This window comes from Gopherus flavomarginatus, chromosome 5 (assembly GCF_025201925.1).
Source record: "Gopherus flavomarginatus isolate rGopFla2 chromosome 5, rGopFla2.mat.asm, whole genome shotgun sequence".
NCBI classification, from domain to species: Eukaryota; Metazoa; Chordata; order Testudines; family Testudinidae; genus Gopherus; species Gopherus flavomarginatus.
In genome coordinates, this window is record NC_066621.1 from 70398329 (window position 1) to 70542507 (window position 144179).

Consider the following 144179-nt stretch of genomic DNA (forward strand, 5'->3'; position numbering starts at 1 on the left):
ATTGAAAGGTAGTGTCCCAGTCCTTTGGCTGGTCAGGATCTGGGTTGATCTTTGGAACAATTTACAATAGCCTTAGGGCTACTCTAAATTGCCTCAGCTGTTGATGGTTCTAAGGTTTCTTTTCAGGAGCTGGGGCAAGCTCAAGCACAGTGGTTACCTTGGCCCCTCTCCCTTTTCCCCAGCTACAGTTGCTACAGTGGGAGGGCCAAGCAAGGAGGAAGAAGAAGTTGCTAACCATCACCCACAAATCTCTTTGCTGTGTTAGGAACAGCCAGACTGGCTCAATCAAGTCCAATAGCAAATCTCTGACAATGGCCTACACCAGTTGCTTCATTGGAAGGTGTAATAATCCTGCAATATGCAGATATGGTACAAAGTGCCCCCTCACCCCCGAGTTCTCAGCCTGATGTGTGCACCTGGAAATATGAAAATTAATATCACTTCCAAAATTTCTTTTGTCTTTAACGATAACTCTGAATATTCTTGCCAGGCATAGAAATGGCCAATCTCTTTGTGCATCTTGGCCTATTATTTCCTGTGACAATGAGTTCCACAGTTTATTTCCTTTGATCAGTTTTTAATTTTCCACACTTTTTAATTTCATGGGCTGTGCCTTTGGTCTTGTGGTAGTCTTTGTTGCTCATTATAGTCCCTTTGCCCTGCTGGAATAGCACAGCAGGATCAAGGATCTGGCTCAATACATTTAAATAAATATTTAGCTTTATTATCAAGTCTCCTTTTTATTCCAAGTGATGTTGAGCTTAAAGTGCAAACCTGTCATGTGTAGGTACCCAGGCTTCAGGTAGTGCTGTTGGAGGCCACCATCCCAGCCTAGTACTCAAAATAAACATTAGATATTTTTGCTCTTTTAATGGGTTTCCTCACAATCCAGCCTAAAGTAACTGGCACATTCTGCAGGTAACACAGTAGTGGTATACATGAAGCTGTACACAGGTGATTCCCCTCAGGAAGGGCATGTATTGAAATGCTCAACCCATCTGCTTTCAACTGGTATTGAAACTGATTACAGTATATTAAAAATGACGACTTGGCACATTTATCATTGCTCATGAAGTTTAAAGAAGAAAAACTAAACACAAAATCATATGCTGTGAAGCCTAACATTCTACACCAGGGGTAGGCAACCTAAGGCACGCGTGCCAAAGGTGGCACACGAGCAGATTTTCAGTGGCACTCACGCTGCCAGGGTCCTGCGCACTGGTCCGGGAGGCGCTGCATTTTAATTTAATTTTAAATGAAACTTCTTAAACATTTAAAAAACCTTATTTACTTTACATACAACAATAGTTTAGTTATATATTATAGACGTATAGAAAGAGACCTTCTAAAAATGTTAAAATGTATGACTGGCACGTGAAACCTTAAATTAGAGTGAATAAATGAAGACTCAGCACACCACTTCTGAAAGGTTGCAGACCTGTTTTACACTGTGTGTGGCCTCTCTCTCTGAGCCCCAGTCCAACTCTCTTAAGGACCCAGTCCTGCAAACACTTACTACAGGGCAGTCAACTTACTACCATGACTAGTTCCAAAGAAGTTAAGGAGACCACAGGAAGCATTATATGTGGTAGTGTTTGCAGGTGTGGGAACCCAAGGCAAGCAAGGTGCAGGTACCACTATTGCAGCCAGACCTCCTGTGCAACGAGTGTTAGTCCTACAATGCAGATTTTGGGGGTAGAGGAAAACAAAGTGGCCCTAAGCAACTATTAGGATTCCTATAATTCTAGGCACGACTGAACCCTAAAATCAACCCTGTGTAACTCAGAGTAAGTTGCCCTAAGTTGTGCCATCTAAAACGGGCAGCGTTTGGGGTGGGGGGAGTTGTTCCCAGCCCCCAACTGTATACAGTGTTAGAGTGACAGCCCACGATGGCCCTGGCTGATGGCTAGCAGAGTCCAGTGCCCTTGGTGGATGACAGAGTGTGAAGCAGTGCTGCTAGGTGGTGGGCAGAGAGCCCAGGGTTGCCAGCTGTCTGCTTTCAACCAGAAGGCCCTGTTGAAAAGGGCCCTGGGTGGCTCCACTGCTGACCGGGCTGTTAAAAGACTGGTCAGGAGCAGGGGGGCCCAGGCCTAAGGCCGGCTCTCTGCCTGCTCTGGCACCGCATGGCTCCCAGAAGTGGCCGCCAGGTCACTGCAGCCCCTAGATTTGTGGGCGGCCAGGGAGGCTCTGCGCATGGAAGCCTGGATCAGCAGTTCTCATAGGCTGGGAACTGTGACCAATGGGAGCTGCGGTAAGCACCACTGGGACTCTGACCCCGCCCCCCCACCTCCAACCTCCTGTCCCAGCCTGGAGTCCCCTTCCACATCCAAACTCATCCTTGGCGCCTGCACCCCCTTGCCCTTTCCTGTACTTCAAAACCTTCATCCCTGGCCCCACCCCAGCCAGAGCCAGCATCCTCAGCCCCCAGCCTGCAGCCCCCTCCCAAACTCTGGCCCCCACCCACACTCCTCATTGCTGGCCCCCACCCACACTCCTCAGCCCCAGCCTGGCACCCACTGCCCACACCTCAGACCACTCGGCCCTGTTTTGCACCCCCCCCCCCGACTCCTCATTCCTGGACCCAGCTCAGAACCTGCACCTCAACCTCTTCTGCAGCCCTGAGCCGCCAAGCCACTCATTTTCGGCCCAACCTCAGTGCTTGCATCAACACCCCCAACCTTGAGCTTCCTCCCACAGTCTGAACCCCACAGCACCAGCCCGGAGCCCCCTTTTGCACCCTGAACCCCTGCCTTGCTGGCCACACCCTGGAACTTGCACCCAAACCCCCTATACCAGCCCTGAGCCCCCTCCCATATGCTGAATGCCCCCGCCCCAGTCAGAGCACTGCCCTGCACCTCACACCCCCTCATCCCCAAGCTGATCTCTTCCCATACCCCACCCCTCTGCCCCAACTCTGAGCGCCATTCAACACTCCAAACCGCTCAGGCCCTGGAGCCCCCTCCCGCATGCCTCATTGTTGGCACCCCAAACCCCTCATCCCCATTCCCACTGCAGGCCCATGCCCCCAGCCCCCTCCCACACACCAACCCCTTTCCCCAGCCCTGAACCCCCATCCTGCACCCCAATCCCTTTCCCCAGCCCCACCCCAGAGCCCTCACCCCAGCCAGAGCCCACCCCTCTGGGCTGTGGCCTCCTGCACATTGGCCAACCCATGTCCCTTGTTAAATTTGCACCCCCAGGTTCCTGTGGAAGCCTTAAACAAATATGAGGGCAAGCATGTAGCCCCCACAGGCCAGCAGTGAGCCCACAGTGGGCCCTGCCCTGAAAGCACTGGACAGGACCAGACTACACCTCCCCCCCTCCTCCCCACACCCCTCCACTGGCCTGGCTGGAGCCCCCCCCCAATACAGAAGTCAAATTATGCCTATGCCATCTTTTAGAGCAGTGCTGGAGGGAGCATTGGCTGCCTGCTTATGGCAGCTAGAGTAGCCCTGTGCTCTAGTAAAGAGTTCTTTTGGAGAAAGAACACCGGTCAATGGTGCCATGCAACCAAACCACCATGTGTGATTGAAATAAGCCAACTCTCAGTTAACTGCAGACAAAACCTCTCTTCCCACAATGGGCATAGTTGGCATTTAAAAGTTTGTTGTGGGATGAACCTCTGACGTTTGGGGTGGGGGGGTGGCATGATCTTGTGGGTTGAGCCCAGGGCTAGCAGTTAGCAACTTGACTTGTAGGCCCAGTTTGACAACAGACTGAGTCATTCAACCCCCGTGCCTCACTTTCTCCATTTGTAAAACTGTGATAATATTATAACCCATCTCACAGAGGTGTGTCATTAGATCTTGTTTGTGCTCTACTAGTGCAGTGTAAGTAGTATGTGCTTTGTCTTACACAATCATTTAACCTCTTTATTTAAAACATTCTCAATTAAGTTCCTATATACTACTGTGGCCACAGACCTTTATGGCTAGGCTGTGTCAACTGCATGCAGGGCTGATGCAAGGATGTTTCATGCCCTAGGCAAAACTTCCACCTTCCACCCTCCCCCGTCCCCGAGCCCCTGCCCTGAGACGCCCACCGTGGTAGCTCCCCACCTTCCACCCTGAGGAACCCCACCCACCCCAAGCTCACCCCTGCTCCACGCATGAGCATGAGCACCCCATCGCTGCTTCACTTCTCCTGCCTCCCAGGCTTGCAGCGCCAATCAGTTTAGGCGCTGCAAGCCTGGGAGGCAGGAGAAGTGAAGCAGCCATGGTGTGCTCGGCAAGGAGGCGGGGCAGGGGTGAGCTGGGGCAGGGAGTTCCCCTGCATGCCGCCCCTCTCCCCCCTTACTTGTTGCAGGTGGCCCTCCCCACGCTCCCCTGCCCCAGCTCCCTCTGCCTAAATGCCGGTGGCAACTGGGGCAGCCGAAGATCCGGCCGCCGCGGTCGCTGCCGAAGAAAATGACGCCACCCCCCAACTCTTAGTGCCCTAGGTGACCGCCTAGGTCACCTAAATGGTTGCACCAGCCCTGACTGCATGCAGCTCATTGTAAAGCGTTCTTTAACTCTACTGCAGCCAGTGGGAACACCCTGAAGCATTCAAAAAGTCTCCTGTAGCTCCTCAGTGTGCAATGGGAGTGCATACACTGCTATACTCATTCTCAGAGTGTAGTATACAGCCTCTAGTCTGGCTGGCCATGGTACCGCCTCCCTTCCCAACCCCACTGGGAACCAGGGTCCAGGGCCCAAAGGTAGGTGCCTAACTTCTATTGATTTCTGCTGCTGCAATCATATGATCCTCCATAGCCTCGTTCACATTCCTACCCTGCTATTTTTGAAACAAAACACTCTGCCACATGCTTTGCTAATAAAGAAGTGCACTAACTCTTGCTGCATGCATACATACATACCTATGTGAAATGAATGCCATCACTGTCCCTGAGGTTGCAGATTCATGAATAATCTTATGTTTGTAACAGACACACACATCATCAGTGAAAAGTGTCCTTGGAATAGGCAGAAAAGGTCAGAGAGTTAAAGCAGTAAAATTAGCTTTTCTTACCATGGAAATCAAGACTCTGACATTCAAAGGCTTCACGTGTATAGCACATTTCATGACTCTGAATATAAAACTAGTCATTCTAGCCCACAGGATATGCCTTTCATAAATGGAACGTGCCAACTAAGCAGCACAGCTTTCATTTTTAAAAATCAACATTTAATGTTTTGGGTTAACATGAATATTACATGACCATAAATGTACACAAAGCAGGGACATAAGAACAGGAGAGGTAGTTTGTTTTTATTTACCTTCCACTTTACACTTGGTGTCACAGATGTACGCAAAACATGTACACAAGCAAATCCACAGCTTACAACAACGGCAAAAGGGCTGAATTCATGCTTTCTGTACTCCTGATTCTGCACCACTGGGAGTTTTGCCATTTACCTCTCTGGACACTAGTTCAGATTTTATGGTTGCAGTCTTAGCTGCTAAAGGCCACACACAGCGTGACAGAAGGGCACTTCTCTCCAGGCACAAACAGGCTATTTCTCTCATGCCCAGTAGATAGGTTCCACTGTGCCGAAAAGCAACAGCACCGTCTTCTAGATAAGTGGGGTCCAGTCACCAGTACATGCTAACCAAACTGCACACCCTCAGCACCAAATATGTGCATGCTATTTTACATTCCCCAGGTTCACGTGGATGAATACTGCACCTGCATTGCTGTAGGAGAGGCTGCACTGCTCAGTGCAATCATCCGAGTCAGAGTTTAGCTTCTGTAGCTGATTGATAACTACAGAGGTAAGACAATTTGGCTGCATTGGGCATATACACAACCAATCAAATCGCTATAAGTTTCTATTTGGAAAAATCTCTCTTAGCCATCATTCTCCAGAACATGCGCAAAACATTTGCTACTGTAGGAAACAGTTACGGAGTATTACGCCAAAATCCAATGAGCTAATCAGCTCCAACACAACTTTTAATAATACATAAGCATATGACTAAAATGGCTTTCAGAAAAATAAAGCACAAAATGGCTCTCCCCAGTAAGCATTTGTATAAAGCCAGGTGTCTTGCTTTATAGTTATAATTGACTTTAACACCACTATGTAGCAAATGATATACATGAAAACGAATGTACAATTAAAACACAGTGCTATGGGTTTTAACAGAGCTGTACGAACAGACTGCCTGCACACTTTTTGAAGGAAAATGAAGGAAACATTGAGGAATCAGATAGCTACTAAAAGCTAGGTTTTGTGACATATCACAAGCTTATGCAGTCATTTCAGACTATAATATGATGCCCTAACTCTGAGAAGTGGAGGGAGATGCCTGGAGTTAAGCACCTACCACCTACTGAAGAGAGGGGTTTAGGACACAACCCTCTCCTTGGCATTTCCTACTGGCTATCTTAGGCAGCTCCTAGCTCAATCTACTGCCTTTTGTGAATCCTATCTTTAGGCAACTAATTCTCCCCTTGCATTGTATAGGGAGCCCAGGTGCCTAACTCAGGGCTGTGAATTCCACTTGGTGGCAAAGTGCCTAAAAGTTAGACTTTGCAATGCTGAGCCTAGTCCCCCATTTGAATCTCTCAGTGCCTCAGTTCCTAGCTGTAAAATGGGCATAAAAACACTTCCTTTGGCTGTACAGACTCTTCAGGACAGGGAGAGTCTTCTACTAAGTATGTGCAAAGCAACCTCTGCAATGGGGGTCTGATCTCTGGATGTTAGGCAGTATTGTAATACTACTGCTGTTAAGGAGGGGCATGCGGCCATCTCTTCTCCTATAACTGTGTCGACTCTTTAGAGCTAACTGGAATAAAAAGTACTAATAAAACTTACTCCTGGGTGTGAAATTAAGCAGGAGTGGCTCTGAACATACACAAAGAGCAGTTCTGTTGAGTAAGAAGATGCTATTTTTGAACAGTTACTTTCCAGAGTAGAATTGCTTGTTAACATCACTGCAGATTCTAAAGCTTTTCTTGGGTTTTCTGGGGGTGGGGTAAAGAAAATGAGTCATTATATATAAAATGGTTTTCTCTCTCTGAAAATAGATATAAAATTCACAGAAAGCTGCTGTCTGTTACAAACCCTTAATGGGTGACACGTGAAAGGCTTTTCTTAATGCCTCACCCAGAGAGACTGATTTCTGAGAAGGGAAGGCTTATTTGTGGTGTATTGGTATCTAACCAGTTTCAGACTAGTACAGCCGGTTGTAATACCACTTATAATGACAGCAGAATAAAGACATACTGCGAGATATATTGTTTTCAACAAAGCATACCTTTGAAAAATATATTCAGTCTTTCAAAGGTTACATTAGCAAAGGTTTAGAATGTACGCTTGGTGTTGGAAATCCAATACATTTGTATTTTTTAAAACAAAGATGAACCGTCCAAGGCGTTGCTAATTATTAAACCGTAAGAAAGTTTAAATGCCATTCTGGACAATCTTCTTCAGGAGTCGGAGTCTTGACATTACCACATCCCAGTCTGCATAAGCACCTTCGAGGTGACGGGATATTTCTGTTCCTGACTGGTAGCTCCGGCGACCATGCAGCAAACGCCAGTTGTCAAATGTTACTATGTCTCCTATGAAGAGATTAAACAACGTACTTCACAACTTGGTCATGTTTTCCTTTATTTCAAATATATAACACACTGAAGTGATTTAAATGCATTTGTCTGAGTGTCTCTTAAAACCCACAGCCCCAAAACACCTGTGCCCCACAACTGAGAAATGTAAACATTCCTAGAAAGCACAACATTCCATCACTTACATCTGTCTGTGCCTGGGGTAACTTGCCACCTCATAATCATTAATATACTGATGCTCACAACTTCCCAGTGGCATTGAGCAGTGCTATTATCACCATGTTATGGATGGGAACTGAGACACAGAGGGACTAAGTGATGTGCCCACAGTCACCCAGGAAGTCTATGGCTGGGAAGTGAATTCAGGTATCTCAAGTCTCAGGCTAGAGCCCTAGCCACTGTATCTCCTGCGAACTGCAACTCCCCCCCACATCGCTAGGGTTATAGAGGCTGCAGAAGTACCACAACCCTATGGCTGGAATAACCACTTTGCATGGATCCAACCAGCACAGAGAAAGGGGTCTGACATGAAATAAAATGACGTCACCAATGGTGGCAATGCAGCATAGCCTCTACTCCCCGACCTCTACGCTGCCTGAATGGGGAGGAATGTACAGGGTATCCAATTCATCATTGTAGAGGAAAACCACAGTGCAGAATGGAGTTAGGAGGCTCTCACTCCTCAGTCAGGGACCCCTCACATTTGGCCAGGTTCTCAACCTTTGAAAAACTGAAGTTTGCACCTCAGATGCCAACTTTCACGCAGTAAATAAGCACCCCGACTTTCACAATAAGCCAAAAATCAAGCTAATCCCATAACAAAACAAGGCCAAAACAAGCTAATACCTAAAACCCCAACACTGTATGTGACTAGATCCCCCCCGATGTGCAGTCTGTAGTGGGCCCACTGTGCACTCCGACTGTCTCCATCTCTGGCCCCTGCCAGGAGCCGATCAAACAAAAAAAAAAAGCAGCAACAAGCTGCAATATGCATGAGAGATTGTGCAGAGGAGGAGGAACTGTGAAGGACTGCATGGACGATGAGAAAGAGGGACCATGAGGGATCATGCAGAGGAAATGGAAGGGCCATGAGAGATCCGCAGCAAAAGAAGAAGAATGAGGTATCACGTGCAGGGGGAGCAGGATTTGGGACCATGTGGATCATGCAGAGCAGGAAGAGGGACCACATGGGACCATGCCGAGGAGGAGGGGGAGGAAGGAAGGACAACAAGGGATTGTGCAAAGAAAGGACCACAAAAGATCATGAGGATGATGCTCAGGGGCCAACAAGGTATCACTGGAGGAAGAGGGACCTCAAAGGTTTGCTCAGAGAAGCAGCAGGAGGAAGCAGCATGAAGGATCATGCAAGAATGAAGAACTGTTGGTAAGAGAACAAATGCAGATGGGTGATGAGTAAAGAACAACTAGGTTGAGGAAAGAGATAGCTGCACAGATGAGAGTCGCCCCCAGCAACCTCCCAGGAGATGTGTGAATTTAATTCCCTCAGGTGCAGTGGGCTTGGGCAGAGCCTTATTCCCTGCTACAGCTGGCACAGGGGACGGACTAATAAACTTCCCATGTGTCCGAGGCTGTCTCCACCCTTGGGAGCTACCTTGGGAAAGTGGCTGAAATAGCACTCATGGCTCCCCCCTCAGTCATGGCTCCACATACGATGATCTTGACAAAAAGTTTTAGGGGGTGAACTCACTTCATATACACAAAGCCAGAGGCTCTGTGCAGGTGATGAGCATGGGGGCTAGCAAATAAAATCTACCCACAACCTAGAGGCAAGGTGCGGGTCTGCAGTGCACCCTCCCCCCCCCACTCCCGGCAGCTATTACTACAGCCTATGGGCTGGAAGTGTACAGTAAATGGCTGCACACTGTACAGCTACTCAATGATTCATGTTATCCTCATTATTCCGCCTGGGCCCCATGAATTATTTACTCCACCCTGCTTGCATGGGCCAACAGTGCCACTGGAGACATGTAATAATGGATCCCCTGGCCCACAGGACAGCAGATGCCTTCATGTGTAGCCCTGCTGCAAAAATTATTGTGACATATTAGTATGGCACGTCTTTGCACAGGCACCGTTCACCATGGTAATTTTCAGCCAACATGCTCAAAATAACCCATATTTCGTGAGTGTAATATACCTAACTACATTAAAAGAACATTAAGGTTACAAAATCAAGCGTTTAAAAGTTAAGAAATGCCAGAATGTAGCTAACTCTTGCAGCCTTAATTCAGTCCTCTTGTGTGTATGGATTAAGATACAGGTTATGTCTATACTTAGAACTAGGGGTGTGATTCTCAGCTCACGTAGCCATACTCACACTAGCTCTCACTGCATTAGCGTGCTAAAAATAGTAGAGTAATCATGGTAGCAGAGATGAAGCAAGCGGCAGGAACAGATTAGTCACCTTGAGTACAAACCTGACTGGAACCCCCTGGGTACGTGCTTAGGGTGGCTAGTGTGTGCCACTGCTTGCTGCTGCCCATTCTACTGCACCTACACTACTATTTTTAGTGTGCTGGCTGGGTGAGAGCTAGTGCAAGTAAGCGTATGGGAACTGGGATACACACTCTCAGCTCCAAGTGTAGACACAGCCACAGTCCTTAATTAAGTGATCACATACTACTTTTTTCCACAAGACCCCTGTCTTATACAGTAAACGGAAGGAACGTGCTCACTGAATGGGCAGCTATTCAATTATTTGTGTTATCCTCATTATTCCGCCTGGGCCCCATAAATTATTTACTGCACACTATTTAAAGCCGGCTCCAAATACAGAGTAATTTATTTCCTCCTGTGGTTTCTATGATGCTCTCACCATAGTATCTGAATGCTTCATACCTAGTAGTGAATGTGTCTTTACAACACCCCTGTAAGGTAGTGCAGTGCTATTATCTCCATTCTACAAATAGGGAACTGAGGCACAGAGAAATTAAAGGTAAAACTGTCTAAAGTGTCCACTGATTTTGGATGTCCAACTTGATACACCTCAGACCTAATTTTCCAGAAAACTTAGCATTTGTATAGCACTTTACATGTTCAAAACACAGCTCCAATTGATTTCAGCTGCAGTCATGAGTGCTCTGGACTTCTCAAAATCTGGCCCCAAGTGTTTCATGTTGGGCACTCAGAGAGGACTGAGATTCCCTTTTTGTATTGGAATTGTACTAACATGTTCAAATGTTTAGGATTTTGTTCTTAGGCAAAAGCATGAAAAAAATCTTCCAATTACTATAAGCAGAAGCAACTTAATCACTGACCTGGTTTCATCTTGTAGGTAAACTTATGTTCCGGGCTGTTCAACAGATCAACAAACTCCTTCAGAGCTGCATAAAATGGCTGAACTTTTTCAGCAGATATGTCAAAAATTGTGTCTCTTGTTGCATTATTATAATTGATACGAACCACCTGGCCTCTGTAATCTACACTGAGAGAAAGAGAGAGAAGGAAAAATGTATTATCATACCACTCAACTTTTTAGCATATTTTTGTTTTGGTAAGGATGGGTTTACTTTCCCCTTTCAGTTGCTGGCTATTACAGCACAGTTCAACAATGAAGTGCTGTGCTATGACAAAGTGTGGTATATTATTGCATATCAGACTCCTGCTTTCAAGTTCATCAGTGGGTCAGGGTTTAGAAAGATTAATAATCAAAGGGACTTGAGCTCCTAAATATTTTGGCATTTTTTAAAATCTCACCCTTATTCTGTCTATATAAAAAATCAACACACTATATATATAATATAATATATATAACATATAATATAAATGTGTGTGTTTTGATGAATATATTTTTACAGCAGAAGGGACCATTATGACATCTAGCCTGACCTCCTTGTCATGTAACAAGATTAAAAGAAGATGATACTACAGCAAGATAGCCTCTGTGTAACATAGGAGTTCTTTTCTATCTAGGAGCTTCAAAACACGGCAGCATCCCAGCATTGGTGCACATTTCATATAGCATTTAGATAGAAGACCAACTGAAGGATATCAAGAGAAGGTTAGTACGGTTGCTTTGAGTTCCTAGAGGGTGGAAAGAATGAGTAAGGAAAGTTGAGACAATGATAAATTCAGTAATAAAAATAATAAAGAATAACTGACACATTATAGTACAACGTAATTCAGTTGATAAGATATAATAATTAAAGACAAAATTGAAACACTGTTTTCCCACAAGGTGGCAGGCATAGACCCTCTAACATCTTTCTGCAAGAGAAACAATGAAAGATGCAAATAGAACTTTTTCATTCAAGCAAACTGTTGCTGTGCAACGGGTACTTAATTTGTAATGAAAGAGTTGCTGGGGCTCAAACAATTTTTTTACATTCATAACTAATTCAGCAAGCCCAGAGGTGCCAGGGCTATGAACTACCAAGCCTAGAGGTACTGGGGCTCAGTCCTGGCAAGCCTAGGGACAAATTAAGCACTCGGTGCAACCCTGTAATTCCTGGTGAACCAGCAATATGGTATGAGTTACTACTGGGATTCTGTTAGATATAATCACACCCTTGACTATTACTCACTCTATAATCCTCTGTTTAGACTGCATAGCGAAATCACAGTAGTCGACCCCAACATCCGTGAAGTCTACAAGGGTAGAGGAGAGGATCTGAAAGGCTTGAGGATTTTGCTCCTTCAGTTTGTTGGAAACATGAAATCCATCTACAACTTCACTTTCACCTCCAGTAGCTGCTTGTTTTATACAATGAAGAAACTGAATCTGTAACAAATAATACCTCATTACAGGAAGAAACAGCCTGGATATTTAATAATTCATTATCAGTTCGCTCATCTGCCCTGTCATTTAAAAAATATCCTGAAAGACTAAAGGACCTCTATTCCCATTGTACTACCAGTTTCACACCAGTCTGAGTCTACTGTCACAATGTGGTAAAACTTAAGTAACAAGATGGTGATTTAGGCCTCAATCACAAAGCTCTGGTTCCGTAATTTTCTTCTGGCCTGAGTCAGGTTGGTACAACTGGTGATTATTGCCAGATAATTTTAAAACACATTGTGGTCATTACAGCCTCTCTAAATATAGGGAATTATTTTCCACTTGCAGAAATGACATAATTAGGTGTGAAAAATGTGCTCACCAAGGATGTCAGTATGTGTCACTGGCTCATTGAGGACTTCAGGTCTAAGATATCTATAGCAATAATGGACCTTCAGGAAACATACGCTTCTGTTTATGTTGTGCTCAGAGTTCTCAAAAAACTGGACAAGATGGAGCTGAAGGGCCAAATTCTGCTCACAGCTGCAAGAATGTAAATCTGGGATAACTCTAGTGGGCCCAGTATTGCTCCTACTGATGTTAATGGCAAACTTTCAGTGACATCAAGGAGAGCAGCATCAGGTCCATTTACTGCAGTTTACATCAGTGTAACTAAACACAGAATTGGACCATCATTTAAATGAACGCAACTTTCACTGAAGTCATTGTGGACTGCACCCATGTAACGGAACTGAGTTAGAGCTGAAGAAAATGGGAAGTAAGACAGAGAAGCAAGGGGAAGGAATGGATTCAGGTATTGTTAGCTGCCCCTGTAGTATGGGGTGATGTAATATGGCAGTGATTATAGGGAGAAACAGGGGTAACTGTTGAGGCAGAAGAAGAATCAATCAACATAACCACAAATGAAATGAAGTTTAGATTCTAAATACAACCTGCCCTAGATAAGGGATGGCGTATGGCTGCACTGGCCCAGGCAAAAATGTGGTTCAGGGACTCATAATTCGTTCCTTGTTCCTTCCGTGCACTGGAGAGGGAGTATATTACTTAATCCTTTTCACAGACGAGCTTGCTCCCACTCCATATCCCAGACCAGCTATTCTGGACAGAAAGGTCCAGAATAGCTGGTAGAGAGGTCCAGAATTGCTGGAAGAGGTGCGCAGGAGACAGGACACCCATTTGCTTATAGCGGGGAGTACGAGGAAACCAGCTTCTTCTGTCACCATCATGGAGAGAATTGCAATCTGTGCATGAGCAAACAGGGGCATATATGGCCAGGGAAGGACTGTGGCAGTCTAGCCCATAGTGATAATAGCCCTATGACAAAACTCCAAGAGATGCAAAATGAGACATTCGCTTTCCAGTCTAGAGAGATGGAAACTCCAACCAAAAGTAGTACTCATCTTTTACAGGATATCATGTGTATGAGATCAAAACTTTGGAAAAATCCTCAGATAATTTTTATAAGTGCCTTCTAAAAATTAATCATCACTCATTTAGGGCCACACTTTCTGTTTTAGATACATCTTGTTAAAGTACTCAGATACGGTATAATAATTAGGAAATTAGCACAATCATGCATTGTGAGCCTAGATGGCAAATTTGTTTCCAATGTGCTTAAAAACAATGTTTATTTTAAACTAGGGTTTTAGAATTGAACAGATTGTGTTTTTTTGTTTTTTTGTTTTTTAATGTTTTATGGCAGTACGTGATTTTGTGGTTTGGCACAGATAAGATAGTGAGCTAAGGCACATCTGTTTCCTATTAATGAACTATCAATCTATTCCTATTCCACATTAGCCAACGGAATCTAAATGAATTTTCAACAGGTAGCACGTTAATGTGAAAGGTCTGGCACCTCTTCAGAAATAGATCATGCTGGCCTGTTCATTTCATCACAAAATGATTACTTCAAGCGGGAGGGCGGGGGTGGAGAGGATGGCAAGTATGAAATTTGAAGGTACAAATGTTTGCTGTAGTATCTTTGTTAATTATACATTCTTTGTGGTACTCTCTTTCAGGTCTGTTGTGAATTATGTGAATCATGTTGTGCTGTCATGGTGACTCAGAGTTCCACAGGTTAACTGGGTAAAAATGTTTTTCCTGTTATTAGTTCAAAGTTGTTGCCATCCAGTTTCACGGGATGTCCCCTTGTTCTTGTATTATGCTTAAGTAAACAGAAGTGTCGATTTACCTTCGCTCACTCATAAGTTTTATATCTTGATCATTTCTCCTGTTTGTCTCCTCTCTGAATTAAACACACCTAGAATAATATTTTCAAAGCTGCCTAAGCTATGCCCAGTTCCCATTAGTTTTAATCTTTTCAGTCTCTCCTCATGTGGAAGTATCCTCAGGCCTGTAATGGTTTTCTTTCCCAATCTGTGAACTTCTGTTTTTGTTATATTATTTTTCAGATAAGGTGGTTGGAAATGGACACAGCATTCGAAGTGAGGAACCCTACTGAACTGGATAATGGTACAGTGAATTTCATTTGCCATCCCTGCTGCCCAGTCAGCTGGTTTTGTTAGGCCATTCTGGAGTACCTCACATTCTTTCCTAATCTTGATTTACTTAAATCATGTTGTCTCTTTTTACTGTTCACTGTCTTTTCTAGATCATTAATGAAGATTTTACACAACATTAGCACTATTCTAGCTCGATGGCTCACCTTTTGCCACAAGGAAAACTGACTATTTATCCCTGCTCTTTTCTGTCTCAGCCAACTTCTAATCCATGACACAGAACTTTACCTTCACCCCATGACTAGTTAATTTCCTTAATAGCTTCTTGTAAGGGACTCAAAGTTTTATTAAAGTCCAAATACATTATATCCACCAGTTCTCCTTCATCTACTAGTTTGTTGACTCAAAGAATTCCAGCAGATTGGAGCAGCAATTTTTCCCATTATAAATATTTGATGCTGAAAGAAAATTAATGACTGACAATGCATGGAAGTAAACATCACTGCTATTGATTTTACTTGATCCTCCCTGTGCCATCTCATTCAGTACAATTTAGGAACAAGTTTTCCTTAAATATTATTTTAAATTGTTTTCAACTTCTAGAGAAAGTGATGAGATGACTTGATCCCAGTCCATAAATACCACAGAGAATGTATCTGGTATGAGAGAACCTTTTCATTTAGCAGACAACTGCATAAATAAAGCCAATGGCTGGAAGCTGCAATTAAATTCAAATTGGATATAAGATGCAATTTTTAATTTCAGTGAGGGTGATTAAGCATTAGAGCAGCTAACTAAAGGAAGTGGTGAATTCTCCATCATTTGGAGTATTTAAATGAAGACCAGATGTCTTTCTAAAAAGATATCCTCTAGTTCAGCCACAAGTTATTGGTTTTGATAGTGGTCACTCATATAGTAGGAGGGAATAATTCGCTCCATTGTAGGAATTACTGGTGTAATTCTATGGCCTGTTATATGGGAATTCAGACTAGATAATCATAATTCATCCTATGAATTGATGAACTTTAAAAAAAAGGAAATACATCAGCTTTACATATATCTAAGTTTTGCTCAGCAGACACATTACCTGTTGCTTTTTCAGACTATAGGAACAATGAGATTTTCCCCCTTGCTTTGTGGAAAAGTCAGTAGATTCCCCTTACCCCAGGTGGATGCTGCAGAACAGGGTAATCAGTGTGAAAACTTAGCTTCCCAGATGTGTAAGCCACATTATTAGCATCCATTTTGTCTTCCACTTGCCAAGTAGGGCTTTACAATGAAAGAAAAAAAAAAAGAGGAAACATATTAAAGCCATCTGCCATTTAAGCCAGAAAAGTACAATGAAACTATGAAATCTCAATACAAAAGAGCTATTAAAAATTGCTGGTTATAGAATTATTGTCATAATGAGAAGGGAACAATGAGTCACCAGTGCCCCTCACAGCACTGAACTGGCCATTTCAGCAACTGTACAACAGAAGCAATCACTTCAAAAATGATGCTAGTGTATGTGGAATAGGCCAGATAAGTTGCCCCCTGTGCTATACCTCTGAGGGTATTGCCTTTGCTTTTCTGGTAAAAGCTCTGAGGACTGTATTGTGCCAGCATTCAGTGGAAGGACAGGACCTCAGCTGGTGTAAATCAGCGTAGCACCTATTAGGGTTGTAAAGGTGTACCGGAGGATAGCATTTTTGGCACGTTTTGTTCAATTTTGTCATTTCCATTTCCCCAAAAGAAAAAGTAGAAGCACTGTAAGTTGCATTTCTTTTTCAATGAATTTTAAGCCTTTAAATGACAGGGGAAATGTCAGTTACAGAGTACCCTTTACAACATGGCCTTTCTCGTATTCCCTTAAAAGAAAAATCTCTGGATGAAAGACGTCTAGCTATAATTTCCTGCTGTTTCCGTCGTACTTTCTGAGAGCTAGTCCCATTATTTTTCCTCTACATTTTTATTAAATTTCAAGATGGATGAACTAAAATCAGCATGAGACTTGCTGACAACAGCGACAAATTATATATTGTAAGGTGGTTGAGTACAAAGACATACAGACATCATATTGCAATGCAGTCAAAATATGTTTCAAATGACACATCATGCAGCAAAGTCTAAGGCCAAAAACCACATGTTCTGGTTTGCACAAAAGTCATACAGTTGAATACAGTTCGTGGCAAACGTGTAATATAGATCCAGACATTTGTCTGGGAAGTGTAAGTCAACATATGCAGTCCATGTAATCACTGAAGAAGACATGATTTAAAAAGAAAAATATGAAAACTCATTTCCCCTTGTGAATTACCGCAGACTAAATATACAAAACACAAGCCATTTGAAATATAGAGATAATGCTTATTTTTTATAAAATGCCCAGGTTAAACTTCAAAAGACAGTTCAAAATGATTTATATATTGTATACAAAAACTTTTGCTTTGGGACAAGGATTTTTAAGTATAGGTATGCCAAAAAATGCTAAAGGCAGATTTATAAAATTGCTGGGAAAAAACCCCAGAATAATATTAACAAATGTGTTCAACTCTCATGGGGAAATTCATTTAATTATATGGTATAGTAAGTATTCATCACATGTGACTTCAGTTCCTAAAATATGAAGACCTCAACCACATTTGCACACTTACTAATTTTAAGGCCAAAAAAAAGTGTTATGTCATCCTTGTCATTAGTGTTGAGTGTAGCTTTGTCATGGTAGGCTCCAAAGCAATTTCATGGCTCCAAAGCACTTTAATCTACTGTAATGCTCTTGCTTCTCAGAAAATACATACCTCTGGTGAAATAAAAATACATTATATAATTACTGTGACATTTTACAAAAAGGCACATTCATTCTGTTAAACAAGGTAGTGCTATGGGAGTTAATCCACTGGAACATTCCTTCCATGTAAGGAGATTCTATCAAAGATCAAGTTACTAACTTACAGCCAAATATTGATTAAATGCAAAAAGCTACATTAATGCACTGTCCAGCTTGAAAATGTAATGCACAGAAGTTAGGATATTAGACCTTAACATTGCTAAAGAGGTAGAACTCAGTCACAGGGAGAGTTGCTGTCTGATGAGAGTGCTGGTGCAAGAGGTAAAGGAAGAAAATGTGGACTCTGATTCCTCGACAGAGAACAAAATGGGCTGGGAATGTTTTATGGATCAGTAACAAAGGTAACAAAGGTCAGATTCCAACTTCAGTTGCACAGCCTGCATGGCAGAAAATCAAGCACTGTGCGGGTACAACAATCGTGTGTGTTACACAGCAATACATACAGTGCACCAGAGATGAGAAGCTAGCCCAGGGGTCCCCAACACGGTGCCTGTGGGCGCCATGGCACCCACGGGGGCATCTAAATGCGCCCGCGTCCTGGCTGGCGGTGAAGCATCCACCAAAATGCAGTGGCGGCATTTCGGCAGCAACACCTCTCAATGACGCCGCTTGTCGGTGGAAAGCAGTGTCATTGAGAGGCGTCACCGCCGAATTTCGGCGGCATTTCAGCAGCGATGCCTCTCGATGACACCGCTTGCTGCCGGCAAGCGACATCATCGAGAGGTGTCGCCGCCGAAATTTGACGGCATTTTGGCAGATGCTCCACTGCCGCCATGGGGACCACTGAGCTAGCCTGTTAGCTGTGACTGGGAATCATTGGCACTGAAATCTGCAACCATACTGAAACTCAGGCCACAATAATTAAAAGGTCCTGGAACCCAAGCCCAGTTTAGTGAAAATATACCATGTTTTTGTATCTGAAATGGGAAAACTCAGCATGAGGCAGGGGTTCTCTAGCCCCTGAAAGCATAATAAAATATATGTTTGAAAATATTTGACATAGAGGAAAATAAAGTTTCAGGCTTTATAAGAGGTACTAGAGAGACTACGGGCTTGTCTAAATGGTGGCAAACCACACAGGGAGGCATAATTTGTGAAGTGCTCTAACGTGTTGCGCTGTAATTCCCTATGTTGGCCTACTCTGAAAAGAACCTACTGTATATATTTGTTCATAAGCTGAATATTTTTGGTAAAAAAGTGAAGCATCAAAGAGCAGGGGTCAGCTCATAAACAGGTCTACATCAAATTTTGATTTTAAATTCTCTGGAAACATTGAATTGAATATCTAATACATTGTCATTTTGTTTACCTGGAGCTCCCTGTAGTTGTGGTTTGCCGTTCCCAGCCAATGGGAGCTGCAGGAAGTGGCGCTCCACTTCCCGCAGCTCTCATTGAGTGGGAACAGCAAACTGCGGACACTGGGAGCTGAGGGGCTCGGTGCCTGCAGATGCTCTAAGTAAACAAAACATCTTGACCTGCCAGCAGCTTACCCTGATGGGCTGGGAGCCAAAGTTTTCCAACCCCTGAAATATAGGGTTGGCTTATGAAAGGGGCATACAGTTTTTGCTATTTTTACCTAACCATCTCGGAGGGGTCGGCTTATAAACGAATGGGCTAATGAACGAGTATATACGGTACTTCGCATTGGTGTAGTTCCGTTTCAGCTACACCAGGAATCTCTTATGTATCTATTTGTCCAAGCTTTCTCAACTGACTGAAGCAGGAAACCCCAATTCTTAGCCAATCATCTTCTGCCTTATAGCTGCAGTATCTGGGGAGTGCAATTTGTCTGATCCACTCATCCAGAATATCAGTGACTGAATGGAACCCTGTATAGTATAGCAAACATACATAGAACTTGGAGGGAGCACCATGAGTTGAAGAAAAAAGAACAGTTTGGAAGATGCACCAGGAAGCCAGTCTATGCGTCCGTGGCTGGCATGAAGACCGCAGCATCTCTGTAAATAGTTATCCTAATAGTCAGTTTAGTTTTAGAAACAGGGAGTCCTCTCAAGTTATTACCCAGCATGCAGTACATAAAACATACATTAACCCTAAATATATTCTTAAGGACTCCTTTAAAAATGAGTGATGATAAATAAAAACAAATGTACATGGTTTCTGTGCTCCAAAAGGACATCTGCGCAAGATTAAAGACTTGTGCTTCTTTCTTCATTTGTGGGAGCTGCATTTACTGTTGTTCTGTTATTGGGAGAACCTGTAAACTGGTTGGGATATTTATTTAGCAAGGCTGCCAATCTGAAATGTATAGTTTGTTTCTAGTGTTTGTTAGACCTTTGGATTTGTGTGCCATTAAAATAACAAGGAATTATTAGGAATTATTATTTTATTATAGTTTTTAAAAAAAAACCCAACATTGACATAAGCACTAATTGAACTTCTTTGTTAGGGTCTAAGAAATTGATTGTAAAGTCTTTCACGAAGTCTTTTGCTAAGAACTGCATGTTCAATAGTTTCTTACTAAAAAATGTGCAGTCCGCATTAAAACTGGGGGGAAAGATGCTAAATGTAGCCAGAAAAATTGTCAGGAGATAAATGAGTAAGTGTAACTGAATATTAAGTCCCCCTCTATTCTATGACCTTTTAAATGAATTTCAACTACAATTGATGTATAAAAATCTGAAAACAGGCTAAAATTGTTATAAAAATCTTGAAAAAGACTTTAATGTGCTACATTATATAGCCTAACAAACATAATAGCTACATAAAACACAGTTACCTTTTCCATAACTGGTGTTCTTCGAGATGTGTTGCTCATGTCTATTCCACAATAGGTGTGCATGCTCGCCACGTGCATCAGTGCCGGAATTTTTTCCCCTAGCAGTACCCATAGGGGAGAGCCCCAGTGACCCCTGGAGTGGCGCCTCCATAGCATGGTATAAGGGGCACTGTGCGCTCCCCCCACCCTCAATTCCTTCTTACCAGACAACTCTGACAGAGGGGAAGGAGGGCGGGATGTGGAATAGACGTGAGCAACACATCTTGAAGAATACCAATTATGGAAAAGATAACTCTTTTTTTTTCCTTCTTCTTCAAGTGATTGCCCATGTGTATTCCACAATAGGGGATTCCAAGCTACGTCCATTGGAGGTGGGTAGGAGTTCACAAATTCTCAGGACGGAGCACAGCCCTGCCAAACCCGGCCTCCTCTCTCGTTTGGGACACGATCACATAGTGCGAGGTGCACGTGTGAACTGAAGACCACATGGCAGCCCTACAAATGTCCTGGATGAAGACGTGGGCCAAAAAGGCAGCTGACAAGGCTTGTGCCCAAGTTGAGTGCACCTTCACAATTGGTGGCAGAGCAATTCCTGCCACGTCATAACAGGTACAGATGGACAAAGTGATCCAGTTGGAGAGCCACTGAGTGAAGATAGGCCAACCTTTCATGCGCTTGGCCAGGTGATGAATAGTTGTGAGGACTTTCTGAATGGCTTAGTCCGCTCCAGGTAGAAAGCCAGAGCTCGTCTCACATCCAGCATGTGGAGATGGCGCTCCTCACTGGACTTATGGGGCTTGGGGCAGAGGACCAGTAGAAAAATGTCCTGACCTATGCAATAGGCAAGAGGAACGAAAGGTGTGGGCGGAGCTGGACCTTATCCTTATGAAACACTGTGTATGGGGCCTCAGAAGTCAGAGCCCTGAGCCCCGAGACTCACCTGGTAGATGTGATTGCAACCAGGAAGGCTACCTTCCACGAGAGGTGTGACCAGAAGCATGTGGCTAGCAGCTCTAACGGGGGCCCCATGAGATGGGCCAACACCAGGTTTAGGTCCCACTGAGGGACTGGGGGCCTAACATACGGGAAGAAATGATCCAACCCCTTAAGAAATCGGCCAGTCCTAGCATGGGAGAATACCGTGTGGTCCTGCACTGGCGGATGGAAGGCCAATATGGCTGCCAGGCGCACCTTGACTGACGAGGGCGCCAAGCCCTGGGCTCTAAGGTGAAGGAGGTAGTCCAGAATAAGCTGGATCGGGGTGGTGACCGGGGAAACTCCCCACTCGTCACCCCATCTGGAAAACCGAGACCACTTTGACAAATAGGCTTGGTGTGTGGAAGGTTGCCTGCCTTCTAGGAGGAGGACACATTGAACCCCTTCTGAGCACATCCTTTCCTCCCTACCTAACCACTGAGCAACCACGCCATGAGGTGGGGTGCCGCTAGGTTGGGGTGGAGGCAGCGGCTCTGGTACTGGGAGAGCAGGTCTGGGCAGGACCACAATGGCCATGGCGGGGCAACTGCCAGGCCTGTCAGGGTCCTGTACCAATGCTGCCTGGGCCATGCTGGGGTAATCAGAAGGACCCAGGCCTTGTCCATCTTTATCTTTTCCAGGACCTTGCTGATCAGTGGGAATGGGGGAAAGGCATAGAGAAACTGGCCTGACCAGGACAGGAGGAAGGCATCGGAGATAGAGCCCCATCCCAGCCCCCCCGGAGCAGAACTGGGGATAGTGACGGTTCTGCTGAGTCGTGAACAGGTCCACCTGGGGAGTTACCCACACTTGGAAAAGTCTGTGCATCACCTCTGGGTGGATGGACCACTTGTGCTGAGAGAAGAAGTCCCTGCTCAAGTCATCCCCCCGAGCATTCCAGGTGCATGGCAGATGGAAGGCCTGTAGGTAGATGTCGTGGGCTATACAAAAACCCCACAGCCTGAGGGCTTCACAGCAGAGGGCAGAGGATCGGGCCCTGCCTTGCCTGTTGAGGTAAAACATCAAGGTCTTGTTGTCCGTGAGGACCCTGACCACCCGGCCCTCCAGGTGTGCACGCCAGCCGTACCACCCTGAGCTCCTTGACGTTTATGTGGAGGGTCAGATCCCGAGCCAACCACAGACTGTGGGTCTGAATGTTCCCCACATGGGCCCCCCATCCCAGGTCCGATGCATTGGACACCAGTTCCAGCGACGGGGCCCTGCCACTGAACAGGACCCCTTGGAGCATGTTTCTCAGGGAGGACCACCACTGAAGAGAGGCGATCACTGTTTTGGGTACCGTGAGGACTTTGTCCATCCTGTCCCTGGCCTTAGAGAACTCCGAGGCTAACCAGAGCTGGAGGGGCCACATCCTGAGTCTGGTGTGACGGACCACATACGTGCACGCCGACATATAACCCAAGAGCTGGAGGCACGCTCCGGCTGTTGTCATCGGAAACCTTGTGACTGGGTCGATGAGCCCCTTCAGGGCCTCGAACCTGTCCGGTGGGAGGGAGGCTCTGGCTGACGAGGCGTCCAGGACCGCCCCGATAAACTCTATGCCAGGACTAACGTCGACTTGGTGTTGTTTACCAACAGGCCCAAAGCAGTGCACGTGGACAGAAGGAGCACCACGTGATCCCGCACCTGCGACCGGGAGGGACGGGGGTGAGGGGTGGTTGGGCTGGGTGAAAGTAAACTGGAGGGTATAGCCCCAGGAGGTGGTGTTGAGGACCCATCGGTCCGAGGTCAGCCGCGACCACTCCGGGAGGAAAGCACACAACTGATTGGAGAAAGGAAGTTTTATTGAGGGTGGATCCCTGACGAGAACTGGCAGGGCACCCCCCGGTGTCCCATCAAAACTGCAATTTCCCTGCCTGCTTGCCCTTGGAGGACCCAGGTTGTGGGGCAGGCCGAGACTGCCTCTGTGGACGCCTCTTACTGTCCCACAACTTCTTATAAGCAGCCTCATATTTTGGGTGGGTGGCCTGAGCGGGAGTCTGCTGTGGCTTGAACTTAGGTTTAGCTGGAGCCACAATATAGAGACCCAGAGTCTGGAGAGTCGTGTGGGAGTTTTTCAGGCCATGCAGCTTTGTATCTGTTTGTTCCACAAACACAGCTTTGCCGTCAAATGGGAGGTCCTGCAGCGAGGTCTGAGCCTCGCTGGACAGCCCAGAGAGCAGGAGCCACGATGCCGTTCTGATGGACGCTGCGGAGGTCATAGGCTGCACAGCCGTGTCCGCTGCATCCAAAACTGCTTGGAGGGTTGCCCTGGCAGCCGCTGTACGCTCCTCCACAAGCACTTTGAACTCCTTTGTGTCATGCTCTTGGAGGGAGTCCTCGAACTTGGGCAGGGAGCCCCACAGATTTAACTCATACAGGCCCCGGAGCGCCTGGTGGTTCGACACCCATAACTGGAAGCTCGAGGATGAATACATTTTCCTTCCAAAAGAGTCCAGCCTCTGTGAATCTTTATTTTTCAGGGCAGGGGTTAGCTGGCCCTGCCACTCCCTGTGGTTGACCGACTTGACCACTAGGGAGTTAGGAGCAGGGTGGGTGTATAAGTAATCATGTCCTTTGGTGGGTACAAAATACTTGCGTTCCACTCACTTAGAGATGGGGGCCCAATGACGCCAGTGTTTGCCACAGGGCATTTGAAATTTTTGCCACGCCTTCATGGAGAGGCAAGGCCACTCTGCCTGGTGCCGAGGAGGACAGCACATTACATAGTGAGACCGAGGGCTCCACCATCTCCTTTTCTTGGAGGTGGAGGCTTGATGCCACCCTTTTAAAGAGTTTTTGTTGGGCCCTAAAGTCCTCTGGTGGAACGGAGGGAGGCAGGGCCGTAATTGCCTCATCCAGGGAGGGTGAGGAGGCCGGTGCGGTACTTTGAGTGTCCACGAGCACCAGAAGGTCCACCACCTGGTCGGTCTCTGGGCACAGTGCCAAGGACGTACGTCCCACCGACTCCTTCCTCGGAGGTCTGGAGAGGGAGGATGATGGTCCTTCTGAGGCTCTGGCCACCAAGCGAACCCCTATTGGGGGCTGTGTCAGGTGCCATGGTGCCCACTGGTACCACTGGGCTGGCCACTGCACCTGCTGTGGCACCAGCGGAACTGGTTGTTCGGCCTGACTGGCCTGGCACATTGATGGACTACTACGAAGGGAGGCTGGGCTGACATATGACCTGCTGCTGTCTGGACTGGGAGGAGCGGTGGTGCTGGGAGTGATGCCAATCACTGGACCGTGATCCCGACATGGAGAACCAGTATTGTTGGTAACAGCTGCTCCGTGATTGGCTCTGACGGGCAGACCTGTGATGGTGAGACGCCAGCGACCGACACCTAGGGCTGCAGAGGCGGTGCAGTGGCGGGCCCTGGAGCGGGACGCCGAACAGGTATGACGTCGACGTCTGTGCCATGACCAGGAGTGATAACCCCTCTGAGACGAGGACCTTTGGCGACATCTGCCTTGGTCCTGTTGGTGTTCGCTCCTCGAGGCTGAGTGGTGCCGAGCGTCTCAGTCTGGTGGGTGTCGAGGGCCATCCATGTGGACTTTGCCCTGAACGGTTGCTGGGCGGCGAATGGTGTCAGGAATGTTCCCTCGACCAAGACTGGTATCAAGCCATGGGCGACTGAAGAAATCCCAGTGGCGGTTTGCATCTGGAGCACGGGGCCAACATTGGCGGTGCTCCTGGTACAGGCCTGGACATAACATCCCAGGCCGCCTGCAGGGCCTCTGGCGTGCAGGGCATCTGGACATCTGGGGAGGCCTGCTCAGAATTGGCCGCGCTACTCCGCTCGACTTGAGTTGGCGGCATAGAGGCCGGTGGGGATCAAGGACTGCCCAACATGGGTCTAGCCTCTGTCCCGGGTTAACTCCAGTGCCGCGACGAAGAAGGCCTCTTTTTAGCCTTCTTGGCTTGCTCCATCAACGGGGAGTGGTGCCGACTAGCTGATGGCGCCGAAGGGTCACCGCGCACCCGACACCCCGATGCCGACTCAGAGTGGCGCGCCGGAGCCGGGGTCAGCGCTGGCTCCATCAGAATAGCCTGGAGCCTAATGTCCTTTTCTCTTTTGGTCCGAGGCTTAAATGACTTGCAAATCTTGCAGTGATTGCTGAGATGGATTTCCCCCAAACAGTGCAGACAGTCCACGTGTGGATCAGTTAATGGCACAGATCACCTACAAGTGTCACAGAACTTAAACCCCGGGGTGTGGGTCATGCCTTGGCCCGGGCGCTCTAACTAAACTAAACTAAACTAACTAAACAACTAACTAACTACAGGTACCATACCCTGAACAAACAAGCACATTTGGGGATGAGTTACAGCAAAGCTGGAGCAGAGCAATCCCAAAGCACCTTCACTGGTGGCAAGAAGGAACTGAGGGTGGGGGAAGCACACAGCGCCTCTTATACTGCACCATGGAGGCGCCACTCCAGGAGTTGCTGGGGTGCTCCCCTACAGGTACTGCTGGGGAAAAATTTCCAGCACCAGTGGCACGCACACCTATTGTGGAATACACATGAGCAATCATTCAAAGAACTGTATTCATATGCATTAACCTATTTCCTTAAATATTTACTATGCATTTATTTCATACAAACCCATATTAAAACACTTAAAGCTATTTTTCAGATTTTACAAATGACGATGATAATTTCTTAAAACTCTAAAGTAATTTAGGGTGAATTTTGCCTCTGTGCAGAGGGCCAGTGCAAGACCTATGCATATATTCATAGATTCCAAGGCCAGTAGGGATCATTGTGATTATCTAGTTTGACCTTTTGTATAATACAGGCCATAAAACTTCCACAAAGTAACTCCTTATGAACTAGAGAAGATCTTTCAGAAAACCATCCAATCCTGATTTAAACATTGCCAGTGATGGACAATCCGCCAAGACCCTGGGTAAATTCTTCCAATGGTTATTATGCTCACTGTTAAAAGAATTACACCTTATTTCCAGTCTGAATTTGTCTAGCTTCAACCTCCATATATTGGATCATGTTATACCTTTCTCTGCTAGACTGTAGAGCCCATTACCAAATATTTGTTCCTATGTAGGTACATATAGACCAGTGGTGGGCAACCTGCGGCCAATGGGCCGAACATGGCCCATCCGAGTAATCTGTTGGCAGGCCAAGAGACAGTTTTTTTACATTGACTGTCCACAGGCACAGCCGCCCACAGCTCCCAGTGGCCACGGTTTGCTGCTCCTGGCCAATGTAAACAAACTGTCTCGCGGCCTGCCAGCTTATTACCCTGACAGGCCACAAGCGGCCTGTGGACAGGTTGCCCACCACTGTTATAGACTGTGATCAAGTCATCCCTTAACCTTCTCTTTGTTAAGCTAAATAGATTGAGCTTCTTTGGTCTATCACTACAAGGCATGTTTTCTAATCCTTTAATCATTCTGGTGGCTCTTCTCTGAACCTTTATCAACCTTTTTGAACTGTGGATACCAGAATTGGACAGTACTCCAGCAGCAGTTACACCAGTGCCAAATAAAAAGCTTATGAGCCTCTTAAGTCTCACTTAAACATTAAGTTGAGGGTTTTAGTGGGATTTAAGTGGTGCATAAGCTTTGTGCTGGCCTTTCTCTGCGCAGGGTGGATTTCACCCATGATTTATGACACAATCCATTAGCAAAACCTCTTTTGTAAAAATCTGGCTAGTTACACTCTCAAAATTAGGGATGAAACCACTAATAGCTAACTACAACTTGAGGGCAGCTGAATGACACTCAAGAAGATGGTGTCACCTTGAATATAATATGTGTGTGTGGGTGAGAGTGAGAGAGTGCAGCTACTCGATCACAAGAAATGAAGAGTATTAGTTGAGAGAGGAAGTGAGGTTCAGCCACCATCTGCCTAAATTTCTGTTTTCAGTCTCTGAGGCTAAAGTCTCTCCTAAACAAAACAAAAGAATGTACTCATACAAGGTTAAATGTTCAAAACACAGTGGCTCCACTATGTCTGCAAACTATGAACATGTATGCAGAAAATGGTAACCATTACCTGACCCAAAGCCAAGTGAAATCAACAGGTCTTTCTAATGATGTCAGTGTGGTTTGCATCAGACTTCATGTATGCAGGTAATTACGTCTTTGTGTGCACATTCTTTGCAGGTGCAATTAAACTGTAAAACTTTGGAAATTTATTTTCATAATAGTAACATTTAGTACGTATTAACGTTTTACAATTTCAGAGCACTGGACAATATTAACAAATGAGTTCTCTCATCTCTGTGAGATAGTTAACTACTCTATTATTATCTCTGATTTAGAGATGGGAAGACAGAGATTTAGAGAGGATGAGTATACTCGCCCAAGGCTCAGCCCACAGGGTTTCTGGCTTTGAACTCTTAGGCCATGTTCAGAAAGAGGGTTCAGAGAAGAGCCATGAGAATGATTAATGGATTGGGAAACTTGGCTTATAGTGATAATCTAAAGAAGGTCAATCTATTTATCTTAACAAGCTGTCTGTAGTGTATATTACACTGGTCTATAATTTTTGAGACGTCATCTGCTTCAGAGATAAAATGTGATATTTATTATGTATTTTGATGTGCTGAATTCAAATATGACAATTAAAACAACTGATTGGATACTGTTTCTAAGATATTTAAGTTTTTACATTTTATGTCTACGTATATTGTGTAGATAGTAGAGTTTTAATCATAAACTGTAAACCTAGGTCTTTTCATGTGTTTATGGTTGCTTTCCATGATAATATTTCACCTGTCCTGTTTATGTAAAACTTTAAAAATCAGCAAAAGGGTTATATAAATAAAATTTATTATGAAACAAAAGGCAAAAAACTAGTATGTACACAGTTTAGTCCTATTCAGTGTCTACTCGGTGCTTCTTGGCTTGTCTCTTGTATTCATTAAATGGAGCATCTCTTGTCACTGTCCAGCAATAGTCTGCAAGCATTGATGGACTCCATTTGCCCTGATAGCCTGCCAGGAGATTCCACTGCTGTAGTCTGGAGCCCAACAGCTCTGCCTTACTCTTGGGTAGTTCCAAATCTCTGACAAGGTCATTCAGTTCACCTTGTGTTATGAGGTGTGGTTCAGAGGAGGAGGATGGGAGAAAATGTGGGTCCTGTGACCTTGATGGTTCAGGACCAGAAGTTTCATCCTCTTCTTCTTCCTCGTCTGACTCAAGTGAGAATTCTGTGCATCAGGAAGCAGCAGTTCTTCTCCGTGGGGTACTGGGCGTATAGCTGATGGAATGTTTGGATAAAGCACAGTACACTTCTTTCTTCTTTGACACACCTTTCCCAGCTGGAGGCACCATGCAGAAGTAACAATTGCTGGTATGATCTGTTGGCTCTCTCCAAATCATTGGCACTGCAAAAGGCATAGATTTCCTTTTCCTGTTCAACCACTGGCCAAGATTTGTTGCACAAGAGTTGCAGCATAAGTGCGGGGCCCACCTCTTGTCCTGATCTTCAATTTTGCAGCCAAAAGAAAGGTGATAGGCTTTCTTAACCATAGTGGTTATACTGCACTTTTGTGATGCAAAAGTCACTTCACCACAAACATAGCAGAAGTTATCTGCACTGTTCACACAAGTATGAGGCATCTGTGCTCACTTTGGCTAAACAGAAATGTGTCCCTTTGCAAAATCAAACACTGACAAATAAGAGAGCACGGCACTGTATGATTTCTAGAGCTGATATAGGGCAATTTGTTCAGCAGAGTGATGTAAGCTTCCTTATGATTGCATCATCCATGACTTCTAGGAATAACATGATGCAATTCAGATCATGTATGACGCAATACCAGCTTCAGATTGCATCATTCATTGTTTTGCCTCAAAAGCAAGTACTGTCCAAACCCAGTCATAGATTTATTCATAGATCCAGTCAAAGATGTATTTTAGTCATTTCTGGTTTAAATTGAGATCCCTTCCCTTTATAACTCACTTATCCTCCGCCATTCCCAAGTCAAGGGTCGTATATACTGACCCAATAGCATAGCTTGAAAACTAGAGTCAATCAACAATTTTAAGCATTATTTTCGTTGTCAGTGACCCAGAATTAGTAAAGTTGGACTACATTTATTTCAGAAGCATTTTGGCTGTAGACAAGTGTTATTAGTTTCTATGCTTGCAAGTTTGGCAATCTGTTTCAAAAAACAAATGTCTGCTCAACAGATTTTTTTCCACAGCGCTCACAGCTGTATTAGTGTATATACCCTTCTATGCATATCTTCCCTTTTATAATAAGCTGCTCTCCTTTGGCACTAGACAGTAAAGTAATATTTCTCAGTGCCATTCTGTACACAGGCTGTTGATTCCATCGTGTTACTGATTTGTTTTTATTTGCACCCATGTCCAAATACTCTGAAAAGCTAGTCTCGTGATTTGAAATTTGCCTTTCACAACTAGAACACTCATGACATTTCACTCTGAGATGCTAAGTTCTACACCAACTTCACATTTTCATTTATGTAGCAAATATCCTATAGTGAACATGCCAATTTGCAAATGCTTTGACTAAGGTTTTAAACAATAAAAATATTCCTGTACTTTCTTTTAAACGTTGAGCTACTGGTCAAGTTGTAAATGTGGCACAGTTGAAATCGTCCTTCTATATCCCGGCTAACAAAATGAGTTTTGGAGAAGTGAGGCAACTTACCAACCTTTTCCTTTTCATTCATAATATGACATCATAGCCAAGAGCTTTCCCTGAAATGTTAATTACAGTAACTCCTCACTTAACCTCATCCTGGTTAACGTTGTTTCATTGTTACGTTGCTGATCAGTTAGGGAACATGCTTGTTTAAAGTTGTGCAATGCTCTCTTATAATGTTGTTTGGCAGCCACCTGGTTTGTCCACTGCTTGCAGGAAGAGCAGCCCGTTGGAGCTAGCTGGTGGGGGCTTGGAACCATGGTGGACCGGCAGCCCCCATCAGCTCCCTGCTCTCCAAAATTCCCTGCGTGGCAGCCGCCCAGCAGGTTATCAATTGCTGGCACTTCAGCTGTCCCTCTCCCCACTGCCATGTGCTGCTCCTGCCTTCTGCCTTGGAGCTGCTCCTGGGAGTCTCGTGCTTGCTGTGAAGGTGGGCGGGGGGGAGGAAAAGGGGGCTAATGTCAGGGTGTCCCCCTTCCTGCCAACAATGCCAACGTGGCTAAACAATGGCATAAAAGAGGTGTTTAGAGACACAAAGACATCCTTTAAAAATTGGAAAATAGTGAGGAAAATAGAAAGGAACATATTTTCTGGCATGTCGCATGTAAAAATATATTTATGTAGGTCAAAGAAGAATTTGAAGCGCAACTAGCAAAAGACAGAAACTAAGAACAAAATTTTTTCTAAGTACATCAGAAACAAGAAGATTGCCAAACAATCACTGGGGCCACAAGACGATCAAAATGTTAAAGGAGCACTTAAGAAAGAGAAAGCCATTGCAGAGAAGCTAAATGAATACTTTGCCTCGGAGTTCACTGCAGGGGATATGAGCAAAATTCCCATACCTGAGCCATTCCTTTTAGCTGACAAATCTGAGGAACTGTCCCAGATTGAGGCATCAAGAGAGGAGCTTTTGGAAAAAATCGATTAATCGAACAGTAATAAGTCACCAGGACCAGACCAAATGGTATTCACCCAGGAGTTCTGAAGGAGCTCAAATATGAAATTGCATAACTACTCACTGTTGTACGTAACCAATCACTTAAATAGGCATCTGTACCAGATGACTGGAAGATAGCTAATGTGAAGTCAATTTTTAAAAAAGACTCCAGAAGTGATCTTGGCAATTACAGGCCGGTAAGCCTCATTTCAGTAGGAGGCAAAATCGTTGAAACTATAGTAAAGAACAGAATTATTAGACACATAGATGAACACAGTATGTTGGGGAAAAGTCAACACGCCGTTTATAAAGGGAAATCGTGCCTCACCGATTTATTAGAATTCTTTGAGGATGTCAATAAACACATGGACAAGGGTGATCCAGTGGATACAGAGTATTTAGACTTTCAGAAAGCCTTTGGAAGGTCCCTCACCAAAGGCTCTTCAGACAAAGTAAGGATTCATGGGATCAGAGGAAAGGTCCTCTCATGGATCAGTAAGCGGTTAAAAGGCAGGAAACAAAGGGTAGGAATAAATGGCCAGTTTTCACAATAGAAGGCGATAAATAGCAGAGTTCTCTAGAGACCTGTACTAGGACCAGAGCTGTTCAACATAATCATAAATGATCTGGAAAATGGGGTAAAAAATAAGGTGGCAATGTTTGCTGACAACACAAAATTGTTCAAGATAGTTAAGTCCAAAACTGACTACAAAGAGTTGCAAAGGGAATCTCAAAAACTGGGTGACTGGGAAACAAAATGGCAGATGAAATTCAATGTTGATAAATGCAAAATAATTCACATTGAAAAACATAATCCCAACAATCCATACAAAATGATGGGCTCTAAATTAGCTGTTACTGCTCAAGAAAGAAATTCTGGAGTCATCTTGGATAGGTCTCTGAAAATATTTGCCTAATGTGCAGCAGCAGTCAAAAACGCTAAGAGAAAGTTAGGAATCATTAGGAAAGGGATATATAAGAAGACAGAAAATATAATGTCATTATAGAAATCCATTATATGCACATATCTGGAATACTTTGTACAGTTCTGGTTGCCCCATCTCAAAAACGAGATATTAGAACTGGAAAAAGTAGAGAGAAGAGCAAAAAAAATGATTAGGGGAATGGAACAATTTCCATATGAGGAGAGAATAAAAAGACTGGGACTGTTCTGATTGGAAAAGAGATTGAAAGGGATACGATAGAGTTCTATAAAACCATGAATGGCAAGGAAAAAGTGAATAAGAAAGTGTTATTTACCCCTTCACATACCACAAGAACCAGAGGTTACCCAATGAAATTAATAGGTAGCAGGTTTAAAATAGTACTTCTTCGCACAACTCATAGTTAACCTGGGGAACTCGTTACCAGGGAATGTTGTGAAGGCCAAAAATATAACAGGGTCCAAAAAGAATTAGGTGAGTTCCTGGAGGATAGGTCCACCAATGGCTATTAGCCAAGATAATCAGGAATGCAATCACATGCTCTGGGTTTCCCTAAACCTCCTACGGCTAGAAGCTGGGACTGGGTGGTAGGGAATGGATCACCCAATAAATGGCCCTGTTCTGTTCCCTCCCTGTGAAGCATCTGGCACTGACCACTCATGCCGTATGGCTGTTCGTATGTTCTGAACTTCAAGACGTTAATCTGTTTATTTTGTCAAAAAGACGATTGAGAGGTGACTTGATTACATTCTACAAGTACCTTCACAGAGAGAAAATACCAAGATTAAAAGACTCTTTAATCCAGCAGAAAAATGTATAATATGAAGCAATGGCAGGAAACTGAAACCAGACAAATTCAAATTAAAAACAAGGCCCAAGTTTTGAACAGTAAAGATGATTAACCATTGGAACAAACCACTAAGAAGAAGTGGATTTTCCATCTCTTGTCTTCAGATCAAGGGCTTGTCTACACTTGAAAACATTACAGTGATAGAGCTGCACTGCTGCAACTGCAGTGCTTCAGTGTAAACACTACCTATGCTAATGGGAGGCGTTCTCCCATTGGCATAGGCAATCCACTTCCCTGAGAAGTGTTAACTAGATTAATGGAAGAATTTTTCTGTTGACCAACTGCTGTCTACACACTGGGAGTTAGGTCAGCATAACTACGTTGCTCAGGGATGTGGATTTTTCACACTCTTGAACAACATAGCTATTGTGATGTAAGCTCCCAATGTATACTGGCCCCAAGAATGGATGCCTTTCTGGAAGGTATGATTTAGTCAGCTCAATACAGGGGTAACTGGTATGATATACAGGACGTTATACAAAAATACCCAATTGTCCCTTCTGGCCATAAAAATCTATGAATCCATTAACTGTTTCCAAATCTAGTTCTTATCCCAGTATAGTTGATAAGATTAGCTCCTGAAAGCACTAACCTGTTACTTTACTGAAGCTGACCTGAAAATCCATAATAGACCTAGACAATTTTTCCTTGAGTATTAATACAGTAAGTATGCTTTTGAGCCAACATCTGGGGCTTGCTTTATTCATTGCTAAGTGCCAAGGAAGCTCTGGTAGAGCTGTCTGGGTATGGAGCAGAATATGTCTGTCGCCCTTTTTAAAAGCATCCTGTTGGGAGGGAGGCAGCTCCACTCTGACTCTAAATAGGGCTATGGCTTAATAATACAATTTATCCCTAAATCTCTGACTCTTGTAGTTCCTAAAGTATCTGCTGCTAAAATCATGTCAGAACTGAAATGGAGTGGAAAGCAATACAGTAATCGGAATGATGTGATTTTAAAACAGGGGTGGGCAAACTTTTTGGCTTGAGAACCACATCTGGGAATAGAAATTGTATGACGGGCCTTGAATACTCACAAAATTGGGGTTGGAGTGTGGGAGGGGGTGAGGGATCCAGGGTGGGGCCAGAAATGAGGAGTTCAGGATATGGGAGGGGGCTCCGGATTGAAGGTGGGGGGGTGAGGACTCTGGTTTGGGATACGGGCTTTGGGGATGAAAAGTTTGAGGTGTAGGAGGTTGCTCCGGGCTGGGACTGAGGGGTTTGGAGGGTGGGAGGGGGATCAGGGCTGGGGCAGGGGGTGGGGTGCAGACTCCGGCTGGGGGTGTGGGCTCTGATGTGGGGCTGGGGATGAGGAGTTTGGGGTGCAGGAGGGTGCTTCAGGCTGGGATTGAGGGGTTCAGAGTGTGGGAGGGAGATCAGGGCTGCAGGGTTTGGGGCATGGGGGGCTGATGGGGTGCCAGGTTCTGGGCGTCGCTTACCTCAAATGGCTCCAAGAAGCAGCGGCATGTCCCTTCTCTGGCTCCTACATGGAGGCTGACCCGTCCACAGGCACTGTTCCTGCAGCTCCCATTGGTTCTGGTCAATGGGATATGTGGGGGTGGCGCTTGGAGCAGGGGCAGCGTGAAGAGCAGAGCCCCCTGGCTGTGTAGGAGCCGGAGGGAGGGCATGCCATTGATTCCAGGAGCCGTGTGGAGCGACCCCCAATCCTGCTCCCTGGCTGGAGCGCCAGAGTGGGGCAAGCCCTAGCACCCACTCCCCAGGGGGAGTTCGAGGGCTGGATTAAAATGGCTGGTGGGCTGTAGTTTGCCCACCCGTTTTAAAGTCTGATATCTTGTGAATAGCCAAGAATCGAAACATTTGCCAGTACAAAAGCTTTTGAGGGCAGAAAATATTTACAAGCACTGAGTGAGGTTTTCAAAGCTGATTCAGCTACACAACTCCCATTAAATAATTAAAGGTTCACTCTCCTAGTCAGCTTTGAAAATCTCAACCACTGTTCCTACTGGGCTGGTGAGCAAATAGAAAAACAACAATTCCTCCTGAGAACACATTACCTTAAATCCAAAAATCACCCAGTAAAGGTTTTTCTTAAAAACTTCAGAGTAGCTACTATCCTATTACAGGATACCAAAAATATTCTTTTTTTTTAAATTGAAACAATAGGTAAAACACTTTAAAAAGATGTTATATCTGACTTTCAGCTAGACCGATGTTCAGCATTCCACACACAGAGGGTTCACTTAAGAAGTTTCTGTTGGCTTGACAGAGATTTCTTGTTCCAGCAGTATTCCCCATTTTAAGTGCAAGGAACCTCTCTCAAACTGGTGGAATCTTTCAAAATAAAAGAAACGTTTTAAGTTTGGCCACTGTAAATATTATATTTGATAGAGGAAATAACATCTTTTTACATGTCTACAGTGGTTGCCTACTGTAGTCACAGGATTTAGTTATCTAAGGAAATTGGCAAGTTTTTGAAGGAGACTAACATATTAGATAAAAACTTTAGATAAGTGTATAGATCTGGATATTTTGCTCCCGTTTTATCCCTGTTAACACATTTTCCTTTGGCAAATCCACTAAGAGGAGACCAGTAGCTGTTTCAGAGAAAATACTCTTTTCTGGTTGACGACCAGTAAGTGCTGATGGCTGGAGTAATTCATACGCTCTTATTGGGCCAAAGGCCAAGTAATAAGAGTGTTCTCTCAGCCAGACTATCCTTAAGAGAATGATGCCTTGTTTGGCTCACAGGCATCTTTCTGAAATACAGTGAAATTTGGATGGGCCATATATTTTAAATCTAGTTCTTGTTTCAGAAAGACTGCAATGTTAATCACTTTAGGTTGGTTTAAAATTTTAAAAAGGCAAATACAATACATTTAGTATATTTAACCTAGTTACTGGCGCTTTACATAGGGAGTCAAATTCTTTCCTGTTGCATTCATGCACACTGCTGATTTCAAAGCTGTTGCATCCATGTGGCTGAAAGCAGAACTTGCCCCAGAAATGGAGCTCAGGCTACGTCTTCACTACCCGCCGTATCGGTGGGTAGCAATCGATTTTTCAGGGATTGATATATCGTGTCTCATCTAGACATAATATATCGATCCCTGAACAAGCTCCTATCGATCCCGGAACTCCACCAACCCGAATGGCGGTAGCGGAGTCGACATGGGGAGCCGTGGACATCGATCCTGCGCCGTGAGGATGGTAGGTAATTCGATCTAAGATACTTCGACTGAAGTTGCATATCTTAGTTCGATTCCCCCCCGTAGTGTAGACCAGCCATCAGTAGCCGAGTGGACATAAAAAAATGACAGAATGGAAATTAAATCAGAAGGAATTTGTCCAGTGTCAGAAATAAGCTACAGGATCATGAAGGCTATTTTTCTGGCTTTCAGAACTTTTTCAGTAAATTTGAATGATGGTAGCATCCCAAACAATTTATTTTTCTATGACAGTCAATGACTGAGCTACTTTAGCCTAATAAAATGAAGATTCATCGGCCTTATTTAAGCATTTCTTTACTTGGCTGAGACTTTCATTGCTTCTCTTCATTAACAATAAGCAAAATAATGAGAAAAAAAGGATCTTTTCTTCTCTTCCCTCCCTCCCAAATTAACATTTCAGATAAACATATTTTCCCCATTATCACTGCGCTGTGCTTATCAATCTTGCCAGCCCTGCATATGCCAACATGACTTGAATGTGGCCTCATACAAAAACGTTATAGGAGGGAAGTAAATCTTTGCTTCTCTGTTCTAATGTGGAAGGAATGTGGGCTTTCCAGCCAAGGTTTGGATTTTGTCTTCTCCTATTTATTTTAAATCTTTTCAGACAAAGACGACGACATTCACTGTTGCACCCATATTGTTAACTTTTGAACGGAGGTGCTTAAAATAAAAATACATGTTTAGCTGGAATTTGTATCATCTGAATCAGGGAAAAAAGCCTGGCTAGGAGCCCCTGGATGTCCTGGTTTTAGTGGCTATGCAGACCCCAACGTATAAGATACAATTGGCAAAACAGGACAGAAATACAGATGGTAACATTTAAATACTATGGGTTTGTGATTTTTTTCATAAGTCTTTGAAGAATATGTGCAAATCAGAATTCTGAAAATTATTCTCCAAGATGGATGGGTGACAGAGCAAGAATGCTGAGCTCAGTGAGACATTAGCTAATAGCATTTAAGTAGAGTCTAGCAGGGATCAGTTCTGGGTCTATTCAATATCTTCATAGATTATCAGGGTTGTAAAGGACCTCAGGAGGTCATCTAGTCCAACCCCCTGCTTAAAGCAGGACCAATCCCCAGACATATTTTTGCTCCAGATCTCTAAATGGCCCCCTCAAGGATTGAACTCACAATCCTGGGTTTAGCAGGCCAATGCTCAAACCACTGAGCTATGCCTCCTCCTGTGAAGGTTGTTACAAGGAAGACAGAAAAAAATGTTCTCTTTAACTTCTGAGGCTAGGACCAAAAGCAAAGGGCTTAAATAGCAACAAGGGCAGTTTGAATTGGGCATTAAGAAAAACTTCCTATCAGAGTGGTTAAGCACTGAAATAAATTGCCTAGGGAGGTTGCAGAGATTTTAAAGAGCAGGTTAGTCAAACACATGTCAGGAATGGCCTAGATAATACTTAGTTGAGCCTTGAGAGGAGGGAACTGCACTAGAAGACCTCTCAAGGCTCCCTCCAGTCCTACGATTCTATGATTGTTCACCCTTCTTGCAGATAATTAGGAAGTTGGAGATTTAGGGCCCTAATTCATGAAGTCAATGGGACTTAAAGGTCGGCACATACTTATGTGTCTTACTGTTTGTGACACTTTGAAATGAACCCTAACCTTTAGAAGAAGAAAGTCTGCAAATGAAACACTTGGAAAAAGCCATGGAAACCCATCAGCGCAGGACTTCTGCTTTGTTGAGAGAGTGAGGCTCTGAAATGGGCATACAAGGTGATCTGCACCCAATGTGCATGGTGGAATTGGGCTCTGCACTGGTCCTGCATGGCCCACCGTGGAAAAGTAGTTGGGGACAGACCAGGGATGTGACGACTGGTGTCTATCTGACATCCAGATCCTCTAGAGTCTAGTTCATGAGCTCTCAATTGTGTGGTTGCAAACAGGTGTCACGCTACTCTTCCTATATTGCTAAATGGGAGGGAGATCCTGGTTAGATGGAAGGGGAGAACTGGTGTGTATGCTGGTATGGAAAGGGTTTAGAACCACTGTGGCCTAGTCAGCTTTGAAAAATGTATTTTAAATATCTACAGTGTAACCCTCATTTCAGCACATTCTGAGCTGATGGACTCTTCTGAGCAGAGCTTTCATTCAAAGGTGGTGAAGTGGTTACATTTAACTGATATGAAAGACAATCATCTCACTTCAACCTCCTCTGTTTCCATGACTAGAAACGGGTTTGACACACAAAGTTTGAATGCAAATGCTGATCCAAAGTTAAGGTGTTTGGATCCAGGGTATTTGATCAGGCACATCTCTATCCATGGCTCACTATCTTGTTGATTGATTTGTTTTCAATTCTGTAATTCTCTTTTCTTTTTTTATTACAATCACCGTTGTCATCATAGTTTGCTCCTGGGTACCATGGTATTTGTCATATATCCCGTCTGGCATAGCAAAGCAATCCACATACACAGAGTGTTATGGGTGATTACATTTTCTAATGTGAAGCCAAGAATAACTCTGATCCAGCTATAATAAATTAATCCCCACGAAGAGTCCTACATCTTGAAGTATAACATATCAAAGGTGATTACATTGCTGGCAGAACTAGGACATTTGAAAAACTAGCTCACCCATAAAATGTGAGACGCAGGAATCCAATCCGTTTGCCAAGTTTAACCAACTCCCCCTGTCTAGTGGCAGCTCCTGTTAACAGCACAATTCCTACTTTCTTAAGGGTGGAAAGCCACTTGTATGCACTTTGATCACTCTGTAAGACTTCTTCAAAAGACATATTTGGGAGCTGCAGATCTGAGCCCCAATATTTACATTCTGTAAGACAAAAAATATTGAAGCAAACTTTTAGTTATTATCTTTATTATTTCTTATTTGTATCACTGTAGTTATTTCCATGTTCAAGGTTAGGACATATTCACAATATTAAACTATTTTAACGTAACGCTTTGTTTTTGTGTGTTTCTCAATATGGTCCCCTTTCTGCAATTAGATTTGCATGACAGGACCACGTGGAGCCTTTGGTACGTACATATCACAAATCAACAGTTTTCTAGAAGTAAAATACATCAAATAAATGACATTTTAAACCATGTATGATCTGAAAGGAATATTGTACTGCAAAACATAAAGCAGAAGTGCCTCTCTCTCTCTCTGAATATACGGACCAGCAGAGTGAAAACTATGAATATTCAGTTTCTGTAATAAAAACAATGAGCAGTACTTGTGGCACCTCAGAGATTAACAAATTTATTTGGGCATAAGCTTTTGTGGGCTAAAACACATTTCATCAGATGCATGGAATGGAAAATACAAGATATATATACATAGTACATGAAAAGATGGGGTTGCCTTACCAGTTCTAATGAATTTATCCTCACCCAAAACTTTTTTACATTTGGCGACAATGTATACCTTCAAGTCAGTGGCACTGCTATGGGCACCCATATGGAGCTATAGTATGCCAACATTTTTATGGCTGTCTTAGAAAAATACTTCCCCAGCTCTCATCTCCTAATGCTCTCGTCCCCTATTCTGCTTGCGCTACACTGATGACATCTTCATCATCTGGACCAAAGGGAAAGAAGCCCTTGAGGAATTCCACCAGGATTTCAACAATTTCCATCCCGCCATCAACCAGTCAAGCTCTAAGATACAACTGCATTTGATCCAATCCCTCAGAACCTACAGGATCTCTATCAAGCGTTGTTAAAACTAATACCCACCTGCTGAAGTGAAAAAATAGATTGACAGAGTCAGAAGTGTACCCAGAAGTCACCTACTATAGGATAGGCCCAACAAAGAAAATAACTGAACGCCACTAGCTGTCACCTTCACCCCCCAACTAAAATCTTTCCAGGGCATCGTCAAGGATCTACAACTTATCCCGAAGGATGATCCCTCACACTCACAGACCTTGGGAGACAGGCCAGTCCTCACTTATAGACAGTTTCCTACTGTATTTTCCACTCCATGCATCTGATGAAGTGGGTTTTAGCCCACAAAAGCTTATGCCTAAATATATTTAACACTATTTCACACAGATGTTATTTTGATAATTTAGGCCTAAGATGCTAAGTAACCTTAACATAATTAGAATATGGAGAACACTCAATACTTAGCAATGATTCAGTGAAGAAAAAGAATTTACATTCTGGCCACTGTCATCAAAAATGATTTCTAAAAGATGTTAGTTCGCATTGGGCCTATAATAAAATAAATAAAATAATTATATATATATATATATATATATATATATATATATATATATATATATATATATATATATAATACTGTTGCCTAAAAAGGATGGTTATTTTCTAGCATCTGAGAAGATATTGCAAACAATAGAGAACAAACAAAATTATGAAATGTAATTAAGTACTGATAACACCTTTAAACATTATTTTAATATTGTGCATTCCTGCTTTTTAAAAGTTTTCAATTTTTTTTAGCAAGGGAATTTTACCTATTATAACTTCATTTTTTAGTACTTTTACAAGGAAAAATCCTGTAGGTAAAAAGCTGTAGCTAAATGACATGAAATTAAATAAAAATGGGGTGATACCAGCCGCTAGAAATGTTTGGATTTTTAACCATCACTTCTCCTTTAGAGCTACAAACAGTGGCTACTATTTATGAACACGTTACCATGCCACAATATCTGAGGCACTGTACTTATCCCTCCTTCACAGTCTGAGGAGAAAAGGACTCCTATTGACTTCAGTGAGCTTTGGTTCAGGTTCCAATTGCTGTATCTAGATAATTCACTGTAGTAACGGATGGTAAATACTGACCTTTTAATAGTGATCACTGTCCCTGCAGAGCAACAATGTCTGTAGTTTTCCAAGTTACCCGTTTGGATCAGGATCTCCATTTACATACAACACTCTCCCTTTCTCTTTGTTGCCCCCTCTTTATTTTTAAATACTTCCTGGATTTTAAATGCAGAAACTAAACCAGCCTCTGATTTGTCACCAAATTGCTGTAGATGAGATTTCTGCGAACCCTAGGCTTCATCCACCCTGGTGCATTCAATCACTTTCCAGTTATGTGGAGAAGTATAAGTGAGGATAATGGGCGTGCACCAAGGGGAGACGGTGGATTCCTCTCTAGCCACAAGACTGTAGAAAATGTAGGTATATTATATTTTTACTAATAAATGTACAAACCTATTTTTAATATAGCACCATAAATGTACTCTGCATTTTACAAACACAGAGAAAGACATGCTCCTTGCCTCAAAGAGTTTTTATTAAAGAGCCAAATTGTGGCTGTCCCCATTAGGTACATTAGTGGGGGCAGATAACACAGGGAGTTGTTTCCTCTCCGTCTCCAAGCAGAAGGCAGCCGGAATGCTGAAGTATGTGCTCCTGAGTGGGAGACTACTGTTGACAGCAGCACTGTGCACTCCAAAAGTAACATGATCAAGTGAGCTGTCTGGAGAGGGCCTGGGCAATGTTTTTTTTCAAGGCAGAGTACGTGCCACTTCTGAGAGTGCTCCCATAAACATTCTGCAGAACATCTCCAGTCATTATCACTCTGGAACTACAACTTCATCACTGAAGGATTAAGACTAAATGCAGCCCTGATCCAACCCAACCCCTCCAGCCCCAAAGAAAAACAGAGGGCCCGCTACAATAAATCAAAGCCTTCCCTGCCCACCCCCCCAAAAACCCTCTGCTTGTTTCCCATGCATTTCTATTTGATTCAGATAAAGAAACTTTTTATAATCTGAAAATCACTTCACTAGAGTACAAACATAGAAAACAGGCACATCTTCACTTCTGTTCTGGTGCAAGGCCAAGCACAATGCAATCCTTGTGTTGAGGGAGGGTAGCTACTGCACTGGCCTCTTCAATGTGGGCTCAGGAAGGGATGGACCATTGCCATGCTGCCCCCTTTGCATCAACAACATTGGAGGGTGTGGAAGGGTGCACAGCACATGCTGTAGAACATTGGCTTAGCAGCCATTCTTTCCCTGCACTCGGAGGGCCACTGTGCCTGGGCACTTTGCTTGCCTGGAACTCCACTGGGTTGGTCAGACTCTGCATCATGTCCATCCCAGAGCTGTGTCTTAAAGACACAATCAGTCCTTGCATGTGTATACACGACATACATGCTATAAAACATGAGCGAGGGATTCTGTTTTGCTCCGCCCATGGAACTTGGACGGACCTGTCATCGATATTACCCCAGTAGTGAGGCCACACACAGCAGCTCTGACGTCTAAGGGGAAGTTTTTGCTTAATCAAAGGAGAGCAGGACAATCATATCTATGTGTCATGCTATCCCATATTTCAGAGGACAGTAAACCCATAACTTCCCAATTTTTCAAAGCGATACATAGGTTTTACTCATCCAATGGGACAAATATGGCCAAATGCTACGTACCCCTGAAAATTAAGGGTTATTTGCTAATATGCTTTCATATAGTTTCAGCAGCCCAAATGCTCCTAAATCTAGCATGGATATTCTAAGGATGCCTTAAGCCTATAGTCTGAGCCAGCAACTCGGTAATGGTTGCTGATTTCCATGTTTAACAATATTGTTTTCTTTACCCCTTACTGAGTCTTAAAGCAACCACATTTATTTGAGTTGGAGAGTTCAGGAACAGATAAGCTTCCTAATACAGAGAGATATATCGGTCCCAGGGGAATGCTGCTTTCAAAATGAATTAAAAGTACATTAATGGACTGTAACTAGAAGAAAACACTCCTGGGCTCTTCATTGGGTTCTTTCTTTTCTTCGGGTTTCCCTGAGGAGGAATGTTTTCTGCATTCAGACAATATGTTCTGATGCCAGTTCAGAAAAAAAAGATTTACAAAAAGCCAGATAGAAATTTATAGTTGGAAAAGAAAGTACAAATTATATAGTTCTGTTGTATTAGGGTAGATTTTTCACAAGTGACGAAGAAATACATAAATTACAAGAGACAAGGTTTTGCATGAGATATAATATCTAGGTCAGCTTTTCATCATGGGAAACTTTATAAAGTTTGACTACAGTTATTTTCAATTCAAGATCACTGTAAAACATACTGCAAATTTTGGGCTAGACTGTGGCGTTCAAAGACAGAGCTAAGTAGTGGAGGATACTCTGAGCAGCAGTTCCTGGAGTCATTCTGCTTACAGCGGACAAAGACAGACAGTAAGCCTCCAGGAGGGCTTTAGGAGAACATTCAGAAATGGTGATTACTACAGCACTTAAAGCCATGGTCTTGCACCCATTAATGTCAGTGCAAGTTGTACTACTGACTTCAGTGCGTGCAAAATCAGACCCCAAAATAATGCAACATAGAATCCCTCCGCCCCTGACCTTGGACAGACAGCCAGTGCAGAAGACAGATGAGGACATGGCAATGCCCCCCACAGACTAGCTTTTGGGATGTCTTGCTTCACAGCTGACTATGCCGCTCCTGTGCCTGGGGGTCAGGCAGTGTGAGAATCTAAATCAGAGGTCTCAAACTCAAATGACCATGAGAGCCACATGAGGGCTAGTTCATTGGCCTGAGGGCCACATCACTGACATCTCTTCCTCGCTACCCCTGGCCCTGCCCCCACTCCACCCCTTCCATGAGGCCTCGCCTCTTCCCAAAACTTCCCAGCCCTCATTACAACCACTTCCCCGAAGTGCCCACCCCAACTCTGCCCCCTTGCTGCCCCCAGAGGGTGCATGAGGGGTGTGGCGGGGGCTCAGGGCAGGGAGTTGAGGTGCAGCAGGGGGTTGGGGTGCAGGCAGAGGGCTCAGGGTGCAGAACGGGTGTGGGATGCAGCAGGGGTCTCAGGGCAGGGGGTGGGGGTGTGCGGTGCAGCAGGGGGCTCAGGGCAGGGAGTTGGAATGCAGGAGGGGTGTGGGATGTGACAGGGGGCTCAGGGCAGGGGGTTGGGGTGCAGCAGGGGGCTCAGGGCACGGGGTTGGGGTGTGGAGTGCAGCAGGGGGTTGAGGTGCAGGCAGGGGGCTCAGGGCAGGGAGTTGGGGGGTGGGGTTCAGGATGGCTTCGGACTCCAGGGTGGCAGTGACATACACCGGGGCTAGGGTAGGCTGCCGGACCCCGACCCTGGCCCCAGCTCCGCTCCGCTCCAGGAAGTAGCTGGAACCATGCCCTTGCGGCCCCTGGGGGAGGAGAACGCAGGGCTCCACGCGCTGCTTGCTGTGCCTCCAGGTACCTCCCCCGAAGCTCTCGTTGGTCGTGATTCCCCATTCCTAGCCATTGGGAGCTGCGGGGGCGGGGGGGTGGGATGTGCCTGGAAGCCAAGGAAACACATGGACGTAGCCCTCTGCTTCTCCCCCCCACCGGCCCCCTGGGCTTCCGGGATATGATGCCAGCTGCTTCAGGAGGCAGCACGGGGCTCGGGGGGGGCAATCCTACGGCTGTAGTTTACCCACTCCTGGCCTAGAGCTAGGCCCGGGGGGTGGGTGTGGGCCGCAGGAAATAGCCCCATGGGCCACGTGTTTGAGACCCCTGATCTAAATTCTGGCTGCCCCTGCACCCTCTCTCCTCTAGTAAGAGCCTATACAAGTGCAGCCAGAATCTGGACCATTATTTAGGACAAAAATGTGGAAATGTGGGACAGCCCTTCTCCCTCTTATTTTGCTCTTCTTTTAACTCTCATCCTCCTTCCTATTCCTGTCCCCTCCTCTCCTTTCCTGCCAAGGGGCATTCTTATATTTAGGGAGACTCTGTGTGTTATGCGAGCAGCCCCTAAGCCTCACTGACAAATGCATAGCTGGAAACCAATTTGACTCACTTGTGTGACAGTACTATTAAAATATGTATTAGATTAATTGAGGTGTTTCAGACTTTATAAAATGCTTGTGAGTTGCTGCATGCATTAATCTCACTTCTTATATCTGTAGCCCGCATTATAAAGTAATATTTAAGTGTTTTCTTTGTAACTATAAAAAGTGGTTGCTATGAAACTGAAAACGCCCTCAGTCAGAGAAACATTACCAACTGTGAAATACTAGTTTACCACAAGAGGTGTCATCTCCTGCCCAACAAAAGAAGGCCCATAGAAACCAGATGAACCAATGTGGAACATCAGTGGACAAAAGACTCTGTTGACTGCTCCCTCTACACCCATGAAGAGGGGATGTGCACAGACCCTCATCCCATCACAGTCTGAACTCTGGGGGGAAGGGAACAAAAATCCCTGACAGGGAGTCTGTACCACGAGGCTGTTGGAACTTGAAGAGGGCAGTATTGATAAGCATAAGCAAGGGATCCCCAAGCTGCTTAGCTTGGGTTAGCCCCAAAGGTCAAATAGCAAAAAGCGCATCACAGCAGCTTCTATTACTTTTTAAAATCTAAGACTAAATAATTTGTGTGTGTATGTTTATCTGCTTTAACCTTGTAAATAACTCATTTTTTCCCCTAGTTAATAATTCTGTAGTCAGGTTACGACAAGATTGGCTAGGACCTAAGGTACAACTGACCTGGGTAAATGAGTCATCCTTTGGGACTGGGAATGGGAGTAACCTACATATTCTTGTGATTTTTGGTGTACGGCACCATCTATCACAAAGGCAAGTTTGCCTGGGTGGCAAGATAGACTGGGGTACCCAGGGAGACTGACTTCAAGGTAAGGCTGCTGTAGTGTTTGTTACTTGGTTAGTGAAATCTAAGTATAGAACTCAAACCAATTTGGGGTTTATGTCCTACTTCTTCCTCCTGCCCTGAGGTTGACACTCATATTCATGAGCCACTTCAGACAGCTTGACACTTTTTCAAAAGAGACATGCCTGGCATGGGTCCCAAATACTGTATGGGCTTTCTCCTCCCAGAATCCTGAACATGGGGCTTCTCACTTGTGCTCAGTGATGGATTTTTATCTTATATACAGTCTTTTTGTTCTAGCCAACCATTTCCCTGTTCTCCAGTATTGCGGGGAACTATGAGTCAGCATATAGCCCAGGCCCGAGAGGAGGCTGAGGGTGTTCCCCTAAAATGCAGACCTCTGTGCAACCACAGGCTTGACATGTGCCTATAGCTGGCCTTCCACCTCCTTCCTCTTCCTGATTTATTGCCCCTTTCCAACTCAGTGTGGAAGCTCTGCTCATGCCATTCCCTTCACCATCAAGCCCAGTCCTCTCATTTTCAGCCACACTCATCTCCCTCTGCCTATAGCACTTGGACACAGTGAAGCAAGAAATTCAGTGAGCCTCTCTCACACTTCAGAACTACCAAAAAGAAACTATGATGGTCTGAAATACCATAAAGGTCCAGGTGCAAAATTCTATTTCTCGTAACATGTACCGGGTACAACAGTGATGAGCACTGTAGCAATACCTGTAAAGAATAGGACAGAATGGTGTCATTTAGCTGCCAACCTGAGTAAGAAAGAGACAGTGTGGCATTGTGTGGGCCCATGGGGAAAATGGACAGACTGTGCCTTCTGGCTCCCTTGAGAGATCGTGCCTGCAAATAGCGCAGCATGCAGAGAACTGTGCAATCCTTGAGCATGCTACAGCCTTTTCCAACTCCTACACATTGTAGCCATCTCAGTTTGTAGACTGGTGTGCAGATGTGAATCTGTCATGGCCATACCACACACTAACCCCTTTTTGGGTGATGTGACTCCCACGGCCCTCCAAGGGAGCAGTCGCTGTGTTCCCTGAGTGCAGGAACTATTTCTGTGACATGGCGTTACACAAGGTATGCAAAAGAGGAGACTACGTGCACTCCTCTCTTGCCCCTGCCTATCCTAAACACACACTGATTCACAAATGAATGTGTAAAGCAGAACAACTGAACTAGAGCAGACAGTTGCCTTGTGTGGCTGTAGAAGTACTCTCCGTCAGATAGCGCTGAGTAAAAGAATGCAGCTGCTCTCTGTTTCTTGTGACCCATGAAAGGAGATTATTACATGTGCTGAGGGAAAACCTTTCCAATTATTTAATGTATGAAGAAAGTTAATTTCAAAAGTAATTCTTAGGAAACTTCCCACGAATTTTGTTCTGTGATGAGTGAGTTTATAACACTGCCTGTTGTAATAAACTGAATCTAACAGACATCCACATCTTTGGTTACATAATATCCACCACAGAGTACAGAAAGGAATGATACAGGTGATGCTTTCCTAATCTGAGTTCTCATTTTATTCAACTGAGCAGGGGGAATAAAAAGGATCAGGCTCCTGTCTCTCGCCCCAAACCTTTCTGGCCTACATGAATCCTGGATTCCTTTCAGCAAAGAGCTTTCAATCTACGGTCTTGATTGAAAGCCCGTAGCTTGAAAGATCGGGGGGGGTGGGGGTCGATGTAAGATACGCGAATAGCGTAGCTGAATTCGAAGTATCTTAGTTCAACTAACCTGGCCGTCCCCACAGCGGCGAGTCGACTGCCACAGCTCCCCCATCGACGCTGCTTACTCCTCCTGCCGAGGCGGAGTACAGGTGTCGATTCACGGATCGATTTATCACGTCCAGATAAGACGCAATAATCAATCCCCGATAGATCGATTCTGATCCGGCGGATAGTATAGACGTACCCTAAGAGTCAAATTGTAGCATTTAGACCAGAATAGGAGGCGGTGACACTGGCAGACCCATAACAACTGTGTATGACCAATAACAACTTAATAAGAGGCATTACAATTGTACCCTGACAATTCACTTGTATGTGAATTTCAAAGAGATGTACTAGACCAACAATCATTAATCCATTCATCTGCAGTAATAGGAATCAAGGGTAGATGCCAAGTGTATTTGTCTGTGTTTATCTATAGCCTGTTAGAAGTTTAACAATATAACCAAATTAGCTTGTAGATGCTAATTCCCTTTCATGTCTTAATTGTCTTATATTAGGCATGCATTTGTGTTCAGTTAATTTTAAGATCAAAGATGTGATATAACACAGGAAATTAATATCATTGACATTATCTTCAGCTTAACTAACTCTATTATAATGGAGGACCAGCTAATTGCTTTATATTAATCAGTGTAACTGGATTACCTGCGTATGCGTAGTAAATAGAATGTTAATTTCAGAGTGATGGGACAGTGTCTACTCAACAAAGAAGAATCCTCAGCCACATGCTGTGCTCAAAACATTTAACAGCCGGTTTCAGCTATAAAAGTGAAACCTCTGGCCTGATCCTTTCATCTCTAGGCTGCTGAACTTTGAACAGGGAAAGTTTAAACCGTGGGACTGAGATCTTCCAAACAGTCATTTGGAATATCCCGTGAAGTCAATGAAGTTACAATAGAGTAAAATTAGTGATATCAGAGGAGAATCAGGTCCACATATACTGAAATGAGTGTATGCACTGACATAGATATATCGTCTTAAACATTCATTTGGCTGGGAGTCTGGAATGTATCAAACTTCTAAGAGTTAAAAGTAATAGTTCTTAAATAAGAAAATATAATAACTATTGGACCTTATTTTCAGCTGATATAAATGTGCACTGCTCTAATGCCTTTAATGGAGCTAAGCTGATTTACTCCAGCTGAGGATCAGCTCAATATTTATACTTGTTGATCCATATTTAATTTTGTAACAAACTGAAATGACTCATACCAGCAAGCTGCTATAACGATTACTGTTGTCACTTTCTACATAGTTACTGTACTATGTTCTGCCACATGGCACAACAAGGGGAAGAATCTCTTTGGGACCCATCTGTTCAAAATTGCTCTACTTCTTAAGATTTGTAGAGCCATTTTCATCATCCCATTAATTTTCTTGGATAAAAAGCACTGCTGTAGCTGTTCATTACTGCATGCACAAACACCTTGTAAGCAACAAATGGTGGGATTTTATCTGTATTATAACATCATTATCCGTTTGCCAAGATTACTGTGTTAAAATAATCAAGAGTTGTTTATTTTTAAGCATATCCCACAAGGGCCAGTTCTACTAGACAAAACTGAAATGGATATCACCTAGGTTTTAAAGGCTCCAGATAGAAGGCTACAGTGTACTCAGCCAAGAACTCAAGGGAATGGTAATGTGAAGAGAAAGTGAAGAGACAGGAAATTAATCATGGAACCCAAAACACAGTTTCTCAACAGGCCACTTTCAGGAGTCTGGAAACTGTTTAGTTAAATGTTACTTTAATTTAGGAGTTTGCCTGTGCTACCAGTATATGCAAGCTTAAATTTACAATTATGGGTCAGAATTCATTTTATACTATAACCAGTAATTGTAAAGTAGGCACAATTACAAAAAAACGTGTTTTAAAAAATTGCACACACTGTTTAGAATCCTGGACCCATTTTGGTTTGGTTTTTAAATTTTATGTTTAAAATCTGGTGCAAGTGCTTTACAGAATGCTGCTACATACATTTAATACAGTGCTTTTATTGTAATAAATAATTTTTGTAACTATCTCCATTCACATATATTAAATTCAAATAATTATTGTTTTACTAGTGGAAATAAACTGATAAAGATTTGACATGCACAGCAGTTATCTGCCTTTTCTTCCTTCCTTTTACTTATTCTGTCATATTATTTATATATATGACAGAATAAGAAAAAGGGAGGAAGAAAAAACTATTTGCTGCTTTCTAGAAAGGCAGATAGTTGCTGTGCACGTCAAATCTTTATCCCTCAGTTTATAATATGACAGAATAAGTAAAAGGGAGTTATATATAGTTAAAATAGTTATATAGTTTTGTTCTGTTTTTTGGGGAGATTGTTATTAAGGTTGCCAAGTCAGTCATTTGGGCTGAAACTTTCCATGCTGAAACTGGTACTTGGAGTTGGAGTGAATTGAAGAAATTGTTGGTTGGAGAGTTGAGGGATGACGACACTGAAATTGGACAAAGAGCTAGCAGGGGACACTGTGACCAGCTGGGCAAGGAAACTGGGAGTAGGAATAGAGGAGCCAGAAAAAGGTGTTGTGGGGGTGTGGGGAGACAGATCTGATGCGTAACTCTGGCAGTCTCCTATCACTACACACTGCTGTTAAAGATCTTCTCTTGTGACTGGATCTGTCACTGATAGCTATGCCGAGCCGTACTGAAGTTGGTGAGGCTCCATACAAGTGTTATAGGTTCATCTGACTGCATAATTGAGGCCCAAGTAATCCAATCCATATAGAAATTAACACCTCAAATTTAAACTATGGTTTGTGGAAAGAGAATGAAGAGAAACTATTGGTGCACAGTCTACTTTTTGCAATAAAATACATTATAATACGAGCAGGGAAATCTCCATACCCTACATATGCTTAGTGGTTAATACAAATGCTGTACTGGGTAGAAACAGAATCATACATGGGCAATTCAGGGGAAAAAATGAATTTGTTTTATGAGCTACCTAACTTGCAAGTGACTGGAGAAGAACCTATTAAACACATGAATCATCTGGAAACATATAATTGTCAAATAGAGGATTTCCTTGCAACTTCCTCTGGTGTATCCCTTAGGTCTGGTCTACACTATGAGTTTATGTCAAATTTAGCAGAGTTAAATCGAATTAACCCTGCACCTGTCCACATAATGAAGTCCTTTACTTCGATATAAAGCGCCCTTAAAATCGATTTCTGTACTCCTCCCCGACGAGGGAAGTAGCGCTGAAATCGACATTGCCATTTCGAATTAGGGTTAGTGTGGCCCCAATTCAACAGTATTGGCCTCTGGGAGCTATCCCACAGTGCACCATTGTGACTGCTCTGGACAGCAATCTGAACTCGGATGCACTGGCCAGGTAGACAGGAAAAGCCCTGCGAACTTTTGAATTTTATTTCCTGTTTGCCCAGCATGGAGCGCTGATCAGCACAGGTGACCATGCAGTCCCAGAATCAAAAAAGAGCTCCAGAATGGACCATACGGGAGATACTAAAGCTGATCTCTGTATGGGGAGATGAATCTGTTCTATCAGAACTCTGTTTCAAAAGACAAAATGCCAAAACATTTGAAAAAATCTCCAAGGCCATGATGGACAGAGGCCACAACAGGGACTCAACACAGTGCTGCGTGAAACTTAAGGAGCTGAGACAAGTGTACCAGAAAGCCAAAGAATGAAATGGACACTCACGGAGGGAGGGGTGACTGATGACTGTAACTATCCCACAGTTCCCACATTCTCCAAAAACCATTTGAATTCTGGGCTCCCAAAGCCTGAAGGGTCAAAAACATTGTCACGGGTGATTCAGGGTATATGTCGTCACCCTCCCGTGAAAGCAAAGGGAAAAAAAATCGTTTCTCGCCTTTTTTCAATGTCACTGTATGCCTACTGGATGCTACTGGCAGATGCGGTGCTGCAGCACTACACAGCAGCATCCTCTTGCCTTGTGGATGGCAGACAGTACACTATGACTGGTATCTGTCATCGTCATCCCGTGGGTGCTCCTGGCTGGTCGGTCGGTCAGGGGTGCCTGGGCAAAAATGGGAACGACTCCAGGTCATTCTCTTCTTTAAGTTTTGTCTAATGGAGATTCAGTCCTGCCTGGAATATCATGGCAGCTGCAGGCTTCTGCCTCAGGCTGCTCTCCCAGTCAGCAGCACCTCACAGTTGCACCTACTCCAGCCTACCCCTTGCTACCAAGGCTCACAATCAGATACTTAGACCTCTACATTTTGCTGCAAATAAAAAAATTAAGCTGCTGTTTAGAACTGTCCCCCAACATACATATCCTGGGACATTTTGTATTTTACCAGTGTCAACCAAAGGCCCACACACAAATGGAGATTCAGTCCTGCCTGTGCTTCTATCCTAGTGCTTCTATCCTAGTGCTTATCACAGATTCCCATTTTCAGCTATAGGCTGAGCAAGTGCAGAATGGTGGTTCACTCTACTTCGCTGTAACCCAACTGCCCTCCCCTCCCTCCTTTGATCTCTGCTTGCAGAGGCAATAAAGTCAGTGTTGTTTCAAATTCATGCATTCTTTATTACTTTATCACACAAATGTAGGGATAACTGTCTCAGTAGCCCAGGAGGGGTAGGGGAGGAGGGAAGCAACTGGTGGGGTTGTTGCAGAGGCACCCCCTAGAATGGCAGGCAGCTCATCATGTCTGCGGGATGTCAGGGCTCTGACCTGGAGCGGCCGTTTGCCTCTCTGGTTCTTTAGTAGGCTTGCCTGATATTCTAGGCAGGACTGACTCTCCATTAGACAAAACTTAAAGAAGAGAATGACCTGGGGAGTCATTCCCATTTTTGTCCAGGCGCCCCCGACTGACCTCACTATGACAGCAGCAGATGGTATAGTGTGACTGGTAACCATCTTTGTCAACTTGCAAAGCAGCAGACGGTGCAGTATGGCTGGTAACCGTCTCTGCTAACTTGCAAAGGCAAGGGGATGCTGCTGTGTAGCACTGCAGTACCGTGTCTGTCGGCAGCACCCAGTAGACATATGGTGACAGCGAAGAAAGGCTGAACGGGCTCCAGGGTTGCCATGTTATGGCGTTTCCCCGGGCAATCCAGGGAAAAGGGTGCAAAATGATTGTCTGCTGTTGCTTTCACAGAGGGAGGATTGACTGACGACATTTACCCATAACCTCCTGCAACAAATTTTTGGCCCCATCAGGCATTGGGATCTCAACCCAGAATTCCAATGGGTGAAGGAGACTGCAGGAATGATGGGATAGCTCTGGGATAGCTACCCAGAGTGCAGCGCTGCGGAAGTTGACGCTAGCCTCAGTACATGGATGCATATCGCCGAATTAATGTGCTTAGTGTGGCCGCATGCACTCGACTTTATACAATCTGTTTCCAAAAATCGATTTCTGTAAAATCGGAATAATCCCATAGTGTAGACATACCCTTATTGACCACTAGATGGACCATTGGCCTGGCTCAGTATGGCAGTTCTTACATTATGAATGCTGTAATTGATTCTGTATTATTCTAAATAGTTAAAAGATGGTACTGGGAATAATATATATTTCCTACATATAATCAATAGTAAAATATCATTATTTATATAATGAACATTAGATATTTTAAAAAATATTCTTAACAATATTCTGTTCATTTTATTCACACAAGTAGTCTCACTGAAGTAAATGGGACTGTTTGCAAGAGAATGGCAGTAAGGATTTCATCCCCTAGCATATTTCAATGCCTAATCGCCAAATCTAGGGGGAGATCTTTAGCTGGTATAATTTGTTATAGTGCCATTGATTTCAAAGGTGATGACACTATGACAATTTATACAAGCTAAGGAGCTGGTTCCTCGTTCTTAGAAGGTTCACATATTGTTTTTTTAGTACTAAATATTTTCCACGTTGATTTTCATAATAACCAGGACATATGTTCTAATCTTGACCCTTGGTTTTTTAAGCAATGACTGTGACTAATACTGACAACTGAGCATATGTTTTCTATTTCAGGGGACATCTGCAGAAAGACCATACTGTACATAAATGGACTTTAGGGGAAACTTCTTTTCACTTGTACAAGACAGACATTCTTCAGATGTAAGATGTACTCCCCAAATACAAGACTATATTCATCACTCCCCTTTCCATATGGGAAACAATTCTATTTCTAATTCAGAGCATTCTTGATTAACAAAGAAAAGCTAGGAAATTCATAGCTAAGGCTACATCTCTAACCTTAATTCCCATGCCTGCACTTAGTATCATTAATAGGGTGACCAGATGTCCCGATATTTAACTCTTTGTCCTGCATCCAGGCCGTTGTACGATCAGGACGCCATTTGTCCTGATACTGTAGGGTTTCTTGCCAGGCGTCCGTTGGCGCAGTGCTGGCAGGCTCCCTACCCAGTTCCGCACAGCTCCCTGGAAGTGGTGACAACTCCCTCTGGATCCTAGGTGCAGGAACTACAGCCAATGGGAGCTGCCGGGGCAGTGCCTGTGGGTGAGGCAGTGTGCACAGCCACCTGGCTGGGCCTCCACCTAGAACCCAGAGGGAGCTGTCACCAATTCCGGGAGCTGTCTCAGGTAAGTGCCACTCGGAGCCCGCATGCTGCAACCCTCTAGCCCTAGCCCTGAGCTCCCGCCCACACCCAAACTCCCTTCTGGAGTCAGCACCCTGAACCTCCTCCCATGCCCCAACCCCCTTCCCCAGCCCTGCCACCCCACCCTGCAACGGGACCGGAGCCAGCTTGCGGCAGGGGCCAGTGCTGTGCGCCCCCGACCCATAGCTTGCAGCAGGCGCTGGAGCTGTGTCCCCCTGACCGACCTGCGGCTTGTGACAGGTGGCTTGTGGATGGGAACTGCTGCTGGGGGTTTCAGCCGGGGCTGTGCGTTCCTGTCCTGCAGCTTGCAGCGAGGGACCAGAGCTGGAGCTGTGCACCCCCAACCGACCTGTGGCTTGCGGCAGGGGCTGGAGCCAGGGTCACCTGCTCCTGACTGACCGGCAGCTTGAGGCAAGGCTGAAGACGTGCGCCCCCCAACAGTGGCTTGCGGCTAGGGCCGGAGCCATGCATCCCCAACCCGCGGCTTCCTAGGACTGTGTGCCTCCCACCCTCATGGCTCCGGTGGGGGCTGTGAGCCTGTGGTTGTCCCCAACATGTGTCCTGATATTTTATTCTTGCGATCTGGTCACTCTAATCATGAAAGGTATATCTGCATTAGAAATGCTACAGCAACACAGCTGCAGCTGTTTCACTGTAGTATGTAGATGCTTAATACAGCAGGGGTTCTTCCATCATGGTAGTAAATACACATCTCTCTGAAAGGCAGTAGCTAAATTGATGGAAGAATTCTTCCATTGACCTCGTGATGCCTACACTGGGGTATAAATTGGCTCAATTTCATCACACACAGCATAAAATTTTTCACAGCCCTGAGCAAGAAGGTTAAGATATCCTAACTGTTTAGTGTAGACCAGCCCATAGAGTCTTCAGACCAGTGGATAATCTTAACATACGTTATGCTGTAGGCATTATAAAAAAAATAGCATTTGTCATTATGCAGTAATGGTGGTACTATAGTATCTTCTAATAATAGAAAAATAGCATGGTTACTACAGGTCCTTGGGGTAGTGAATGTTGAATTTTCAAATACTGCTACACTTAAGACCTTATAGGGGCACAGCTGTTCTGATGCAGCTGCGTCGCTGTAAGAGCTCTTGTGTAGCCACTCTATGGTGATGGGAGAGAGCTCTCCTGTTGACATAATTAAATCACTCCCAATGAGAGGTGGTAGTTACGTTGGAGGGAGAGCGTCTTCCACCATCATAGTACTATCCACACCGGCACTTCTGTCAGAGTAACTGATGTCACTCAGAGGAGGTTTTTTTTCACACCCCTGACGGACATAGGTTATACCGACAAAAGTGCTAGTGTACACATAACCTTAGTGTACCATTATCTAAACATCCATGGCAATTACACACTCTTAATGTTAAATGTGTGCTTTAATTGCTTTGCTGAATTGGAGCCCATATAAGAATTAAACATGAAATTCCAGCAATAATTGATTCCTTTTTTTCATGTATTTAAGTCAGAACCTGATTGTTTATCAAAGTACATATATAATAAAGTATAAAAAGTTTAAAAATGTTTCATAGGCTAATAGTTGTGTTTAACTCATGCATATTTTAAGTCAACATTTTATCTAACCTGGGGGTAATCTGTTTGAATCTAGTGATAAACTATAACAAGGGTGGCCAATCTGAGCCTGAGAAGAAGCCAGAATTTACCAAAGTACATTGCCAAAGGTCCACAGTAATACGTCAGCAGCCTCCCTATCAGCTCCCCCCCGCCCCGCTCCCAGTGCCTCCTACCCACCAGCAGCCCTCTCTACACTCCCGATCAGCTGTTTCATGGGATGCAGGAGGCTGGGGGGGGGGATGAGGAGGAGGAGAAGGAATGAGGGCACGGTAGGCTCAGGGGAGGACATGGGAAGGGGTGGAGTGGGGGCAGGGCCTATGAAAGAGCCAGGGGTTGAGCAGTGAGCACCTCCTGGCACGTTGGAAAGTTGGCAACTGTAGCTCCAGCCCCTGAGTCGGTGCCTATACAAGGAGTTGCATATTAACTTCTAAAGAGCCGCATATGGCTCCAGAGCCACAGGTTGGCCACCTCTGAACTATAAAAAATAGAACTCACAGTGGCTGAAAATTCAAGTTACATCATTTGAAAAGCCCAACTTTTTGTTCCCTATTCCCTTCAAAGGATGACTATAATAACAAATATATTTAGCATCCTCCTTCTCACAGATCCAAAAGCCCTTTGCAAATCTTGGCCCTAAGCTTGTTATGAGCTATACAAGTGCATGCTCCTGTACTGACACTGAGCAGCTTGCAGAATTAGACCTGTGGGTGGAATCCTGTCCTGTGCTGCAGGAGGCAATCTGGAGCAGAAGTGGATTTAAAAATACAGGTTTCCCTTTAGTTCTCTAGAAAATGATGGCAAAAAGCATCAACATGCTAAAGTCAGGCACCCAAGTTTGAAAATTTTGGTCATATGTATATATTGGTGGCAGATATAAACTGCCATGCAGTTAGTAAAAGCTGCACTGAGCTGACGGACTACAGAGTGTAGTTACAACAATTTTCAACATTTGCAAGGTTTGCAAATTTCCAACCACAAGTAGCATTTCTGATTCTTCTGGCTTAAAGCTACATTAGAGACGGAGTCCAAGAAATACAACACACACATCCTAATATAAGCCATCCACACAGACCATCTTTTATATTCTACCCTTTCTTTCAAAGCAACCATGAGTTTCACTGACAACTTGCTGAACATCTCAAAATATTCACAAAATGAAAAACAGTGCAATACTTGAGGAGAAATATAATCTCACGTCATTAAATTCCTTCATGAGGCCATTCCAGTGCCTTCTACTCACTGCTCTAGTGTGTTTAATTCAATGCACGTCCCTTCACCAGTTTGAAAATTTAAAAAAAGGTAATTAAAATGCAAATGTTTTCCTTTTCTCCAGAAAAAAGTTGCCTTGGCCTCAAAATTTAAAATATCTTTGAACTGCACTGAATGACCTGTCAAAAGTGCCCTATAAAAGACAAATTTAAGTTCTATACATCAGTGCAAGTATATAATTATGTGAAAAAGGATGGAATATTTAAGGAAGATGCTTTTCCTTCTTAATCTTTGTTATGGTCTCATTAATAAAAACTTCCTGAACCTATTTTACACCAAATAAAATATTGAGGAACATTAGCATTCAAAGGACTATTTGATAGGTCACCGGTCCTTCCCAATGTCAGAAAAGATAGGTCTGGATTTTAACCCTAGCTCCAAGCTAGGGAAGTTTGTCCTGGCTCCTCTTTCCCTTTGAGGCAGCCTGAAATATGTATTCCCTTAGCTTGCAGCCTCCAACATGATGGGCAACTCTCTTTTAAGGAAGGTCTTAGGGTACAAAAATGATCGGGGAGAGATCGTGCTAGCAAATATAATGGGTTCCTAAGCTGCTGCAGATGCACAGAGCCTGGCATCTGTGGTTCCCCAAGTTCACTTTGCAGGGTGAATTCCACACCACAACTGTGGTGGAAGCTCCAGGAATTTGAACCTTGCAATTTTTTTCTCCTCAGTAGACTCTCCCATGGGATCTACTGCCGCAGGGGGGCATTCTGATCTCATGAGTCCAAATGTACAGAACTCAAAGGGACAGAAAGACCAAATACATTTAAAGCACTTTTACAAACAAGCTGAAAGAGTTCTTCTGTATGCAAAAAATGTCAAGTGCTGTGTATCCTACTGGGAAATCTACCCTTTCCAGCACTATACAACCTCTGTTTCTTAGCGCTTATGTAGGGTTCAACATCTTCCAAGGGCCGAACAGACCTTAATGAATTGATCTTTACAATACCTCCAGGAGTTAGGTGAGATCTGTGAAGTTGTGGAAAGTGCATAATGCCAAGAAAACTAATGCTCTCTGATACTGTAAACCCTTTACTGGAGCTGGAAAGCACTCTTATTCTCAACCAAGCACCACTTGTTGATCCTTGGAAATAATACACTTTGATTTTTCAGTGCTTATTTACTATATGTGTGAAAAAAAGACTTTTACTGACAGTGTCAAACACAGTAACTCCTGCCCTGGCCAATGCTGGTAGGGGGAGCAGGAATACTGTCCAGCATATTCACTGATCCTGTCATCCAGGATGCGATTCCATTGCTATTATTTTGAAAGATGCTGCTGACCCAGTAGAGCTTATCGAGTGCATGTTATGAATCCCGCCCTGCTAATGCAGGGGGAAAGAGGCCTCTAATTCCCAATTCCCTCACTAACACATCCATGTACACAAGGGTTTAGCCCTTATGCTGCTGTTACACTATCTTTTCTACCTTAAAATTTCCCAGTGTTCCTACAACTGACTCATCTCCAGTGGTGGTTCCTTTGGCCACTGGTATTTTACCATCATTTTGTCTGACTTTGCTCAGAGCACGTGTAGATGACACAGTGGTAAATATGTTGGTGGCTAAGAGCCCTTTGTCTACAGTGGAGTTCCCATCATTGCTTCCACCAGTGGAGCTGAATGGACAGTAGCCATGGTGGGAATCTGGGGGGAAGAAAGTAGTGAGGACTTCGTAAAAGAACTGGTTGTAGAGGAAAACCTTGGTTTGAATGATCATGAGTTAATTCAGTTTAAAATAAATGGAAGGATAAACAAACAAGTGTATGATTAGGGTCCCTTTAAAAAAAAACCTAAAAAAATTAAAGGAATTAGTTAGGAAAGTGGACTGGACTGAAGAACTCAAGAATCTGAATGTGGAGGAGGCTGAGGATCACTTTAAGTCAGAGTTGTAGAAGCTATCTGAAGCCTGCATCCCAAGCAACGGGAAGAAATTCGTAAGGAAGTGTTGCAGACCAAACTGGATGAACAAGCATCTCAAAAAGGTTATTAAGAAAAAGCAAAAAGCCTACACAGAACAGAAAAAAAGGATGGATCAGCAAGAAAAGCTACCTCTTGGAGAACAGAAACTTTAGGGGAAAAAAGGAGAACTGCCCAAAGCCAAGCAGAGTTGAACCTTGCAAAAGAAATTAAAACCAACTCTAAAGGGTTTGTCAGCGATATTAATAAAAAGAAAATAAGGAAAGAAGTGGGACCGCTTAAGTGCTGAGGGTGGGGTGGAGATTAAAGATATGAGTATGGCCCAACACCTAAATGAATACTTCACTCTTATTAAAAACTGAGGCAATGAGGAGTTTGGGGCCTAATGAAAACAAGGATATGGAAGTTGAAATTACCACATCCAAGGTGAAAGCCAAACTCAAACAGCTTAATTGGACCAAATCAGGGGCTCAGGATAATCTCCAAGAATATTAAAAAGAAACTGGGACATAAAATTGCAAGCCCAATAGCAAGGATTTTCCATTAATCTGTAAACTCGGGGTCGTACCCGATGACTGGAGAATAACAAATGTAGTAACTATATATAAGAAAAGGGAAAAAATTGATCTGGGAAACTACAGGCCCATTATTTGACCTCAACTGCATGAAAGATTTTAGAGCAAATTTTGAAAGAGAGAGTAGTTAAGAACTTGGAGGTAAATGGGATAAATTAGAACAATATCTTTTACAAAAAGTAGATCTTGCCAGACGAACCTGATCTCCTTCTTTGAGAAGATAATTGATTTTCTAGACAAAGAAATGCAGGAGATCTAATCTACCTGGATTTCAGTAAAGCGTCTGATACAGTTTCACATGCGAAATTATTAAATTGGAGAAGATGGGGATTACTCCAAGAATTGAATGGTGGGTAAGGAACCAGTTAAAGGGGAGATTACAACAGGTCATGCTGAGAGGTGAACTGCTAGATTTTGGAGGGAGGTTACTAGTGGAACTCCTCAAAGACAGGTCTTGGGACCAATCTTATTTAACATTTTCATTAATGAGCTTGCACAAAAAGTGGGAGTGCGCTAATAAAATTTCTGAATGATACTAAGTTGGGAGGTATTGCCAATACAGAGGAGGATCGTACAAGATTTAGATGACCTTGAAAATAGGATTAACAGAAATGAGATGAAATGTAACAGTGCAAAGTACAAGGTCCTGCACTTAGGGACTAATAAGAATTTTTGCCAGAAGCCCTTGAAAGTGACAGAGGAGAAGAAAGACCTGGGTGTATTGGTCGATAGCTGCCAATGTGATGCAGCCATGAAAAAGGTTAATGCAATCCTTGTAAGCATCAGGCAAGATATGTCCAGCAGAAATAGGAAAGTGTTATATGGATGATCAGAGGAATGGAGAACCTACCTTACGAGAGGAGACTTGAAGAGCTTGGCTTGTTTAGCCTAACAAAACAAAGGATGAGGGAAGATACGATTGCTCTCTATGAATACATCAGAGGGATGAACAGCAGGGAAGGAGAGGAGTTATTTAAGTTACGCATCAATGCTGGCACAAGAATAAATGGATATAAACTGGCCGTCAATAAGTTTAGGCTTGAAATTAGACAAAGATTTCTAACCATCAGAGGACTGAAGTTCTGAGGCACCCTTCCAAAGGGAGTAGTTGGGGCAAACAACCTAACTTGTTTTAAGAAAGAACTTGATAAATTTATGACAGAGATTGATAAGGGGACAGTCTGATGAGATTGCCTACAATGGCACATGGCCCATTTGTGACTGATATTAGCAAATATCTTCAATGGCTAGATGGGTCATTAGATGGGGAGTGCTCCGAGTTACTACAGAGAATTCTTTCCAAGGTGTCTTGCTGGTGGGTTTTGCTCACAACCTCAGGGTCTAACTGACTGCCATATTTGGCAGAGACCTTGTTTTTTTGTTTTCTGTTTTTACCTTCCTCTGAAGCGTGGTGTACAAGTCACTTGCTTGAACTAGAGTAAACGGTGGGATTCTTTGTAACCTGAAGTCTTTAATTCAAGATTTGAGGACTTCAGTAACTCAGCGAGAGGTTGCTAGACTATTGCAGGAGTGGGTCAATTAGGTTATGTGGCCTACATTGTACAGGGGGTCTGACTAGATAAGCATGATGGTTCCTTCTGGCCTTAAAGTCTGAGTCTAGTCACATGCAGACTGCAAACTCACTGATGATATACACCTAGCATCATTTGTTTATGACTTTTTCAAATATTCTCTCCTCTTGAGTAGAAACATTTGTATGCTTTGTCTAAGCTCAAAATTTAACTTTTCAAAACAGTTTTAGGAAAGCCTATACTTTCTCTCACTCTCTCTGTGCATATCACATATATGTATATATATTTGCATTAAAAAATTAATCAGATTTTTGTGCAGAAATAATCCAAACTGATAATCCAAGATGAATATTAAATGGCCTGACTTTCAGAGAACCTTTGTTTTTGTCCTGTAATTGTGGGTTCACAATACCCAGGCTCACATTTGTGTTTCCAAAGGTAAAACTCTCCCCTGGTGTGGGGGTCTGTGCCACCTAAACCCCAGATAGGTGCTTCAGGAAGAGGTGAGAGGAAACCATGGAAGTTCAGCCACACAGGACTGTCTGTGCATCTCATATATTCTTAGTATTGTCAACCCAAAGCTTTCAAAAATCATCAGCTCTCAAAAATGTATGGCTTATTAATAAATGTGGTGTTTTCTTTTTTTGCTGTCTGGTTTCTGAGTCTTTAGAATACACTAAGGTCATGTTTGCAAACTCTTTTGCACAACCACAAGGCCAAAAACATTTTTTTTAAAATTAAAATTGGAATTCTCCCATAATCACTTGAACAAGGAGCTGGGCTTTAAGGAAAAAAAACCAGCATATATCATGGAACTCATGATAAATTAATGAGAGTTGACAACACTGGAAAGGATTTCTGTGCTGACTTTGGTCCCAACTCAGCAAAGCACCTAAATGTGTGCTTAGCTTGAAGTCTCATCTGTATTTAGCAAAGCATTTGTGCACATGCTTAACTTTGGAACTAGTCACATCCTTAATGCATGCACTTAAGTGTTTAAATGTTCTGCTGAATTGGGACCTTTACATTTAGGAGCTGGATCCTGCTAATCAATGAGAGGGACATTGAGGGGCAAGGTCCTAAATTTGAAACTTTAGCATTATATTAATATAGCTGTTTGCATTTAATATTTAAATCTCCCAAACAGAAGTGCTGGAACAATTTTTACACTGGGGGTGCTGAGAGCAATTGAACCAAACTGTAAAGCCTGCATATAATGGAAACCACTTCAAGCCAGGGGGTGTGGCAGCACTCCCTCCCAACTAGTTTCAACACCTATGCTGACAAAGTAAAGCTATGAAAATCAAACAAGAGTCACAAATTCTCATATTGATCCTAAAGACAAGATCATGGTCCATAGAATACTACATTAAGCTTTCTGAATATCAAAAAGGCATCATCTCCATGGACAGAAAGAAGGGGAAAATGTTCTTTAAAACAACTACCACCATAAAATGACATCTGCAGTTAGACAAGGTGAGTGAGGTAATATCTTTTATTTTTCCAACTTCTGTTGGTGAAAGATACAAGCTTTTGAGCTTACACAGAGCTCCTCTTCAGGTTCTTAACCTAAGACGACAAAGGAACTGAGCACTCTGTGGGATATCCTGACCATCTTGCTGGAAGGAAGTGTGGGAATAATCTTACCTTGAACCAAGACTGTAGTTTTGTTAAGAAAGCATTTTTCACTTTTATTTGCTGTAGCCATTTCTATCTTTATCCCTTACTTGAACTGACTTAAAATCGTTCTTTTTGATTAAACTTGTTTTACTTTTATTTTAAATTAACCCAGTGCTGTGTTTGACTTTAAGTGATTATTAACTCCAGTTAAAGCAACAAGCTGCTGTGCTTCTGTCTCTTTAAAGGAATAACAGACCTTATTGCTCCTCTGAATGTTCCAGGAGAGAGTTGGACATTTCAAGGCAGGCAGTTTGGGGGAAATTTGGGACGGGGTGTATGTTGGGCTAGTAGTAACCAAGGCTGGTGTAGACCAGAGTGTGATCCTGGTGTAACAAGCAGGCTTCTAAAGTCAGAGTTGCTGAACCAGGGCTGCTCAACACACAGACATGAGTGCACGCTTGTATGCTGGCTGGGAGCATCCACACAGGGAATATGTATGTCTACAAAGCAAAGAAAAACCCACACCTGGCCCATGCCTGCTGGTTTGAGCTCGCAAGGCTTGGGCTGTGGAGCTGCATCATTGCTGTGTAGACTTCTGGCCTCGGGCTGGAGCCCAAGCTCTGGGAACTTCCCACCCCTAAGGGTTCTAAAGCCCAGATGCTAACCCAAGCCCGGAAACCTGGACAGCAATTCAACAGCCCCACAGCCTGAGCCCAAGTCAGCCAGCACGGGCTGGTCACAGGTTTTAATTTGCTGCGTAAACATATCTACAAGGAGCTACAGCAGCAGAGCATTTTTAAATCACTCAATGTTACCAGACAACCAGTGACACAACCCCTCACTGGTCTGAATTGCACCCCAGAACATGACGATCTTACAAAGCTTGAAAGCCTGTCTTTCACCAATAGAAGTAGGTCCAATAAAAGATATTAACCTCAACTACCTTGTCTCTCTAATATGCTGGGACCAACTTGGCAGCAGCAACAACAGTGCAAACAATATCTGCAGTAATAAACACATCCAAAAATTGGGAGTAACTCACTGTAGTTAAGTACTAGTTGAAGGCTGTATTTTACCATTAAAAAAGAAGAAACTGGCTGACAATCCTATAAGTTTTCTATAGTTGGACTACTAGATAAAACAGAAGTAATGATAAACACTTTACAAATACCATAGATTAAATTGGACTGACAGTCGTTCACAATATTAACATAGAATATCCTACAGCTTTTAAAACTGTTATGCTTGACTTGCTAGATTTTGTTTTCTAATGAAGATCTGATCCAACTCTGCTGGTATCAAAAAAGTCTTTCCATTGACTCCAAAGTGCTTTGGATCAGACCCATACTTTCCAGTATATATTTCTAATATGAGCATGCATCACTTTTAGTTTAAGTATATTTGCATTAACAGAAGTGAAAGGCTTCTCTACTAAGTCACTGCTATGGCTTAGACTGTGTACCCTAATGCCTGAGCAAAGTGGACCTTCAGCATGTGATTCTTCCCACTCACTCTTGGAAGGCATTGATCCCCCCCAACCCTGTGCCTTGACCATGGTCTGAGTCCATGCAGAAGGAGGGACAGAGAATAGGCAGGCTGAGGGGAGTAGTGAGTGAACTGGGATGAACACAGTAGTGTAGCTGGCGGGATTCAGCGGAAGCAGCCGGTTCCCCTCAGGCTGGCAGGCGTGGAAGCGGAGACTGCCGGCCGCACGGCCGGAGGAGCTGCGGGGCTGCAGGCTGGCGCGGAAGCCGCACCTGCCCGCTGGTGCTGCCCACCGCATGGCCGGAGGAGCCGCAGGGCGGCAAGCCGGCATGGAAGCCACGCTTGCCGGCCGGCACTGCCCACTGCACGGCCAGAGGAGCTGTGGGGCGGCAGGCCGGCGTGGAAGCCGTGCCTGCCAGCCGGTGCAGGCACAGCCGAGCACTGGGACAGGAGCCGGGGACAGGCGGCAGCACAGGAGGGAAGGTAAGCTACTTCTGAAGTCCCAGGAACCACCACAGCCAGAGGAATTGCAAGTAGAGTGGCTCCAAGGGGGCAGAGGAATCTTTGCAGAGATTTCTGCCTCAGCTCTCACAGCTGGGGGCAACATGGACTCATATCTTCACACTTAGTCCAATTAGTTGCTCTACAAACTCTTATTTTGGAAGGGATTGTGGGGGTATCTAGATTTAAGTACATTTTCCAAGTTATCAAATTGAAAAGAAGGTGTGATTTTAAAATACTTAAATTCTTCCATCTAATTTTTTAAATGACTGCATAATAAAATGTACTGTAAAATTCTACATCACACAAAACATATTATTTTCCCATATGCGGAACAACAGGGAACATTCTTCTTCTTTTATCCAAGAAAATCTACTGCTTGAGAATCTATTAAAAAGCTGTTTTAAACAGGGATTGTGTTCTTGCCAATGTTTCCTGGTGGTACCCAGTCCCACTCACATTATTCATTATTCTATCATGTCAGCGTTGCACATTCTTTCCATTATTTAAGTATAGTCAATATAATTTCCATTTTGCTACCATAGGATAGGATTCAAGGATACAAGTTATAAAAAGCTGAGCAGTTAAGAAATGAAGATGAACCATCAGCACTTTGACAGTCTTCATCCTCACTTTCATGGCAGAGTTGAAATCGCTCCACTGAAAACTGTTTATTTTTCAAAACCTTTACAGGAAAATGTAAAAGCTAAGCATTTCACAAGGAATGAAATGCAAGTCCAGTGGAGCTCATTCATGACTTTCAAACCCAATTATGCTATGGCTGATACAAAACAGACTTATGTGCTTAAAAAAACATGGAGGACTGCATGGCTATGGGCTTATTAATGAACTAGAGAGCCAGCCTTTGCTAGGTTGTCAGTTCACTGGAATATAGGAATTACCAAACTGAACTGATCAGTCGTCTTCTAATCCAATATCCTGTCTCTGACAGGAACCAGCTGTTTCAGCTGCAGGTACAAGAGACCCAGCCTACATCAGTAGTAACAGGAAGTTACCATCTGATGCCAGTTGGGCGGTTGGTGAGAAATGTACAGGTGGTCTCAGGCCTGTTTCTCTTGGACAGGTGTCCGCCATCACAAATATCACTTAATATTATTTAACATTTGCATGTAATGTGGCACTAGAACTGTACATGGTGCTTTACAGAGGCCTGGTCTACACTACACGTTTATACTGAATTTAGCAGAGTTAAACTGATTTAACCCTGCACCCATCCACACAATGAAGCCCTTTATATTGATATAAAGGGCTCTTAAAACCGATTTCTGTACTCCTCCCTGAGGGGAGTAGTGCTGAAATCGGTATTGCCATGTCGGATTAGGGTTAGTGTGGCCGCAATTCGACGGTATTGGCCTCCGGGCGGTATCCCACAGTGCACCATTGTGACCGCTCTGGAAAGCCATCTGAACTCAGATGCACTGGCCAGGTAGTCAGAAAAAGCCCCGCGAAGTTTTGAATTTCATTTCCTGTTTGGCCAGCGTGGAGAGCTCACCAGCACAGGTGACCACGCAGAGCTCATCAGCATAGGTAACAATGCAGTCCCTGAGAATCGAAAAAGAGCTCCAGCATGGACCGCACGGGAGGTACTGGATCTGATCGCTGTATGGGGAGAAGATTCCGTGCTAACAGAACTCAGTTCCAAAAGACGAAATCAAAAAACATTTGAAAAAATTTCCTAGGCCATGATGCAGAGAGGCCACACCAGGGACTCAGTACAGTGCTGTGTGAAAGTTAAGGAGCTCACACAAGCCTACCAGAAAACCAAAGAAGCAAACGGAAGGTCCGGGGCAGGGCCAAAAACATGCCGCTTCTACGCTGAGCTGCATGCAATGCTAGGGGGGTCCGCCACCAGTACCCCACTCCTATCTGTGGAGTCCGAGGTGGGAGTGGTAATCAGCCATGGCTGAGGATTCTGCGGACGGGGAAGATGAGGAGGAGGAAGAGGAGGACGAGCTTGCAGAGAGCACACAGCACTCCGTTCTAACCAACAGCCAGGAGCTTTTTCTCACCCTGACGGAATTACCCTTCCAGCCCTCCCAAGCCACTATCCCACACAATGAAGCCATGGAAGGGACCTCTGGTGAGTGTACCTTTGTAAATTTAAAACATGGTTTAAAAGGAAGTGTTTTTTAATGATTAATTTGCCCTGAGGACTTGGGATGCATTCGTGGCCAGTACGGTTATTGGAAAAGTCTGTTAACATGTCTGGAGCGGAAATCGTACAGGGACATCTCCATGAAGCTCTCCTGGAGGTACTCCAAAAGCCTTTGCAGAAGGTTCTGGGCAGGGCAGCCTTATTCCGTCCTCCATGGTAGGACACTTGACCACGCCATGAATGTAGCAAGTAATCTGGTATCATTCCATGACAAAGCCTAGCTGCATATGGTCCTGGTGTTTGCTGGCATTCAAGCAACATCCGTTCTTTATCTCGCTGTGTTATCCTCAGGAGAGTGATATTGTTCATGGTAACCTGGTTGAAATTCAGGAATTTAATTAAGGGGACAGAGATGGCCATTCCTACTGGGCTGTTTGCCTGTTGCTTAAAAGAAATCCTTCCTTGCAGGTAGCCAAGCATGGGAAAGTGGGGAGGCGATTGGCGCTGAGCTTTTTCGCATTTGGCTAGCAGGGATCTTCCCTGCTACCAGCTACGTGGTGGTGGGGAGGGGAAGGGGGGTGTTTAGCAGTGATCTTCCACGATACCAGACACACGGTGGCGAGGGGGGGGGGAGGAGGGTAAAGTGATCATCCCAGAGAATTGGATGGGGGTGGTGGTTTCTGCTGCTGCATGTTAACAGGAAAGAAGCAGCACTGATAGGGCTTTGCTTGGTATTTGGGAAAGGAGGGCGCTGTGTATATGAAGGCTGCAGAAGCTGAAAGACAATGGCTTACCATGGCTGCATGCAAGCTGAATTCTGCTGCTGGGATCTGCGTCTGTGAGATCTCTAACACCAGAGCCGCAGGCACTCAATATTAAGATGCAAAATGCGACCTTGTAGTGAAATCACATGTGCTATGTAAGGTGAATAGTGTTATTCACCGTGAAAGAGTACAAGCATTGTTCTGTAAAATGTATCTTTTTAAATATTTCTCTCCCTTTTTTCCCTCCCTCATGCAGCTGCAAATTTTTCAAGCCTCCCTACTCCATCCCGAAGGCTAACTCAGATAAAGCGGCGGAAAAAAAAGACATGAGACGCAATGTTCTCGGAAATCATGGAAGTGACCCGCAATGAAAGAGCTCATCTGAATGAGTGGAAGGACGTGGTATCAAATTACAGGAAAGATGACAGTGAACGTGAGGACAGGAGGGACCAACGTGAGGATAGGAGGAACACTTGAGATGAGAGGTGGCGGCAGGAAGATCAGAGGAGGCATGACGCAACGCTGGGGCTGTTGCGTGATCAAACTGACATGCTCCTGCATCTGGTGGAGCTGCAGGAACAGCAGCAGGATCACAGAGTGCAGCTGCAGCCCCTATGTAACCACCCTCACCACTCACCATGTTCCACATCCTTCTCACCCAGATGTGTAAGAACGTGTGGGGGGAGGCTCTGTGCACCCACCCACTCCACTCCCATGGACAGCCCAACCAAAAGGCTGTCATTATTTTGAAATTTTTTTAAGTGGCCTTTTCCTTCCATCCTATCCTTCTCCCAAACCGCACCCGGGCTACCTGGTCAGTTCTCTCCCTCTTTTTATAATCAATTAATAAAGAATACATGATTTTTAAACGATAGTGACTTTATTTCCTTAAGCAAGCTGTAATCGAAGGGGGAGGGTGGATTGCTTACAGGGAATGAGTCAATCAAGCGGGGGAGGGGGGTTCATCAAGGGGAAACAAACACAGCAGTCACACAGTACCCTGGCCCATGATGAAACTCGTTTTCAAAGTTTCTCTGATGCGCACCGCTTCCTGGTGTGCTCTTCTAATCGTCCTGGTGTCTGGCTGCATGTAATCAGCGGCCAGGTGATTTGCCTCAGCCTCCCACCCCATCATAAAGATCTCCTCCTTAGTCTCACAGAGATTGTGGAGCACACAGCAAGCAGCAATAACAAAGGGGACATTGGTTTGGCTGAGGTCTGAGAGAGTCAGTAATGTGCGCCAGCATGCCTTTAAATGGCCAAATGCACATTCTACCAGCATTCTGCACTGGCTCAGCCTGTAGTTGAACAACTCCTGATTACTGCCCAGGCTCTCTGTGTATGGCTTCATGAGCCATGGCATCAAGGGGTAGGCTGGGTTACCCAAGATAACTACAGGCATTTCAACATCCCCAACTGTTATTTTCTGGTCTGGGAAGTAATTCCCTTGCTGCAGCCGTTTAAACAGAGTAGTGTTCCTGAAGACGCGAGCGTTATGAACCCTTCCCGGCCATCCCACATGGATGTTGGTGAAACGTCCCTTGTGATCCACCAGTGCTTGCAGTACCATTGAAAAGTACCCCTTGCGGTTTATGTATTGGGTGCCCTGGTGCTCCGGTGCCAAGATACGGATATGGGTTCCATCTATCTCCCCCCCCACAGTTAGGGAATCCCATTGCAGCAAAGCCATCCACTACGACTTGCACATTTCCCAGAGTCACTACCTTTCGTAGCAGCAGCTTAATGATTGCTTTGGCTACTTGCATCACAGCAGCCCTCGCAGTAGATTTTCCCACTCCAAATTGATTCCCGACTGACCGGTAGCTGTCTGGCATTGCAAGCTTCCAGAGGGCTATTGCCACTCGCTTCTCAACTGTGAGGGCTGCTCTCATCTTGGTATTCTGGCGTTTCCGGGCATGGGAAAGCAAGTCACAAAGTTCCATGAAAGAGCCCTTATGCATGCGAAAGTTTCGCAGCCACTGGGAATTGTCCCAAACCTGCAAAACCATGCAGTCCCACCAGTCCGTGCTTGTTTCCCGGGCACAAAATCGGCGTTCAATGGCTAGAACCTGCCCCATTACCATCATGATCTCCAAAGCACAGGGGCCCGCGGTTTGAGAGAATTCTGTGTCCATGTCCTCACCACTCTTGTCGCTGCGCTGCTGTAGCCACCTCCTCCTTGCTTGGTTTTGCAGGTCCTGGTTCAGCATAGACTGCACGATAATGTGCGAGGTATTTACAACATCCATGATTGCTGTCTTGAGCTGAGCAGGGTCCATGCTTGTCGTGCTATGACGTTTGCACAGTTCGTCCAGGAAAAAAAAGGCACGAAACGGTTTTCTGCTTTCCCGAAGGGAGGGATGAGGCTGTACCCAGAATCACCAGAAACAATGTTTTTTGCCCCATCAAGCACTGAGATCTCAACCCAGAATTCCAAGGGGCGGGGGAGACTGCGGGAACTATGGGATAGCTATGGGATAGCTACTCACAGTGCAACGCTCCAGAAATCGACACTAGCCTCGGTACATGGATGCACACCGCCGAATTAATGTGCTTAGTGTGGTCGCGTGCACTCGACTTTATACAATCTGTTTTAAAAAAACCCGGTTTCTGTAAAAATCGGAATAATCCCGTGGTGTAGACATACCCAGAAAGCTTTAACTGGCAACCTTAAAGAGGCCTTGAAAAGATGGGTGAGGGAGACTGTGCTCTTCCCTCCTTCATGTGGCTTGTTTTTGGAATAAAAATTAATTGAACTTACCGTGGGGAAAAAATAAAAAACTTCCAGACACCTCTTTCACCTCTTCATTCCCCAAAAGGCAGTGGCACAGATGGGAAAATTAGGGCCTTTTCAATTTGAACAACTGGATGGTAGTCAGTCAGGTTTTCTTTTTGTTTTAGTCACATGCAGTAATTGCTACTAAATAATAAATAAAGTAAGAGGGGATAGAGAGTCTGACAAGTGTGACATAGCAATTTCAAAAGGAGAAATCCTTGTGAAAACATAGTAAAGACAGAAAACCAGGACGTTATGTGAAGTGGTCACAAAATTCTTCCCCAATAGACAATAACTTTTTAACCTTGATTAGAGAGAAAGAGAGAGAGAGAGATACTTGGACATACTGACAGGGCTGGTGCTACCATTTAGGCGACCTAGGCAATGGTCTAGGGTGCCAGAATTTTTTGGGGGTGCTATGTTGCTGGGGGGGGAGTGAGGGGCGGCACGCAGGTCCGGTGGACCTACCACAGTCATGCCGGTGGACGGTCCGCTGCTGGAAAGGCTCCGGTGGAGCTGCCGCAGTCATTTCGGTGGACGGTGCGCTGGTCTAAAGGCTCCGGCGGACCTACCGCAGTCATGCCTGCGGCAGGTCCACCGGAGCCTTTAGACCAGTGGACCGTCCGCCGGCATCACTGCGGTAGGTCCACCGGGGCTGCACCGAAATGGCCGTCCACCTAGGGCATCAGAAACCCTGGCGCCGCTCCTGCATACTTACATTTTAAATGACAAAGCACATAGTTAATGGAGAGTTAAGGTTGCCACTTGTGCCCTTCTAGCATATTAAGTTCAGCAAAACTCAAACTTTTCCATCTGTATAAGGGGGATAAGGGGACACAGAGAGGAGAAGTTTCTTGCCCAAGGTAACCAACCAGGATGGTGGCAGAGCTAGGAATAGTCCCAGTGCAGTGGTCTTACCTCTAGATCACAGTCACTATATAATGCCTCAGTTCTCCTCTCCCTCTTGTAGACTTTGCTATAGTGAATGGAGATCATTGAATCATAGAACTGGAAGAGACCTCAAGAGGTCATCTAGTCCAGTCCTCTGCACTCAAGCCAGGACTAAGTATTAGCTAGACCATCCCTGACAGGGGTTTGTCCAACCTGCTCTTAAGTATCCCCAATGATGGAGATTCCACAACCTCCCTAGGCAATGTATTCTAGTGCTTAACCATTCTGACAATTAGGAAGTTTTTCCTAATGTCCAACCTAAACCGCCCTTACTGCAATTTAAACCCATTGTTTCTTGTCCTATCCTCAGAGGTTAAGACCAACAATTTTTCTCCCTCCTCCTTGCAACAATCTTTTATGTACTTGAAAACTTATCATGTCCCCTCTCAGTCTTCTCTTCTCCAGACTAAACAAACCCATTTTTTTCAATCTTCCCTCATGTTTTCTAGATCTTTAACTGACAGAACTGGACAGAATGCTCTAGTTGAGGCCTAATCAGCGCAGAGTAGAATGGAAGAATTATTTCTCGTGTCTTGCTTACAATACTCCTGCTAATACATCCCAGAACGATGTTTGCTTTTTTTGCAACAGTGTTACACTGTTGACTCATATTTAGCTTGTGATCCACTATGACCTCCAGATCCCTTTCCGCAGTACTGTTTCCTAGGCAGTCATTTCCCATTTTGTGTGTGTGCAATTGATTGTTCCTTCCTAAGTGGAGTACTTTGCATTTGTCCTTATTAAATTTCATCCTATTTACTTCAGACCATTTCTCCAGTTTGTCCAGATCATTTTGAATTTTAATCCTGTCCTCCAAAGCTCTTGCAACTCCTCCCAGCTTGGTATCGTCCGCAAACTTTATAAGTGTACTCTCTATGCCATTATCTAAATCACTGACAAAGATATTGAACAGAACCAGACCCAGAACTGATCCCTGAGGGATCCCACTTGTTATGCCCTTCCAGCATGACTGTGAACCACTGATAAGTACTCTCTGGGAACAATTTTCCAACCAGTTATGCACCCATCCTGTAGTAGTTCCATCTAGGCTGCATTTCCCTATTTAGTTTATGAGAAGGTCATGCGAAATAGTATCAAAAGCCTTACTAAAATCAAAATATATCACATCTGCTGCTTCCCCCCAATCCACAAGGCTTGTTAGCCTGTCAAAGAAAGCTATCAGGTTGTTTTGACATGATTTATTCTTGATAAATCCATGCTGACTGTTACTTATCACTTTATTATCTTCTGGGCGTTTGCAAATTGATTGCTTAATTATTTGTTCCATTATCTTTCCGGGTACAGAAGTTAAGCAGACTGGTATGTAATTTCCAGGGTTGTCCTTATTTCCCTTTTCATAGGTGGGCACTATATTTGCCCTTTTCCGGTCTTCTGGAATGTCTCCCTTCTTCCATAACTTTTCAAGGATAATTGCTAATGGCTCAGATAGCTCCTCAGTCAGCTTCTTGAATATTCTAGGATTTCATCAGGTCCTGGTGATTTGAGGACATCTAACTTGTCAAAGTAATTTTTGACATGTTCTTTCCCTATTTTAGACTCTGATCCTAACTCATTTTCACTGGCATTCACAATGTTAGACGTCCAATCGCTACCAACCTTCTTGGTGAAAACCGAAACAAAGAAGTCATTAAGCACCTCTGCCATGTCCACATTTTCTGATAAAGGCCATGCTTTGAAACGTTTGTTGGGAATAACAGGGCTGGTGAGAGAAATTTCATCCATGGTCTGTGTTCCAAAACTGACAGTTTTACTTCATGGTTGTTACAAAAACTTTAAGGGGTGAGAGAAGACTAGTGTATCTCTCTCCTTCTCCATCCTGTGTGCCACTGTTCACCACACTATGTAGCCCCCTCGCTCTCAACATTTCCAGCTCTCCTTCCCCTTCACAGCCTATTAACCCACTACTTGGCACTGTAGAAGCCATTAACATTTAAGAAGTTGCACCTTGCTGCTGTACAAACATTTCAGAGGCAGCAATTTACTATAGGGCTGCATGCTATCTTGATTATATAGTTTGAATTGCACTCTAAGCAGGGCCCTCACTTTCACTGCCCATCCCCAAGCTGGGACTCCTGTCCCTGCCTCAGCCAGGCTTTCACAGCTTTGCCTCAGGCCTACCCAATAGGGTTGCCAGGCATCAGGTTTTCGACCAGAATGCCCAGTCAAAAAGGGACCTCTGGGAGATCCCGTCAGCCGTAAAAAGTCCGGTTGGCAGCACAGAGCAGTAGGGGCCAGGGGCTAAGGCTGGCTCCCTGCCCTAGCTCTGCTCAGTTCCTGGAAGCGGTGTCATGTCCCTCTGGCTCCTAGGCTCTGCAGCTCCAATTGGCTGGGACCCGCTGCAGCAGGGTCAGCGTCTGTGGGAGAGGGCGGCGCACAGACACACCTGGGAGCCAAAAGGGAGCTGCTGGCTGCCTAGAAGCCGCCTGAGGTAAGCGCCACCCAGACCCCGCACCCTGATCCCCTATCCCAGCCCTGAGCCTCCTCCCTCACCCTAACTCCCTCCCAGAGCCTGCACCCCACACTCCCTCCCACACCCCAAAACCCTGCCCCAGCCTGAGTTCTCTCCTGCACTGTGAACCTTCTTGCCCCAGCCTGAAGCCCCCTTCCACACCCTGAACCCCTCATTTCTGGCCCTACCCCAGAGCCTGCACCCCCAGCCCAGAGCCCATACCACCTCCTACATCCCAACCCCAGCCCTGAGCCCTCTCCTGCACTCTGAACCCGTTGGCCCAGCCTGGGGCCCCCTCCCATGCCCCAAACACCACAAGATACAAGGTTTGTCTTGCAAGGTTTTAGCTGCAAGACAAACTCAAGAAAGAAACCAACAGGACTCCACTCGCCATCACATACAGTTCCCAGTTAAAACCTCTCCAACGCATCATCAGGGACCTACAACCCATCCTGGACAATGATCCCACACTTTCACAGGCCTTGGGTGGCAGGCCAGTCCTCGCCCACAGGCAACCTGCCAACCTGAAACATATTCTCACCAGTAACTGCACACTGCACCATAGTAACTCCAGCTCAGGAACCAATCCATGCAACAAACCTCGATGCCAACTCTGCCCACATATCTACGCCAGCGACACCATCACAGGACCTAACCAGATCAGCCACACCATCACCGGTTCATTCACCTGCACGTCCACCAATGTAATATATGCCATCATATGCCAGCAATGCCCCTCTGCTATGTACATCGGCCAAACTGGACAGTCGCTATGGAAAAGGATAAACGGACACAAATCAGATATTAGGAATGGCAATATACAAAAACCTGTAGGAGAACACTTCAACCTCCCTGGCCACACTATAGCAAACCTTAAGGTGGCCATCCTGCAGCAAAAAAACTTCAGAACCAGACTTCAAATAGAAACTGCTGAGCTTCAGTTCATCTGCAAATTTGACACCATCAGCTCAGGATTAAACAAAGACTGTGAATGGCTTGCCAATTACAAAACCAGTTTCTCCTCCCTTGGTTTTCACACCTCAACAGCTAGAACAGGGCCTCATCCTCCCTGATTGAACTACCTCATTATCTCTAGCTTGCCTGCATATATATACCTGCCCCTGGAAATTTCCACTACATGCATCTGATGAAGTGGGTATTCACCCACGAAAGCTCATGCTCCAAAATGTGTTAGTCTATAAGGTGCCACAGGATTCTTTGCTGCTTTTACAGATCCAGACTAACACGGCTACCCCTCTGATACTTGCTCCATTCATGTCAGTGGATGTTCTCTCCCCATCCCCAGGCCTGCCAGCACAACACTCACCCAAGCCCCCCCAGGCTACAGCTCAGGAGGTCCAGCCAGAATAAGCCTCCACCCCCAAGTCGACTCAGAATCGCCTGCTGCGAGGGGAAGGAGGGAAGAGGGGGAGGTTCTGCCATGCGCCTCCTCCCCTCCTCTTTCCGCCGTCCGCCAGCGCAGCAGCCGCCACCTCAGCCTGCCCCTGGCGCCGTTCCCTTGTAGCCTGCAGTGGCCAGTGAGGGGGCACAACACAGAGCTGCAGAAGGCAGCCACCCGCTGCCCAGGGCAGGCAGGGACGCTTGGGAGAGGAGACATTCATTGGAGGAGGCGTGCAGGGGTGGCAGGTGGGGCCGGAGGAGAGACCCAGCCCCAAACATTGGTGGAACTGGGCCTCTGAGGCCTGAATTTGCTGGGGACAGGGCACCATGGGCCCATACAACTCACTGCCCCTGGGCAGCAGGGATGGGAGATGGGGGAGTCAAATCCTTATAGATGGTCAGGGGTCACCAGATCCCTGCACACAAAAGCCGAGCAGGGAGTGGGTCTCAGATACCACCAGGGGACAGTGACGCCCTAGATCACATAAAAGCATTAAGAAGTGGTGCTCAGGAACTCCCCGAAAGGCAAGATCCCTCCAGTACCTGGCTCACATGGAGCCAGGACCTTCAGATACTGGCGCACACATGGAGACAGCACAGGAAGCATTCAATAAATCTGATGTGTTTGTTCCTCCTCTCTATGATTTTGACATACTTTTGACACCTAGTTTTTGAAACCAGAAATGTTGTTCTTTACCAACAGCTATCATAAAAAAGAGAAATTACCCAATACAAAAAGCAAATAACTACTTGCAAAATAAATGCCACAACTCAACAGTAGAGGTTAACCTCTAACCTAATGCATGATGGTTAGCGATTAGACTAGCTATTACAATTGTTCTGAAAGAGTATTGGCTTGGTATGAGAAACTGGTAACACCATACCACAGGAATCTGATTCTCATCTTAATTTACATGTGTTTTGCACCAGAGTAAATGACTTCAAGGGAGTTGCTCCTGATTTATACCAGTGTAAGAGGAGAATCAGGCCATGTGAGTCTAGAAAACAAACACTGAATTTACATAATGAAAGCTTCCACTTGCAAATGAAATCTGAGAAAAATTAAAAGAAGCTGTTCACTATATCCTACCATTTATTTTCCTGGAACATGGTGAAGAGCAGAAAGACACACAGGAACATAAAGCCAGCTCAATTATCAATATCATTGCTGTATTACAACAGGCAATTTATATTTCTTGGTATTGTCATAAACAGATAGCTAAGGGTTAATGTCTCTTTCACCTGAAAAAAAGTAACCTGAAACACCTGACCAGAGGACCAATCAGGAAACCAGACTTTTTCAGGTCTGGGTGGAGGGAAGTTTGTGTCTGAGTTCTTTGTCTTCTGCCTGCACTCTCTCGGTTATGAGAAGTGATTTCTGTTTCCTGCTTTCTAATCTTCTGTTTCCAAGTTGTAAGTACAATATAGTAAGGCAGTAAGGTTTCTATTGTTTTTCTTTTTTGTATTTACATGGATATAGTTGCTGGAGTGCTTTGAATTGTATTCTTTTTGAATAAGGCTGTTTATTCAATATTCTTTTAAGCAATTGACCCTGTATTTGTCACCTTAATACAGAGAGACCATTTTTATGTACTTTTCTTTTTATATAAAGCTTTCTTTTTAAGACCTGTTGGAATTTTTCTTTAGTGGGGAACTCCAGGGAATTGAGTCTGTGCTCACCAGGGAATTGGTGGGAGGAAGAAGTCAGGGGGAAATCTGTGTGTGTTAGATTTACTAGCCTGACTTTGCATTCCCTCTGGGTGAGGGGGAAAGAGAGATTAGCTCTCGGTAATTCTGTTTTCCAGGACTGGGAACGTGGAGGGTGGAGTCCCTCTGTTTAGATTCACGGAGCTTGCTTCTGTGTCTCTCTCCAGGAACACCTGGAGGGGGGAAGGGAAAAGGTTTATTTCCCTTTGTTGTGAGACTCAAGGGATTTGGGTCTTGGGGTCCCCAGGGAAGGTTTGGGGGGGGACCAGAGTGCCCCAAAACACTCTAATTTTTTGGATGGTGGCAGCTTTACCAGGTCCAAGCTGGTAACTAAGCTTGGAGGTTTTCATGCTAACCCCCATATTTTGGACGCTAAGGTCCAAATCTGGGACTAGGTTATGATAGTATAACATATATAAACATATTGTCTCATCTATATCATGGAAAACCAAGTTTCTGAAAATTATTGACCAAATAACAAAGTATCCCCTTCCTTAGTTATTAAAGTCTGATTTCCCAGTCCTTACCCACAACCCAACCAGCTCAGGGGGAAAAGTGCCACAGAGATGGCTGCCAACACTTCCTCATAGGAGGGGTACACCCAACAAACGTGGGTCCTTTCTACATGTAGATCCCAGGGAGACACTCAAGCCACCTTCCCCTGACCCCTCAGAAAAAGGAGAAGAGAAACTAGAGTTGTTTTCTATGGAAAGACAGGAGACTAACTTTCTGTCTCTAGACAATAAATATTCCCATTTTGAAAGTTTCAACAGCTTGATCCAAAGTTCCCTTAAGTGAATGGAAAGACTCCCATTAACTTTGATAGGCTTTGAATCAGGCGGGAAGAGGGGAACCCAGGGAAGCATCTATCTCTTAAGGGAACAAATGTTTCAAGGCTAGTGTCAGATACTGTAAAACAGAAAAAGGGTTTTGAGAAAGAGATAAGAAACTGCTAACCATGAGCATAAATTATATTCAATTTCTCCTGAGTAGAAAATGTATGGAATTATTAAGGGTATAAATTGATTTAAACACTGAATTGTGAGAGTTTGGGGCTGATATCATTTGAAGACTTCACAAAATGCTCTGAGATCAGCAGTGTATACCTTTGAACTGATAATTAAAAATTAAGCCAACAAAAACTCAGACCATGCCAAGGTGCAATATTACAGTATGCTTGAGATTTCAGAGCAAGAAACTATTGTTTTCAAACTCCCCTGGAGCTACTGGAGGTGAATCTGGTCCAGAATGTATGTTTATTTTATTATGAATAATACCCATACTATTGAACAGACAAACAGGCAGACAACCACAGAATATCCTGCCACATGACAAAATGTACTAATCAAATCAGTGATTAACAATCTATTTACCATTATGGGCTGCATATGCAGCTCTCTTTGTGTTATGTGGGTTGCACCCACACTGTATACTACTGTATGCTACTACTTGGGGCGGCAAGCCACGGGGGGCACTCTGCTGGTGCCACGAGGGCGGCAGGAATGCTGCCCTTGGCGGCTTGCCTGCAGAGGGTCCGCTGGTCCTGCGGCTTCAGTGGGCCTCAGGCAGGCATGCCTGCAAAGGGTCCGCCGAAGCCGCGGGACCAGCGGACCGTTTGCAGGCAAGACACGGAAGGCAGCCTGCCTGCCTGCCGTGCTTGGGGCGGCAGAATTCCTAGAGCCGGCCCTGCTGACTGGGCCACAAGTGGCCCATGGACAGTGGGTTGAGAACCACTGAACCAAATGAAGTATTCTGTCTTCCCAGACTCTGCCACCTCTTTGCAATAATTTTTGTTGTTACATGATTGCAAACAATACCTTAACTGTGTTGACTAGTTGTTTCTGTGTAACTGCATCAGGTGCCAGGATCTCAATTCTAAACCAGATGCCTTGTGCCACTCAGGAGGTGCAATGAGCTGGATTCTGGCCATACTGGCCAGCTGAGAGTCTCATTGTGTGTGTGGGGGGGAGGGGGCGTCAGCTGGTGTACAGCTGGCAGAGCTGGCTCCTGCATCTGATGCTCCAACTGACCCCATTATAGGAGCCATGGCAGAGGCAGGGAAGGTTGAAGGGAGGGAGCAGAACTCCGTTAGGATGCTCTAACTCATGCCAGCTACGAATCAGGAAGCTGTAATTAGTTCCCTGATTTTCATCCCTTCTGTACTGAGCATAGCCCAGACACAGGAGAGCTTCAAGCCCCATGTGTCCTGGAATTTTCTTTTTTCATCTGTAGCTCCCTAAAATAAAGTTAAAAATAAAACAAAAGTAACTACCTCCTGCTGTGCCTCCCCCTCACCCCCATGATTAGTTACCAACTTCCAGCATCTGTCCTTTTGTTGTGCTTAAACCCCCAACCCCAGACCTGCATCCTGCTGAACTTTTGGGAAATTCATATTTCAGATAGGGTTTTTGCATCTCTAGTCACTTTTCATAAAAACTAAATTCCTGTTTTAACAGATAAAATCTTAACGCTCAATTCAGAACGAAACACTTTTCTTGCAGAGCACAACTGATGTAAAGAAACCCTGTCAAGGATGAGAGCAGAAATCTCGTCGGCTTCAGTACTTTACCTGCTCACGATATTAGAGCAAGCAAGGAGAGAGGGGCTAAAGCTGTATCCATCCATGCACTGCAGCAAACCTAGTGGTCTGAGGTTGGTGATGGGGGGTCACTCAAGAGTAAGAACCAGGTTTTCAGCAGTGCTCCCTGTTTGTGCACCAATATCATGTTAGGTCAACAGCAGTGCTGTAACAAGGGCGAGGCCAGTGAGGCACTTGCCTCAGGCGCACAAAGTCGAGGGGAGCAGAAAGTGGTGGAGAAAAAAAAAACCCGCTGGCACAGAGATATTTATAACCCAGGTCATCTTCCCCCGCGCCTTCCCCGAGTGTCTCCTGGTCCCGACTTGATTCCCCAGCCCCTTCCCGGATCCAGAGCAGAGCAGCTCCACGTTGCCTCCCTGCAGCAACTGCTGCTTCAGGGTCCTAGTGCCCCCATCTCACTGCCAGGGCAGACTGACTGTGAGCCTGCTCTTCCCCCTCAGATCCTTTCATTTTCCAATGGGACCCTCCAGCAGCACGGGGAGGGGCCCCCCACAGTCACGGCTCCTGCCCCATGCTGGACAAGGAGGAAGCCCCATCCCTCACCCCCAGTGAGGCTACAGCAGGGGGAGGAGGTGCACGCAGCACCCCCGGCACCCACCATGGGGGAGGCGAGGGAGATTCCTGGACCTGAGAGAGGCCCTAGGAGCACATGCAGTGACAATGGTGGGGGTGAGTGTGCTGCTGGGGGGGCAGGAAAGGAGGGCTCCTCTCCCAGAGCTTGCTGCTGCCGGCGGGGAAAGGGATTGGGGGAGTCCTCCTCTCTGGCCCCTGTCCCAGAGCAGCCTGCCTGCATCCCAAACTCATCCCTAGACCTGCCTCACCACAGAGCCCACAAGCCCAGCCAGAGCTTTCACCCCCCACAGCATCCTCAACCCTCTGCTCGAGCCCTGAGTCCCTCCAGCACCCCAAACACCTCATCCCCAGTCACAGCCAGAGCCCTCACTCCCAACATCCCAACCCTCTGCCCCAGCCCTGGGCCCCTCCAGCACCCCAAACCTCCCATTCCCAGCCCCAGAGCCCTCACCCCTACTCTCTCCCTGAGTTTCTCCCACACTCCAAACTCCTCATCTGCAGCCACAACCCACAGCCCTCACCCCTGCACCCCATCCCTCTGCACTCCTCCAATCCCCAAACTCCCTCCCAGAACCTGCACCTCTTCCATGCCCAAACTCCTTCCCAGAGCCTGCACCCCAATCCCCTGCCCCAGCCTAGGGCCTGCACCCCAGACCTCCTCCCTCACCCAAACTCCCTCCCAGAGCCTTGGGCAGGTGGGTGGGGGGTAGAGTTTGGGTGGAGGTGGGTTCTGGGCACCACCAAAATTTCTACAAACCTGCCACCCCTGATCCTGCCCTGCAAACCTAAACTCCCAGCATTCTCAGGACACATGCTGATCCCTAGTGGCCACTGCTGATATCCAGCACCTCCCTTCTCTCTTAACCTCTGAGTCCCTCTCTGGATTGAAACTGGACTGGAACCAAAGACCATCTTGGAAGCAACATTACCAGCTCAAACAGTCAAAAATCATGATCTGACCCCCCAAAATCACAGCTCCACCACTGCCCCTTCATTCATTCATTCATTCTTTGGTGGCAATTCAGCGGCAGGCCCTTCCCACTGAGAGGGACTGAGGGACCCGCCGTCGAATTGCTGCCAAAGAGCCGGCCCTGGGGGAGGCCTCAATTTTATATTCTTGCCTTGGGCGCAAAAATACCTAGTTACGGCTCTGGTCAACAGAAATGTGAATAGCATTATATAGCATGGTGTACAAGTTAATTCATTTTCTAGGGAACATAACCACCGCATTATTGTAAAATGACAATAAAACTCTAGATATCATGATGTAAAGGAAACTCACTTATTAACAGAGACAAGAAAAATAAAAGAGCACTTTTCATTTCAACTACAATGCTACATATATATATATGCTGTCCTGTGGACCTTCAAATATGTGATAGTCTATATAGTTTTAAGAAATGTATAACAGATTAGGTTTTAGTCCCTACCTGGTAAAAATAATTCCTCTTGCATTTCTGCTCTGGCTTGTTCAGAAAAGCATCTTTTCTTCAGCCATTCAGCCTCAAATTCACTCGTGTGTTTGTCTGGCCATGTAATATACACCTTATATCATAAAATAAAAAAAGATAATTAACAATGAGAGATTCAATGAAATCTGCCCACCTGAAACAACTACCCAAGGGACCAGCAAAATTCAGTCTCCTTACTAGAAATGTAATTGAAATATATTACTTGCTACTTTGCAATTAAATGTCTCTTGTGGGCAACCTCTCTCTCTTATTTATATAATTGCAAACACTTTCAGAAGTCCATTTAAGCATTACCTAATTCCCTCCTTTTACAAGAGGTCAGTTTCACAGTGAAGAAGTGATAGGGTTTGCTGACTAGTGCTGGATGCTTTCATTCTTTATCCCTGCTGCACTCAGCAGTGGTATGTTCTGTATGAGTCCCAGTAAGGGAAAGTAGGACATGAATACCTCATGGAGAGCAGCATTTCATTGCAGGGAGTGACAAGGAGGAAAAGGGTGGAGGAAGTGACAATAGTTTGGGAGTGAAGGGGATGACCACTTGGAAGGACTGAAGGAGAAAGACAAGAGAGGCGTGGACAGGAATACCTTTAAAATCTATTTCTGTTAGTTATGAATTAGTGCCCCCCGTGCTAGGTGCTGTACAGAGGTAGACATAAGCTCTTCTCTAAAGAGTTTACAGTTTAATTAATAATTATAATTCAAGCGTACAGGTAAAGTAGGCGTTTACCTTGTATTCAGACAATTCGGAGAGACAATGTGTGCTAATGGACAGAGCACGGGACTGGAAGCTAGGAACTCCTGAGTATTAATTCTGGCTCTGCCACCCATTCATCATGTGGCCTTGAGCAAATCACATCAACTCTGCACCTGAGCTTCCTCAACTGCAAAATGGGGACAACAACTCTTATTTCCCTCCCACGTTTGTAAAGCATGTTGAAGACACCAGTGCTAAGGAGTATTTTTAATGATAAAATAAATAAAGGGAATGGAGTTTGCATATCTGTTTTATAACTTTTACAATTTGCCAGGCAAGAAGGTAAAGGGTCAAGTCCTGCTCTTAGTTACACCCATGCAACCTCACTGATTTCACTGGGATTCCACAGTAGACACTGAGGGCAGATCTGACCCAAAGGAGGGTTCTCTCCCCAAATTTTACTTTATACATTTATAAATGTCAGGTCAAATAAATTTTAAAAAATACTCTTTTAAAAAATGAATTAGAAACTATTTATTAGATCAAGAAAAAAATTTAATAGAATCATAAAATATCAGGGTTGGAAGGGACCTCAGGAGGTCATCTAGTCCAACGCCCTGCTCAAAGCAGGACCAATCTCCAACTAAATCATTCCAGCCAGGGCTTTGTTAAGCCTGACCTTAAAAACCTTTAAAGAAAGAGATTCCACCACCTGGCCTTTCCCTGCCCTGGCCTTTAAGGACTCCATGCTTTACTGTGACAACACAAGCAGAAGTCTCCTGCAGGAAGACAGACAGTGTGCCAGTTATGAGACAGTCACTTTCTTTGTGGGGGAGTCATACTATCCTTCCTCCATAAAGTAGCCATGGTGGAAAAGGGGGGCTGTAGGGTATGGAGATAGACACACAGGGGGAGAGAAGTTTGAGGGAGTGGAAGTCTGAGGTATTAAGAGTATGCAATTTTATCCTCACACCAGCTCCTAGAGATTAAGAAGTGAAGGCTACGGTAAAAATATTTTATCTATCTAAAGTTAATTTAGAAAAAAAAATAAAAACATTTTGGAGGTTCCTATGCTTAATATTTTTGAAGTGGATTTTACTGTAAGAATTACATAAAATAAAAGGATTTGGATTTCTCAAGTGATAGTTATACCTAGAAATCCTGCAAATACACAATATGATTTGTGGATCCATGATTACAGCATATCCTGATATTCGAGCTGCAGTACTATTCTCTTTGTTCGGGTTGCTAATGAACAGATTAGCAAGAATTATTACACAAATGTCACATGAAAGCAAAATTTCTTTTAAAAAATACCTTTTGTCTATCTGTTAAAGTGACCTCCTTCACCCCAATGTTAACATCCAGGTCTTCCAAAAGCAGTTTGCGTGCTTTAGCAGAACGCAGGAAGCAGTCAGGGCACTGGCAGTTGTCTCTTAGCCATACAGCAGGGTAAAGGCTCTTATTCCCATCTTCCCAGTGAATACGGACAAAATTATTCACGTCCAAAGCTTCTACTTTCTGGATACTCGTACTCATGTTGAAAGGCTGAACTGCTCCAGCTGTATGCTGCCAACAATTCCTAGAGGAAGGTGGTTTTGTAAGAATACTCCTGCCCTTTTCCACTAGCAGTAGAGTGCGTGAATAGTCTTGGTGGACTTTAGTCCTTATTAGGTTTTTAGCCACTGCATTCCACATTTTGACGACTGTTACAAAATCTTCAGAGCAAGAATAGCTTTTTACCAGTGCAAGTTCCTCTGAGTACTATAAATAAGAACAAGATTAATTATAGAAAAAATAGAGCTAAAAATATAATGTATAAAAAAAATGCTAATTTCCCCTTCTCTTTCTTCCTTTCCCCTGAACTCCTGGGAATACACGTTTTCCGTAGTTTAGACATTTTGCCCAAAGACAAATGTATATTTAAGCCTAAATTTTCTACTGTGACTAGTGAATTTGGGTGGTGCCTCAACTTTTCCTCAACTTGATATACCTTATAAAGGCCTGATTTTCAATGAGCTGAAACCTTTCTGAAAATCAGGCTCTCAAACTGGACACCCAAAACTTGAGGTATTCAAAAATCACTAGTTGCTTTTGAAAATGTAGGCTTTAATGTACTGTATCCTATCTCAACTCATATAGTTAGTGATGGTATCAGTCAGAAGACTGAACTATTCCCCTGCAAGGGAAGGATACAGGCTGTGGACACAGGATGCATCAGAGATTAAACTAAGAACAGAACCTGTGACTGAATATTTACCTTATTCAGAAAAACAGTTCTTCCTCTCCCTGGATTAATAAATCAATCCCAGGTCTTTTTTAATAGAATTCGCACCACTTCAAAGCTTTTGTGTTTGTTTCTGCTTTGTCCAGGTTTTTTTGTGTTTTGGTTTTTTTTATGCCAGAGGGCAAATCTTGATATCCTTGCTCAGAATCCTGGCCCTGTTAAAGTCAATAGCAAACTGGCATTGATTTCAATGGGGCTAAGGCTTCACCTTCAGTCTTTGCACAGGAGACATTCCCATGGGTTTGATAGGTGTTCTGCATGAGTAAGGATTGCAGGATTTGGTCCAGGGTATTATATTTTCCCCCACTGGTTATGAGCGAGAACTGTGTGGGATGGGATCCTCGTGCTTCTTCTGGTTTTTATTTAGTTTAACTGAATGAAAAAATAAAAGTAAAATATTTCTACTTTTTCCCTCCTTTGGACATATTACTCCAAGGATCCCAATGACGCATTTATTGTCTATCAACCATTTCTAATAAGTCTGTATAACAGTACATACAAGCAACGCAAAATTACAGCTATGAGCTGTTAAACTACACGCACATGCAAACATTTACACTTACACTTTGTAGTGTCTCTCCCTCTTCTAAAGCAATGGTTCATATCCAGAATGATCATTTCTGCTATTTGTGTTTATTTATCACTTTTTTCAACACATTAATCTCAATTCCTACTAACTATAAAAATATTAACATCAAGGAAATGGCCTGCAATCTCTTCAACAAATGTAACAGGGATTTTTTAGACAAAGCTTTAGGGTGTGCGCTTGGGAAGAATTTTGAACGTTTTAATCTATTTTTAATATAGAATAATTGGATACTTATTCTAATCTCTTTAGAGGACAGATTTACTCAGCAAATATTTGGAAACAATTAGGGTTTCTGCAATATTAAAATCCTAGAAGAGCTGGATGCCAAACTAAGGTGAAAATAGCAACATACGTAAGATGGCTATTTTAGTGTACGGAAAACCTTGGATAGGGTTCCTCAGCTGGTGTAAATCACCATACCTTCCCTGAATAAAATGGCATTACACCAGCTGAAGTTCTAGTCCCTTGTGTATTCTCTAAGGTTCTTTCAAGTTATTTGGGGAAAGAAAGAAAAAAAAAGACAATCAGCTGCCCTACATAAAATCTTGTATTTCAAAAAGTTCCTGTATAAGGATAACTCATGACAGCTAAAGGCTGGGCTGTGCCTTCAAAGCCCAGTCCATTGTAAGGATGTGGAGCTAAGCTGCACCAGGGGAAGGTCAGGAAGCATTCTTCCTCAGACAGCAAGAGCTTCGTTTCCACAGAGGCACGGTAATTTGACACCTCTTTTGGCCTTCAATGCTTAGCTAGCCTGTTTGCTCAGTGCTGTATTTGGCGAGGGGGAGAATGGCTCCACCTATGCCATGCCTCTTTTGGCTTCTTTTTGATAAGTTATCTGCTGTTCCCAATGAATAATTCACTAGTAATTCCTGGTGCAGGGGCTGCTCTTCTGAGCAATACTAATGGAGGCTGTGCCAAGGAAGAGAGAGAGTTTCCCCATTCCCTCACCCTGCACTTCACAGCTATAATAGAGAAGGTGAGATCAATGTTCTTGCCCTATGAATAACAAAAAGTGCATTTTGGGCTGGCATTATAAACCTCTTGCAGGGGTGTATCAGCCCTCACAAGCACATTTTCAACAATCTCTTGTCAGCAATGCACCTTCCTGCAGTCAGACTCCTGTGAATTCACTCATGTTTTTAAACACCATTAGGGTCACCAGATGTCCCGATTTTATAGGGACAGTCCCGATTTTGGGTCTTTTTCTTATATAGGTTCCTATTACTCCCCACTTCCTGTCCGATTATTCACATTTGCTGACTGGGCACGCTAAACACCATCCACGTATTTAATCTTTAACCTACTCACCCACCAAATTGCTGTTATCACCAATGTTTTTAAAGTGTTTTGGAAGATGCCTAGGACTTTTTAGCTGGCCTCACAACATCCTTCCTCCAAACACCACTGTGAGCATCAGGAGGAGATGGGGTTAGCTGCTTCCCCATTCAGCCAACCTAAGAGAGACTTGAATCCAACTTCCTTCCAGGGCAAACAGCCTAAATACCCTTTATTTTCTGCCAGATGGTCTCGTTCCTGCCTTTCCCAGCTTAATCTCCCTATAGCTTGTGTAGGCAGAATATCTTGCAGACAGTTCAGCTCCACACTTGCCTCTAGTACTTCAGAGAGGAGTATGATCAGAATTTGGCTCTCAAAAAGCCTTCAGTCTCTGTTCCACTCATGAGCAAGCTTCTGGCCTTACACTTTAGCTATTAGGTGCAGACGTTATAATTGGGTGAATAAGGTATAGAAATAAACATTGCCGTTTTAGAAAAGAGGACTATAAATGTGGTACATTAATAAGGAAGCAATTGTCCTGTATTCTCATCTTTAAGGTTTATAGATATATTAAAAATATTTATTTGAGGTTTATCAGTCTTGAGTCAAGACTTCTGCTTTGCATTGTTTTTATGCTCCACTGTATGGAAACACAACTGTGTAGGCTGAAACGATGTGAGTTTCACAACTGACTAATTGACCACAGGGAAAATTACAGCAGGAATTTGTCCAGCAAGAGCCTATGACCAGCTTCATGTTCTCCTTTGATGTGTATTGCTTAACTGGTGTCTGTCTGCAGTGATGGATAACTGAGTCATTCAAAATGCATGGCAAGCAAAATCTGTTCTAAAATAGATGGTCGTAAACCTCTCAAGTGGTTTGGAAAGCAAGGCCAACATGCAAAATAAGAGAAGCCACGAACCATGTCATGAATGGCTCGGGAAAAAGGGATAATAAAGACTCTGGAATCTATCCATTGGGCATAATTTATGTTGTAAAGAGGACATCTGCAAATCAAACACAAATTTAAAAATAGGATTTTCATTTGATTTGAGAAGCACTCCCTTGGGTGTGAGTTCAGATAACCACTACTACAGCTGTCTGTCTTTTTTTTTTCTTTCATGCTAAGGGAATTTGTTTTTTTAAAATAGCTGATACTCTTGTTCACACAGAAATGTTGCTATATCAGATGCATAGTACTACACTCTTCCCTACATAACCTATTGCTGGAAGAATCTTGGACGGGAAGTAGCTATGAGTTCCATTACAAGTGGGAAAGCTTGCACTACTGGAGGTGCTGCATTTGTTCTATATACAGAGGACTTTACTTTCTAATCCCATCAATCTGACCTTTTCTCAAACACTAAATATTAATTTAAAAATACATTTAGTCTTTATATCCAGAATCTAGACACTTTCAGAAAGTGATACAAGGTCATTCTCTTTACACAGGTCTTTCCCTAATAAGGAAGTCCGAGAGCAGTCCAGTGTTGTTCTTTGAAGGAGGCAGCAAAAACCTACTCAATTTTGAAACCAGCTAATACTGAGATTTCTACATTCACTTTAGTTTCTTACTGTGAGTAGAATTAAAGCAGCCTTAATACTCTCTCAAAAGGGAAGGACAGTCTCATTAACTGCAGTAAAACCAAACATCAGCGTGTTGCATTTCTGCCTTGCAGCATGTTTTGGGTGAAAAACAATTCTGTTGAAACTATCATACTAATTTTCTTCAGTGATGAAAATATTCCAGCATGCTTTTTTAAAAGTGTACAAACACTGTGTGTCATTGCTAATTTTCCCAGTATTTGGACCTGATTCTGGTCCCCCACTAGTATATATCTGGAGTAACTACTGAAGTCAATGGAGTTACACCAGCATAAAACAACTGCCTTCAATTCTAGTATGATTTAATTTGCTAACCATTCGTGAAGAATATCTGGAACAGCTGAGAGTGGCAAAGATATTTCCTTTGTGGTGAAGTTACCCACTTCCTTCTTTAAACATACAAAAGTTCCTGTTGCCAAATCCCTCTGCTTATTGATTCAATGTGGAGCGATTGCCTGGGCTAGAGCTATTGTGTAATGAATAAAAAGGCTGTTTATTGTTTTCCTCAAGTCGTATCATGTTTTCCATTCTTAAAACAAGTCCCAACTGAGGCCAATGAGGAGTTCAGCTTAGAAACAGCTGGCAAAGTAAGTCCCTTTAATATTATTCTTCCCTCGACACATTTACAAAAACCTCTGTGAGGCCTGGTCTACACTACGCGTTTAAACCGATTTTAGCAGCGTTAAACCGGTTTAACTCTGTACCCATCCACACAATGAGACCCTTTATATCGATATAAAGAGCTCTTTAAATTGGTTTCTGTACTCCTCCCCAACAAGGAGTAGCGCTAAAATCGGTACTACCATATCGGATTAGGGTTAGTGTGGCCACAAATCGACAGTATTGGCCTCCGGGCGGTATCCCACAGTGCACCATTGTGACCACTCTGGACAGCAATCCAAACTCAGATGCACTGGCCAGATAGTCAGAAAAAGCCCCAAGAACTTTTGAATTGCATTTTCCGTTTGCCCAGCGTGGAGCTCTATCAGCACGGGTGGCCATGCAGTCCCAAATCCAAAAGAGCTCCAGCGTGGACCATACGGGAGATACTGGATCTGATCGCTGTATGGGGAGACAAATCTGTTCTATCAGAGCTCCGTTACAGAAGACGAAATGCCAAAGCATTTGAAAAAAATCTCCAGGCCATGATACAGAGTCCACAGCACAGTGCTGTGTGACAAGCGTAATGGAAAGCCAAAGAATCACATGGACGCTCATGGAGGGAGGGAGGGAGGGGGTACTGAGGACTTCAGCTATCCCACAGTCCCCAGCAGTCTCCGAAAAGTATTTGCATTCTTGGCTGAGCTGCCAATGCCTGTAGGGTCAAACACATTGTCCGGGGTGGCCCAGGGTATAGCTCGTCAATGTACCCCTCCCGCCCCCGTGAAAGAAAAGGGAAAAAAAAAGTTGCTTGACTTTTTTCAGTGTCACCCTATGTCTACTGAATGCTGCTGGTAGACGCGATGCTGCGGCAGTGAAGAGCAGTATCCGCTCCCCTCCCCTTCCTGGTAGCAGACGGTACAATATGACTGCTATCCGTCGTCATAATCAGCCTGTGAGTGCTCCCGGCTGGCCTCAGGTGAGGCTGGCCAGGGGCACCTGGGTAAAAATAGGAATGATTCCTGGTCATTCCCAGTAGATGGTACAGAACGGCTGGTAACCGTCCTCATCATAGCAACTGGGGGCTGAGCTTCATCAGCCCTCTTCCTTTCATGTGTAAAGAAAAGATTCTGTACTGCCTGGACTATCATAGCAGCGGGATGCTGGGCTCCTCTCCCTTGCACCACTTAATGTCCTGCCTGGACTATCATAGCAGCTGGAGGCTGCCTCCCCCCATTTTATCTCAGTAACAAGTCAGTGTTTCTTATTCCTGCATTCTTTATTACTTCATCACACAAATGGGGGGGACACTGCCACGGTAGCCCAGGAAGGTTTGGGGATGAGGGAAGCAACGGGTGGGTTGCTGCAGGGACACTCCCTAGAATGCCATGCAGCTCATCATTTCTGCGGGATCTGACACGGAGCGGCTGTGCTCTCTGGTTCTCTGATACACTGGCTCTCTAGTATACTTGCCCCATATTCTAGGCAGGACTGACTCTATTTTTAGATACCATAATGGGGGGGTCATTCCCATTTTTGTCTTTGCGTCCCCAGCCGACCTCAGCCAGGGGCACCAATGACAGCAGCAAACGGTACAGAACGACAGATAACCGTCATCTCATTGCCAATTTACAGTAGCACAGCAGACGGTACAGAACGACTGATAACTGTCTCTGCTGTCATGCAAATGCAAATGAATGCTGCTGTGTAGCGCTGCAGTATCGTCTCTGTCAGCGGCATCCAGTACACACACGGTGACAGTAAAAAAAAGCTGAACGGGCTCCATGGTTGCCGTGCTATGGCGTCTGCCAGGGCAATCCAGGGAAAAAGGGCGCAAAATGATTGTCTGCCGTTGCTTTCCCGGAGGAAGGAATGACTGAGGACATTTACCCAGAACCACCCGCGACAATGATTTTTCCCCGTCAGGCACTGGGATCTCAACCCAGAATTCCAAGGGGCAAGGGAGACTGCGAGAACTATGGGATAGCTACGGAATAGCTACCCACAGTGCAACACTCCAGAAATCGACGCTAGCCTCGGACCATGGACGCACACCGCCGAATTAATGTGCTTAGTGTGGCCGTGTGCACTCGACTTTATACCATCTGTTTTACAAAACCGGTTTATGTAAAATCGGAATAATCCCGTAGTGTAGATGTACCCTTAGTCTCCTCTCACTTACACCAGTGTAATACCACAGACTTCAGCAGAATTCTTCAATTTTCAACAGTATAAGGGTGAGGAAAAATCAGAAGCTCTGGGCCAAAGAGCTGAATTGGCAACGTTTTACTGACTTAAATGGAGCTATAACAATTTACACCGAGGATTTGGCTCATTATCTGTAAATAAAATGATTATCAACAAAGTTGTCATTTTACGTTACAACAACACACTGAATATATAAATTAAAATGAGCTTTTAGTTACAGCAAACTACGGCCACTTTACTCCTGAATGAAGAAATCCAATGGGGGTTTCTGCACGTTGACTTCACACCTTTAGTTGTTCTGCCTTAATTTTCCTGAGTCCCCATATAGACATGGCCCCTATTTTGTAATTAAAGATATTTTCATAAAAGTAGGAAGGGGCCTGACTCTGCTCTCACTTATATACTGGGTCTATACTAGCATAAGTCCAATGATTTCAATTGAGTTACTGTTGATTTACATTGGTATAAGAGGAGAATCGGGCCTAGGGTCTTTGTTTCTTAAGAGTTTGTGCTCCTGTTCCTTATTCCTGACATGAGAGCAGCTGACTAAGGAAATGATTACAGTCACTGGGTGAACATGTGAGAGAGAGAATGACTCTATATCCAAGTGGTTAGGTCATCTCATTGAGGCTCTAACCTGAAGTGTGTGCACTCTCTTTGGTGCAGAGTGGGAATTCTAACTGTTTACAAGGCATATCATAATAGCAGAAAGACTCTGCAAAGCAACATTTGTGTAATATAGGTGAATGTACCTCCAAAACTCTGACAAAAGGCAAAGGAAAAGCATTTACAATAAAGGAGGCAAGGAAAGATATTTTAGGTATGATATTTTACAGTATTATCTAAAGTCTGTAGTGTTTATGTTATTTTATTTGAGTACATGTATATGCAACACCATAAACATGTGTTCCCTACAGGGTTGTCAGTCCAGCAATTCCAGCTCTGCATAACCTTCCAAATCAATACAGTCAACACAGTAAACAATAAACAGTTACCTTTCCTGATCTATACATGTAATTTACAGCCTGGAAGTAAAACAGTATGCTAGCAAATCTACCATAAATCACTTATCTGAAAAGTAAAATAAGAATTAAAAATCACTACTGTTACATGCATAAGTGAAGCAAATGAGGCCTGCTAAGTGCTCAGATTTTTCATGCATCCACTGCTAGGCTGCAAAGGTGTGACCATTTCAGAAAGCGAGAGTTACAAATAGATGAAGTAAGATTTTGTGTCTTATTGAAACATGCTGCATAATTCCTTTTTGCACTAGTTACAAATTGCTTTAGGATTGAGGTCATTTACAAAGTGATACCTGGCAAGATGTATTTCATACTCCAGCTCTGCGTAAAACCACACTGAGACCAGAGGGGCCAACAGAACCACCTACAACTGGCATATGTAGAAACACTACAAATATCAGCCCTAACACACCCTGGACTAATACACTGTAGAACTCCCTCCCACAGGAGGTCAGAAAGTCAATTACTATAACTGGATTTTTTTTTTAAAGGGCTGGATGATTTTATGAGCAATATTTTTAGTTACACAAGTAAAAATGGGCTAACTGAATTTCATGTTTCACAGCATAAACTGATTACTGCTGGGGTCAGGAAAGAATAATTTCCCAAGTATAGAGCAGTGTACAATTGGCCAGATCCATTAAGTATTCTTCTCTCCATATTCTTTGAGGCATCAGCCATTACTCACTGCCAAAGGCAAGCTACCAGATTTAATACACTGCTAGTTGAAGTGTAAGGCAAATCTTATGTTTCTAATAATACGAAAAGTGTACTTTTTTCCAGGGCCAGTTTGTAGAGATCTTACTCCATGCAACCTCTTGACCCCAAATAAAAATCCAAAGTCCACAAGAAATCCATCTCTAAAACCCGAGATCTAATTTAAATATGTAATAAATTAACAATCTGGAGGAATGATTTAGTAGTCTAAACCTCAGATTTGAAACATGGAGACTCACTGGAGCATAGATGTCCACAGTTTATTTAGCACTTAATCCTTCTAAAGATACCATGGAGAAGGTGAGACTTGAAAAATCAAGCAGCTCGTGAGTGTTTACTTGACTACTAAAGAGCACATGACACATTTCCTAAGGATAGCACATTGCCCTGGTGCCCTTGGCCAGAACCATGTCCCTGCTCTCCCATCGCCACTGGATGCTAGTGAGCTGCTGCTCCCCACCCCAGAGGTGGCTGCATTTCTTGGTGGTGGTTATCTGCTTTAAGGGCCACAGACAAGGTGGGTATTTGTAACCACCTCCTTCTAAGACAACAGCCCTCAAAGTCCTAACAGGAGGAGCACATCCATGACCTGTGCTAAAGAAGCACCATCCAAATCTATGGCAACCTCCCCCCGAAATCCTTCTCCAAAGCCAGTGTCCCCTTTCTGCCTCCTTTGTCGTGTCCTGCCCCCATCTGCAACCCCTGCTCTAAACGCAGGGTGTCCCACTCTGAAGCACTCCCCACGTTTTGTTCTCACAGCTGACCCCCTCCCCCTGTTCCCCTGCAGCGGCCCCCCGGCGCCCTGTGAGCCCCCCTGTTCTGGTGCGCCGCCCCCTGCGCTCGCTCCCCTGGCAGGGCCGGGGGGGCAGGAGACGCTGCAAAGTTGTTCCTCCCTCCTCTCCTCCAGCGTCCCACGCCCGGCGGCCAGAGCCAGCTGCTATCGGAGCGCGGGGAGCGGGCGGCGCTTACCTGCACCCCCCTGCGCCAGCGAAGAGGCCTGTTCCTGCCGCGGCGCCGCGCCTTGCAACAGATGGCCGGGAGGACAGGACCTGCGGACCGGGGAGCCGGCCCAAGTGGGGGAAAGGCCGGCGGAGGGGAGGCGCCACCTGCCAGCGCGGAGAGGGCCAGCTGCGGTGTGTGGGGCAGGCGCTGCTTGCAGCCCCGGGGCTGGACACCCAGCTGGGCCGGGGGCCGCGTCAGTCCGCCAATCAGTTGTTAAGCCGGACCCTGGCGGGCTCAGCACCCCAACCCAATGGGAACTGAGGGGGCGCAGCGCGTCTGACCATAGGTGCTGGAACTAGGGGTGTTACCGCCCCCCTTGGCGTTTAGTGGTTTCAATTATATGCAGCCACGGGTTTACAGTTTAGTTCAATGGCTCTCAGCACCCCTGCTTCTCCCAAACTATGCCAATACTGCCTCCCCCCCCCCCAGCATGTACCTCACTAGAGCACTGCATGTGCGACTGTCACCCACTGAAATTCAATCCCTAATTTCATAATGTTCTTTCTTAAGCTAAAATCCTTAAACTCGAGCTCTGTACACAGCCTTGTCAGGCATAAATATTGAAACTAGAAGTTCTTTCTGGCCTGCAGGCAAACCCAATCCTAACAACCGATGAGGAAGAATTTTCCTCAATTATGACTGGTGCTTCCATTTAGAAACTAATGGGACACTGTGGCTCCATTTGTGGCATCTTTGTGCAGTTGCGGCTGGACATAAAGCAGATGTGCTTAGGTGGAGCTGGTTGAAAACATAATTTACAGATTTGTGAAAAAGGTGCAAAATCTCAGAGCAAAACAGAAATAAACCTGTCTGTTTTAAAAAGTGAAATAAAGATGTTTTAAGTAAGAGTAATACAAAGAAATGTGCAGTTATAATTAGGTAGTTCATTGGAGGAGTGGTAATTTAACATTCTGCTTTGTTTTAAAATAGACAACCACCACAGTTATTAAGGAGACATGTTAGTAAAGGCAGGTACCTGGAAAAGAGGAGACTAAGGGGGGGATATGATAGACGTATATAAAATCATGAGTGGTGTGAAGAAAGTGAATAAGGAAAAGTTATTTACTTGTTCCTATAATATAAGAACTAGCAGCCATCAAATGAAACTAATGGGCAGCAGGTTTAAAACAAATAAAAGGAAGTTCTTCACACAGCGCACAGTCAACCTGTGGAACACCTTACCTGAGGAGGTTGTGAAGGCTAGGACTATAACAGGGAGGTTATTCATGGAGGGTAAGTCCATTAATGGCTATTAGCCAGGATGGGTAAGGAATAGTGTCCCTAGCCTCTGTTTGTCAGAGGGTGGAGAGGGATGGCAGGAGAGAGATCACTTGATCATTACCTGTTAGGTTCACTCCCTCTGGGGCACCTGGCATTGGCCACTGTCAGCAGACAGGGTACTGGGCTGTATGGATCTTTGGTCTCACCCAGTATGGCCATTCTTATGTTCTTATGTACCCAAACTGGTGGAAATATATAAAGCTTAGTAAGTAAAATAAATAATCACTTAGCTATTAACTGGGCCAGATTCTCTTCATTGATTAATATAAAGCCTAAGTTCTTCATAGAGTTACAGAAGATGTATGTCTATGTAAATAAGAGCTGAGTTCCGCTCCTCCTTTGGTATAGTTCCATAGTAGAATCTCCTCAAACAGATATATTCCACTTTTTATATTCTGAAACTTCAGACACAGAATCTTAACATGTTTCAGACAAACCACATTTTATAACGTATGGGTGAAAATCCTGGCCTCATTAAAATCAATGTGAATTTTGCCATTCTTGGCTGGCATAACTCCATTGACTCCAATGGATTTATATCAACAGAGAATTTGACCCTACATGTTTATAAGTGAGAGATCTGAATCATCATGATATTATATGGCATCTTAGAAACAACAACTAATTAATTCTCACACAGTCTCTGTAAGGCAGGTAAGTTGTATTATTCTCCATTCAGATAAGGAAACTGAGGCACAGAGAACTATAGGGACTTGGTTAAAGTCACAGAGAATCAGTAGCGAAGCTGAGGTTAGAACACATGAGTTCCTGGCTGGCAAGCCTATGTTCAGATCATTAGACCATGCATTAGACAAGATACCATAAAATACTAGTTCAGCGATTCATTCATAGGTTTATAGATTTTAAAGCCAGAAGGGACCATTATTTCATCTAGTCTGACCTTACATATAGTGCAAGTAATAGAATTTCACCCAGATACATATATATATGGAGGGGCCCAGTAACTTGTTTTTGACTAAAGCATATCTTCCAGAATGGCAGCCATTCTTGATTTGAAGCTGTCAAGACATGGTGAATCCACCATTTTCCTTGATGAAGACCTTTTATCCCTTTTATGGAATAGGTAGGGCCTTATCTTTTCAAAAACACCCATTTTGATCAACAGACTGAGATGATGTGGAGATACTCTGTAGTGGGTTAGTCTGCACGACAGGCCGAAACTGCACAACATATAGACACCCTGGCCATTCCTCTTCAGGCATGCAATTTCCTCTAGTTACACCCATTACAGCAGCAAGGAGGGCAATGGTATAGGAACATCTATGCAATCTCTATGCCACTAGAGGATCCCCTGGAATTAGGATAATCCTGGGACAAATATGCTGGTTCTACTGCTAGATTCTGCCTGTGGTGTACAAAGCGGCTGCACTGCACTGAATGATCTGGCCCCTATTCTGCGATTTAATGTTGCAGATGATATTACTGTCAAACAACTCTGCTGTGAGCACCTGCCCTCAGAAAAAAGAACAGGAGTACTTGTGGCACCTTAGAGACTAAGTACTCCTGTTCTTTTTGTGGATATAGACTAACACGGCTGCTACTCTGAAACCTACCCTCAGAAAGTTGAGCTTTCTATAAAACAATCTAAATGCATTGTTTAAATGCCTTCATTTATCTGCTGTGCTAAGTAACTCTGGTGCTGACAAATATTTTAATGCTCCATTTATTTCAATGGAATGTTTGTTGTGGGGATTTGCTAGTTGAGATTTCTAACAGGAGAAAGAAAACCTTTTACTTCTAGGTCACTGGCTCAAATCCAGCTGAAGGTAGTGATGGTGTAAAGCTCTTACCATTGGCTGCCCAGTGGCCTGGGTGAAATGAATTTGGTACTCATTGCAGTTTTCAGTGGACGCTGGAAAGGTATCCACTTGTAATAAAACAACAAAGCATGCATTGATTGGATTGCTTCTCTGGAAGAAGCCAAGAAAATTCTTTTATCACATACTCCTGAATGGGAACAGGGAAGCTTGCACTACCAGTTGCTTGAGATGTGCCTGTTCTGTTGGTAAATAAAGGCCATGCTGTTGTCTATAAAGCACCTGGCAAACTGGTGGTGCTTCTATGTAAATAGCAAACAGACAACCTCAGTTGTAAGCACACTCAAGTCAGCATGTTTGACAAACATCAAACATTCACAGAGGTTAAAAATTAGATAGTTTGCTGGAAGCAAGCATGAGCAAAAGCAGTGAAGGAGTTAAACGGCTGATTAGAGAATGAGTTCTTGTAAGTGTTTTAGCAATTAGAATGGACTCAGATTGAATTTTTTGACATATAGGAAATTAAATGTTTTTGTTGGTAGTATTATTAAATAGTAACCTTCATGTGCCAAAACAGTGTTGTAATGCATTCATAATTTTATTTTGTACAGCAAGAGTAGCAAGACACCATTGCTTTCAAATTATGACCCAAATCCATTCTCCACATTTCTTCTCATGTTCATTTCTTGCTTTCCTTCTGTTTCTTTAAGGCTTAAACATGCTCAAGCTGTCTTCCATTTCTGGTTTTGTTTGTAATTTCCCAACAAGCCTTTTTTCCTATTGAAATGATTCTGCTAAAGGCAGGAGTTTGCAAATTATAAACAAATTGTGACAGTGTGAATGTAATTGGATAGGTTGGAAGTTTATTAGAGGCAGATAATTTGGCTCTTTTCACATATACACAAGTTACAAATAATGTCTTAATTTGGATGAAAGTATTGCTGGTTTAATTATATATATTATTACAGAACTTTCATGTAACTTACACGAAAAGTCCAAAAATCACATAACTGTAGATATTTCACAAATGTATTGAAAAAATATTTATAGGTTACTAGATACATTAATAACCAATATGTTATATTTTTACATTTATCGAGGGAAAGGGTGATAAGAACATTGTATAGTGTGGCTATGGTGATGTTGCTGGAAAAAACATATTTTTTAATTTCCTGACTTTAGAGCTCTTGAGCTTGTAGTCTTAATGTTACATTAACTGGAGTTTTGAGTTTTTTTCTTTTCTTCTATGTGCAATGCATCCATTGTTAAATGTACACCTGTAGATTTAAGAACGTTTTCTATTGCACATGCTCAGTATGCAGCTTTTAAATGGTCATTTTTGCTAATTAACAAATGGGGCAGAAGAGGTTCAAAGTAAGCCCTGTCTAAAAATGTTTGTTCAGAATCTTTGTAAATGAAAAATGTATATTTTATTACACTCACATAGACACAACCTTAACAAACTCAAAAACAACCTTTATACAGAAATCAAGCTTGGACAATTTTCAACCCAAAAGGTGAATGTTTTGGCAAATAATGAGCATGGACAGCAGACAGAACTGAAATGATTTTGCAGCTGTAGGCCCAATTCCGCAGTGAGATTACTCCAAGTAGTAAGTACGACACTCAATATTTCCAGAATTGAGCCCTTTAAATTTATAACATAATTTGTGATATAATATCCAAGTGGAAAAGTATTATAGCCAAATGGGAAAAAAGCACACACCCTTTTAGATTACATAATCATTCAGCAAAAATATGACTCATTACTGTTACCCTTCTATTTTTTGAACATCTATAAAACAAGGAATTTTAAAATAGAAATGTCAGAACTGTATAATGGAAATCTGGAACTCATTTATTTTACAGTACATTCACATGTCTTTGTTACTTTCACAATATCATTTTACTTTGTACTGTAGGATTAGTTTATTCATTTCCCCTGGACCTGATTTTGCCGCCCTTATTCACATGGAGAAGTAGCATACTGTATGGGTTGTCCCTTTGATTTCATCTGGACTACTTGTGGTTTAAGTGACTACTCAGTATGAGCAATGGTGGCAAACTCACATCCTTTGTAATTAGTAGGCAAACTACATTGTGAACTCTTAAGTTGGGGGATAGCATGCAAAACCAAAAGGGAAACAGAACTTACTAGGTAGCAATGTCTAGTTTTTGTTCAGTTACCTTTTTAGAAAAAGCATATGGGCTTGATCATCATGCCATTTAGACACAGCCCATAGTGCTCTGTTCCAACTTTGCAGAATGCCTCCCTGTCCTCCCTCACATGCAGAGAGGCAATTCTATCTTGCAGCTACACAGGCCATGCAAGAGGTACAAGGAGGGTTCTTACACTGTGCACCCACTTAAGACCCAGGCAGAATTTAGCCCATTGCATTTGCTTTGGGCCTGATCTTGCAAATCTCACTCACATTTAGTAGCACTTATGCAAGTATTCCTATTGAAGTCAATGAGAATATTTAAGTAAATACACACTACTAAACCTGTGTAAGGATTGCAAAACAAGACCCAATGGAAAGCCCTTTCATGCAGGGACTGTCATTGCTATGTGTATGTACAGTGCTTAGTAGCACAATGAGGTCCTGGCTGAGATCCCTAATTGCTAATGCAATATAAATGTTAAAAACAATAATGGGACTAATTCTCTGAGCTAGAGCAACAGAAAAACACTAAAGGGCTATAAAGCTGATGTAGTTGGCTACCTGGGGATTTCCCTGGGGTAAGCAGCCCCACACCAGCCCCACTTACTGCCTTCCTTATAGATGGTTGTTGGGGAGAAAGGAATGCAGTTGCACTCCAGTTATTCCCAGCAGTGGAATGGATCCTTTGGGCCATAGGCACAGGGTGAAAGTAGCCTTGGCCAGCTTCAGACCAGACTTAGGACCTCAGTCTCCAAATCACCTGCACAAAAGTCTTTGATATTAGATTAGGTCAGACTGAATAACAATAGACAAAAGTTCTAGAGGTAAAGGGTCAGAACCTGCCTGTCAGGGACAGCCCAGCCATATTACCCTAGATGACAGGCATTCTGAGAGGGAGTATGCCTGCAACTACTCTCCTTTCCACAGGCGCTGACTTTCCAGTGTGCTGGGGGTTGCTCGACCGCCAGCTCTGCCCCAGGCCCAGGCCCCATCCCCGTCCCCACCCCTTCCCCCAAGGCCCAGCCCAGCTCCACTCCCAACCTTGCCTCTTCCTGCCCCATTCCACCCCCTCCTCCAAGCATGCCATGCCCTCGCTCCTCCCACCTTCTTCCCCAGAGCCTCCTGCACACTACAGAACAGCTGACTGTGGCAGGTGGGAGGCCCTGGGAGAGAGGGGGAAGTGCTGATTGGCAGGGCCTGCTGTTGGGCAGGAGACACTCAGGGAAAGAGGGGAGCTGATGAAGTAGCTGGTGGATGCTCAGTACACACCACTTTTTCCCCGTGGGTGCTCCAGCCCCAGAGCACCCATGGAGTCAGCACATATGCTCCTTTCTGCACTGCAACCTGCTCACCTGTGTGCTCTGTTCCCATTCTAGCATGACTCTTCCCACTATGAGGTATCTAACACCTTCAAGGGTGTAAGGAGGGAGCTGCCCTGCCGTGATCCTGAGAATCCTCATTCATGCAAATAGTCCATTGAGTTCAATGCATGAGTGCCTGGGTTTGCAGTATATTTGTAAGGGAAAGTGACTCAATTCTCTTTTTAATTTAGAGCTAAAGGTAGCCTCATGCACTAAAACTGGACCTGAGTCACCTCAGTGTTACTGCAGTTTTACACTGGCATAAGGCCTTTGAATTCAATGGAGTTACACTGGTGTAAAATGAGTAATACAATGGAGAATCAGGCCCATAGTGTCCACTTACCATCTCCTCTCTTTGATACTTGAATGCCTTTTTAGATCTGTTTCATGCTGACCTAAAATGATCTTGTATCAAACATTTTTGTATTTGTTTCAGTATGTAGAACTGATTAGAATGAGACCTTCCCCTGGGAAGTAGATGAGTTTTACAGTAGATGAGTGAAACAGCCAACTTCTTTTTGCTGGCCTAGGAAAATTTTTGTTAGGTTTACCCAGAATTCCAAATACCCAAGCCAAGCAGTCTACTGCTACTCTGAAGAAGCAGAAATCTGGTTATCAGATTTGCTAGACCACTTGCATGTTCTTAAAGATAAAAGTCTTTTTAAAATATTAATCATTTATGTGATTCAATAGACTAACAAATGGCACCTGGTACTGTTGACCGAAACAGGGGAATCTCTCAGTCTCAAGTTCGTCTCCTGCCCGTATCTGTCACTGGGGGGTTGTAGGACTCCCAAAGGGATAACCAGTTAATAACCAATAGATAATAAAAACAGGGCAGGCTGTACAATAAGGAGACTTTGCCACAGATAAGGAATGATTACAATACCATCTCTTGCAGCTCGATTCACTGATGGTTTTTTGGCCTCAGGGTGGTACCATGCAACAGGATTGCTGAAACGTTTTGATGGAAGCAGGATCTTGCAGCAGGATCAGATGATTGTTCTTTCAGGTAAGCTGCTAAATCCCTCCCTCTCCCTTTATCTGTGTTGTCGTGTATGCAGTGAGTGGATCCTATGGTAGATGGATCAGATACGTGTAGTAAGTCCCCTCCTCAAGTAACCCATGTGGGTTAAATGGCCTACGCTTAATTGCCTGTTCTGTACTCTACTACTCAGACGGGCAGCCCTGATCTGATCAGCGCACTGCATTATATAGACACTAGGTTACTAGGCAGATTAAATGATTGACTGCTGCTGTCTTTCCCACCTAAACAGAAATAGGTGCCAAACTAGACCAAGGGAAGGGACAAGAAGGTCAACAAAAATGGATGCCTTATTGTCCTTTTGAGTATTCAAGATGGGCTTAGAATGTATTACTTTACAGTGCTATGTATTATTTAATACACAATCCAAGATTAACCTGAGGCTTGACATCACATAGCATTTAGAAATAAGTCACCTTATTACGATATGTCACTCAAAAGCACAACTAGCAATTTTAGGGTACAACAACATGTTAAGAGCTACTGCAGAACCTTTATGGATGTTATGGTGTTATAGATGGCTTGCCAGACAAAGTGTGCACATTAATGCGATATGTAAGTAGTTAATGACATCTTTCTAGCTGATGTTAGTGAATCCAGGACATGAAATTCATAATTGACTGAACAGTGGATAAATTCTCCAGATAAATGACTGTATTGTTACAAGATCTGTTGATAGTACAATGGTTTCCTGGATTTAATTCTTTTCCTAAAGACTCAGTGTTCCTGGTTTTTAACATCCGTTTCCTACTGTAGCTTGGTTTAAGGTTAGTCTAAAAATATCAGATGAAAAATGTATAACATGGTATAGAGTGTATTAATAATAGATTTGTATATTCTGGTTAAATAACTGACCGTAGGACCTGACATTCAAAATTAGTAGTAGCAGAAGTGATAATGTAAACTTTGAAGAGGCTAGAAATGGGCCATTAGGTACTGATATAAAAAGCAGTCTGAACAGACAGATAGATGGACACATTTGTGCATAGTACATCTGTTAAGAACAAAATCAAAATTTAAAAAGAAAAAAATGTGTACAGTGTTCCTGCTTAGGGCTTAGTTTTTCCTTAGCAGTCCCTCCCAAATGGGTACTACACACTCAAAGTAAAGATAAATTCTGCTGCACACACTTCAGTTACTTCCTTCTTCTACTAGCACATCCCTCAAGACATCCACAGAGCTTTGTTCTTACCAGATGATGAGCAACCTCAGCCTCCTTTGGAATGGGTCCTCTTCCACAGTCAAAAAGTCGTAATAGTTATGCACAAACCCTACTGAGTTTTGTGGGAGTTTCATATATGGGTTGTGGGTATGTATTGAGATTATGCATAAAAGTGTGTATGTATGTGTTTGCAGGAATGAGGTTTAAGGCTGTATCAAGTCTTTAAACCTGGACTTCAATTCAGACAAGTATTTGCCCTGTACAAAGGAAGAGTCTTCACATTTTTACTCCCACAAGTAGTCCTTACTTACATGAGTAGTCTCATTGAAGCTCATAGGACTGCTGGTCTGATTGGTGTCTACTCATGCAATTCTATGTTTGTAGGATTAGAGCCTAACACAATTAATCAGAACTGAATATACACATTATGTGCAATATGAGTGAGTAAATATTACAAAAATAATCTTATTTTATTTTATGTAGCTTCAATGATGCATTTATTTGCATATATATGTTTAGTGCAAAGTATGTTGGCTTACGGAGGGCATAAGGATCGTATTTCAGTGTGAAAGTGTCAAAATATGAAAATAACTGGGAAGAAATTAAACTGAGTTTAAATATTAATGTATCACATATCATAAACTAAATTTATATTAAACTAGGACAGATTCTAATTCTTAAGGAAGGTCAGGATCTGGTGTCTCAAGAAGTTAATCACGTCCTTCTAAGCCTAAATGTTATCAAAGAACTATTCAGTAACATCAAAACAATTTACACAAAGGATCTTTCTTGTTACTGTCCAGATAGGTGGCTATTAAGCTCTCAGATAACCATAATAAGGAAAATAAGTGATGATTAAAAACTAAGGGCCTGATCCACAGCCCTTTGAGGTTTTTCTATTGACTTCAGTGGGCTAAATTGTGTAAATTACGGTGGGCAAATATTTGTAAGAAGAGATGATTTATTAAGGAGACTGAAAAACCTCTTGAAACATTGACAGTCTGTTTATTGTAAAATATGTTTTTACCAGTGAAACAAAATTTATGATGGCAACTGGTGCTGCAGTAAAATGTGGAATGTGTAATATGAAATGTGGAAAGTGTTTGGAAAATATGATTTAAGTATGGGAATTCTTCTGTCATCCTACACTTGCCAATCTTAACTCTGAATTATGACTTTCTCAGGGTATATCAATACTACCCGCCAGATCGGCGGGTAGTGTTCTATGTATCAGGGATCAATTTATCACGTCTCATCTGGACGTGATAAATCGATCCGCTAATCAACGCCCGTACTCCACCTCTGCAGGAGGAGTAAGCAGAGTCGATGGGGGAGCCTCGCCAGTCAACTCACCGCCGTGAGGACGGCCAGGTTAGTCGAACTAAGATACTTTGACTTCAGCTATGTGAATAGCGTAGCTGAAGTTGCATATCTTAGTTTGACCTCTACACCCACTAGTGTAGCCCAGGCCTAAGCCAACCTTCCCTATGGATTGTTTTTCTCCAAAATAAGTTCAAACATGACCAACTGCTCTCACATGGAAAAAAGGTTCAGCATGTGTTTCTAAGTAAGAACATAAGAATGGCCATACTGGGTCAGACCAATGGTCCATCTAGCCCACGATCCTGTCTTCTGACAGTGACCAATGCCAGGTACTTCAAAGAGAATGAACAGAACAGGGCAATTAATGAGTGATCCATCCTGCCATTCATTCCCAGTTTCTAGCAGTCAGAGGTTTAGTGACACCCAGAGCATAACGTTGCATCTCTGACCATCTTGCTTAATAGCCTTTAGTGGACCTATCCTCCATGAACTTATCTAATTCTTTTTTTAACCCAGTTATAGTTTTGGTCTTTACAATCTCCCCAGCAATGGGTTCCACTGGTTGACTGTGTGTTGTGTGAAGTACTTCTTTTTGTTTGTTTTAAAACTGCTGCCTATTAATTTCATCGAATGACCCCTAGTTCTTGTGTTATGTAAAAGGGTAAATAACACTTCCTTATTCACTTTCTCCACATCATTCATGACTTTATATACCTCTATCATATCCCCCTCCCTCAGTCAGCTCTTTTCCAAGCTGAACAGTCCCAGTCTGTTAAATCTCTTCTCATATGGAATCATTTTTGTTGCGCTTTTGTATCTTTTCCAATTCTAATATATCTTTTTTGAGATGGGGCAACCAGAACTGCATGCAGTATTCAAGATGTGGGTGCACCATGGATTTAGATAGTGGCATTATGATATTTACTGTCTTCTTATCTGTCTCTATCCTAATGGTTCCTAACATTGTTAGCTTTTTTAACTACCACTGCACATTCAACAGATGTTTTCAGAGAACTATTCACAATGACTCCAAGATCTCTTTCTTGAGTGGTAATAGCTAATGTAGACTCCATCATTTTATATGTATTGTTGGGATTATGTTTTTCAATGTGCTTTACTTTTCATTTATCAACACTGAATTTCATCTGCCATTTTGTTGTCCAGTCTTCCAGTTTTGTGAGATCCCTTTTAATTGTTCTGCTTTAGTCTGCTTTAGACTTAACTAATGAGAGTAATGAAGTAATGAAAAGGGATGTAGATACTGAACACAGTCGCCTTTTGAGAAGAAAAGGTGCACTTGGCATTGCATTTTCTAATGAGAGAATGCTAATGACATGTTGCAAACAACAACGGTACCTCTTCAAGTTTCAGCAGAACACAAGTACAACTCCAATGTACAAGAATTTCCAAGACACACTGTTAGGAGCTACAATAGTTATGGAAGATAGATGTTCTCTTCTTTACAGTTTTGTTCCTTAAACTTGGAATTCTCCAGTTGTTAATTGATGTTGTAAGCAAGAAGACTATGAAGAAAATGAAAAAAAATCATGTTATTTTCTTTTCTAATAACTACACTGGTAAAACATGAAAAAAGTATGTGAATGGTTTATGTAGCAGGTTCTCTGTTTTTGTCAGTGAGGCATACATGTCAAGAACTGAACACAGACCCATACTTTGCTTATTTTATGGCTAATAGTTGGGCAAAGATTCAGGAAACAAATTTTCTTAACAGTCTTTAGGCAAACTATGTTTTAAGCAGTTAGCCAAACTCTAAGCGTAATGTTTATTTCATTATTCATAGCTGTCAAATTTCTTTCACTGAGGGTTCCATATGCAACCCACAAAAATAAGGATTTTCTGTGCTAAAGCTAAGGATCAGATAGATTATGCTCTGTCCTTAGCTCACCCTGTTGACTACTACAGTGTAATGATCGTAGAGTGTCTTTTTCTCTTTTCAGGTGCAAATCTTGATGAATTTCTGTGCACTGCTATGGATATGAGCCCAGTTTAAGCGATTTCCACACACCAAATCTTTCAGAGCCACCATGTATCTTTAAAATAGTTCTGCTCCCTTCTGAATGTTGTATCTCTGTGAAGAAAATCCCTAAGGTACGAGAATGTTTAGGACATAGAACTAATACCAGATGTAAGCTATGCGAGGGGGAAAAAACAGTCTGTTTACTGACTTAGAGCATCATATGTAAAGTTTTGGGGCTGAATGAGTTAAAGCCTCCTTCATAATTACAGTAACAAGTAAGCTTCTTTATGATAGTTCCAGATATATGATTTGCTTAAAAAAATAACTCCGTCACCTGACTCCATCTGCTCTTCAACAAACTGATAAAACACCAGCTTTGAAATGAGCTGTAGTGGGTGGGGTGGAGTCACAACAGAAAAAGGCAGCTTGCGCTTAATTCAGCCTATTATTATTTTTTTAAAACGATTGAGCGCCATATGGGCTGCAATATTTTGACATAATGGTATGAGTTACTAAGTAGAAGTAACTGCTGCAATCATTCAGTAAGGTCCCTTATTTAAAATCCTCAAGAAATGTTCAGCCAGACACTTGATAGTATATGTTAACCCTTCAACATACATACCCAGGAGTTTAAAAACAAAGGACCAGACACACAGCTGCTGTAACTTGGTACAACAGATGAAGATCTGGCCCTATATCAAAACAAAGAAAAACAAGTAGACTACAAAGTGAACTGCAATCCTCTGTCAGTTTTAAAGGGTCTCAATTGTAATTTTAAGGGCCCTAAAAAGCCAGACAAAATCACTGATGATCCAGTCCTGCAAACACTTTGTACCAGTACAGTTTACCACTGATTTCAGTGGGATTACTTGCTGTAGTAAATTCTACACTCATTGCTAAGGCTTTTTAACCAGTCCAAACCCCTGCACTGATGCATTTATAATAGTTTTTAAATGGTTGTATCGGCTTAGTTTGTGCCTACACATTTACTGACACAAACTGAACAGATATATATCCAGTTTAAATACATGTAAATGTTCATCCACGGTTTTGCATCGGGTTAACTAAATTGGTTCAAAATCACAACTTTAGATAAACAGGTGAACTTTTTATAATCCAGACCTTAATGTTGGCAGAATCAACCCCCCATTTTATTTGGTATTCATCTTAAAAATGGCAGACTAGAATTTTTTCAAACTTTAGATAAGCAACATTGTGTTAATGACTTAACATTGTGCTAAGGCCCAATTTGCCATTCAATCTGGAGTATATTTAAAAACATTTTTGCTGAGATATAAATATCCAATGGAGAGATTTGTCACAGAAACTTGATCACACTAGCATGAATTTCAAATAACTTTAGGTGTATTTACATACACAGGGACATTGATCTGAATGTGCAGTTATACCAAACATTCCTGTATAATTCCTGCTTTGGAAGTAGCTACTCTGCAAGCCTTTACCTTCTCGACATTGTGCTGCGTGTTGCTGGATTGCTTGGAAGGACCAAATAACATTGTGCTATAACAAATCCTCTCCATAGTACAGCTAAACCAATTTAACGTAAGCTATGTTCAAGAGAACTGTGTCTGAGACTGCCTTTCTTGTAGGGTCTGAAGAGAGGTATAAAATGGTTTTAATAATCCGTAGTGTGGATTCAAGCCACGTTTGCCACCTCACTTCCCTTAATAAGGTTTACAAATTATATTTTGACTTATTAAATTGAGACTCTAAAACTCAAGCTTTAATACTGTTTTCGAAAAAGCTGAGAGGGGAGAGGCCATGGAGTGAGCCTTTACATTGAATTTAAAAGCAAAAGGCTAAATTCATCTCTGGGGTGACTCTATTGGCATCAGTGGAGCTACAAAGTTATTCTTAAATAATCTTAGTACAAATGAAGTTATAGTACAGATGTATTTAGCACAAAATTCTAAACAGATGAAATAAAGAAAGATAGGCAAGACAGTGAAGGATGAATTAATTCCCCAAGTTCTTTGAGGTATGGTCACTAGCCTAGTCAAAAATATTGGTGAGAAGGAGTAGTGTGGACTCGAGAGCAAAACACCACTAGTAGTAAGTATATTGCCCCTAGGGACAGCTTCTACCACCTTTTCTCACATTAAGTAATATCTTACTCTGTGAACAGTCCTATTGAAACCAATGAGCAGCATTTCCAAAGAGACCTTCATGCCAGATTTCCAAAGGTATTTAGGAACCTAAAGATACAGATAGGCACTTAATAGGATTTTTAAAAGTGCCTAGATGTCTACCTCTCATTGATCTAATGAGAATTAGGTACCTAGGTGCTTTTGAAAATCCCATTAGGCACCTATCTGCATTTTTAGGTGTCTAAATACCTTTGAAAATCTGTCCCTGACTGAGCACTTCTGAAAAATTTACCAAATGACACTAGTTATAGAGTAAGGTACTGCTAAATATGAGTATGGTTGGCGGAATTTGTCCCTACATGTTTACAAAACAACTTTTGTTGCAACTCCATAAAGTTGCAAGTTCTATATGTAGATTTTTCTTTTTAGCATCACTTGCATTAAGCAGTTGTGTGCTGAAGAATTTTATATTTTTTAGTAAAAAGCAAGTTCTCACTAGGCAGGTACTTTATATTCCAGCAGTTTTGCTGAAAAGATATGTTTGACAACCTTGTGATTAAAATCAGGTACAGACTCATATAGAACCATAAAAGAAAATGTGTGCTTCAATTTTGGGTTCAAATATTTATTAAAACAACACATGAACAATTATTTTCACCCAAACAGTGATCCTGCCGGCAGTACCAGTAATGCAGTAGCTAATATTCCACCCAATTGATTAAACATTGATGGTAGTAAAGATTAAACCATAATGCAAAGACCTGCTATGCACTTTTGCTATTGTCTAGGAGCACAAATAATTTTTAATAACAGATTAGCTAGCAAAAGTACAGAGGTAACCACAAATAAAAATCCCTGTCTTGGAACAGACAAAACCTTTTATCGGGTTTAGAAAAATAAGACTCTAAAAGTCTAGGGTCTGATACTACAAACACTACTGGGAGTAGTGTTTATTTCTGCTTTCCATTTCTTATTTAAAGTTACTCACGTGCGTAAGTTTTTGTTGGGTCTGAATCTCAAATGCCTTTTCAGCTGGCTCTTGGGATTTGATAACTTAGAGTCACATATAAGCAAGGCTTAAAGAGCACAAGCTCTGCCAGAATGGTTTTCTTCTATCAAAACACAAATGAAAATCACAGCTTTAAATTATTTAGCAGAACAATATTTTACATAAGCAGAATATATGTGCTTTTAACAAACCAAGAAAGCTAAGGATTTATTAGGAGGCCAAAGGGCCTATATTTGAATGAGTAAAAAAAAATATCAAAACAAAAAACAAAACCGATTCGAGATCCATAGTCCAGTACATATTCATTTGAATATGGTTCCAGAAAAGTACCTTGTTTTGTCCATGTTTATGGTAGTTGAAGCAAGAATCTAGCTGGAAAAGATGACATTAACTAATGGTAGAAAATCTAAAATGACAACGCTACTTTATTGTGATCAGAGATGCACAATATATAACACAGATTATTTTTTTTAAATATTGGGACACTTAATTTAAACATACCTCTAAAACTTCAGCTTCCTATACATGTGCTATTTGTTTACAATTTACATAACTTTTAAAAAAAATAAACCAGAAATCAAATCTTATAAATACAGTCCCAGAAAGAAAGTTGTGTGTTAATGGGAGGTACATAATACAATCTACAGAACTTCAGAACACACTCCACGTGTTATTAAACTGCAATTTGGACCTACTTTGAAAAAACAAGGCCTAATCCTCTGCTGTTGGTACCTTGTGCCAATGCAAAGTCCTTGTAAAATGCTAGCAAAGGGCAGGTTACAGCACCTTTCCTTCTATTGAGTAGCACTTTACTCTGTTAGTAAGCTTATTATTTTGAAATCAACAGAGCTTCTTCTGGAACAAGGTGCTGCTACTCACCATCAGTAAAGGCGGCAGACTCTGTGGCAGCATTTTATACTTACTTTGCATAGGTGTAGAGTGAGGACAGAAGTGCAAGGCAAGTAGAGATAAGATATCTACCTTTTTATAACACTGTCACAGCAATGTGCTAAATCTCCCCATTAACTATTTACTTTTAATTTTTTTCTATATTAATCTAAACAAGATTTTATGGGGGTGAGGGGGAAATCCCCCATTTTGTGCTGATCGGAATGTTGGGCACCATCCAGGGCCAGACTGCAACCTTCTTGTTGGTGTTGAGTAGTTACCTGCAAGACTTCACTGGGACAAGTCCTGCCAGCAAATGCTCAGCAACCTGCCAGATTCTCCACTGCCTTGTACCTGGGTCCTATAATTTGTGGCAGGGAGAGGTGTAAACGGTTGAATGCAAAGAGCATGGTGAAAAGGAGTCCCCCTCACCATGATGGGCACCGAGGTGACTCTAGGCTTGGCTTGGTTTTGTCAATGCCACTTCCCTTCCAAGGAGAAGCCCCCAGCTGGGACTCCTGTGCTTACTGCTCCTAGTAGCCACCACAAGAAGCTGTTTCCTAACCCAAAGTCCAGGTCTCTGCTGCCCCAGGGGCATCACCCTTTGAGATACTCGTTCCTGAGCCTGTTTAGCCTGGCGTCGTGGCTCCTGACGGTTAAGGAGAGCAGCTCGTACTTATCCCGGAGCCCCGCGGAGATGCCCAGGGTCTCCGTGAGCAGGGCCCGGGTGTGCACGAGCATGGCCTGGAAGTCATCATTGAGGCGGCTCTCCTCCTTGCTCTCGTGCTCCTGGCCCTGCCGGAACTTGCTCTCCAGCTCGGCCAGGGACTTGTCGGAGTTGGAGTAGGCGTCGCCGATCTGCTGGGATTCCCTGCGCAGGTACTTGCCGTAGCTCTCCTCCCCGTCCAGGTCGTACGAGATGCTCCTGGTGATGCCCTCCAGCACCCGGCCCGCGTCCTCCACCTGCCGGCCCAGGATGGTGAACTCCTCCCGCAGGGTGAGGCTGGGCCCACCGCCCGCCGGCCCCTGCTCCCCGCCCAGGCTGCAGCGCCGGTGCTCGCTCACCCTGAAGAGCAGCTGGCACTTCTCCGGGTCGTCGTTCTCCTCGTAGTCGCCGTCCGGCACGAAGTAGTGGTGCAGGGTCCCGTTGGACATCTCTGGGTGCAGGGGACCGTCGAAATAGCCTCGGCACAGGCTGCCCAGGCAGCTGAGCCACAGCAAGCGCAGCCCCAGCATCCCGGGGGCGGGAGTGAGCCAGAGGGGCTCGGAAGGGGCGCAGAGGGATCGGCTGGTCGGAGAGAACAAACACGCGCTCACGACCCTGCCCGGCTACCCCCCGGAGCAGGGCAGCTCAGGGAGCGGCAGCAGCCGAGGCAGTCCGCTGCCTCCAGCCACTCCTCACAGCATGCTTCATTAAAGGCACTGCCTTGCTCCAAGCTGCATCCAAGGCTCCCCAGCCAGAGGAGATCCCCTGGAAGATCTCCTACTGCCCTGAGTCACGTCGGGGATTCCCCCCCCCCGCCGCCCCTTTTCCAGGGCTCAAGCAAAACTTTGTGACTTTCTTCTTTTTTCCCCCCTTCCCCCTCCTTTCTCTTGCCGATGAAATGTAGCAAAGCCGAGGGGGTGCAGAGGAAGGCTGAGATCAGATAGCTCAGTCTGGGGCTCCGGAGACCTTTGCTACTATTTCTTTCACATCTGGACTGGTAATGTGGAGCTTTGCTTTTGGCTAATGCTATCCCTAGGATCTTTCTGCTCTCAAATTACACCACGGTTCCGTCACTTAAAAAGCCAGGAAGCCAGTTTGGAAAGAGTCCTTACAGTAGGACTCCCTTATTAAAGCTACAGTATCATGCATACGTGTGGGTCCATAAAGATCTGCCACTACTACCTATTCGTGTTGAAAAAGTAAATAGGGCGTTCAAAGGGGAAAGTGTCACCAGTCATTCAACAAGTCAAAGTTCTGGCAGCAGTGAATATATTAGTTTGAAAAAATTAGCCAGAAATACCAAAAAGATTCCCTACTTAACTAGCATCTTCTCCCTTACAATCCCTGTAATTAACATTTCTTGAACACTGTCATTTGCAGAAACAGCAGTATGTGCTTCCTTTTAAGAAAGCAGTTAACAGGCTTGATTATGGAAGGTAGACAACAGGCTATCCCTCACCCTTTACAAATTGAGCAATCATAGTATTTTTTAAAGTGTTTCACTATAGTTCCATATAGGTTTCAAAGTGTGGAAAAATAAATACAGGATGAAGGTCTGGAAAGATAAATAGAAGATATCTATACTTTCAAATCATACAGTTAATCACTGATAACAGGAAAGAGAAAATAAAGAATATAGAATAAAGCTTTAATATAATAAAACTTTCTAAGTTAAAGCTGAAAAATGAAATTTCATCTTATCAGGCAACATAAGAATATAAGGATGGCCATAATGGGTCAGACCAAAGGTCCATCTAGCTCAGGCCTTGGCTATACTGGCACTTTACAGCGCTGCAACTTTCGCGCTCAGGGGTGTGAAAAAACAGCCCCCGAGCGCTGCAAGATACAGCACTGTAAAGCCTCAGTGTAATCAGTGCCGCAGCGCTGCAAGCTACACCCGCAGAGCATGTGGTTTATGTGCAGCGCTGGGAGAGCTCTCTCCCAGCACTGGCGCTCCAACCACACTCACCCTTCAAAGCGCTGCCGCTGCAGCGCTTTGAAATTTCAAGTGTAGCCCTACCCTGAGTATCCTGTCTTCTGACAGTGGCCTGTGCCAGGTCCTTCAGAGGGAATGAACAGAACTGGTAATTATCAAGTGATCCATTCCTTGTCTCCCATTCCTGGCATCTGGCAAACAGAGGTGAGGGACGTCATCCCTGCCCATCCTTGCTAGTAGCCATTGATGGACCTATCCTCCATAAATGCATCTAGTTCTTTTTTAAAGCCTGTTATAGTTTTGGCCTTCACAACATTCTCTGACAAAGAGTTCCATAAGTTGACTGTGCGTTGTGTAAAGAAATACTTCCTTTTCTTTGTTTTGAACCTGCTGCCTATTAATTTCATTTGGTGACCCCTAGTTCTTGTATTATGAGAAGGAGTAAATAACACGTTCTTATTTACTCTTTCCACCCTAGTCATAATTTTATAGACCTCTAACATATCCCCTCTTAGTCATCTCTTTTGCAAGCTGAAAAGTCCCAGTCTTATTAATCTGTCCTCATATGGAAGCTGTTCCTTATAATTTTTGTTACCCTTTTCTGAATCTTTTTCAATTCTAATATATCTTTTTTTGAGATAGGGCAACAACATCTGCACGCAGTATTCAAGATAACCTGTTTTTGTATGAAAAGCTGGGTGCATTTTTGGGAAAAGTTTTTGAAAAATACAGTTATATTTGTCTTCTAGGGACAAAAATATATATTTTGAATTTTTTTTAATCACAATTTTGGCTAGTTTCAGCAGTTGGGTTACTGGGGATGGTGGTTAGTGTGTAACCAGTCTTTAATTGTCAGTGGAAGTCTCAAGCTAAGAATAAGGTAAGAAGAAATTCAGCATATATACACTCTGGAATTGCCACTTCTTTGTTAAGGTGGTCCCTTTGACATAAATATTTCAGCTATAGACGAGTGTTGAACCTTTCTGCATGTTATAAGGTTCACAGGCACTTGGGACCTGATGCAGGTCCCATTGACTGAACTGGGAGTTGTATTGGGCTCTCTGCATTTCTCATAATTATTTTGGTCATTTATGTCCAGATCCACAATGATACTTAGTCACCTAAGTCTCGAGCTTAGGAACCTATATCCCAGTTTAGGCTCCACTGTGGTTGGTGCTTGCTAGCAGGGGCTGCCTCAAATCTTCCTGGGATGCTCTTGTTTCATGTCAAATTCTCATTGGTTCCCAGTTCTTTCTGTCACATGTAGTACTTTATCTGCATAAGTCTCCTTCTAAGCAAGTGTCATTGCCAGTCTATGGTTTGGCTGATATTTGGGTTGAGTTGGTCTCTGTTTTCTATCTTTCTAGAAACACAGTGCTGTAAATCACTTAGCTATAGCTTGGACAGCATGCAGTTGGTTTCACTATTACAGAAGCAGGCAAAAGACTCACTCTTATTATTGTTATTGCTCCACTCTGCAAATATTAAAACTTTGAAAATATCCTGGAATTTTAGCAGCATTTTTGCTTTCTTTGTTTGTAGAAGATTAAGTGCTTTCTTTTCAGTTCTGTTGCCAGTGTTGCAACTGCTGGTTCCTAAGTCCCTGGCTGTTTTCAATCTTATATGTATTGTCCAAACTCTTAATTAAATACTGAATCAAAATACAACTCTGCTCCCTATGGTATACTTTTGGAATGTCTGCTTCTGTAGGAAGATGACGATACAGGCTCTGTTACTTCGATGACTCAATATCTGAAGCCTGAATAAAAGCCAAAGCTTGCTGTAATAAGACAGACAGCTACCTTATTAGAGGCAACATCTACATGCTTCTGAACTGGGACACAACAGCAACCTAATTTTTGATCGAGAATGCAATTAGAGTAGTTATCAAACTATGAAATACCTATGCCCATGCTCTTGGGAAGAATAATACTTTGCAGGGATGGATATTGTCACTTCCAGCATTCCACGGTAAAGAAGGCAAATGCCTTAAAGATGAACTGAAGAGTTTTTCTAAAATACATGTTTTAAAACAACATAAAAATCCCAAACCACCAGCACTATACATGTTTAAACTGAAAACATTAAAAATGACAAATAAGATTTTAAAACAAGATAGTTGAAAATAATATCCTACCCATGCTTTACTTATCTACCAAGACCTGAGTTCCAGTTTCAGTGTTTTCCTGTCACAGTTCAGGGTACCAGCAACACCAAAGCACGGACAGAACACAGACATGAAATTCTGTGGCACAAACCAAAATCCTAAAGGCAAAGACCCAGATACTCTCCCCTGCTGTGGGGCTCAGAGGGCAATAAAGCGAAATAATAATACTGCAAAAGCACCAGATGAGGGAGTAGTGTCTTTGCATATGTTTCCTTCCCTCCAGGGACCTCACAAAAGTCATTGTGTGTGAGCTCTGTGAGATCAGGGCTCTATGCAATTTCTGAGTGCGTCCAAGGAACAGCTCTTCTCTGTGGTATGTTCCCATGACGATTGTGGGTGAAATCCTGGCTACAATGAAGTCAATGGGAACACTCATTGTCCACTGTCCTGTCACACTGGGTTTACAACTGCATAATTGAGAGCAGAATCTGATCTGCTAGGCAAATTCTGCCCTGACTTCCCATGTACAGTAACTCCTCACTTAATGTCCTCTCGCTTAATGTTGTTTCGAAGTTATGTTACTGCTCCATTAGGGAACATACTCATTTAAAGTTGTGCAATGCTCCCTTATAACGTCATTTGGCTGACTTTACAAGGAAGCATTGCACAAGTTCCTCTTCTCCGCCCCATCCCCCTCCCTTCCTCCCTCTCCCCTCCCTCCCAGTGCTTCCCCCGTTGCCAAACAGCTGTTTGGCGGGGCTTAGGACTTTCTGGAAGGGAGGGACAGAGGAAGCGAGTGAGCAGGGAAGCTGCCCCCGCTGGCAAGCAGGGCTACCCGGAATGCAGGGGCTTTAGGGGCTGCAGAATCCTGTGGTAAGGGGGCCTCAGGGCCCTGGCCCGCAGCTCTAAAGCCCCTTTTGGAATGTGGCCCTGCGAGCACGGGCCGGAGGACTCAGGAGGAACAGGCAGCTGCGCAGCCAGCGGATGAAAAGAAGCAGCGCTTTCCCCTTCAAAGCTGGCCAGAGAGAAGTGGCGCTTTGAAGGGGAAAGCCCCGCTTCTCTCCGGCCACTGGCTGCGTGGCTGCCCCTGCTCCTCCTGAGTCTTCTGGCCCATGCTCGCAGGGCTGCATTCCGAAAGGGGCTTCAGAGCTGCAAGCCAGGGCCCTGCAGCCCCTCAGGCCCCTGCATTCCGGGTGGCTCTGCCTGCGGGGGGTGGCGGGGAGGCAGCTCCCAGAATCATGGACATGGGGGTGGTGCTGCACTGCGCAGAGCCCCCTGCACACTCCCTGCATCAAACAGGAGCTGCCCCAGGTAAGTGCTCTGCACCTCCTGCCTGCCCCAACCCTGAGCCTCCTCCCGCAGCCTAACTCCCTCCGAGACCCCGCACCCCATCCTGAGTGCTCTCCTGCACCCTAACTCCCTCTCAGACCCCAAACCCCTACCCTGAGTGCCCTCCCACACCCTAGCTCCCTCTCAGACCCCGCACCCCAACCCTGAGTGCCCTCCCACACCCTAACTCCCTCCCAGACCCTGCACCACCAGCCCTGAGCCCCAGGGGTAAACCAGGGGCAACTCCCCACCACATATATAGTACAGTACTGTACAGTATATAATGCCTTTTGTCTGCCCCCCCCAAATTTCCTTGGAACCTAACCCCCCACATTTACATTAAATCTTATGGGAAAATTGGATTCGTTTAACATTGTTTCACTTAAAGTTGCATTTTTCAGGAACATAACTACAACGTTAAGTGAAGAATTACTGTAATACCATCGAAATAAATGCCCAGTTTTGCACTAAGATAGTGGTACAATTGCCACTGAAGTTGATGGGAGTTATACTTGTCTGAGGGTGGAATTGGGCTACTGTTACTTTTATTTAAAGCAGAGATTCATTTCAGTACTTGGCTCCAATGAGAAAAAAGAATGTTGCTATTTGCAATGGCTGAGTTCTCCCTGGGTCATGGCAACCTGACAGGGACGCCCTTGCAGCATCAGAAGGTTTTGGGTGTAAACAATCAGTCTTTTGAGAACAGATGCATGCTGTAAGGTCCTAAAGGCCCTACAGGCTTTAGGGACCTAAAACCTTTAATGAACTTAGGAATTTTAAATAAGAGAAAAATGGGGAAAGCTTGACATTTTTTTTCTGACTACTGGCTGCTATTCTGCCATGAACTGTTATACAGCTATATATAAAGACAACTTGTTTTAAAGGAACCAGCGAGTAAGTGTGTATGTTTTCTTATTGTAGGGTTCCATGCTGAATGCCCCAAATAGCAGCAGATTAGAGGGGCATTCACAACATATGTTTTTATCCCCCACCAGTCTTGGTTTCCAACAATTGCTGGCCTGAGTTTCTGCATTTATCTTCTGTCTTTAATATTAAGTCCTTCTGGTGCTTACAGCAAAGAACCTGGAAGAAAGTGCTACAATTTTACCTTCTCTTCCATGGGGCTAAAACTTGTTATCTATCATAAAGAGCACTGGATTACATTAAATAAGAGCATTGTCAATATTTTACAAAATGATACATGCATCAGACCTATTGACAAGATAGTAACATGAGTAAGGAGAAGATCATATTTCTAAAGATCATTTTATACAAGCACAATATTGTGTCAAATTCAATATAAATTAGAGCAATTCACAAGCTACATCTAAATCATTCTGAAGCTCCTTACCTAAATATTTCACTGTCACATTAACAGTACTGGTCTAGCATTATTTTTACAAGCTATTTATAACCTGTCCCAGCAGTCCGCCACTGTTACATGATAGTATACTACATGATAATACTTCTTTTCCAATGTGAACAGAGTTGTATCCCTACTATACTTAAAATATTCAGAACTGCTTTCTGCATGCAGAGGGTGCCAGAGCAAATAAGAACTAAAGGATCCTATTACTGACAGTTACACATGACTGGCTGGTGTCTCATAAATGGCTATAAGAGTAGAGCAGGGCATTTTTTTTTGGCAAATAATAAATGCATATTTGGGGGCACCAAAATTATTTGCGGATTCAAACTGAATTTAGCGAATAGCTTCGGCAAAAAAACAAACCCACCAAACTGATTTTGTTTTCACGTTTGCAGAAAAAAAAATTAATTTAGACATTTCTGACAGGAAACATTTTAACTTTTCATTTTGAAACAGTGTTTCATTTTGAAATTTAGCTAATTAAAAAAGGGTGAAAACACCCGACAAACAACCTGAAATGAAACAAAACAAAACAAGAAAAAAGTGTTTTGGATTGAACAAAACATTTTGTTTGACTTGAAATTATTTTGGTGGTTTTTTATTTTGGTGAGAAAAACCAACCAACTAACCAACCAAAAAAAAAATCATTTCAGTTCCAATTGAACTGGGGGGAGAGGGATAGCTCAGTGGTTTGGGCATTGGCTTACTAAATCCAGGGTTGTGAGCTCAATCCTTGAGGGGACCATTGAGGGAGCTGGGGCAAAATAAATAAATTTAAAAAAAAATGGGGATTGGTCCTGCTTTGAGCAGGGGGTTGGACTAGTTGACCTCCTGAGGTCCCTTCCAACACTGACATTCTATGGACTGATTTCTCCTTTGGCTCCCAAACTGAAAAATCCATTATTTGCTTTGCACAACATAGGAGATAATCAGTTACCTTATAAAATAGGATGGAGAAAATATTGCCAGATCTAATGAACACCAAGCCAGTTAAGTACTGTTTTTAGTTTCAGACTGTAAATTCTTTGAGGCAGACTGTGTCCTCCTATTTGTCTGCACAGCCCTTAGCACATATTGCATCCCAAAGTAATACACAATAATAATATTATGGGCTGCAATGTACAATTCAGTTACTAGAGCTAGAGACTGAATGGTCAGCAAGATCAATTTACAAGTACTTGCACAGGCACACTCATATACCTAGGTACCACCAGTAGTGACATGCCTTCGGCAGCTTTGCACAGAATGTAAACACTCAGGTGAGATATTTAAAAACCTAGGCACCCAATATGCTTTGACTTTCAGTGGGATTTAGGTGTCCATCTCACTTAGGCACTTTTGAAAATCCCATCCTTAATCTTGATGAAATAGACAAGACAAGATGAGATAGACATTTTCTTTTTCTTGCACCTTTTCATTAGAAAGTTGAAACGTTTTGGAAACATCCTTCGCAGAATTCATTCTGCTGTACAAAGGTGGCTTTTGTAGGGGGTCATTTTATTACCTGACGTTGACTTTTGAATACCAAACATTTCTGATAGGAAATTCTCTACTATGTGCCAAATTAACCCTGAGTCTAGTGGAATTTGGCCTCAGGATTTTATGAAGCCATTAGGCTGCAAATTCTGCTCTGGAATTCATACCATGGATTGGAAACATCTGACAAGTTAAAGATAAGCTGCAAGTGTTATGTAGAAATTAATCTAATTACAGAGTTACATGCTTGACTGTCCCAAATAGCGAAGGGTAGAGCAGTACTTAGCACATTATACATAATATTTTCATTGTTCTAGGTCTGGCCATGTCCATATTCATTGATTCTTACTTCAGTGTGACACTGCAGCAGAAATTTTGCCAGCATAGCCTATAATGCCCCAATGGAGCTAGCCCGTAAATGGATGATTTTTATATGTACCATAGTTTTGAATAGATTTCATATTATTTTATATCCATATTTAATTTATGTAAGAAAATTGTTTTCCAGTCAAAACCAGTATGCCAATGATTACCCACAGTTTGTCAGTAAACTGCGTATAGAATGTTCCTTCTTAAGGAATAATGGTATATACTGGGGGCACATGATTCTTGCAATTAGTCCTATTTACCTCCCCAAGGGAACAAATGGAAGTTACAACGCTGATCTTGTTCCCCACCCTCCCCCCAGCAAACTGTGCACCAAATTTGCAAGTGCTGCAGAAAAACATTTCATTGACTATATGTAGTATCATTGTCTCCTTGCCTGGAAACTGATAGGAGCAAAACAAGGGGGGGGGATTGGCTGGGGTTGGGAGGAAACAGCGCATTTTAAAATTTGACATGTTCTGCCCGAGAAGAGGCTGAAAAAAATTTGAACAGAAACACTGTGAAAGTTCTAAGAAGTCTGATGGCCAAATTGTGCTCTTATTTACACTGAGGGAAATCAGAGTAATACCACTGATTTCAGTGAGTTAACTCTGGATTTACACAGGCATAAGCAAGAGCCAAATTTGGCCCAGCATATTTAAGAAACCGATGCTAAGAGAATTTAAAAAGAAAGCACATTTAACATCTCTGCCCTTTTCTGTTTCGTGTAGGAGGTACTGAAGAATAAATAAAAAAGTTCTTGGTACACTTTTACTCCTTATAAATTGCCAAGTGCTTTGATTTGATGTAACTGAAATGTCTTGACACCACCACATAAATACGAACGATCTGAAGCCTGCAGCCCACATGACTGTTTTTTTAGGTCCATTTATTCCTCTGCAGCCCTGACAGCTTTCATTCAATATAATCCTTGGTTTTGTTGTTGCCTTTCCTGTTGAGTAAGCCACCTGTTCCCCTATGTGGATGTGGTAGGTGGAAGGGCCACTGAGCTAAAAATATTAGAAAAAATTAGGTTATAATACAATTTTAGTTGATTAGCCAGTCATCCTACAGTTTTTTCACTAACCTGACAGTGTCCACAGTATTTTCCTTTTCATATGTACTTCCCCAGGTCAGCCTAGGGTGTGTTCCCATCATCTGAGTGGATTTATAGACTCCATAATGCCACAATGCAGTGGCAAATGAAATCAATTGCATTATAACGGTGAGAAGATAGACAGTGATAAATATCCTAGGACCTTATTGACTGCAATTTGAATCTCCTGTCTTCCAGACCACTCCCCAATACAGCAAATAAAGAAAATTAAAAAGCTTCCAGAGTAAAATTTACTTAAACTCCTAGTTCTGTCTTTAAAAGATTAGAAACTGTCCATTTTGTAGCCAAATACATTAATTCTGAGATTTTATTTCTCTGTGTTTTTAGAGTGCATTACATTTAAAACTAGATACATTATGTAACTGAATAGTATAAAACCCAAAAATATGGTTTCAACTGAAATATACCAATATTTCCTTGTAAATAAATCTCTCGCTGAACAAACATTCTCATAAAATTCTACACGATGTGTGGTTTAGAAGCAGGTGAAGAAATAGTATTTACAGCCAGTTCTATATTTATTTCCACACACATATTTGACCATTCCACAGTTTAATGACTGCACATACAGTGCTTTCATTCAACAATCCTAACACTGAGTTATTCTGCTGCCCCAGAGGTTTGTGTAGGATATTGACTGGTAATTCATGCCCTCTGCTACAATTTACGGCTTTTACCTATAACAGCATGACTTAGGTACTGGTATTTAACATGACTTGCTTAAGTCATTGTGGACTTTTCCAAATTGGGTGCAATGGGCAGATTGGTAAAACTGCATACGAACCCTTTGCACCCACAAAAACTTGCAACTGTACAAAGCCTGCAGGCTAGGCTCACAGTTACTGGTTATTATTTGTATAGCACCAACTGTGTGCTAGGTGCCTTAAAGGTACAGATGAAGACAAGGTCCCTGCTCCAATCTATACACACAAACTAGAAAGGAAATTGAAAGAAAGGTGATTGGATGTTATGAAAAGCAATGGGAATGAACACGGTTTATAAGAAAATTTAGGATTAGGTTATTTCCTCTTGCTGTGAATGCTTTTCACTTTGGTATTGTACCTGCTTGTTGGCCCCATCCAGGATGTCCACCATAAGTTCATCAGGGAAACACTTCCTCTTTGACCACTCCATGACAGTTTGAAATCAAACTCCTGCTGCAGTGTAACTGGGCTGCGGAGGTGGAAGGGCCTGAAAACAGAAAAAAACAGTACATTATTGTCTCTGCTTCAACAAAGGTTTGGTATATCCTCATAGAAAAGAGCCTGTGGAATCTCAAGGTCAAAAATGATACTTTGTAAAACTCCACTTCAGTAAAGTCTTAGGAACACTTCAGTTCCCAGAAGCGCTGCAGACACAACTGGATTGAGCAGAGTGAAAAAGTGAACCCACAATTATAAGAAGAAATTTACAAATGTTTAAAAATTGGAGACCATTGTAGCCAGGAATGGAAGGTTGCATTGGTTTACTACCTAAGGTTTCTCAATCCTTTCAGGCATTCCACATTGTGGAGGACATAACAATCTGTGAGGTTCCTGAATGGCAAAGGGACACTCTATTCTAAGCTAACGCCATGCATATCACAGAGGTGTTCAAGCTCATGGTTTCTGAGCAACAAGTGGAGTAGGCTGGTGTCCCGTCCCTGAAATGTGACTACCTGTCTGATGTTCCCACTTCAGCAAATGTTTGCAGGTATCAGCACCTGTGATTGGGTCAAAATTCATGAGGGAAATCAGCAGGATGTTGCATTACCATCCACATGGATTACTGACTCCCTATGGCTTACAGTACAGCCTGCTCTGACTACATCTACTTATGGGCTATATGCAAACATACACACACACACACACACACACAATAATACAGACTCTCAAAGAACTGTACATCTAGACCCTCTTCTCCGGCATATGTCTGAACTGCATACAATCCCCCTGTCTTATTTCAGACATTGATTTAGTCACCCATGCACTACATTTCCCCTTCCCTCTACAATTTACTGTTTCCAGGCAGCTCTTTATGCTGTGACATAGCCACTTTGAGCGATGTGGTGAACTAAAAGGGAAGGCAATATACAGTTTTTACTTTCAACACCCCATCACATCTTTGGAAGAATGTGCAAGTATCTAGTAAAAGTTTAATATTAAATTGGTTAACCATTGTTTGTGCTTTCTGGTATCATTTTAGTAATGGTGGTGGTGGGGTGATGCCAAGGTGCTGGCATGCATTCTGCCATTAGCAGATACATCCTGCTACCCATGCTTTGTAAAAAATTGTATTGAACCATAAACCAGAAATCCTTCCGATTCATATATTAACAATAACAAAAAACATGTAGCCAAACACTTACCAGGCACTGGGGCTACTTCTGACTCTTCTGCAAGCTCTATGGCTGGCTGCTCCTATGGGGGGTCATCACACAATTCTTCTGACTATGGACCCACAATGTGCTGCAGCTGCTCCAGCAGCGAATCCTCCTTGGGCACTGGTGTGAGTGCCAGTCACTTTGCTAGCCTGATCCGGTGTGTGTTGGCTCCCCTCTAGTCCTACACTAGATTTGGGGGTCAGAAGTTGACCCTCCCAGCTGACCAGGATATTTTGAACAGCTAGGGGCTCAGTGCTCGGCACAGTACTCACCACCCAATCAAAGTTCTTGTAAAAGAGGCAAGATGATGGGTGGGGGTGGAGTTTCCCGGAAATGCGGTTGTCATCCCTGGCTTTCCAGTGGTTCCTCTTCAGCCACTTAATCTGCTCCTTGCACTGCTCACCAGCCTGTGAATCCCCAACACTGTCAGCTTGTCTGTTATTTCTTAGTACACATGTTCATTTCTGGTACTCTTACTGAAGCTGAACATCTTACTCACCTCCCAGAATCTGACTATGATTCCAATACCAGGTAACAACATGTTTGGCAAAGGACTTCTTCCTGTTGGTGGCCATAGCTAATGTAGGAGATGGTTCATTCTGTTTGCAGCTCAGCAGTCAGAATAGAATGGAAGGTTAAACATCAAATAGCTGTACTAGAACCAAGAGGTTGTTTCCATTTCCTGTGAATTGATTGGCTAATGTTGGGATAGAAATGATAGGAACATTGGCCTATTGGACTGAGGATAGTGTTGGTGAAGCATCAGCACTTGAGTCAGAGGGACCTGGGCCCAAACTGTGTCTACACTGCAAAATGGGAGTGCACTGTGGACCCAAGTCTCTGTGCAACTTGGGCTTGGACCCACCCCCCACTTGCCAGGTCCTAGGGTCTGGGTCCAGAGGGTTTGCTGGCCTGAATCAGATAGCTTTGTGTGTAGATGGAAATTGGGGGTTGGGCTTGAGCCTGATCCTGGGCTTACACTGCAGTGTTGACATACCATTACTGACTTTGGGGCACAAGTTCCATTTACTTTCCCTAGTGGCTTTGGGGGAGATTTCTAGAGGCATAAACGGCAGTTAAGAGTCTAATGCTTATTGACTCAGTGGTAATCAAGTGTCTCAGTGTTATTTGTGCCTTTGAAAATCTCCCTGTTTGCCTCAGTTTCCATTTGGCAAACACTATGTTTTTCCTTCACTGTATTCTAAATAGAATCAGCCTTTTTCTTTACTTTCTTGTTTTTTGAAATGGCAAGAATGTGAGCACACATCTGGGAACAGTGTTTGTGTGTTTGCTGCTGCAGTTCTAGAGAAGGGAACACAAGCTCAAAACACTCCTTTTGCAAAGGTTCTACATAAACAGAGACTAATAAGTTTCTTTCTGTAAAACTAGTGGATTAAAATAAATAGATTTTAGGGGCTGCATTTTCCAAAGCACTCCATGTTGGCCTAACTCTGATCCCATTGAATTCAGTGGCAGTTTACTCAATGGACAGTGACTTCAACAGGAGCAAACTTAGGTCAAGCTGAGCACTTTTGAAAGTCCTTAGAATCCAGAGAACATTTTCCACTGGATTCTAACTAGGGCTGGTCTAATAATTCATTGCAAATACATTTGATGAATGCAGTCATGTTTTGTGACTCATCTGGGAACTAACCCTGTGAATAAGCTGGGAATCAATACTAACTTCTGGAAATGTATGTGTTATTCATCAATGTTAGCCAAAGAGTTCATGTGAACAAATGCCAGTCTATGTGATGCTCACAAACTGTTCTCTTTAACTATTTGCTATTCAGCACTCATGATTAATGATGTATGATTGGTCAACTGGATTACAGGATGCAAGGATCATAGAAAATAAACAGTACTTCTGCTAGACATTTTCTGATGAATAATTAGTTCTGCTGCAAAGCACTGGGATTCATGAACATGTTCAATCATCCAAACATTCTCAAACGATTAGCTATATAATCCCATTAAAAACAGTGAATGCAGCACATTTACTTGGGAAATATGCATGAATCACTTTTAGTGTTATTTAACCAACTCTAATGATAACAATGTTAAATGATAACTAATTTGAGAACTAAACTACTGGATATAAGTCTTCCTTTATGCTTGTGTCCTGATGTTTTCCTACTGACTCAAAATTTAACCTTTGTTCCTTCTTCAAATGTAAAACATCTGGAGCTATAACTAATTGCAGGTGAAACCCTACAGCTGGATACATAATTTTATCAGCTTGTTTTACTAGTTATCAAACAACACCTTTTTTGTGGCCAGATGTAACAGCCATAAATAAGTTGGAAATGTAATGTATTAGTGAATAAAAGCAGCAGACGGCCTGGGCATCTCCTTCCACAACTTGGAATTCTGTTCCAATTGGGTGAAGTATTTTCTCTTTGAAGATAAGTGCTGTGTTTGTTGGAGACAATGGGTTTGTCGCGTGTGGAAGACTCTTTAGGAACTGCTCTAACTGGGAAAAACTTCATGTGGGGAAATATGATGGATATTTCTGGTTCCTTTAGAGCTACCATAGCAGTACAAAGAGGCTAGGATGAAGGAGAGAGTCAGACATCAATTGTTAGGATAGAAAAAAAGTACATGTACTTTATAGTATACAAAATGTACTAATGTCACTTTAAATGTATACCGCACCTTTGATATACATATGTTAATGCAGTTTATAAACATGAAAAGTATACCTCTCCACACCTCTGCGATGTAACTAAGTAGTTTCATACCTACTATACAGATTTCTAACCAGAGACATATAGTAACTTGCCCCAGGACCACACAACAAACCAGTAGCAAGGCCTGGAATGAAACACAGTAGTCCTGACTCAGAGTTCCCAGCTATAACGAGATTCTTTTAAAGTTTCTAAGCAATTCATGGCAGGGACTTTGCCTTATGTGCGTTTTTACTGAAGGCCAGCTCTGGCTGCAAGATTTGGATTTGGATTTGAAACACATCATTCAGAAGTGTTTGAATGAAGAGTTTTGTTTCAGGCTTCTCTCTCATATTTACTGTTGTAAGTTACTGTGTATTATATTAACACATCTAGTCACTAGACCATGTTGCCTGTATTTTCCCCCATGTATGTAGCCAATAGCTCCTCTCCAAGTACTTTTGCTGTTTGCATTCAACAGCATGTACCTGCATTTCCAATTTCAAATTCAGTCAGTAGACATTCCAGGTACTAAGAGAAAGGTTAGTATTTACCTGAGAGGCGTTTTCATTTTTCATGGGGGTTCAGATTCTGCTAGGAATCTGCCACAGAAGTTGAGCGTGTTTCCCAATACAGGGATGTCTCTGGCAGATTGGCTGTATTCCTGCTGCCTGTCTGTGGTGTATTCACTCATACTCATTTCCACATGAAACAGCTCTTGTTAAAAATGCTTACAGAGTATTTTTTTAAAGTAAAACCTGTTTTGTGGAAAAGAAAAATTAAAGTTGTTTCAAAATCACATTAATTTCCCCAAAACAATGTGCTTTGGACTTCCCAGTGCATGCTATTTTGCAGTCTGTCTGTACCAGCTACAGTTTTACACCTGATCATCTCCTTGTTTTTCTAAGAACATTTTAGAAATCTAGATACAAATGTTCACCTTCTCAGCTGGGAACAAACGGAAATCCCAGTAAAGTGTTCTTATGTTTATAAGTGCATTAAAAGGGAATAGTTTTATTTTTTCTCAGGACACAAAAATCTGGCATGACAATGAAAAAAAATCAAAGAGATTGAGCATGAAAAGTTAAAACAGAAAACCAGGATCAGCTGTCATTGAATGTGCTTTGAAAACTAAGTCATAGTTTCCCAAGACAACAACTATCATGCAAAGCGAAAGCAGTAGATTCCTGGTGGAAAGGGAAAATGTGGTTAATGCAAAAAGATTTTCACCACTGGAGTTAGAACTCAAATTAGCCATGTCAAAAGTAAAATGAAATTGATGACTAGTCACGAGTGGATAGACACCAGAAACTGCTTAATGTTTTGTATTCTTGGAGGATCCTATTTTAACTATCATAACAAATACCTTAGTATCAAAAACTGTTTAGCACTAATTTCATCTGGTGGGATGCAGGAAACAGTGCAAGTCCAAGGGAAGCTTCATTTTGTTCCATAATAATGTGTAATAGCCAAAGAAAATGCTACAGCTATTTAGGTAAAACTTCCACTGATCTCAGTGGAGCCAGGAATTCACCCTTACAGCTTGCAATTTGAGATGCATGTTATGTTTAAAAGACCCAAAGCTTTAGAAAAAATCATAAAGCAGGACACATCCTCTGACCCAAACAGGTCTGATTTTCCAATGGTATTACCACCACTTCTATTTATTGTCCAACTACTCTGGGTTACCAGATTAAATATGAGTCAACAGTGTGATACTGTTGCAAAAAAAGCAAACGTGATTCTGGGATGCATTAACAGGTGTGTTGTAAACAAGACATGAGAAGTCATTCTTCCGCTTTACTCTGCGCTGGTCAGGCCTCAGCTGGAGTATTGTGTCCAGTTCTGGGCACCGCATTTCAAGAAAGATGTGGAGAAATTGGAGAGGGTCCAGAGAAGAGCAACAAGAATGATTAAAGGTCTTGAGAACATGACCTATGAAGGAAGGCTGAAGGAATTGGGTTTGTTTAGTTTGGAAAAGAGAAGACTGAGAGGGGACATGATAGCAGTTTTCAGGTATCTAAAAGGGTGTCATCAGGAGGAGGGAGAAAACTTGTTCACCTTAGCCTCCAATGATAGAACAAGAAGCAATGGGCTTAAACTGCAGCAAGGGAGATTTAGGTTGGACATTAGGAAAAAGTTTCTAACTGTCAGGGTAGTTAAACACTGGAATAGATTGCCTAGGGAAGTTGTGGAATCTCCATCTCTGGAGATATTTAAGAGTAGGTTAGATAAATGTCTATTAGGGATGGTCTAGACAATATTTGGTCCTGCCATGAGGGCAGGGGACTGGACTCGATGACCTCTCGAGGTCCCTTCCAGTCCTAGAGTCTATGAATCTATGAATCTATAAAGTACTGATAGTCCTTGAATTTGTTCAGGGTAGATTGCCACATTGTGATGGAGGGCACAGTTTGGCAACACCTGCAGATGCAAAGGGAGCAAATTGATCCCATTCCTCATCTGTACATTTGGGGAGTTAACGCTGAAGGCCCTATTCCTGCTAAGATTTATATATCTGCTTAACTTTAGCCACTTGAGTTGTCTCATTGAACCGTGTGGCTAGTCACACGTATAAAGTGAAATGAAGCAGGATTAGGTCCTACAGGAGGGCAGGTGTCATTTACACCATCATCCCTCACCAGGGGCCTCACCAGGTGAGACAGAAAGTTTAAATTACAGCTGGGGATCCACAGAACCTCACCACCGGAAGCTGCCTGTGTTGAACCAGTGTCTCCTCCAGTCACCTTAGTCCTTCCCTTCTCTCCAGCTAGCACTGCACACTGTTGGGGCTGCCTGGATGAACTCCAGGTCTCTCAATATAAAGGGGACTGTGGGAACCTTGTGCTGGCACTGCATCACCTCTGTCTATGCCAAAAGCTCATGGCCCTGGGTAATACCTGTAGAAGCTGGCAGAATCCAGGGCTAAATATAACCCTATGTGTTAGCCGAACAAAGCACCGGCTCCCAACTTGCTCAAAGAAGAAAAATATAAAGTATAGCCCTGTAAGTCTGAATGGGAGAAGACAAGTAAGCTAGTGGTACCTGCAAATTAGCACAGATCAAGTGCAATACATTTGGTGGAGAAATCTCATTGTATTAATTTACTGGCAAAGAATTATTCCACATTCCCCTTTGGGAATTACCAATTTTGAAAAATTGCTGTCAGTTATACCCAGGGCTGCCCAGAGAGGGGTGGTAGGGATGGGGGGGCAAGTGGGGCAATTTGCCCCAGACCCCACAGGGTCCCCCACGAGAATATAGTATTCTATAGTATTGCAACTTTTTTTTATGGAAGGGGCCCCCGAAATTGCTTTGCCCCAGTCCCCCTGAATCCTCTGGGCAACCCTGGTTATACCTTCTCTGCTGTTACAGAAAGCGTCTCTAATCCTCTCCTGAAAGTTTTATTGGATCCCAAGGCATACTTGGATGCTCCAGCACTGAGATAGTTCAGAAATACCAGAGCCTTGTGTAACTTGTCAGTGGATTTGCTGTACTTTACTTGGGCCAGCAATAAAATGCTTTAAGGTCTGTACAAATGTACATTGTCAAATGCACGTAGTATGAAATAAAAATGCTCCCCTTGACTGCTACTGTGGTGGTGCTCACACTTAGCTACAGGCAGTACATTTAGTAACAAACGGCCTCCATTCAGCACACTTAAGAGAAGGATGGAGAAGATTGGCAAGCCATTCAGAGAGTGCAGGTGTGAAACGTACCTGGATGCTATGTGGTCATTTAAAAAAAAACAGTTTTTAAACTAGCTCATTTGATCAGGCCAAGTGCAAGTCTGAAAACATTTTATACACCAGAATCATTATTCATTTTATGGTCAGTATCTAACCTGGTTACTGCTCTATAACCAGTGCACTTATCACAATAAAATTATTTGCTCTTGAGTTAGGCTGAGTGAATCCCTCTAAGAACCCCAGTGTTATCAGACGAGTGCCAGTCTGAGCACAGCACTGCAAGCAGAAATGCATAGATTCTTGGGCTCTAGTACTAACCTCTATCGGTTCAGTAAAAGCAGCAAAGAGTCCTGTGGCACCTTATAGACTAACAGACGTTTTGGAGCATGAGCTTTCGTGGGTGAATACCCACTTCGTCAGATGCATGTAGTGGAAATTTCCAGAGGCAGGTATATATATGCAGGCAAGCTAGAGATAATGAGGTAGTTCAATCAGGGAGGATGAGGCCCTGTTCTATCAGTTGAGGTGTGAAAACCAAGGGAGGAGAAACTGGTTCTGTACTTGGCAAGCCATTCACAGTCTTTGTTTAATCCTGAGCTGATGGTGTCAAATTTGCAGATGAACTGAAGCTCAGCAGTTTCTCTTTGAAGTCTGGTCCTGAAGTTTTTTGCTGCAGGATAGCCACCTTAAGGTCTGCTATAGTGTGGTCAGGGAGGTTGAAGTGTTCTCCTACAGGTTTCTGTATATTGCCATTCCTAATATCTGATTTGTGTCTGTTTATCCTTTTCCGTAGCAACTGTCCAGTTTGGCTGATGTACATAACAGAGAGGCATTGCTGGCATATGATGGCGTGTATTACATTGGTGGACGTGCAGGTGAATGAACCGGTGATGGTTTGGCTGATCTGGTTAGGTCCTGTGATGGTGTCGCTGGTGTAGACATGTGGGCAGAGTTGGCATCGAGGTTTGTTGCATGGATTGGTTCCTGAGCTAGAGTTACTATGGTGCGGTGTGCAGTTACTGGTGAGAATATGTTTCAGGTTGGCAGGTTGCCTGTGGGCGAGGATTGGCCTGCCACCCAAGGCCAGTGAAAGTGTGGGATCATTGTCCAGGATGGGTTGTAGGTCCCTGATGATGCGTTGGAGAGGTTTTAGCTGGGGACTGTACGTGAAGGCCAGTGGAGTCCTGTTGGTTTCTTTCTTGGGTTTGTCTTGCAGTAGGAGGCTTCTGGGTACACGTCTGGCTCTGTTGATCTGTTTCCTTATTTCCTCATGTGGGTATTGTAGTTTTGAGAATGCTTGGTGGAGATTTTGTAGGTGTTGGTCTCTGTCTGAGGGGTTAGAGCAGATGCGGTTGTACCTCAGTGCTTGGCTGTAGACAATGGATCGTGTAATGTGCCCGGGATGGAAGCTGGAGGCATGAAGGTAGGCATAGCGGTTGGTAGGTTTTCGGTATAGGGTGGTGGTAATGTGACCATCACTTATTTGCACCGTGGTGTCTAGGAAGTGGACCTCCCGTGCAGATTGGTCCAGGCTGAGGTTGATGGTGGGGTGGAAGCTGTTGAAATCATGGTGGAATTTTTCCAGAGACTCCTTCCCATGGGTCCAGATGATGAAGACGTCATCAATGTAGCATCGGTAGAGAAGGGGCGTGAATGGACGAGAGTTGAGGAAGCGTTGTTCCAGGTCAGCCATAAAACTATTGGCATATTGGGGGGCTTCTGCCGACGTGCACAGGCAGAAATTGTGGAAAAACAACATCACTTGCCTCATAACCGAAGTCGTGCAGAGCGCAATGCCATCCACAGCCTCAGAAACCACCCAGACATTATCATCAAAGAGGCTGATAAAGGAGGTGCTGTTGTCATCATGAACAGGTCTGACTACCAAAAGGAAGCTGCCAGACAACTCTCCAACACCAAATTCTACAGGCCACTTCCCTCAGATCCCACTGAGGAATACACTAAGATACTGCAACATCTACTCAGGACACTCCCTACACTAACACCGGAACAAATCAACATACCCTTAGAGCCCCGACCAGGGTTATTCTATCTACTACCCAAGATCCACAAACCCGGAAATCCTGGATGCCCCATCATGTCGGGCATTGGCACTCTCACTGAAGGACTGTCTGGATATGTGGACTCTCTACTCAGACTCTATGCCACCAGCACTCCCAGCTATCTCCGTGACACCACTGATTTCCTGAGGAAACTGCAATGCATTGGTGACCTTCCAGAAAACACTATCCTAGCCACCATGGATGTAGAGGCTCTCTACACGAACATCCCACACACAGATGGAATACAAGCTGTCAGGAACAGTATTCCTGATGATGCTGCAGCACAACTGGCTGCTGAGCTCTGTGCCTTTATCCTCACACACAACTATTTAAAATTTGATGACAATATATATCTCCAGATCAGTATCACCGCTATGGGCACCCGCATGGCCCCCCAATATGCCAATATTTTTATGGCTGACCTGGAACAACGCTTCCTCAGCTCTCGTCCACTCACGCCCCTTTTCTACCTACGCTACATTGATGACATCTTCATCATCTGGACCCATGGGAAGGAGTCTCTGGAAAAATTCCACCACAATTTCAACAGCTTCCACCCCACCATCAACCTCAGCCTGGACCAATCTGCACGGGAGGTCTACTTCCTAGACACCACGGTGCAAATAAGTGATGGTCACATTACCACCACCCTAAACCGAAAACCTACCAACCGCTATGCCTACCTTCATGCCTCCAGCTTCCATCCCGGGCACATCACACGATCCATTGTCTACAGCCAAGCACTGAGGTACAACCGCATCTGCTCTAACCCCTCAGACAGAGACCAACACCTACAAAATCTCCACCAAGCATTTTCAAAACTACAATACCCACATGAGGAAATAAGGAAACAGATCAACAGAGCCAGACGTGTACCCAGAAGCCTCCTACTGCAAGACAAACCCAAGAAAGAAACCAACAGGACTCCACTGGCCTTCACATACGGTCCCCAGCTAAAACCTCTCCAACGCATCATCAGGGACCTACAACCCATCCTGGACAATGATCCCACACTTTCACAGGCCTTGGGTGGCAGGCCAGTCCTCGCCCACAGGCAACCTGCCAACCTGAAACATATTCTCACCAGTAACTGCACACCGCACCATAGTAACTCTAGCTCAGGAACCAATCCATGCAACAAACCTCGATGCCAATTCTGCCCACATATCTACACCAGCGACACTATCACAGGACCTAACCAGATCAGCCACACCATCACCGGTTCATTCACCTGCACGTCCACCAATGTAATATATGCCATCATATGCCAGCAATGCCTCTCTGTTATGTACATCGGCCAAACTGGACAGTCGCTACGGAAAAGGATAAACAGACACAAATCAGATATTAGGAATGGCAATATACAGAAACCTGTAGGAGAACACTTCAACCTCCCTGGCCACACTATAGCAGACCTTAAGGTGGCCATCCTGCAGCAAAAAAACTTCAGGACCAGACTTCAAAGAGAAACTGCTGAGCTTCAGTTCATCTGCAAATTTGACACCATCAGCTCAGGATTAAACAGAGACTGTGAATGGCTTGCCAATTACAGAACCAGTTTCTCCTCCCTTGGTTTTCACACCTTAACTGATAGAACAGGGCCTCATCCTCCCTGATTGAACTACCTCATTATCTCTAGCTTGCCTGCATATATATACCTGCCCCTGGAAATTTCCACTACATGCATCTGACGAAGTGGGTATTCACTCACGAAAGCTCATGCTCCAAAACGTCTGTTAGTCTATAAGGTACCACAGGACTCTTTGCTGCTTTTACAGATCCAGACTAACACGGCTACCCCTCTGATACTATGGGTTCAGTGTGACTTTTGGACAAGTCCCCTCAGTCCCATCCGTAGGATGTGGATAATTTAATAATTATTATGCACTTATCAGATATTGAGTATTAATTAGGTTTTTTTTTTAATGCACTTTGAATTTAATGGGCTAAATTTGGCCCTTGTGTAAGTGGGCATAATTCCCATTGATTTCAATCTGTGACTGCTTTGCCAGGGCTGCATTTGGTTTTTATAAATGCTATGTGTTATGTTAGGAATGTTGATGCTGTGTGTGACATGTGCACAGTTTAGGAGCCTTGCTGTAACTGCATGCTCGCTGGCTGTAGCTATTTCCTTTTCTTCGTTAAGTTTAAAAGAAGAAGAAAAGGAACCTCTCACTGGCGTGACATCACCAAACAAGGAAGCCACTCATGTTTCCTCCACTTTAACAGCACTTTCTGCTTGTGTTTGAATGCAATCCTTGTATCTGGCTAACACATCTGGGGTTAAGCAAATGTTCCGTCCCCACTTGATATGCATCCTTTCATCCCAGTAACTCGTAGACATAATGTGAAATAGTCCACAAAGGAATCTACTGTTCTATGGCAAGAGACAATGCACTGGATCACGTGAGGTAGAGAGATTAACAGCAAAAGGGCCTGTGTGTCTCTGATGGGGGTCATGCTCAGGCACTTTTCCAGATGTGCCAATCTCACCCTCACATTTGCTATGTGAGAGCAGCACCAGCTACACTGAAGGAAGTGCTCTTGGCTCTGTAGCCAACTAAAGTGGTCTTGGTAGATGATAGCTGTGTGTAGGAAACAGGCCCCATACCGCACTTTCCATTCCATGGCAGTGTGCTAAGTGGAGCTGTCAAGCATTCTTAAAACGACAATACCCACCTGGGGCAGTGAAGAAACAGATTGAGAGCGCCAGACGGGTACCCAGAAGTCACCTACTACAGGACAGGACCAATAAAGAAAGTAACAGAATGCCACTGGCCATAACCTACAGCCCCCACCTAAAGCCTCTCCAGCATCCTCATCAAGGATCTACAACCTATCCTGGAAGACAATCCCTCGCTCTCACAAACCTTGTGAGGCAGACCAGCCCTTGCTTACAGAGAGCCCCCCAAGCTGAGGCAAATACTCACCAGCAACCACACAACAGAAACACCAACCCAGGAACCATCCCCTGCAACAAACCCCTTTGCCAGCTCTGTTCACATATCTACTCAAGTGACATCATCTCAGGACCTAACCACATCAGTCACACCATAAGGGGCTCATTCACATGCACATCCACTAATGTGATATATGTCACCATGTGCCAACAATGCCCCTCTGCCATGTATGTTGGCCAAACCAGACAGTTTCTATGCAAAAGAATAAATGGACACAAAGCAGATGTCAAGAAATATAACATTCAAAAACCAGTGGGAGAGCATGTTACCCAGACTTCAACAAGAAACTGCAGAGCTGGAACTTGACACATCAAATTAGGCCTGAATAAAGACTGAGAATGGCTGGGTCACTACAAGAAGTAATTTCCCATCAACTGTTGACTATGGGCCATCCACCATGATGGAATTGGCATCGTTAGCACTACAAAAAGTAATTTTTACTTTGTTGACATTCACACCTTCTTGTCAACTGTTGGGAATGGGACAAATCCACCCTGATTGAATTGTTGACCCCCCCACTTGGTAAGGCAACTCCCATCTTTGCTTATGCTGTATATTTATGCCTGCCTACTGTAATTTTCACTCCATACATCTGAAGAAGTGGGTCATAGCCCACAAAACCTTATGCTCTAATAAAGTTGTTAGTCTTTAAGGTGCCACAAGACTCCTTGTTGTTTAAGCCTATACAGTTTCTTTAAGTACTGATCTAGAAATGCAGGGACATCACAAGAGTTTGCTATGTCCTCACCACCTTCTGCTAGAACTTGTGCACTCCAGTTTGCAGGGCTGCTATGCCATTCTGTCACAGGCAGGTGGTGGGGAGGCATGTAGCGGCAGAGCAGTGATCAATAGTACACAGACCTGGTCCCCAGTAATCCATTCATTATGCTTGATCCCCATGTCCTGACTCCAGCAACAGCCAACTCCTTGCCACTCCCACAGTGACATGGAATCTTTATTCACATGAATCCTATGGGATTATTGCATGAATAAGGGTTGCAGGTTAAGGTTGTTAAAGAGTAACCTGCATGACAAACAGTCAGCATAGGTTTTTTTTTTTTTTAATTTTCCTGGCCTTTATCAGGAGAAAGAGCTGATGGGATCTGATTTACTTTTGTAATCTTATTGACAATATGGTGAATTTACCATTTTTATTACACAATATTTTCCAGGTGGAAGAAAACTCCATTTTTCTTCTGAGCATGCATATTTCTTCAGCCCCCTATCCCTTTCAATAGTTTGGGTACTAAGGTACCCTTCCCTGTTTCACAAAAGTTAAAAAGCAGTGTGCACGTGTTGCACTAGAGTGGAAATTAACCTGTTTACTCTCCCCAGGTACTTATTTTATAAAGATCACAAATAATATCTGCTGCAAGTCAGTCTAGCATATGCCATTAGAAAAGAAAAGTTTTATTGATCTCATCATTATTTATAGCACTACTGCACAGTTATATGCCTATTCTAGGATATAATCTGACAAACATCAAGCAAGACTACTCCTGCTTCATTGTTCTTGGAGATTTACTTTTCCTGGACAGCAACAGGAGAAATTGCTTATGTACTTGATATATCTAGCAATATCCCATATACAAATGGAGAAACATTAGTTGATGCTCCTGGGTGCAGCCTGTAATGGAACACACTTAAACCTAAACATAGTTTATTTTATCTGAGTGGCAGTGTAACATGGACCCTGATATTCCTGTAAACTGAGAGGGGACAAGGGATTGGCTTAAAGAACTATCAAAACTCTCCCGTGTTTTCAGAGTTCAAATATCCTGATAAGACTTCTAGTTATAGCTAGAGTGACCAGATGTCCTGATAAAATCGGGACTGTCACAATATTTAACCCTTTGTCCCGCGTCCCAATCAATGTACAATCAGGACGCCATTTGTCCCAATATTCAGGCAAGGAGGCGAGTGGGAGGGAGACGCTGACCCCATGGGTGCTCCGGGGTTGGAGCACCCACGGGGAAAAATTGCAGCCAAGCTCCCCCCTCCTCTCCTCCTTCTCCCTCCCTCCCTTCCCTCAGTGCGCCACGTCCCCGCTCCTCCAAGCCTCCAGCACTTCCTGACGCCTAACAGCTGTTTGGCTGTGCTTAGCACTTTCCAGGAGGGAGAGGGGAGGAGTGGGGATGCAGTGTGCTCAGGGGAGGAGATGGAGAAGAGGCAAAAAGAGGCGGGGACTTTGGGAAAGAGGGTGGAATGGGACAGGGTGAGGGCGGTGCAGAGGCAGGAAGACTCAGGGGGTGGGCAGGCACGCACCCAGCAGAGGGGAAGTCAGCACCATAGGGGTGAGTGGTGAGTGGCAGGCGGGCGAGGAGGCGAGCAGTGGGTGGGAGACTGAGGAGGGATGCAGCAATCCAGTGGCAAGCTGGGGGATGAGGAAGGGCATGGTGGGGGTGGGGGGCCAAGTGGGGAGCGGGCGGAACCTGGGGCAGAGTGGGGGCAGAGCCTGGGAGGAGCAGGGGTGGACTGTGGGTGGAGCTGATGGCATCCCAATGTGTCCCGATATTTTAGTGTGGTGATCTGGTCACCCTAGTTATAGCTATCCTTAGTAATATCTCCTGTGAAAATGAAAGAGACATTAGAGTACATGAAAGTGAAAGCCATCCTATAAGAGAACAGCAGCAATGTAGCTGCTCAGAGGCAACTGGCCCTTGCTCCTTTAATTTCATGGCAAGATCTTTTATTTATTTTTGCAACTTCCATTAGCATGACTGGCACCAGCTGGAAAACATAATAGTTAGAATCTGCAATTTTTCTCATCATAATGAAGACTTTTCAATGGAGATTTTAGTTAATGAACGAAATTGCTTGTGAATCACAGTATATTTTCCCCTATAGGCTACTGTACCTATAGGCAAAATAGGAGGAAAGGGTGTCCTGTTTTAATGCACAGCTGGTTTTATTTATACACATGGGAGTTCTGTCAACTACTGCACTTACTTTGTTTGTAAAGGAGTATTTACCATAGCAACCAAGAGCTCATGTTTTGTGTTAGGTCAGAACTACCCACAGTCTGTACTTTTGTTGGAATTCAGAAGACTTGTGGGCAATACATTACATTCTTTGACTGTTTGCACAGCAGAGAGAATTTTGAACATCAGTTTATTCTAATTAATATGCCGACTATCAGAAGCTGGGACTGGACAACAGGAGATGACTGACTTGATAATTGCCCTGTTCATTCCCTCTGAAGCATCTGGCACTGGCTACTGTTGGAAGACAGGATACTGGGTTAGATGGATCACAGGTCTGATCCAATATGGTCATTCTTATGTTCTTATTTATGTATGGAAAGACTCCCTAACTTGTGTGGCAGGAGAGCAGCTGCCTCCATGCTGTTAATCCCTACTCCAAACTTAGTATGAAAGGGGAGGAAGACATGGGACAGCTGACTGGTCCTTTATCTCCAACCCACCATAAATAAACAGGGAATCTTCTGAAACTGCTCATGCCTGGGAACGTGTTAAATTTTCCGCAGAGATCCTTCTGGCTGTGAATTTGTTTTATTGGGGAGGGGCAGGGCAGGGTGGTAGAAGATCTAGGACCAGTGTAGGAAGCCCCGACAATGCAGGGGAGCCTAAGCCAGTGAGAAGGCACAGGGCCTCTCTGCATATGGCCCCAACATCCAGTGGCTCTCAGGATCTGTATCCCTGCCTATTCCCTAGAGGGAAAACCCAGCAGAGAATGACCTCCCTCAAGGAGATTTCCTTCCCATTGCCTCCTGAAGTGTGTTACTGGTGGTCCCTGCTACTCTGGTTCAGTGGGATGCCACTTCGCCTCCCTATGTCAGTGGGTGTCGCCCACAGTCAGGGAATTAGCAGAGCACTGAACAGTCTATGGCTCTGGGCTGCAGTCAAGGCTGAAGAGCAAATGAGTCCCTGAGCCCAGGCCCTCAGGCAGGGTGGGGCAGCAAACAGTCTACAGCTCTGGCCTGTAATCAGGACAGAGTAGAAAGGGGTCGGGGATCCTAGCTCCGGCGAATGGCTGAGAAACCCAGGCCTCTTGGCCTAGAGAGAGGAGGCTGCTGCCCCAGGGGTGGTGTGGTGTGGCAGGGACTAGGGGAACCTGGGCCCACCTGACGCCACCTGGCCCCAACCCAGGGCCCTAACAGTGGTGGAGTGTTCTGCCCCGGGTCAGTGGGGAATCCAGCTGCAACACGCTCATCGCATTTTAGGCTGCGATGCAGCCAGATTGAGGTTGACTGCCCTTGGGCCACTTCCTCCCCTCAGGGTGTACCTGGGTCTGAGGGGTGTCCTCCGGCTCCTCAGGGTGGGTAGCTAATGGCAGTCTGAGTGACTCCTTGGTGTCTTAGTCTCTGACAGATTCCATCCACTCCATCAGTTTGGTGGATCTCCCCTTTGGTGTCCAGAGTTGGGAGCAGGCAGAAGGTATCTGTTTCCTCCAGTGGCTCAGTCAAAACCCAAAGTGTGTGTTTGATGAAAAGCAGAAATTTCTGTGGACATTCCCACACCCTCATTTAACAACCAGCTCTGTTCAATAGTAGATCAGATGTAGTGGTCATGTCTTCACTGCAACAACACCTACTGAATTCTCTATTCCTTTACTATGAACAGAAGTCTGTAAAAACTGGATTCTCTGAGGCACTATCTTTGGCCTTCCAAAAACATTTCCAGAAGTGGCCTCAAATGATGGGTCTGAAAAACTTGAGGCCACTCCTATGAAAATTTGAACATTGTAGCTGCGGCCCCTTCAGGCCCCTCCCCCTGTAGCTCCCATTGGCCTGGAATGGGGAACCGCGGCCAATGGGAGCTTCAGGGGAGGTACCTGGAGGCGTGGCAAGGGCAGTGCACGTGGAGCCCTCCGCCCTCCTCCCCCAGGGGCTGCAGCGCTTACTGGACAGGGCAGGCAAGGAGCCTGCTCTGGCCCCAGTGGACGCTGCTAGCACCCCAGAGCCACTTTAGGTAAGCGGCGCTGGACTGTAGCCCAAACCCCGCCTGAACCCTGCCCCCCACTCCCTGCACTAAGCCCCCTCATATGCCCTGCACCCCTCCTGCACCCCAACCCCCTGCCCTGAGCTCCCTGCTGCACCTTCAACCTTCCTGCACCCCAACCTGTGCCCAGAGCCCCTTCTCGCAGTTTGCACACCTCCTTTACCCTGACCTGATTCCACAGTCCACACCCCTCCCGCACCCCAACGCCCTGCCCTGAGCCCCTCGTACACCCTGCACCCCTCCTGCATCCCAACCCCCTGCCCTGAGCTCCCTGCTGCACCCTGCACCTCTGTGCACCCTAACCCCCTGCCCTGAGCCCTCTGCTGCAGCCCGTACCCCTCCTACACCCCAAGCCCCTGCCCTGAGCCGACTCCCACAGTCCTCACCCCTCCTGCACCCCAACCCCCTTCCCTGAGCCCTCTCATACACCCCGCATCCCTCCTCTGAGCCAATCTCTTGCCCTGAGCCCCTTCCTGCACACCGCATCCCCTCCCACACCCCACACCCAACCCACTGCTCTCCATACAATTTCCCCAACCAGATGTGGCCCTTGGCCCAAAAAGTTCACCTACCCCTGCCTTAGAAGGTCAGACTGACAGCTTTCCTTGTGGCCCCGATTGGTTTAGGCATCCTGTTTATAGCCAGGAGTTACAAGAAATATCTGAACACCAAAGTGGAATGCCCTGCCAGCTACAGTGATGGACCTGCCTCTTGACTTGTTCTTAGACTCCTGACACCAGCTCTGACCCTTGGTCTGAATCCTGGGTCATGACTGTCCATGCCCTGTGACACCAATATATTGGTTAATATTATGAATAGTTCCTCCTGTGGCTCATTTACTGCTTGCATCGTGGTAGCGCTTAGGAGCCCTAACCATGGATTAGGACTCCATTGTGCTAGGCGCTGTACAAAAACCAAACAAAAAACAGCAATCCCTGCTCCAAGATCTTACAGTCTAAGTAATCAATTTTAATGTGATCCCTTTTCAGATACACCCTTGAAATATTTACCGGTAATTCTTTTTAAAGCCAAGAAGAATTATAAACTCCTTTTTTGGCATTGGATAGGATCTTTCTTGTTTGCTCATTCTTCTCTTTTGATTTCTCCCTCTTAAGAAAATCGCCCTCATTTCCCCCTCTCATTTCACATTTTTATCCTGTAAGTAAATTCTCAAGTTGATATATCTTGCATACATTTCTTTCCCTTGACCTCTGTCTTGAATCCCGGCACTGCCTTTTTCATCTCTGCCTTTTTCTTTGTAACAGAAAAAAGTTTGGATATTGAGAGTCTTGTGCTTAAAGGACAAGCTTCACATAAAAAGTACATAAACATTACATAAAAAGTAAATGAAAAAATATCAGATTGAGATTACATCAATCTTCTAATAAAAAATGCACACATCGTATTACTTTTATTATTCTGTCTCCCTTGCATCCCTTCTTGACTCACTTATTTATCTTCTCCACTAGTTATATCTCAGCTTTTAAGGTTTGTATCACATGGACTTTCATTTAATTCATGTATTTACAGACCCTAGCAAACAGGCTCTTATCTAGTTGGCCTCTAGATCCTACTGCAATATAAATATTTAATAGCTTATCAGGAAGATATTTTTGACCAGAGACTTGTTACCAATATTCACAAGAATGACCAGAAATATTTATTGTTGTATGTGCCCAGATTTGATAACTGAATTAGTAATACCACTTAACTGATATGTCTGCTATTCAAGAAACCATATGTGGTCTGTGGGATGCCCAGAAACTAAGGACTGATACTTTGCAATCAAAAGACCTGACAAAAGAAAGTCCAGCAAAATAAAACTGCTTTAATGTACCATTCCATGCCCTTTCAAAATGAGCTCTTGTAGGCCTTCTAGTGGTTAATAACCTGGACTGGCACTCAGGCCAATCTCTGAGCCTCAGTGTCACATCTGTAAAACAGAGGTAAATAATATTGCCTTTCTGCCATGTCTATTTAGAGTGTAAGCTCTTAGGGGCATGGACTGTCTTTAACTATAGGTTTGTGCAGGGCCTACCACTACAAATTCCCTCTTTCTGCCAGGTGCTTTAGGTGACTAACAAGATGGCTGCTTCCCAAGTGCCCTGCCACGACCACGGGCAGCTCTCCAGCACCCTATCCCAGGTTCTTGTGTTTCACAGGACTTCTCAATAACTCACCCACATAGTCCTGCAGGATTTAAATCATTCACATCCTGAGATCCAATTTATTTTGTCCTTACACACTGGCCTCTAGGTCTCAACCCCTGTTCAGTGCCTCCATTCTTGAATTAGGAGTCTTTTTCCCTTCCCAAAGTTGGATTCTCTCCCTTTGGCCCAATGATTCTTTCACTATTTATCTACAGTGCAACAACTTCAGCATTGGTTCAGAGAGAAAGAGTAACATGAGCATGACTCTGTAACCTGCTGGTTAGAGCAGTCATCTCGGAGGTGGGGCCCCTGCAGAATCCAGCCTTCCTGCTCTGAAGGATTTTGTATTTATCCACAGTTGAAAAGCTTCAACAAGAGAGAGTGAGGGAACCCTACCATCAGAATATCCTATAGTTTAGTTGGTAGGGTCCTCAGCTGCTCCCTGCTCTCCCTTAGCTTGAGAGGGGATTTGAACTGGGGGTGTCCCACAACCCAGGGGAGTACCCTATCCAGAGGTGAAAGTCCTGGGGTAGCGGTGGCAGGACTCCGGCGGTGATTTAAAGGGCTCGGGGTGCCAACTGCTGTGGGGATCCTAAGGCCCTTTGAAGTGCCGCTCGAGCCCCACTGCTGGAGCCCCTGGTAGCAGCAGTAGGGCTCTGGCAGTGATTTAAAGGGCCCAGAGCTCTGGCCGCCTGGCTGCCGGAGCCCCGGGGCCCTTTAAATCACCTCTGAGTCCTGGGGCTCCCAGCCGCCTCTGCAGCTGCTAGCTCCAGGGGTGATTTAAAGGCCCTGGGGCTCCCAGCTGCTGCCTGAGCCCCTGGGCCTTTAAATCTTGATTTAAAGGCCCCAGGTATTTAAAGGCCCCACCTCTTCCAGCTGAGGCCACACCCCCTGCTCAGGACTCCAGCATATGGCGGTAAGTCCTTTAAGTTACTTTCACCCCTGACCCTATTTAGAAGTTATGAGGCAGTTCCTTCCTCTTCCCATTTTCATTTGTAGGTGCCCTATCTAATAGATAATGTCTGAGCACACTTTGGTGGAGGAAAGCCCATCTTCCTTTGGTTTGTACATCTCACTAGGCATCTGGACACCTGGCTACATGCTTGGAGGCAGAAACATGGGTGCCTAGGGCAACTTTTACAGCAAATTTTTAAGTACTGAGCATGTTTAGGCACCTACGGACTTTGAGGGCAGCTGTCTGGGGGTTTTGTGATTCTCAGTGGGCCTGATTCTGGAATTTAGGTACCTAAAGTGGCAGTTAGAATTCCCAAATCCTTTTATGAATCTAGCCCTTAACTAAGTATGCCCCTTCTGCAATAAGAGAAGCCATGCTGTAACTACCTTTTTCCAACTTATTTTGCTGGAAACAGACTCTGCCGATTTGGATCCATTTATGGAGAGAGAGCAAGCACTTCAAGGGAAAGAGAAAAAAGAATGGCAAACTGGGAAAATACTTTCTCTGTCAGCACTACACTATGAATAGGATTTGCCACTTTGCTCAGTAATAAACAACAGTTCATTCCTTCCCTGGTAGAGAAGCAAGCACATATCCTTGGCCAAAAACATCCCAAGCAGCAAAGCCAAGTTTCCATAAGTGCAAGGCTACATTAATTATATGACATCTAAACAGTCCACAAGGTTTGTAGAAGCAAACAGATTTTTTTAAAAAAAACCTTTAAAAAGAAATGTCTTCTATGCACTTCAAAGCTGATAGGAAAACAATTCTATCCCCTAACCAGTTTTTCTCCTAATGTTCCATGGAGGTGGAGGGGCTGGAATGATGAAGTATGTAGAGAGAAGAGGACTCAGGTTCTACAATGTAGCAGTCCTCAGACTCCATTTCAGTTTTGTCTGGAACTGAAAAACCTTTGCCTGGGTTTCCTGTTGAATTCACGTAAAAGTCTAGTGAATGGTTGTGACTCTTTCATAGATATGAAATGCTTGCGCTCTGGCCTCATTTGATATTTTTATCCTGATGTAGCTGTAGAATATTTATGAATAGGTTCTAGTAAACTTGCTCATATGCTGACATACCAAAGCCTTTTCCTTTGGAAAGTATGGCACGCAAAATAGCTCTCTATAAACATAAGTAGGAGACAGTGTCAAATATTTTGAAAGTAGTTGTTCATATGTTACTCTCCTTTGCTGGAAGTAACCTCTAGGGCTTGAAAATGTTCTCTCTTTTTTACTCATTTGTGCCTCTATTCATCAAGGCACTTGAGCATATGCTCAACTTTAAGAGTATGAGCAGTGTTATTGAAGTCATTGGGACTACTCGTGTGCTTTAAGTTAGGGACATACTTTATTGCATTACTGAATTAGTTCTTTCACCCTCTTATGCATTCATCTTTCCCATTCATATTAAGCTGTCCATCTGGGGACTCACGTGTCTATAGAAAAAGAATAGTCCCGAAGCACAGAAACTAGTATGTGTTGCAGATGGTGTGCCAATATACAGAACTGTGCTTACTTGGGGCACAGCTTTTCTGCTTTGTATTTTGGGAATCAAAGGGAGGAAACCAGTTGTTTGACAGGAATGGGGAGAGGCTGGTGGGGAGGGGAGGACGTGGCCATAGGCTTGGAAGATACATCACTGATCTGTTATAGTACAAATACACAAAAGTAAACATGAAAAACTGAAAGGTGTCATCTGATACCTTGTTCTTAAGTAGAATTTGGCAATGGAGGTAGCTTGTTAATTGTATAGTGCACATGCTCATCATTATGACAGAGGCACAGCCTGCTCATAGGCTGGCCTTAAAACTTAGAGAGTCTGAAGCAAGGTTGCAAGTGGGAGGTAAGGCACTGAGCTGGAGGAAAAAGGGCTCTTTCTCCCAACCGCAGTCACAGCCAAGCCTGAGCCTGGAATTTGCCAGTGAATTTTTTCTCCTCAGAACCTGTGGCTGCAGTAGGGGCTCATGCTGACCCATGAGTTACTGAGTCAATGGGGTTATTTGCACTGCTTCACCCTAAAGTTGACTCCATGTAGTAACATGATAAGTGGCCATTTTGCCTGATCAGAGATAATGTTAGGGTGGCAGAGCCATTGATTTCACTGGACATTGGATCAGACTCAAAGTAGTATAGAGACATTCAGACCACCATGGTTTACATCAAGTGTGAGACGATTAGAGCTGAATTATATGCATGTGCTTCCATTACTTCTATTTTCCATTTCCAGTATTTCTAACCAGAGGATTAGACCTGGTTTAAGTCCAATGTAATATTTTGTGAAAATTATACTTATAAAGTTCAGATGGTTGCAATTTGTCTTTGCCATTTTGCTAACGTTCCCAGTTCTGTGAGCATAATAAGTATTTGATTAAAAACATTTAAAAAACATTTTACATTGGCAAATGCTTAATTATGGGCACATTTTTTGATATTCAACGTGCCACCTTAAACAAGTTGAGTGTAAAGTCTCAGTTAGATTAGTTCAATTCAATATCAATTTTTGTTGTTGTATGCTGCTAATACAAGAGTGCTGTACTGGTTCCAGTCTTTGACTGTCTGCTACTATAACAATCATCCAAGAATACTCTTAAAAATAGTCAGAGAAACTATAAAAATGTTTTTGTGTTTTGCCAATACGCCATATGTTACCAACAATGACTATCTCATGATTCAGAATACATTGTTGTAATGGCTTCCAATTGCCAAACTAATACACATTCCATCAGTAAACACTATTTTACTAAATAATTTTGAACTCAGATAACAACTCTTAAAAATGTGAAAAGTCCACATGACTATGTACCTGCTAGTAACTTCAATTTTAACTGAACTT

The 144179-nt window shown here is 43.8% G+C and overlaps 2 protein-coding genes across 5 annotated transcripts; both read right to left on the reverse strand.

Annotated features, from left to right (window-relative positions):
* Positions 1 to 5293: 5293 nt before the first annotated feature.
* On the reverse strand, positions 5294 to 93084 carry BBOX1 (gamma-butyrobetaine hydroxylase 1). Of its 4 annotated transcripts, none has more exons than XM_050955409.1 (10): positions 93008 to 93068; positions 90274 to 90430; positions 83996 to 84394; positions 83053 to 83499; positions 81000 to 81114; positions 38462 to 38660; positions 15931 to 16036; positions 12094 to 12290; positions 10828 to 10994; positions 5294 to 7546 (listed from the first exon to the last, which is right to left on the reverse strand). In XM_050955409.1, the coding sequence occupies exons 4-10, from the start codon at positions 83431 to 83433 to the stop codon at positions 7386 to 7388; spliced, it is 1326 nt and encodes a 441-aa protein (XP_050811366.1). In that variant the 5' UTR covers positions 83434 to 83499; positions 83996 to 84394; positions 90274 to 90430; positions 93008 to 93068; the 3' UTR covers positions 5294 to 7385. The 4 variants fall into 4 exon arrangements, with proteins under 4 accessions (XP_050811366.1, XP_050811364.1, XP_050811365.1 ...); XM_050955407.1 differs by having other exon boundaries at positions 90253 to 90430; XM_050955408.1 differs by lacking the exon at positions 90274 to 90430 and having other exon boundaries at positions 93008 to 93084.
* A 13133-nt stretch (positions 93085 to 106217) lies between these two features.
* Positions 106218 to 113409, reverse strand: FIBIN (fin bud initiation factor homolog). The gene has a single exon (XM_050955532.1). The coding sequence runs from the start codon at positions 110369 to 110371 to the stop codon at positions 109733 to 109735; it is 639 nt and encodes a 212-aa protein (XP_050811489.1). The 5' UTR covers positions 110372 to 113409; the 3' UTR covers positions 106218 to 109732.
* Positions 113410 to 144179: the final 30770 nt, after the last annotated feature.

Excerpts from the sequence above, each read along its gene's own strand:
- BBOX1 (XM_050955408.1), bottom strand. The coding sequence starts at position 83,433 with ATGTGGAATGCAGTGGCTAAAAACCTAATAAGGACTAAAGTCCACCAA. Across the intron at positions 38,661-80,999 it reads AGAGGAATTATTTTTACCAG|AATGTAAATATTGGGGCTCA; the intron begins GTAGGGACTAAA and ends TTTGTCTTACAG. Across the intron at positions 12,291-15,930 it reads TTCTGCAGCATCCACCTGGG|ATTCAGTTTCTTCATTGTAT; the intron begins GTAAGGGGAATC and ends TATTTGTTACAG.
- FIBIN (XM_050955532.1), bottom strand. The coding sequence starts at position 110,371 with ATGCTGGGGCTGCGCTTGCTGTGGCTCAGCTGCCTGGGCAGCCTGTGC.